The sequence below is a fragment of the Gymnodraco acuticeps genome, unplaced genomic scaffold (assembly GCF_902827175.1).
Source record: "Gymnodraco acuticeps unplaced genomic scaffold, fGymAcu1.1, whole genome shotgun sequence".
NCBI lineage: Eukaryota > Metazoa > Chordata > Actinopteri > Perciformes > Bathydraconidae > Gymnodraco > Gymnodraco acuticeps.
In genome coordinates, this window is record NW_022989768.1 from 5,945,894 (window position 1) to 6,056,591 (window position 110,698).

Sequence of the window (110,698 nt, forward strand, 5' to 3'; positions counted from 1 at the left end):
CAAACAGGGCTTCTTAGGTATCTACAGTACATCATAGCCATACTAAACCATTGTTCTTTTCCCTCTAACATTGCATTGCTGTATTGTCTTACAGACCACACTCACTGGAGAAGACTAGCTTTTGATCATGAGGAGATAAACAGTATACTGTATATATACAGATTTGACTGGCTGTCCTCTTTTTTTAATGTGGCAGCAATAACCTTCAGTGAATCTCCATCTTCTGAGAGTTTTCTAAATTAGACAGATTTCCAAAGGATTTCGAAGGACAAAAAAGATTGAAAACATATTTTGTTTGATGTAATTTAGATACAGTATAAACTGCTTCTCCTCACATTTGCTAATTCATGTTACCTTGACATCTTCACAGATTCCCCCAGTGGCGCCAATTGGGTTGTAACTAATATTCTGCCATCATTGTCTTTATATGCAAGTACCCACCCCACCCAACCTCAAAGCCAGGGCCATCTGTACAGTTAAACACATCTTTAACAAGTCCTCAGAGACACTCTAAACAGACCTGTAAGTGTTACACACATATGCAGAAAGGGATTCTGTGTGCCTGCTGCACCACTGTGTCAGATCTGGCCTGAGCCAGGCTATGGGTGGGAAGGACAATTAGGCGGAGACAGAGCTGAGCCATGCACGGGCGTGCCAAACCGTGGCATCAAGCATCACTCACCTGCCTGGCCAAATAAACCTGGACAGGGATACATCTGCTCATGCTCAAACTGTCCCATTTTGTTCCTTTGGGGTTTTGAAATTGTACAGAAAAAACACAGTCCATGAGTCAAATATTTGTTTATAAATATAACCTTTTATGTTTGTTTATTTGCAGCAACATTTGCATGCTTTTGAGCGTTGCACCCACGGAACAAAAATTGAGAGTGCTGTTGGGAAAATAACTTTTTTCAATGCATATCTATTCTCTTTACAGCACTTTGGTCTGGAGGTTTTAAAGTGCTTTACAAATAAAGCTGTATTCTATCATGAACCAAAAATATAGTTTCCACCTTCACGGAGCACTGCAGGCCTTCATACAGAGTAGAATCACTCCACTGTCCACTGAGGCCACACAGAGAAAATAAGCTGTTATTCCACAGTTGTTTGGAAGGATTGTGAAGAGATTGGACCTGTAATGAAAAGAAAATAGAAGTGATGTTCCCATGACGGATATGGTAAACTAAATCGAGAGAGGCCTCTCTGTCGGCTCGGAGTTCACACCTCTGGTCCCCCCACTCCCCCCCACATGCACCCTTCGTCCTTTAACCTCATTGAGTCACCCTTTCCAAAGAACCTGATCTGGCCTGGAGGCCCATGCGCTCATGTCCTGTCGAGGATTTGTTGATTTCTCTAATCACTGTTCCAGCTCTGCCTGTCTTTGTTTGTTTGGTAGAACAAGCAGCAAACACAAGTGCTTAAGATGGTCCTGTGGAACAAAGAGAGGAGAACTGCTTGAGGACACTGAACTCTTGATTGCATCTGTAAGGTCGCTGCAATTACATTGTCCTACATCCTTTTGTTCTGAAGTACACTGCAGCTACATTATGTCAACTGTAATTATATATGCATTTTTTTCTCTTTCTTGTCAAAATGGTTGCTCACACAATCATCACATATAATTATTTATGTTTTTTTATTTCAACATGTGATTGTGATGTGTTTTTGTGAATTTGAAAGAGGTTGGGCACACTGTCCTGCCTAATTGGGTTGTGTGGGTATATTTCTTTGTTTGTGTTTGAGATGCACAGAGTGGAAGAAGAATGGTAATGAGAATTAAAACCATGCATGAGGAGGAGGAGGAAGTGCAGTATTTACGTTGTTCATGGTCTCCTCGGACAGGGGGAAACAAGCCCTGCTGGCAATCTGCTCGGCTTGGCCTTATTTCACTGACAGGAGAGTCTGCATTCTCTGAAGCCGTCTCTGTTCTTTCACTTCCAGTGTGTTTTAAACAAGAACCGCAGCTCTGTTCCTATCCCAAGGAACCCAGACTTGGACCCGCTGACCCCCACATTTTTTTATTGAAATTAACTAAAGTGGCATGATGGAGCTTTTGTTACATTTTGAAAAGAAAATAGTTTTCTTTCACTGAATCCAACCTAGAAAACGGGCAGAGAAACAGTTTATTTTCAGATAAGGAGAATAAAATCAAGCTCAAAAACTGTTTTACGGAATAGGGATTAAATCATTATTTTACGGACACAGGGGCATGGGACATCAAAGGCCTCAGCTTGATCACAAAGTATCCCTGCAGCCTTCTCTTTACCATGCAGACACAGAGCAACAGGAGGGATTAGCCACAGCTTGACATGAGTCAAAGCAAGACAAGCTAAACAGATGTCATATTTGACCAACATACGTACAGTTGGCTGGTTAGCATATGGCTACTGGGGCACTGTGTGCTGATTATAGTCTTGTTAGTGACACAGTCAACTGATTAGCTGACAAAAAGTATTTTATGACAGGTGGACCACACAAATTCCGGCATGGTCGCAGAACAATGGAAAGTATCATTTTAGAGTGTTTGATCATTTGGTCCAAGAAAAAAGTCTTGTTTGCTTCAATTTTATGTAGTTAAACTCTAAAGCTTCTCACTGCTTCCACATGTCGGTACATAGCTGCGAGAGTATTTGCATCAGAGATTGTATCGGGAATGGAGCAGCCTTCTGTCATTTTGCCCTGTTTTTGCCTCAGATTTAATAAACCCACTTCATTAAATAGTTGATTATTGGAGAGTAGCCAAGCTCAATTTTGTGGCCTGCTTTTCACAACCTGATGTAACATAAGGCAGCTTCGAAATTAATGCATAGTCACACCACCAATACCACTATATCGGCAGCTTTAACCACATAATGAACTGTTGCGCCTCAGATGTCAGTCACACACTTTCCCTCCTTCTCTCTCTGTCGCTCTCTCTCTGCCTGTATATCTCTCAACACACTCTCTACATTAAATACCATCAGCACACTTTTTAAAGGTAAAAATGCCTTTGAAACTATACCCATTACAAAGAAGAAGAACCAAAAGGTTTTGGTACTTTATTTTTACTTTCCTTTGACTATTAATGTTTGACATCTGAATTTACCAATCACATGTTCACAAGAGGAAGTACAGATATGAGGCAAAAGGTTGACAAAAACTACAGGATATAATAAAATGATCCATGTTTAAATCTTTAAAAACAGGCACAAGTGATGAGCTATTATCAATTTGCAATTTGAATAGTCTTAGGAAGATTGGTGAAATAGTAAGATTTGAATTGTTTGCTGTAAACACATTAACAATACAGGGTTATACTGTAATGGGATTGTGTGGTTTGAAAATCTTTCCATGAGATCAGTAAAGTTTGCCTTTTCTTACCATGACCTTTTACGAAGGCACACAGGACAGTATAAATACACATGTAAACACAGACGGCAATACGTAGCATAACATAGAGTAAATATACTGTTATACCAACATGGCAAAACCACATGACCTGCTGTTCACACGCACACAAAATACAAATGCAGACCAGTTGTGAACTCTGGATGACTACTCGGTCCTGTGGTGTACTTGTTGTGCTTCTGGTACTCTTCACAAATGGACTGCACTTTTTGCGTGCAAGGGTGTGTGTGTGGGTGGTAGAGTATATAGGAGCTGGTTGCTCCGTATGAATCCACATACTGTGACAGTTGCCTGGTGCATAATGTTTGAAACCTGCCTTTCCTTAAAAGCTCTTCAGGCTCAATCCAGAGTCTGACCCAAGATCATCCGCAGAGCACTTGCCACGTCGGCCCTTCATCACTTTACAACGCCCGCTCAATGACCAGCTCCAGACATGACAGACATGGAGCTGGACAGAATTGCACACAGCGCTCCTGTAGCACCATGACAGCGAGAGATGGGTGGGAATGACAGACTCACCGCCTCATGTTATTCCTGTCATTTAAAATAGTAATCAAAGCTGATCTAATTTAGCCAGTCTGTATAATTGAGGTCTTTAGGGAGAAGTTGACAGGGTCCAGATACTCTCTCTTTCTGTGCAAACGTCTCACAAGAAGCAAAGAAAATTCTGGGATACAGGGGAGTCATGACAGAGACGTTTGTCGAGGATGTAAACCAGACGTCAACCGCCTGTGTGTCCTGATGTTGCATGAATGCTTATAGGAAACAATCATGCATATATCAGAGCTCTGTGCTCACTCACTTAAAACAGTCATGCATTTGCCATTGTCCAGGTCTGCATTTGTTTGTTTAAGTTTATACTTGGCATATGATACATGTGTATTACATTTCTCATTTAGGCACAGGTTTCCAGGCCAGTCGTGGGCTTTTTTGTACGGGTCCTACTGGTCTGCCTGGCCTTTCATTACAATTGACAATTGGCATTTGAGATTTGTTTATATGATATTTCAGTGTTTCTGCCCATAAAGTCATGGTACTTCTTCTGAAAGCAATAACTAAACATTGGATAGACTGAATAGCTAGTTTGCGCTAATATTCGAGAAGGTCAGACATTGTTGTGGCCACTCACAGTTGGTGGTTGATACCATCTTCACGGTCATGCTACATCCAAGTATGTTTCTAGTTTGTCTTGCTTGGAGGAAACATGCTGTATTATTATTATCTCCACATCTCTTTTGTTTAGTTTTTTCAGTGGGGATAGATTTCAACCAAGGTAACAGTAGAAGTCAAAATCTCTTTCATAACATTGAAATACACACCAATAGTGAAGGTTATTTGGCTCTGTGTTTAGGTTTAGATATTCATCCATATTGATTTGAATCTAAACGCAGAGTAAACATGACACGCTCAGTCTGCTTTACAGCTAAATGAATTGAGTTTGAACAAAAACCACACAATGTTTCACAGCGGTGAAAACTATTTATTTCAGCTCAACTAATATTCTGTCATCTCTGGTGAGATTCTACTCAAATAGTATCTGCCTATTTTGATTTTGACTATTCCGATTGAGCAGCCCCTTTTTTATTTGTAGTATAAATATGTAGAAGTGCTAATAAACCCCTTTAATCTGATTTGATATAAATGGATTCCAATATTTATCTATTGTGTGTGTTGCACAAAGTATTTGGCTAACAAGTTGCTCCGTATTATTTATTGTTAGTCTCTCCTCTTCTATTTTAGCATGCTAGTAAATGTTCAAGAACTTCAAGTATAGCACTACATTTTCTGCTTTTTAATTTGAAGAAATACTTCGTTCCCAGAAAAAATAAATACAAATGTGTCTTAATCTCTCCTGCATAAAATGATACAAAAGGTTTCTGACATTTCAGCTGAGTATTGATCTGAACCATAGAGCTACTCTGAGCATGTCCGTGACTGACAGACGTTATTGCAAAGCTAGTTCCAGACGTGTTTGAAAGTCTCCAAACCTCTGTTGGTGTTTCATCCCAGAATCGGCTTCCCAAGAGCTCTTATGATGCCCTCTGGGCCAGGCTCTGTTGGATAGAAGGGCCAGGTCCGCTCTAGTTTCACGCTGTCAGATAAGATCAGTTTGTGTGTTGGATTTCTGTCACTGAGCAGACCAGGTTAGTGCTGACCTGGTACTAAGGTTTGGGCTTCAGGAGCCAACACTAGTCACGCAATGCAGAACAGGAAGTCAAAGGTCAGAGTTTACTTTCTCCATCTTCTCAGTTACGTCAACCTTCACAGGGACCATCTTACAACAAATATGCCTAAACTTCTCTTTGTACATAAGCGCTATTTCAGTATTGTAATATAGGAAAGCAAGAATAGTTAATGATGTTTTTTAAAGGTTGTAAAACTGAATGAATGAGGATTTAGTTCAAATTAGATTTCGGATGAGATTGTTATGGTAAAACAATTGCAGGACAAAAAGAAGAGTGACAATTCAGTCTCTAGTTTACATTGTGCACACTCTCCCTTCGACCACATGTTAACAGTATTTTCATGATGTAAGACTCTGCCTTACTGCTGTACGGTCTATATCTTACAAAGACTGTTGAATGTGGTTGAGGCAATTTATCAACTTGCATTCTCAGTAACTTGAAACATTGTAGGAGAATTGGTGTAGTTTTAATTTTGGACGGATTTAGTGTTGAATAACTTTTGTCTTACCTGCTATATTTTCTGTAATTCAGTGAGCCATTGCTACTTGGTTTTATTCAGCTCAAAAATCTTTCACTCATTATTTCATCCCTTTGACTCATAATTTAGCCAAACCTTAAACTATGTATTGGGCCAAAACACATGTCACGATAGGGTCTGGCCTGTAAACTGGATCTGTCTTTATTAATATCCTGTAGTGTACAGTACACAATGTGGTTAAAGTCATACCAACTCAAATACAAATGTGCCAACTGTTCTTACAGAGCAGATGTTGTGCATTGAAGCTCGATATTATCACATTTAACTAGCTGTCACATAACCACAATGTCTTTAATAGGTTGACTGACATAAGTGACTTCTGAGTGGATCCCTGATTCAGATCAACAACTTGTGACGAAAGAATAATCAATTGTTGAAAAACTGGAAACTACACTCTAAAAAGTCATTCAGGCGACCTTTCACCACCACTTAATTAAATGCATGGTTGCAAGATACAAATTTGGATTAATTGATTTAGATAAATATTTTAAGTTGCAAACATTAATTTATAAGTTGTGTTGACGTAATAATGTTGGTAATTACATCAACTTAATATTGTGTGTAATTTGAACTCTGATTTCTGCGTTAATTGACTTAAAACAAAATTCAAGTTGTAGTTAGTACTGTAATGCAATTGGCTTGATAACTTAATTGTTCTACACCTTGAGTTAAGGATTTCAAGTCCACTCCCACTTAACATGACCGGACAAGTTCCGACAGTTAAGACAAATAGAAATATACAAAGGACATTTTAAGGTGAGTGTCATCTTTTGTCATTCAAATACAGTAGATAGCCTTGTAGTTGCACTGTATAGGCAAATTGCTGTTTGACCAAAATTAGCAGCCTTTGAACTGTGAATAGTTCTGTGAGATGATACAAAGTAGTAGAGGCTACTGTGAGAGTAAAAATACTTTGGTTACTATTGTGATATCACTTTTTATTAAAAATATTTGTTGGTGAAGCAGATCAAGGACATGCTTTTGAGGTAGGATCGTTATTTAGAGTTGTCATTGAAATGCAAGTTGTTGGCAGTCACCCATTCAGAATATATACTGTAGGTAATTTCTTTTTTTCCTTTTTCAAAAATAGCACAATCAAATTGAAGTACACAGAGAACTATAGCCATCCGCTGCCTTGTCGTGTACCTTGGAGAAAAGGAAGAGGACATTTTCAAGGAGTTTAGTGAAGTAATTACAAATCTTGAAATAAAATAAAATCCATGGGCCCAGTGTAAAAACACAGGACAAAAGCACTGCTCTCTGTCAGTTACATTTTGAAGCATATTGCACTTTTGGCCACACCCCAATCAAAAATATCTTAGCAACGTTCAGCTTGGATAGGTGTTGACAGCAATGGCATGGGAAAAGGATTGTGTAACATTTGAAAAGTGGCTTCTGCTCTTCACTTAACCTTAAAGTATTATATGGAACGTGTAAAAAAGATGAGAAGATATACTAAAACTTGCACGGTTGTGATTGACAAAATCTGTCCACATGCATTTAAACACTAGGCAAAGTACTCAAAACCACCTCTGTGTGTCTTCAGGACCACATTGCCATGACGACACACACATGCAGACTCAATAGGTGAAAACAATACCAGCGTTGCTTTAGCAGCTGGTAATAATGGCTCTGAATTCGCTAAGAGTGATAGTTTAAAAAGTGTGCAATTACCTAATTCATTATCTCTTATGCGCTAACCTATTATTTAATGTGCTTCAAAAGGACATGAATTTCGCCTTCATCAGTGACTGGTCCACCCCAGGATCTGACCATACGATGGCAACCATCGTGGTCGAGGGAAACAAATGAATGAGCAAGCATTCTGAGTTAAATGTGTTCATACTGTATTAAATAATGACTGTCGGTAGTGTAAACATCTTTGTTACATCTTTTGTAAAATTGATGTGTGTGATCTGCAGATTGGTGGCCATTGAGAGTTTGTTTCTGTAGTTTTACAAAAACTTTACAGATTTTACATATTTGGCACTGGTTTTAAATATGCAAAGGCCTCTAACTTCGTTGTGATGGCAGCATGTATTTGCTGTGTCCCCATGTCCCATGGTAATATGGCTAATGTGTTTATTTATTATTTGTGGGGCAATTTAAATGTGTGTTATTTATCTTTTTTTTCAAGATTTAAATGAAGCTCAGCGCAAGTTTTTTCAGGAAGACTGGGTGTATATTCACTCCGCAGCTGCATATAATCAGCTCATCACAGGCGTTCTCTTTAACCTATTACATTTCACCTCATTCTCCATCAGCCAATCAACGTGCTGCAGCCAAACTATAAAATGGTTCTCCTCTCTCCTGCAGTCAGCTGTGATTTCAGGTGTTCATGCACCTTATCATATGGCATGTGTCAATAAATGTTCAAATTAAATGAAGTCTCTCCTGATTGAAACATCATGTGTTGAAATAAACAACTGCAGTTCAAAATAAAAAGTGAATTGCCTAACATTTTTGTTGTGGACTTAATTAATTTCTTTCTTTAAAGGCAAACACATGAAAAAGCTAAGAAAAAAAACGATTGAATACAATATATTTGGAGCAACTTAATTTATAAATTGTTGTTCACAATGATGGTAATTAAGTACATACAACTTAAAATTCCTTTTAAATCATGTGGTAAAACTAGTCGGAACAACGTAATTTTTTGAGTAATCAACTTAAAAACTTGTGTTTATGCTACCAATTATTAAGTAAGTGGTAGCACACATAAATATATAGTGTGTGTGGGTCTCAGTAGACACATTTGTTTGAGTTGAATCTGGATGATTGACAGCTGTGTGTTCTAGGAGCTGACAAAGTTATATTAATAAAATCATACTGAAAAGATAATCATGATTATGAGAGGTAAACATTTTTGCTCACATTCATATTTTGCTGGTTCATGTGATTGTCAAAAGTCTCATAGTCAAATGTTCTCCAGTCGTGATACTGTGTTTCATTTGAGGTTTGAGGTACTAGACAGGGACTCACACAATGAGAAATAATAATTGACAAAGAGTACATCTACCTATCTTAGGAGCCTCCAAAAATAAGCTGCTTCTCTGTAGCTGCTATGACACGTTTTGAGTTACAACTCTACACAAAACAAACAAATCATGGTGTCCCCCGTCGTACAGAGCATAGTGAGCCTCTGAGGCTTGTAGTCACTGTGCCCTTACTTAAAAAACAACAACATGTGGTCATGAATGGATAGTATTTTCACAGCAACTCTCTGTGGCATAGGACATTATAAGTGATTCTGCATCTTTGAAATGACCAACATCACCAAAGGCATCACTGGTATGGCCTTGTGAATGCACTGCAGTGGGAAACTTGTGCATTTGGTTTTAAAATGCAAAGCACTGAAGATAATAATTATCATAGTTTGTCCCAAAGGACTGCATGGTAAACAAATCCACCCTTGAACCACAATCCAAAATCAAACCTCAATCGCATGAATCGCAAATTGCGAGATGGGAATAAAATCCTCTGCTTGTAATAATGATAATGATGGTACTTAAGTGAAGATGCGTGTAATCTGTCTGTAACACATGTGGGCCATGAATTATTAATGTTGCCTTACTTAAAGGAGGCTGTGAGAGGAAAAAGCCCCTCATCCGCGCAAAAAAGTTTGGAAACACCAAGATCCGGACTTCACCTCTGTGTTTCCTGTAACTTAGAAACATTTTAGGATAATGGCATAATAAGATAAATAAAAATATATTTTAAAAAAAGTCACAGAAACCATGTAAAGATGCATACTTTAAAAAAGAGGGAAGACATGGAGAAAGGGGAAGCCAGAGAGGTTGTAGATTCATTCCTGTGCTTGCCTGCTGCACTACAAGTGGTCTGGCGCTGAAGTGTTTCTGGGGCTCTTGTGGTTTTTCAGCCAATACATCCTCTGCACATATTTAATCTAGTCAGATGTGCTGCAGGAGAAGAGCACTGAAGGATGTACGGCTATTACTCAGCTGCCCACATCAGAGAGAAGGGTTAGATATCCATACACCCCCACCCCACCTCACTTGTTATAGGCAGATCCGTCATCGGCCAGAGGGCCAGACACAGGTATCAAGGAGGTGTGAAAGTTGACTGTGAATGTTTATTAAAAAGGTCTGAAACTTTGATGTGGGTTTATTTTTTTTCCGTTTTATGTTTATTTTCATGGCTCTGTTGTTTAAGTTATATTGATAAGCATTTTTATTTATTTTTTGGTTTCGCCCGTGTGGGCATGTGCGGGTGGAGGAAGGGAGGGAGGGGGGAGTGTAGTGAGTGTACTGTGGTACTGTGATATTACAATATAAATGAAATGGCATCGATTACTGTACACTATAATGAAATAAAAAGACTTGAAAAAAAAGGTCTGAAACACTGAAGGTTTGAAACGCTGTTATTTTACCATATGATGGAAAGTGTGAGAGCTAATCTTTAACCATTTAAAAAAAGTTTACATTTTGAAAGTCCAGTTGCTGAATAGTTTATTACACAGCCACAATACAATAAAAATAGAAGCTGTTTGATTGAAGAAAGTCATAAGAGAATCTCTGCTGCTCTCCAAACATTTTTAATCTTCAGGTTTTCATTTAACTGGCAGTTTTTTTAAGATGAGTATTGAACCAGCACACATACTGTTAGTAAGTGATTGGGTTTTGACTTGGTATTTATGTGGTGCAACCTGGGTGCAACTTACAACATTGTATGTACCGTTTTCTCTATTCAGTGTTGTTGCAATACTATATTAATTTTCAATATCAATTTGGAGTAGCCTTAGACTTAAGATTTGTCTTGCCAAACCAACGCTGTTCCTATTGTGCACAAGACAAAAAAGCCTTTGAATTGAATTGTTGTAACTTGGTATCCTTTCATTTTTTCTTCATGTAATAACACTGTGTAAATCACAAGATTGCTAATTCCAGCTGAAAATGTACAGAAAAGACAGAGAGAAAACAATTTAATTTCAGCTACACTGGTGAACACACATCAGAGGACCATCTGAGACAGCAGCTTCATGACTGGGTTAAGAGATGGTTTTTCAGAATGTTTTGTGTGATACACTTCCAGTATATGGTAAACCTGCGCCCTCTTCTGTTCATACATTGCTATCACTTTCTATATCAGTCCAAACATCCAGTCCTGCACCTACATAAATTGATACACCTACATTTCATTTTGTTTTTAAAGTTTTGGTCAGAGATCTGTTTAAGGAAAGATAGGATAGGGACTAAAATACTTTCTTTATTTTCAAGCCCAGTTTACACTCTGTGTATAACAACAGTGCCAACAATTAGTTAAAAGCTGAAATGGATTAAGGTTGTGTCTGTATTTTGACTTAGAACGTAGGGGGTTTGGAGCATGGCTGAGGTTAAAATTCCTAAAAAGAAAAATGTATACCTAGTGAGTATTTTATAGGCTGCTTTCAGTATTTTTTGTCTAAATATATTTTAAATGGATTAGAATAAAAAATTAATGAAGAATTCAATACTTCCCTACCAATATTCTGTCATGGTGGAGAATCATTTGAACCTGATGAATGTTAGAAAAATACTTATAATATAACTGAACAGTAAACTGACTGAATATAAGAAAAGAAAAACATTCTTTATAAATTGTTGGGCACTAGTTTTTCTAAATCTCTGCTTGGGTCTGTCTCATATCGTATTTGTGTTTATCATGAGATAAGAACAAGCTTTGAAATCAAAAAGTGCATAATATAATGGACACCAATGAACATCCACTGACACTTTATCCATCGAAGAACCAATATTAATCAGGTGTCTGTTCCGTCAGTCTGATCTCTGAAATGTTTAAGGGAGTGAAATATAATTGTAATTCACATCAGACAACATAGCACTTCTAAACCGATCTTTAGATCAATTAAAACATTGAGTTATTGATACATATAGGCTACATATGCACTTTGATGATGCAAGATGTCCTATTTTCATATATCTCACTATGCTTTTTGTTTAGAATCAGAACACTTTATTTGTCAAATGTGTGCACAATGTGTGTCCAATCTTTACACTTGCTCTATTTTTGTTTTTGCTCTTATTTATTTGACTGTTGTGACACCTTGGCCTGGGACTACAGATGAAAAGTTGCATTTTGTGCACTGCCCCCTCTCCCAAACAAACTAAAGTGAATCAATAAGGTTGAATTTGTCCTGTAAAAGAAGGAGTTACACTTGGAACCTTATGGATAATTAATATAATGTATCAAGTGCAGCACCATCAGGTCTGGCTCCAACAGGAGGGTGATAACTTCTTTATATCTATTTATATATCTATCATAATACTGCCTTCAATTCTGTATATGTGTATATTGATATAGTGTATTCAAAATGTATACTACACTACAACACTATAGATATCCTTCATTATTGATATGTTTATATTCACTGTTTTGGGTTTATATTCTACTGCTGATATGTATATCTTTGTTGTATTTCTTATTTTTTATTATTTTACTGTATTACTTTTGTATTTTTTTAAAAACGTCTTATTCATGTGCATGACTTGTGTACATGCTGCTGTGACGAAAGCATGTCCCAAATTGTGATGAATCCAATGTATCTTATCTTATCATTTTATTGCTTGTTGATATGTAGATATGCACTGACAGGATCGTTTTTTTTATTTCCTTGTACCTGTACAATGACAATACAGGAATTAAATTCAAATCAATTTATAATTTACCGTCAGGCAATTTCAAGGTTAGCTCAGGGGTCCTTTTAGCTGCTACCGTTAGCTCAGCAGCAGTTAGTCAGCCATTGGCTAGCGTGAGCCTGAGCATCCTTCTAGAAAAATACCACTGAAAGTGAAAGACTGCTTGCTCACATTTAACGCTAAATCCGACACAGGAAATCTCTTTGAAGACAAAGAGTATAAAGGTATGTGATTCATGTCATCATCAACAAATTGCTGTTTAACCTGTACATTTAAAAAAAAAAAAATCGTCTTTAGTCAAGGCGATTGCAGAAAACGAGTTGTCGCAGCGTCTCGAAATGCTCTTTGTTCTTCACTGTTTTAAACGTTATTTCGACGGCATTTATTTTTGTTCGAAACTACAATAACTATTTTTATGATTTAACTGAAACATTGTTACCTCGGGGTATTAGCCGCTAGCTAATGCCCTTTTAACGGCTGCAGCTAGCTTCTCGGCTAACAATGGGACAAGGAGATTAGGACCAGTGTTTGCTTGTTACATTTGATGTAACGGTAGCTAGCTAAAACTTAATCTTACACCAGTGAAATGCTAGATTGACTACGAGGCCAACGTTTTCAACGTTAACTAACATTGCATGACTTCGTGTTGGTTACGTATTGATAGCATATGTTTATAACGATAGCCGGTGTTTCCAAGGGAGCTGTGGTTTTTAACTTTGAATAGAAGGCCGACATTTTAATTTCTGCTAACCTCCTCTGTCTAACTACTCATTCAGTTCAGCGTATTTTCAAATAACTATCTATTTCCAACTAACCATATAACTACGTGATGCCTTGGGGGTATATTCGGTTTTATTCGTTCCTTAACCCAAACCAAAGACGGGGTGAATTGCTGGATCACTTCTCCTGGCCCAGTGTTGTGGGTTTTAGTCAGGCGTCACTGTGCTGATGATAACCGTTGAACACATTTCAGATGCTAGTACTTTTTCTTGAGTATTTCCATTTTTAGCTACCTTCTACTTCTACCGGCCCCACTGCAAATGTAGAGCTCCATCGTTGACTTTTACTCCACTACATCCATTTGACCTTTAACCTTTGGTTACTGTGCAGATGTAGGAGTATGATGTGAAATATAATCAACACTTATATGAGTTATATACTTATATATATATATACTTATATGAGTATTGACAGAGAAGGCTTTGTGAGTCAATATTATTTTAGCTTCTCCCACCACACATAAAGACATGCATAGAAATGTGTTGATCTGAAAATCAGATGCAAAAAACAGATTACAAATGTAGAAATAACTGATAACATTCCAGTAGGGCTGCTCAATTAATCGTATTTTAATCGCAATTACGATTATGGCGTGCAACGATTACGAAAACAACGTAATCGAAATAAAACGATTATTTTTTTATTATTATTACTTTTTTTTAATTCAAATCTTTTTTTTATTGGTTTTTCAGTTGAATTATACTTAAAGTTCAGGGTAATCAACTGTTAAAAACCTACTGTTCAACATTTTTTCTCCAATAAATTGATGTATTCAAAGTAAATGGATAATCGTTTTTAATAATCGTGATATCAATTATTGACCCAAATAATCGAGATTATGATTTTTGCCATAATCGAGCAGACCTACATTCCAGTATAAAATACTTGGCTTTTGTTCATTAAAAGCTACTCAAAATCCCCTAGCTATCCCATCTTCTTAAGAAATTGCAGAGTCAGACATGCTTTTGTACAACTATAGTTTTCTCCCCCCTAGTTTCCTAAACACTTGTGCAGGCGCTATTGTCTTTGGTGACAAAGAATGGGGCAGTCCATGATGTATGCACTTCTAAATGACTGAAGTCTCTCCCTGTGATCTGGACTGAAAATGTAAAATATTTGAATGCATGTTTTTCTCTCAATAGATGCCTTCAGCAATGGTTGGCAACAATGCTGTCCAGTCTGCCTCTCCAGACCTGGGAAATGGAAGTAATAATGAAGCCATGAAACAGATTCTTGCTGTGATTGACAAGAAGGTTCGCAATATGGAAAAGAAAAAGGTAGATCTACTTCATTAGAAATGAAAATGTGTCATCAAATTATTTTTTCTTGTTGAATTCAAAGCAGAATGTGAGATGTGTTTTTTTGTGAATGTGTTGCAGTTGACATCTTCAGGCAGAAATGATTATCTCTTGCTTATTTGGAGAACACAGATGATGAGGTTTACTTTAAGTTAAAAAAGGTTGGAGTAGATATGTCAGTGGGTTCTTGTAGTTAATTTGTAATGCAATCCATTAATAACAGCAACTTGAGCCATGAATCTAAGCTGAGTCAGAAAATGTATTTAATTTCAGTTTAACATTCTACTAAATACTTTTTTACATTTTCATAATTCAGAGTTAGCTTTATTTCTGCAGACAGCAGCCGCCAATTATCGGTCAGCGTTCTTGCTTATAATCGTACCTCTTCTGGTTTTTTCTAACATAACTTGTGTATAAGAAACCATGTCTATTCTGATTATATAACAAATAATAATTACGGTTCTCTCATTCAACTGTGCGAGATATCAATTTCTGTTATGCATATGGCTTTATTTCATCGGTCTCTTTTAACATTTTGTATTTCTCAATATTCCTACAGTCTAAACTGGATGACGTTCAAGCAAGGAAGAGTAAGGGAGAACAACTGAATCAGGATCAGCTGGTAAGCTAAGGCCATGACAGTTTGCATACAGCTTTGTTCATTTGCAGTTTGCAAATCCAATGAAAAACAACAAACCTTGAAAAAATAAAAGATTATAAAAGGATACCTGTTGTCAAATAAAAACAGACTGGAAAATGGTGCATCTTTACAAGTTACTGTATCCTGAGAATGATTTTTTTAATGATTCCCAAATCTGTATTTCCTTTGAATGATGTATCTGAAGGAGGCCTTGGCGAAGTACCAAGAGATCGCCCACAACCTGGAATTTGCTCGAGAGTTGCAGAAAAACTTCATTGCACTGGGACAAGACGTGAGTAATGAGTTGACATTGCTCTTATAACTTGCTGATTTGTTGTTATTATTATTTAAAATGTTAAAAGTTGAATCTGTGTGTTGATCTTTTACTGCTTACAAACGTAGTAGACCCGGTCCCTCTCCTTAGTCCCTTTTTTAAAAGCAAATAATTTTTTCAGATCATGCTTTTTTTTTTCACATTCACAACATCCTGTTGAAACTGATACTTTACTCCAGGGAAAAGACTTGAGGCTGCTTATCATAATAACGCAACATGACAATAGGTCCTCAAATAATAAGGCCTTAATTAAGCTTGTTATATGGGAAGTTGTCATTGATTAGCAGTACTTCTTAGACTAAGTTTATTTCAGATTCTACATGGCCAAGAATGTACAGGTTATGATTTTTTTTCTTTTTGGGAAAAGCACTGAACCCAAATGTATGTGTTTTTAGATTCAGAAGGCAGTGAAGAAGACAGCCAGGCGGGAGCAGCTGCAACGGGAGGAGATGGAACAGCAGCGGCTGAAGACCGTTCTGGAGCTTCAGTTCTTACTGGACCAGTTGGGGGATGAGAGCGTCAGGCAGGACCTCAAACGCCCCGATGCCAGCGGCTCCCCTTTGCTCTCGGACACTGACCTCACATCCCTCGATGAGTTTTACAAACTGGTGGGACCTGATAGGAACTATGACATCAGGTATGAAGGGCTGCTAATATTTAAGTTAGCATAAGTTATATGCAATCCTTGCAGTATCATTTAAACTGCTTAAAATATGGTCTTAATTATAGTTATAATATCTGAATTGCTGCTTTTTTACCTGCTCAGTGGGTGTATATGTTCATACTGTGCCAATAGCATACTAACAATGTATATCTATTGTCGTGTACCTTGCAGGTTGACTGAACAATATGAAGAGGCCTCAGTACACTTGTTTGAACTGCTTGATGGCCGAGACAAGGCTGTGGCAGGGACCACATGTAAGTATTTTAATGGCTCTTGATACCTGGACCAGCATCCATTTTTTCCAGTCTTGAACAACTGGTTTCCAGGAATCAAGGAATTAAAGACAAATATATTTTTAAGGATGTTATTCAAACTATAACGTGTTTTCCAAGATGTAAACTTGGTTTGAGTTTCTGGTCAAAATAGAGACAAAGAATAAAAGAGACAATCATGTGATATATGTCTAGCTGTTATTTAGTTGTTTTGCTTTTACTGTTGTTTGTTCCAGACAAGTCACTGAAGGACACTCTGGACAAAGTGCTGCTCAGTGGTTATTTCGACAGAGCACAACCTCATCAGAATGGGAGGTGCGAAGAGGAAGAGGAGCAAGAGGAGCAGACTGTAGTGGATGACTCTAATGCTGTGAAGCAGCCATCCGAACCTGGTAACTAAGCTTAAACATTAGCAGATATGTGTTATATTTTTATTATATTCAAACTGTCCTGAAATTTTTTTTTTATAGAAGCAGAATTGGCTACCGAAAAATACGCTGAGATAATTCCAGTGGAAACTACAGAGGTGAGATTTCGATATGTGTTGCATTACTAAAGCATAACAAATCCCCCAAAACACAACTATGCAAAGTTTTGTTGTACTGCATTTTACATGTATTTTAAATGTACTTAATTGTTTGCATTTTCTTGTGTTATAGTTTGTCAACAGACAGTTCATTCCAGAAACTACTTACAGTAGTACAGACGATGACCAAGTGGAGAAGTGGGCGGAGGAGGCCCAGGTAATAAAACACTACTGCCTCACCATAGTTCTTAATGCAAACATGCATACGTACTGTGTACTCTAATGCAGTGATTCTCAAACTTTTTTCATTCATGTACCCCCTTTGAAAAAAAAATGCAGCCATGTACCCCCTGATCAGTGCAAAAACAATTTGTTAGGGAAGAAATGCCTATATAAAGAGGTACAGTGCTGCACCATCGGTGTCTGATTTATTAAAACAACAACCTTGTAACTGAGAAACACTTAAATGCTACATTTCAAATGTTTACAATCCATCACTAAATTCATGGCAAACCAATTTTAACATCATGCAATAACACTAAGATGACATTAGTTGCATTGAACTGATCTTTTTAATAAGTTGTACTTACAATGTAGTGAAACATGGGCTTGTGCTTCACTGAGGATCTTTGTTATTCTCAGTGACAGGAAGGCCACTGCAGTTATTACACTTTGCGTTTTGAAATATGTGTAACTCTGTTAATATAAAACCCACTCTGCTCAAACTTCCTTACATTTCCTAAAATTGGTATTTATTTATTTTTTCAATTAACATAAAAATAAATCTCACGTACCCCCTGCAGTACTCCAACGTACCCCTAGGGGTCCGCGTACCCCCATTTGAGAACCACTGCTCTAATGTGTCCTTGTGTTGAATAGATGGTGAATTCCCTCCAGCACCAGCCCCCTGCCCAGCTGGCTGCAGAACCAACCGATGCTGAGGACCATGGCAGTCCCCCCCCAGCAGCTGACCCCGTGGTCAGGAAGCAGGTAGTGCAGGACCTCATGGCCCAACTGCAAGGAACGTACAACTTCATGCAGGTAAACATTTCCAGCATCATATAATGTGTTGTCTTGCCCGGACGACGTTTTTTTTGTTGTAGTCTTCTTCTGCACTACCCTTATATCTGATCCATGACCCAACAGTGCATTTACTCTTTTTGGTTTTCCTAGGAGTCCATTTTGGAGTTTGACGGCCAGGCACTGGACCCAGCCATTGTGGCTGCGCAGCCGATGAAGCCTGCGCAGACTGTTGACATGCAGCAGATGGGCTGCCCTCCTGGTGAGTGTCACTTCATTTACCTGTGCAGATTTTACAGTAGTGTCCTCGCGGTGTTCTTTGATGTGGATATATTAATATATGATTGGATTCCATTATATGATTGGAATCATTTGAATATAATAAATAAAGGTTTGAGATTAATACTAAATGCATAATGTTGGTAAAAATTGTTCCCTAATGTGCCTCTTTTATTTTCTTCCCAACAGCCCACTCAGAGTCCAGACTTCCTCAAACAAGTGCAGTGTCTGGACCGCAGGAAACCTCACAAGTGAGTAGAGTGGGTGCAAGAGGGAGGCGCTTGTTTATCCGTTTGCCTAAAAGAGTAGTAGGGTGAAAAAATAAAAAGTTCAAAAAATGATAAGAGTAGTATGGTATGGGTTGTTTTTTGTAATATGCAGGCTGTATTTATAAAAGCGCTACTAAAAGGAGTTAATGTAATGCTCACCGACGTGTCATGATTTACTTTATAACGGGTAGATATTGGAATCATTTGAATATACTAATAAAAAGATAGAAGGGAGCTTTTAAGGTAAAAAATAAATCACACATCCCGTCTTTCCCACTGATCTCTAAAATCCTTGTTTCCTTGCCTTCTGAATCCCCTCCTTGACCCCTCCCCAGGCCTCGATCTGTGTGTCATCTGAACAGTCCCCCTCCCCATGTTCCCTGTCCTCTGCTTTCCCACCTGTCTCCAAACCCACCCACACTGGAGGCATCAATGTCAACGCCGCTCCCTTCCAGTCAGTGCAAGCGGTACGCTTTCTATCTGGGTATAAGTAAACGATCTGACCATGAACATGTTAGGACTTATTCAATACATTCTGTTTGAAACTGTCAGGTTCCATACTTGTTTCTACAAAATCGATGTACAGCCAGTGAATTGCTTTTTTGTAGCAGCGAATTAACAACAAAATATGTGTGCACCATCTAAATAGGTGACATTTCAACACGTCCCCTAATTTCCCAAACCTAAAAAATACGTTTGACCTTCAGGTGTTTTATGAAAATTGCAATTTTGATACAGGAACCCTTTCTTTCCATCCTAAGGTATTTAATCTGAATGCACCCATTCCTCCGGCTACTGAAGGCCAAGCAGAGCCTCTGAAGCAGCCCGGTCAGTTCCCTGGGGGCTACGGGCAGGGCTTCAACGTTCAGTCAGAGAGTGCTGTGGTGCAGCCAGACATCCCACAGGAGACATTACAGTCAGGTGAGGCATCATCACATGCACATTATTTACTGTCATCTATGCAATCAGAGGGAAAATGATCACACACTTTGAGGTTGTGTTTCTTTTGAGCATGTATATGCAATGGAAACCATAAGATAAAAAATAATGTCTGTTAGAACAGGGGGGGTCAGTGCTGAAAGACAAAAATCCCTTCATGGTTTGATCGGCATGATTGTAGATCTTTCAGAATGCAGAAAGTGATTTTAAAAAGCATAACTAACTCCCCGCCATTGCGTCATAGAATTGTTAAATCTTTTATTTTCTTCTGTCTAGTTGTTGGTGGCTTCCAGCCACAAGAACAGGTCATGCCCTCAGCCGGAGGTCATGAAGAGTCCGCTCCAGGCGCAGGGTTTGGACAGTCGGGACAGTCCTTTTATAACAGCAGGGGTGTGCCCAGGGGGGGGCCCAGGAATGGCCGTGGTATGATCAACGGATACAGAGGATCTTCCAATGGATTTAGAGGTAATGGCTTCATACTATGTTTCACAGTCATGTTTCCTTAGGATTCCTTCTCATGTCAAAACATTTTGAGGTTCCACAAGTCCAAATGTAAATGCTGTGTTTTGTCTTCAGGGGGATATGAAGGATACCGCGCTCCTTTCTCAAATGCTCCCAGCACCGGTTACAGTCAAACCCAATTTAACGCGCCTCGGGACTATTCCAATAACACCTACCAACGGGTAAGAAGCCGAAAACCAAAACCTGTTATTCATTTAGTTTTCAAACGAAAAGGCTCTTGTGCGGGGATAGTGGTAGCATTTTGCCCAGTAGTATTTTTGCCAAACAATTTTCATTCAATAAATGACAACAAAATACCATCATTGTCTTAAAAATGGTTTTGTATATCCATTTTTGTTTCTTTAAGGAGGGATATCAGCAAAACTACAAGCGGGGAGCAGCCCAAGGACCCCGAGGCTTGTCTAGAGGAAATGCTACAGCATTGAGATCCTAAAGGATCCTGAGGACCGTCAAGTCGCGCCACGTTTAACATTCAGGATTTTGAATGTGTTCGCCCCAGTTCACTTTTATAACAATGTTTTGTTTCTCATTGGTAATCTTATTTTTTTAACTCTTGGCCTACTTATCAGTCAGCCTGCTTAGGTCAGTCTAGATCCTCTCCATGTTCTAACACAAAATGCTGAACTTCACCACATGTAGGATTATCAGCGAGTCTGTGATATAAAACAACAAATAGATATTCCTGTAAACTTGAAAGATTTCATTAATTTATTTTTTGTACAAAATAAATGCAAAAAATACCCTGCCACTGTCGATCTGATTCCATGACAATGATTTTCTTTGCCCTGTGCTGCCAGCCACTTTTCCTCTCGATCTCATAAATCTCATTAAGCTTTTTTTTTTTACCCCCGTCACCTCTTTGTACGCTGATTTGGTTGAGACTGTTTCAATAAAGTTGTGTTATATTACCTTCTGTGGAAGTGAACTGCTTTGCTGTTATAAATTAGTTTATTTTTATTCTGTCTGATGTGGTGTTTTTCAGTTCACTTGTGCTGGTAATAAAGGTGTTTGGCAAGACCATCACTAACTCCAGTACCACTAGATCACCCAGAGTGATCAGGTAATTAAAGCTACCATGTGTATATCTGATGCAGATTTCATTACTTTTAATTTCATAAATCTTAGAACAATTTAACTAAGTGAATAGTTACTGCGCCTGTGTTGAGCTCAGCCTGTTCACTTAATTATTCAGCTTTTACTGTATGTAAACCGGCAAGTGTATAAAGGATCAAATGCTGTTTAAGATGGATAGAATAGATAGGTATTTACACAGGTAAGCACACTTTGCTACGAACATTGAAGCTATTCATTTCAACATTGACATTGACTTACATCTTAAATAGTGTGTGTAGATTAGCCATACTGAACTGTTTAAAGTTGTACTGCTGGAGTTTCATTGAGTGGTTAATCTGTTCACAAACTGAAAGGTCATTGTTTATTATCTAGATTTGAGATGTAAAGTATTAAACAAAAACAGTGTCCATTTTGTGCAAAAAATGATGCAGTAATGTCTCAAAGGAAGGCTTGGCACAGAAAACAAATGACACCGCACAAAGAGTAAAAGTTGTATCCCATATCTAGATTGTGGATGAAGTAGCACCGGACCTGCTTTCTCACTGGATACAAATAAAGTCTTTAGAAAAAGTGGCAATAAGTCAACACTTGTTGCCATGGCCATTCTTCCAGCATAAAGAAACCACAACACTACATGTACAAAGCAACCTTGATAACACACCAAATACAATTGTGAGAGAAATATGACATGCCAAGTTTGTGAAACACAAAGTAATAAACATGTAGTGCCAAACACTATGTTGTGAGCTAAAAACAAATTCAGAAGTTTCCATGTTACCATTTTAACCGAAATTACTAGACAAAAAAACAGTGGTAAGATCAGACTCTGAACCGCTTTGTCTTTTTTTAATCTTTAAATTTACAGCAAAAATGTAAACGAATCCAGCAGTTGGTTGAAGAAAATTGTGATAATACACATTGGAGTAAAAGTATACAACTTTACCAGCCAAAGGGCTTTATTAAAACAAATGATAAATGTGAGATGTTCCTTACCTATGCTTATTAAAAAACAAACTTCTGATTTCGACACCAAAGTCAGTTGGGTAAACAGCTAACCAGAATCCACATTAAGAAAGTAGGAAAAGTATTGGTATCAGTCTAGTTTCATGAGGAAAGTTTGGTGACAGTAGAAGCAATAGATAATGGCAGGAAAGGCATTATTTTGCTCTTAATGCCAGTATAGAAAGTCATCAAAATGTCTATTGCAGTCCATTTCTATGTTTGAGTACAGTGGTATACGTTTCACCACAAGACACATGTAAACTAATCTCTTTTTAGAGATGTTTTGGGGTATTTCGATAGTACATTTAAATGACTTTTTAGATCTCATTCCCCTCAACAGCTTCACTGGCCATATCCCACAGGTTATCTGAAACCTCTCCGCTTGTAGAGAAGGAAGCATGGCATTGTCAGAGGTTCTGGATCTTGAAAAGCAAACAGCAGGTAAAGAAAGCTCACCAGAATGATGTTTTTGTAAAATTGTATTACCAAACATTTCTAATGTAATCAAACACTCCTTGAAAATGTAAATATGCACATTTTAGGATGCACAGCCTTGGTTGATCATTTTATCATTTGTAATCTAAGGATTATCAATTATCAAACACCGGTATTATTCAGCTCTCCTTGTGCTGCTCTCCTTCATCTCAAGTTTCCTCCAAACCTAAGAGTCATGCTGGTTAAAGAGGCCTAATACTCGGGAGGAACTGCTCCTCTGCACGCTGGAGTGGAGGTGCTTCAAATAGTCTGATAGTGGTGGTTCAAGTTCTGACAGCATTGTTATGGCACATTATGTAGGCCTTGTGCAGCCTCCTGGTGGCCTGGGGGCAGATCGTGGCGCGCCTGGGGGAGGCCTTGCTGGGCCAGGTTCTGATGGTGTTGTTGTTGTTCATGGTGTTCCTGAAGTGTATTTTGAGGGTCTTGGGGTTCAAAATGATGCTCGGGCTGTTGGGCCTCTTGTTCATGATGCAACTGGTTGTCAACTGCGTGCACCTCTGGGATAGCATTTCCCTCAACTGTAAACATATACAAGGTATACAGATGTCAGACAGTAAAATCAAACAACGATCAAAGTTAATATTGTGCAGTTTAAACTCACCGTGAACCTCGGGAGGGGGTTCTATTTTTTGTGATTTTAACCGTTCCATATGCTCCACAGCCTGTAACAAAATGGTATTGTTTTATTATATTTGGTGAGTGCAAGCAGTGCTGTAGATAGTCACAGAAACGTAATAGCATAAATAAAAAACAATCATAGCTAAAGGACACACTGATATTGAAACCAGATTTTTCGTATATTTATAGCATCAGATTTGGACACATTCACTGTTAAACAAATATATTGTAGCAAACCTAGCCATTCATGTAACAGTATTAATGGCACTCCTTACCTGTTGCAGCTCTATTTTCTGTGCATTCAGCTGCTCCTGCTGCTTCTCCAGGTCGTCTCTTTGTTTCTGGAGGTCGAAAGACTTTTCGCTGAGGTCCTGTTCCTGCTGAACCAGGTGATCCTCAAACTCCCGCATCTCCTCGTCTGTGTAGGCCTGGTTCTGCTCCAGAGTCTGAGGAGCACGGAGTGGACGTGACAATCAATCACTACTCCTACAGTCCTATCCTACATCTATTAACAAAATGGCTTTAAGATTACATTACTCTTAAATCATGTCGACATGATAAATATACTGTGTCTCACCTCCCAGCTGTCTGGCTCCAAGAACTCCTTCTTCTTAGTAGCAACCAGGAACTCATCTAAAGAGACCAGCCTGTCGTTGTTAGAATCCACCTATGTATAAGCAAGACAGGAGCAAACATGAATCACATATGCTTTAATTTATTGACAGACAAGGATATATTACAATTAAAATTACAGCCTAGCAGTTGCATGCCTTTTGCAACCAGTACAGTTTTCATTATTTCTATCCAAAATGACATCACTATTATTACCAGCTGCAGCGCTTGTATTGTTTTTGCCCTATGAGTATGTGTCTTTATAGTAAAATATTATCTTTGAGACATCTACTGTTGCAGTAACTACTACAGAAGTGGTTTGGAAATTATTAGTGTTATGACCCTGGGTCGTTAGGTCATTTGTGTGTATATTTGTCCCTCCTGTGTGTGTGTGTGTGTGTGTGTGTGTGTGTGTGTGTGTGTGTGTGTGTGTGTGTGTGTGTGTGTGTGTGTGTGTGTGTGTGTGTGTGTGTGTGTGTTCAGTTCAGTTCAGTTATTATGCTCCAAATATCTGGAACAAACTCCCAGAAACCTGCAGGTCCGCTGCAACTCTGACTACTTTTAAATCCAGGCTGAAGACTTTTATTTTTGTCGCTGCTTTTAATTGAACTATTCATATCTTAGACTGCACTGTAACTTTTATCCATGTACTTTTTTCTTTTAATGTTTAATTGCACTGTAACTTTTATCCATGTATTTTTTCTTTTAATGTTTATTTTATTAGCTTTTCTTTTTAATGACTGATTTTAAATGCCATTTTCTTAATCTCTTTCATTTTTTGTAAAGCACTTTGAATTGCCTTGTGTTGAAAAGTGCTATATAAATAAACTTGCCTTGCCTTGCCTTGTGTGTGTGTGTGTGAGAGTGTGTGTGTGAGCAAGCAGGTGGTGCCCGTTAGCTGATTAGCTACATGTACCCTGGTCAGGCTGATTGGTCCACCTGAGGAGACGGGAGCATTTTAAGCTGAAGCCGTGCAGTTCCTCGGCCGCTCTCTCTGACTCAACTTCTCCTACTCTGCGCGTGTTGAGATCTTTGTCCTGTTGTGCTGTGTACTGACATGTTACCGTATACCGGTCCTTCTCTTCTGCTGTGAGACGGTGGAAGAAAAGCTGTTTAACCTGTCTTTGTAGACACAAGTTATTTTACTCAGGAGTGCAAAACCCTTTTCTTTGGTTAATTCGTTTTCTCCTGTTTAATTTTAGAGTAGGTAAGAAGCCTGTACGTTTATTTTTCTCATTTGTTAGGTAAGATTTTTGTGCTAAAGGTTAGTTCGTTTTGTGGTTTTGTTACTCCTGTTTGTTATTTTTGTAAACAGACTTTCAGCATGTTTTTGTGATTCTGATTTGGTAATTAAATTACCAAACGTTTTCTCTGCCTTGGCGTCCATGTTCTTAGGAGTGGGAAAAGTGGGGAGAGTGCAACTTTGTGCTGCGCCTAGGTTCCCCTAGGCCTGGGCGTAACATTAGTTTCAGGATAACTTTCAGTTTCATTGTATGGGACATTTGTGTAATATTGTCATAATTAGCAAATACATGTTTAAGTTATGGCCAACACAACATTTTAACAATAATTCTCCAAGCAGTCCTGAGATATCGTGTTTAAAACCCTTGACCACCAAACTCTTATCAGTTCATCCTCGAGTAATGCTTTCCTGAAAGATTGCATTCACAAAGATGATACTGATGTGTGGTCACATGGTTGTTGACCTTTGACCCACAGAATCAGTTCATCCTTGGATCTGCTGGGACTTTTCTGCCACATTTGAAGAAAATCCTTGACTGACGCATGCATAAAACCATTTTGTGTATATATGTACTGGGTGCGACTTACTGTACCTCATTCATAACATGCTCTCTCATACGTAGCCTCTCTTCCTCCATCTCCACCATATCATCCTCTTCGTTGGTGGGGTCATAGATTTTTTCCAGCTAAAATAAGAGACCTACAGTAAGTGAGAAGTCCATCGACTGAAACATAGCATATATTTAGAGGCCTTTACCTCTTTAGTAAACAAGGCCTCCAGCTCCTGCTCATCAAAATAGCCATCTCCATTGCTATCTGCATTATAACAAAATTGAGAAAAAAGACTAAGAATGAAAATACCATCATCTGCTATATAACATATCATGATTAATATTATTATACAATACATGTGATGGAGAGTAATATACATCATCCCTTCATTCTTTACAAGTTGGTTAAGGTCTTACCATGCAGGTTGAAAAAGGTCTTAGGGTCAAAGTCTTCAGGGTCCAGGCCATCAGCTTCCTCCCACACCTCTTTCAGTTGATTCTGACTACCCTGCACAACATAGAAACATCCGTTTCAATGCCAGATGGAAAAATAACAACACATTTAAACATTTAGTAGATAGCTCACATGGTATGACTAAAAAACGTGTATAGTTTCAGAAACGGAACATAAAATGGTACAAAGAAAGAGATTCCCTTAATTGGCTGAAATAAAAGTGTGTGTGTGCACCTGAGACAGACTCACCGGGTGGTTGACTTTAGGGTGGTCGGCGTGCTTTTTCCTCAGCTCGTCATAGTGGTCCTCCTCTTTCTTTCTCTCGTCATCGTCCAGTGTCTTCAGGTGTTCCCGTCTGTCATGGTCTTTCGTCATTTCATACTGCTTGAACTCCTCGTGTCTGTCTTTGTCAAAGTTCTCCAGATCATTTGTTGCCTTGATACATAAGGGGAAAATTGGGTTTGAAATAACGCTTTTTTTCAAATGAAGTAAATAGCATGCAATGTCCTGATTAACAGTTTTTAGGGAATCCATTTCTTTTTTTTAGCCCACCTAGAAACTCAACTAAGCTTATTTATATTTGAAGCGGCATGCCTTCAGTATATAGTGCTGTTTAATGATATTTCTGAATCATTCATTAATTGGATCAGTTTTCTTTTCAGTGTCATTTGGGAATGAACAGCCCCTTGTCTTCGAGGTGCTGTTCATTCTCAAATGACAAATGGAATTGTCTTGGAATTGGCATAAACTTTTCTACTTTCTTAAAAAAAAGTTTCTTGACCATTAATGCTAATATGAAGAACAGTTCACGAGACAATAGCTGCAGAGCTTACGTAAGGATCCATAAAGACAGTGCTGTTTGCTAAACTCGACAAATTACTTTACTAAAGTCATTGGCAGTTATTATAAGCGGTATGTGTTTACATATCCCTATTCCAAGATGTTATGGCATAAAGTAGCATCAGAATTACCGATTTGATGAGCCGATCCAGGTCATCCACTTCAAACGTATGAGGGTTGTTGTGGTTCAGGTACTCAAACTGTTTCAGCAGAGCCTGGTGGTCCACTGCTATGTCTATTCAGGGAGTAATCAATGACAGAAATTAAAAACAACAATAGTTACATCATAGAATTTTCTTTTTATTTACATGTAATGTCATATCAAAGCTGTAGCATTTAAATAAAAGTAAAATATACATTGTGTAGCACAACATACCGTTCCCTCCTTCAAGGTCTTGCTTTGCCTTAATCAGAGTTCGGAGTCGGTTCACCTCCTGCCTCTTCAACTCATCCAGTTTGGTTCTGACGTGATGGCTGACAAAGTCCAGCTCTTTGGCCAGTTTACCTTGCTGTATTATACATGAATTAATTTGTGTTAGCTGGAGATGGTTACATCTTGGGGTTGTAGTAGTACATATAATAAATAGATTTATCAAATATTTCAATAAAATGGTTATGTTATTTTGTAATATTGCATTTTCCCAATTCAATGTTTTTTTGACAAACATCTGATATTGAGCTATTTAACTTGATTTTGAACATAAAGAATGGTGCCAAAGTTATATTAAAAAAACTGAAGAAAAGTTATTGGTAATTTGGCAGTGTATCTAAAAAGAAGATCCCCATTTGTAGCAGACCTGGACAAGTGAAAGCCCATTATGTCAAAGTCAGAGTAAGGATTCAACAGTAGTTTACACAAGCCATGCTGAAAGGACTAAACAAAAGAATGGCGGGATACCTTGATGTCTTCCATGTCTGTGTTGTGGAGCTTTTCCCTGAAATGCTGATCTTTCTCTAGAAAATCGATGACTTCCCTGAGGTAGCGGTCATAGTGGAGTCCAGTGTCCTATCAAATGTAACAAATCAAATGTCACCAAAACATTTCATATATCAAAGATAACAGACTAAGCAATACTACAATGATAATCACTTTTAGTTTATTATTAGCACATATTTGAGAGATCTGTTATACTGAAGACTGTAAGTGAGTGACAGAATATTTTCTTTCAGGGAATATATGTCTGCTTAACATCATAACAGATCCTCTGTCCAGATGTTTTATGTAGAGATGACAGGTTATTACATATAAATCTCTATAAACTGTATAACGGCCTTTAGCAAATTGCCATACATTGCAGCTGTTCGGTGGTTCAAGACCACTTACTTATTCCTCACTAAAAGGTTGCATGTGTGATGTTGTATGCATTCTCACCTCAGACAGACTCTACATGGCATTTGTTTAAGCTCTTTTAAGTGAGTATATACATATTTATCATGGACAAAATGTATCCTAAGGCAGACATTAGAGACTCCAATCTGTGCGCTCATGAAGCTACAACATCTGGAGCTTTTGTACTGCTGATGAAATTAAATTGTGTAATTATGAGTTTTGAATGGAGTATCTGACTGAGGTAATATAATGTGAGTGCAACAAGGCATAAGGCCATAACTCTGTAAATTATTCCGAGTGCTGTTACCCAGTGTTCTCTCTCTTGTTTACTGCCTATAAAAACAGCTGATAGCAGTGACATAATTGTATAGCATTAGGGCAGGGGCGGATCTACCGGGGTGGCATGGGGTGGCAACTGCCACCCTAAACAATAGCCTTGCCACCCCAGCTGCCACCCCAGTTGGCATCTTTGTTTTGAAAGAAAAGTTGTGGCTCATCGGACATTTATGAGAGAAAGTCTCTAATGTCCGAGTGCAAGTGAATGTAGCACAAGATGCACGTCATGTAACCCCTCCCCCGGTCCTGGCGCGAGAGTGGAAATATGATTGGTGGCGAATTCACTTGAATGGGGGGACGGCGCAAAACGAGAAGCCTTTCGGACCCAAGCACTGAAGTTGCGGTCTACACTGACAGAGAAGAGAATGTCAAGTTTGGCTGTACTCAGCATTGAATCAAAACGCACTACAGCTGTTGATCTTAATAAGTTTGTGAGGCGTTTTGCTGAACAAAATAGTAATCGCCGCATTCAATCAATCAATCAATCAATGTTTATTTATATAGCCCAATATCACAAATGTTACATTTGTCTCAGTGGACTTTACAGTTTGTACAAAATATCAGTATGACAATACGACACCCTCTGTCCTTAGACCCTCACATCGTACAAGGAAAAACTTCCAAAGAAAACCCACAGTTTAAAGGGAAAAATGGGAGAAACCTCAGGGAGAGTAACAGAGGAGGGAAGCAACAGAATGTCTATTCAGCTGTAATAGACATGCCAACTTGATGCTCTGCTCACGGATGACTCGATGAGAATAACAAACTGTTAAGATGATGACCTTGTATGCGTGTATATCTTTTTTTCTTTGAGGGGGTCTGCCCCCAAAAAACAGTTTTAAGTCCTGAGAAAGTAAAATAAGACGGTGTGTAAAACTACACTGCCCAGCCAACAGAAAGTAACCACTTTGATGTAACTAGGCCAGTAGGTAAGGACCTTCCACTGGATAATAACTGCAGCGATGTTTTAGCTGAATACACGTTTTTTAACCCTAACTGATGCAGTTAGTCACTTCTTTAATGTTTGTTCTTTCTGATGTAAAGTCAAGGTTGTAACTGTTTATCAATAATGATATAATTACTTGTTTTTCAAATTAGAAGGAGGGTGAGCAAGCATCTTGATGAACATTCATCATTATCTCCTCCAAAAAATATAGTTTATTCAATAATAAATGAATATGTGAATCATAACAGTTCTTCACTATATCTGTAAAGCGTCTTTGAGCACCTGTAAAAACGCTAACAAATTAAATCTATTATTATTATTTATTAACAGTGTTTGACAGCTGATAGGAATAATATGATTGTTAATAGTATCATATTCATTCAGAAAAACATCGATGAGACAGTTAATTAATATACTTATTGCAGCAGTCTGTATAGATTTGGTTCCCCTGCTGGTCTAAGAGTGAGACAAACTCATTCAGTTATTGTTCAGTTAGAATTCATTAAATTACGTCTGCCACCTTATAAGTAAGGCTTTACTGATGTGCCACAATAATATCACCTATGTGATTGAGTTAAAATATTAATATTGTGGCTTTCCAAGTTAACATTGATTGTAGGGGTGTAACGGTTCACAAACATTTCGGTTCGGTACGTACCTCGTTTTTGGGTCACGGTTCGGTTCGGTACGTTTTCGGTACAGCAGAAAAAATTATCACAAAACATTAAATATTTTTTTTAAATTATTATTAAACTGTGACTAATGTATTCAAATAAATACAAAATATAGTAAAATAAACATTAAGGTGCAGCATTTCGATGAACTGAAATAATCTGTATTTGAACTGTACTAGTACCTAAGCAGCCAGCTTGACATTAGGACTTGCTTGTCATTGTATTTTCATGTTGTTTAAAGAAAGATGAACTTGTCCACATTGCTTGCTGAAATGGCAGATCTGCTGGCACTAACAATGTCTCCTGCTGTGGAGAACACCCTCTCTAGGGACAGTGGCAGCAGATACAGCCAGGTAGCGCTTTGCTAACATGGCAACATAAGGATATTTGGCATTTGTAATAGCTTTGGCTCGGTCTGAACTCTTTGCGAGTGGTGGAGGCTTACATGCTAGTGGGAGTTGGGTTTGCACTTCAGTCTTTTTTCTTTTGGTCCCGGTGATATTCACATTCGGGTGATGCCTTTTCAAATGAGTGTGATGTATTGCCAGCCGCGTAACCAATGTTATTTGAACAATGCCGACAAACAGCTTTGGTTCGGTCCACCTGTCTTTGTCCGTCATCCTTGTACGTAACTGCGAAACCAAAATGTTCCCAAACCGGAGACTTCAATGATGCTGGAGGATTTTCAGCTCAACTTTATCTGCGTTCGCCATTTCGACAGTTCCTCAAATTACTGACTACATTTGAACGCATCCCTGTGACCAGCTCTCATAGTATGCCTCTCGTCCAATGAAATTACTTGGTCGCTCTATGATATATACCTGAGATTACTTCCAGAAAGTTGTTCATGTTCTCAATTTTTTACGTTTAACGATATTCGTTCGGTACACACGTGTACCGAACCGAAGGGCCCGTACCGAATAATTTTAGTACGTGTACCGTTACACCCCTAATTGATTGATATGATTGCGATTTAAATCAGCATATACTTCTGTCAGGGGATGCCACCCCTCAAAATCTCCTGCCACCCCATGAATATTTGTCTAGATCCGCCCCTGGGTAGAGGGCACTCATTCAATTATCAACACCAGATCAAAAGTTGGGCGTGGAAATAGACAGAACAATTGTTTGCTATTCTATTGCTAACAATGTGCAATTGGAGACGCATTTTAGGGATATAAACAACGTCTGTAACACAGGATAAGTGGAATGATGGTGTGCATCGTGATGTATATACATCTTGAGTCGTCTTACCACGCTAGCTGCTGGAGGCTCTTCTGGTTCTCTTTTCTCTGGCAGGTGGACTTTTGTTTTATCCATACTGATGGGCACTGCCTCTAAACACAGCACCTGGACCAGCAGCAAGACCCAGCCGGTGAGAAGGGCCCGGCTCAAACACATCTGGAAATGAGGAAAATTCAGGTCAGACCATTTATATATAAAACAATACTATTCAAATTAAACAGTGTATGCAAACACACATTCTACACGGCCCTGGGTTAACGAGGTTCGTTTTGAGGCCAGCTTCCTCATTTCACTTATTGAAGGCACTTGCACATTATTGGCTAGCTACTTACATCCTGATCCTGAGGAAGCTGCTGGTGTTAGCATTAGCACTGCCACTGACATATTTTGGCTAATGAGAATCAATCACCTAAACTATAGATGTATGCTGTTAGTCTGAGTAGCGCAGCCAACGTTACTGTTGATCACACCAATGCCTGAATTGTGAACCCATATACTTATATGCGTCACTTGTATACCTTATTATGAATCCTGGATCTCATCTGCTCTGCTTTCCTGGCGTTGCTTCCTCTCAGCTGTTGTTGTGTCGGCAGCTAGCTGCTAGTCAGCTAGTCAGCATGTTCGGTTGTGTGCGTGGTAGCATCAACCGCAGTGGTCAGTTTAGCTGTCAGTCAAATCGGTCTAGCAAGTTGCGTTGCATTGAATTTTACGTGGCGACATGACGACGGAGCAGGTGGGCGGGTCTTTTAACAATTATCTGATATATTGAAGGTCAGTAATTTAGTAAACATACACATGATGCAGTGATGCTGAAAGATCTTTCAGCTCTTTCTCGGTGCACAGTTTTATATAAAAAAATGCATCACACTTAGTGATGTATCAAGTCTTTATCCGAGTGTAATACACAATACTATGTAGAATATATCTGTATCAAATCAAGTACACATCAAATGTTCTAATATTTCACTGCAATGAAAAGAGTCAGATAACTACCTAATGTTAAAATAATAATACATTTGATTATTTCTATAGCACCTTTCTTAGAAGAAAGTAGTAAATCCACACCACTGTATAATAAACACCTACCCAGTATCCTACAATTATCTCCAAATTGCACACGTTTTATTTGTTTAAAAACAACTCATTAAGCAGCAGTCTGTGATTAATGGGTCAAGATGCACCTCTCACCCAGCCTTGCTCGCTGTGGAGATCTTACATGGAGTGTGATGGCTATACTCACATATGGTTACACTCCTCTTGGTGCACTCTGCAGTCTGCACAGGCGGATGAAACCATTGCTTCTTGAAGCTTTTTAAAATCACTCAAATAAATTGTAAGTCATCTTAAAAATATCGACACTTTTCTATGTGTTGCATTATATACAAATACCAAGACCCAGTTATCCATTAGTCTTGCGTCTTGGTTGTAATCTGTAATCAGTTTTTCCATCTTTGAAACTCAATTTAGCATCCATGTGCATAATCAAAAGATTGAACTGGTGAAGTTGTAAAGCACTTGATAAAATGAGCGTTATCTGTGCAGCAGTTTGCCGTTTAAAAATGATTGGATTTGATCAGCCCAGCATTACATTTATTTGCAGACTAGAGTTTATATTGTATGTATATTCAATTTGATTCCAAATAAAAAAACATACTTGTATGCAAACACAAATGTAATCTCCCATCTATCCAACAGAGGGTGCTATTGTGCTGTCTGTTCACAGTAATGTAGAACTGGAAGTCCATGACATTTGAACTATAGTCAAATATTAAGAGAGCCAAAGGAAACAATGAGTGGACAATTAAAACCAACTTGTCCCTGTATGCTCCTGCACCTGCAGAAGTTGTTACATTTGTTGAGTTTTATTGCAAACATAAATTAGAAAACCTTTAAACTGTGTTCAAATCTTTATTTTAGATTACCCTCTTTCTTCTTTCAACAGCTACAAGGACCATCTTAGATAAAGGCCATTAATATATTGCACAGGAGATTAAAAAACATTTGCTTTCTGCTGGAACTTTGGGTGCTAGAATAAAACCCCTAAAACACTATTTATGAGCCTTGGCTGGTCAAACAAGACAATGAATAAATGTTTTATCTGGAGCTGTTGGCTTATTGCTCAAAAATAATATCCATGCCCTGTAGAAGTCAGTGTATTAGTTTGAGCTGGGTGGCAATTTATCATTGTCTAAAATCATAAGAAGTGGAAGACATTTGGGGAAGATCAGCACTTAAATGATTAAATTCAGCGCATAATGAACAGGAGACTACTGTCTGAAAAATATGACCCCACACAGTGTAGTTAATAATGCAGCCACTTTGAGTCACCTGTGCACTCATTTATATATGCTACCTTTCTGTGCAGAGATTAAGAGATAATTTGAGAAAACGCATTTCTCATACATGCTATTGATTTCGGCATCTGCCAGATAGATTAGGACCTGAGCTTATCTGTGCTCAAGACCTGACAATCAGAAAAAACCCAAAGAGATCCTTTATTACATTCTCTGCTCATCACCTTTGGTAAGCTGTGATTCAGCAGGAGGAGACTCTCTAAGGAGAAGACAATAACATTGAGTCACCTTGCTGCATTGTGAGCCTCTGGCAGCCAAGAGGCAGGAATCAGCAGCAGCAGAGACCGTGCTGCAGAGCTGCACTGGACTGCGCATCAACTATGTGTGCATTTGTGTATGAATTAGTATGTATAAAGAGGGGGGTGGTTGTAGAGGGGATGATGATAAATCATGGCAAGGTCAAATAACAGCAATTGAGGGGGGATACCGAATGATTACACTGCAGTATGTTTAATGTTCCAGAAACCCTATACCTAATTTTGCTGACCGGTTGAGAAATACATAACTGGTTAAGTGAGAACCACATTATATCAAATGTTATAGCATTACCAATAATATGGTGGTACTGTTGATTATACTGGACAATATTGCTGCTCGTTGGAGATCCCTGCATGGTCTCCCATTTACGTTACAATGCAGAAAACTGAATCCCCAAAATGCAGCATGTTCTCTCTCCAGATCTGTTGCAATTGTGGAATGGTGAATCATTTTATTGTTTGCACATTGGATGTGTCTTCCTTCAATTTAAAACATATTTAGTACAGTATAGGAGACGTGTGAAACCAACATGTACATAACGGGTCTCTTGGTATAGTGTTGGGCCACTATGATCTGCCGAAACAGATTTATTGCTGCTTGGCACTGAATGATGATGATTGAGGGCACTGTGAAACATGTCTCCCTATGGTTTTCAATTGGGATTAGATGTGGTGATTTTCTGTTACCCATCTGCAGATCAGATTTACTTGAAAGTTCATTTTGTATTATGTTTCCAATTCAAACAGAGACCCCATATGTACGGTTAGAAACACGTTAAAGCAGTAACAATCCATTTGTTCTTTGACTCCTCTGATGCGCAGATAACAAGAAGGTTTACAGTGAATTGGTTTCTGTTCCGCAGCTGCATCATGATGGTTTCTTTTAGAGGATTTTTTTTATCTATCCCTATCTTTGAAGAGCAGTGCCTTAAACCACTGGAGAATGCTTCAACAAAGCACCCCCCAAAGGGAATCCTAGATCAAATATTTATAATGTTGATAAATGCTCTCTGCTCACTGATGTGTGTGCACCCCATATAGTAATATTTCTTCTCACAATGGGACTGCACATTTCACTGTAATCTACACTACACAGAAAACACAAGGGGGGAGGATGGGTTATTTCAGCACTTTGTGTAGGTATTGCTCTTCCACAGTTTCAGCACATAATGTTATATCACATTAATGACAATGCAGTTATATAATAGAGAACTTATGACAAAGTGAATCATTGCTGCTTCTCTGTTGGGGCTCGATGCTCAGCAAAAATAACGCCTGTGACAACATTGCTGTGACTTTGAACATTGCTTGCCCTCACATAGCCCAAGTGGAATGTATGGGTACACTGGTAAATTGGGCAGGTCTGTTTGATGCAGTGTAAGCATTATTGTAATGTGTCATGGTCAGGAAGCTCTCCGTCCTCAAAGTGTGACTGCAGTGAAGGTGATGTGTGAGTCTCACAAACTACATCTAAAGCTCCAATGCATGGACATACATTAATTTACCCATGCAGGCATGCTCCCCTCTGACACACACACACACACACACACACACACACACACACACACACACACACACACACACACACACACACACACACACACACACACACACACACACACACACACACACACACACACACACACACACACACACACACACACACACACACACACACACACACACACACACACACACACACACACACACACACACACACACACACACTTTTAGAGAGGCCTTGTACTGAAATTATCTTTCTCTCAAGGTAATACGCATAACTAAAGAATGTGTGCCAGTCCCTCCCTCTCCTCCTCCTTCCTCACTCATACAGATGTGTCTTAGAGTTTCTTTCCATACGTCTTAAGTGTGCTTGTGCCTTTTCCCAACCTTGTCTTAATGCATTGCTAGTTGCCATGAACATAAGGGCAAATATAGGGTACATAACATTAGAGGAGGGTCAATTGCAATGTTTATTTCTCTAATTATATATATATATAATAATTAATTGTCTCCTCAGAAATGGCTCAAACCTGTCTCCTATAACAAATACGTGATCAAATATTTCAGTTAGAATAATGGGTTTATTGTTTTATCCATATTTTGTCATATATCTCCCTCACAAAATGACATCTCTATCGTAATACTTAGATTATAAAGATAAAAGTAGGCATAATGGTCTATTTTGGTTTAATTAGGGAATTCCTGTAATTCTTAAGTATCCCATAAAGGACTTTCATTTTCTTGACATAGTTTTAGGATTGCTTTAAAGTATGCTTTATGTGTGCTCCAAATTGCCAAGAAATGTCACATGCAAGCGCTAATCCAGTGCACTTCTACTACACCCTGGGGAATAGGCTACACTACTTTTCAATGCAGTGGGTTCCATGTATTACATTACATTGCATTTTTTAAATATTTTTTATATAATATAATATATTTTTTTATAAATCTCTTGTAGAGATCTGACCTTTATTTCAGAATCTACCTCACTGCTACTTGTGGGAACTATTGAGCCCTATGCTCAAGTCACTTATAAAGCAGAAGTGGTCGAGTTTGGTATTCTTCCCCTTTAAAAAAACTATGCAGCCCTAGCGGTGGTTGTATCCGGGCTCCCAGGAAAAGTGTTCGGAGAGGGAGAGGGGGGACTAGGCGAGCCGGAGAGGAGAGATCATGGCGGCACCGCCTGGACGGGACACCCTACCTGACCACTGGTCCTATGGAGTTTGTAGAGACGGCCGAGTCTTCTTTATTAAGTGAGGGGTTTCAGCTGTTCATCGCCTGGTACTTTATGGGGCATTATTAAGGATTTTAGTTGTTTTATTATCGCTCAGTAACAGGTGTCTTTCTTGCAGTGATAAAAGTCACAGTACTACTTGGCTACATCCACGCACTGGTGAACCTGTTAACTCTGGGCACATGATACGGTCAGGTACGCGACAAACTATCGGATTTGTTGGATACCGAGGGGACATTTTTCTTGCTGCAATGTGCTTTCTGTCTGTGGCGGGACGTTCACTGTGTTTTTCTTCGTGTTATAGATTTGCCAAGAGGATGGGAAGAGGGCTTCACGGACGAAGGAGCTAGCTACTTCATCAAGTGAGTGGCTCGTGTGCATTGTTTCGATGTTTGGCGGTGTACAATGTGATTATCTTTGCTTGGTAGTGTCCTTTTCAAATGTGTTTCTACTCCTTCATTTTCCTTTCTGTTTCTGTGCAGCTCAGACACGTTTGGTAACAGGATTCAGTTGAACTAGAATTAAAGGCTCTCTTGTTAACACAATATTTTATCTAAAAACACAGTGTGCACATGACTAATGAGTCAGAAATACATCAGCATATGGATTAACACACAGGGGTCCCATCGGATAGGTGAGAGCAATTATCTCTGCCTGCATTGTTAATGGCAAGTGGCAGAGCCTAGCAGGACAGGAAGAGGGTTATTAAAATTCTCCTCACATCCTCCATGCAGGACCTCTACACTCTCTATTAGATAGGTGTGCAGCCTTGGTGTGTGTGTGTATGTGTGTATAAGAGAGAAAGAGAGAGAGTGTGTGAGAAAGAGACTGTAAAGGTTGCAGGGGAGGGGTGTGACCATGTGGTGACAGAGATGTATGGCATGATTGCATTATTGAAGCAGAGAGGACAGGATTTACAAAGTCACAGTCCGCATTGTGAAGTTTATTTTGGTCACATTTCACATGTCCTTAACAACACTATATTGCAGGATTCAGGTTTGAAAATCAGCAAAAGCCACCAAACAGTACCAGGCTGACACATCTGTAGTGTTGAACTAACCCAATAAGCCTGTGCATTACATTTGCATTAACATCGATTAGGTTTTGCACCAAAGATGCTTGTGTGGATTCTGCTCTGTAGCAGTCCAGGACACAAGCATACACAGTGAATCGTGCTGACACCAATCTGATATAGCAGGCTTAGAATGACAGACAGAAAGCCTACTTAAAAAATAAATACATTCTCCCTTTGCGTTCGATCATTGGGAATCACCATAACTCCCTTGTTTAACTACTACTCACCCTCTCATGGTCCTCCTAGTCTGCCCCACTTGTTCCAGACCTCTGTATGGATACATTCCCTGTCCTCATAACTGCATTCTTTCTGGTAGATATTATTGAGAAGGGTTTCACTCAACCACAAGCAGTGCTCTGCAGACACCAGTTTGTAGCACCAAATTAACAATACAACAACTTTTTTCATTTTTATCAAGAAAGCAATGCCTTCTATAAGTATAACAATGTAATACAAGTGACAGATGTTGGCTTTCAAAACAACACATCAAATGGTTCAACTAATACATTTGGCTTTGCTGACACTTGTATTGTGTGCAGTAGACAAGCGGTCATTGTGTTTCTCTTGTTTGCTCGCTTTTTGTCTGTAAGAAGCAAGAACAATACTACATTGAAGTTGTGTGATTAATGGTAGCCCCAACATTAAAGGCTATTCAATCAGTCAAATACTCGTTTCCCAGTTGGCTTGGTGGAAGGATCCTGTTTTGCTCCTGCTCAAAGCTTGTTTCTGTATTTTTGAGAGCTCATTTGTTTGACTTAAACTGTGGACAGGAACACACAGTTTGTTGTCTTGTACCATTCAGCTTCTCCAGAGCAAAGTTGATATCCTTCTAGGTTCTGTTGGGGTGTGAAAGGAAGTTCAATTATTGTGATTTTGCCAAAGTAGGTAAATGTGCTGGGTGATTATTTGAAGTCATGATGTAATTGTTTTGTGAAACAATTGCCAATATATCGGATATCATGTTGAAACAGTATAACACTTTTTATGTAATCTTGTGTCATATCCTTTGCCTACATATTGTAAATATTTGACAGCAAATTGTAACATATTGCTATTGTTTCCCAATTGCTATGTGACAAATTGATTGGTGTTTGTTTAATTCTTGAAATAGCGTGACTATAAAGTCCCATATCGCTGCTTAGTGTTCATGTGGATGATTACTTAGAAAAACAGCTGAAAAGAAGTGAGGAGCACAACCTTTTCATTACAACTCAGTGGGAAACATGTCTGTTACTCTTGGCTGGTGATGGATTACTGTCATTTTCTTGTTGCATTTTATCCCTGGTGGTTTATTTGGTTTATTGCAGACTTAACTGATGCCAGGTTTCTGTATATGTCCCATCGGTCTACAGCGTTATTACAGGAACTGTCATTTGTGTTTAGCTAATCTGACTTTTATCTCCAGAAATCAGACCGTGCTAATTTGTTATTAATCAATTCTTAAAAACACAAGTTGGTTTCATAAATTACATTAACATTCAAAATACCATTAACATGATGGTACCTGAAACACTTTAAGACAGTGAAGACGAGTCCATGTCAATGCTATTATTCCTTACACCACTTTAAGAGATTAGGCAAGTCTATTTCTCTGCTCCAGGGTGCAAATTGTGGTCCTTTGTGTTTTGATGAATTTGATCTCATGCTCATAATTCTCCCTTAAACGTCAGAACTTATGAGAACCAGTAAACTATTTCGTATAAACCCCTGCTCTCCATCTCACTTAATGTATCTTAGCCTTCCAGGAAGCATAAACTCAACAGGACTGAAGTCAACATTGTGCTCCTGTGAGATCTGTTTGTAGATTTGGTTGTGTGTTAATGGTGGAATTTAGCTGAGGTGGTGTACAAAGGAGGGATTGTATGTTAGGACAACGCCGCTGTGGCAAAACTCACATTTATTTACACTTCGCTGTAGGCAAGCTTGCAGACATGAACTATCGAATTAAAGGAATGCTAATATTTGTTGTTTACAAATCAAAACACTCAAATTTGAAAATGTTAGTGCCAATGAACACAGTTTTACACAGTCAGAGCCAATGAATGAGGTTTGCCGCCATCTGAGCTGATTGAAATAGTGTCTGTCTCTAGCTGTCATACTTCTGGCAGATCTCCAAGGGACTGACCCAATTTGAAAGTCATCCCCCCAAATCATCCAATTTCAATTTTTAAAGATAATATGCCAGAGATGAAGCAGGTCTGTGTGTTGAGGTAAAAATGTGTAATGGATGCATATCAGTTTCAGTAAGCAAAGTTCTGACAAATAAGTTGTGTGCGACATGTGTATAACATATTGTATAATAAGTTAGATAACCAAGTTAAGCTTCCCTTTTAAAGATATAAGAAAGATGCCTAACAACAGTCAAGATACTTAATAAATTCCCTCCTATGGTTTAGGAAGGAAACGGAGTTCAGTTAGATTTACTTTCAACCACATCATTTGCACTCACTGAGCATTGGAAATGTGCAATTCTATAGGTCCCTGAGGGAAAAATGACCCCACTGAGGTACAATGGTGTCCTGTTTTCGACACAGTTCACATTGTTGAATGGGCTTACAATACTTTGGATTGAAAGTCCAGGAAGTGTGTAATCTAAAACTCACATAGATTTCACACCAAAAAAAGGGCTTCAGTCAACTTCATTTACTCCTCCGGTGTGATAACCCCATCAATATGTTATAGTGTTTATTTTCCCATTCCCCTGCTGCTTGTTGTGTTTTTAGACTGGGCTTGCATTTTTTAACTGAGTATTTTTGATTTGGGCAGTATGATTTAATTAGCCATGGGATGTTATGGGAGTTTTGAAGCAGAGCATTTTAATAGGGGATAACAAAGGAGTTTAGTATCCCTACAGGCCCCTATCTTAAGGCTGTTTAATAAAGCTTTCCTTTTTCTGTGAACACAGCAAATCCATACCCCATTCACTCATTGCCAAAAAAGATAGATGAAGAAAAATGAGCCCCAAGGACCTTCAACTGAACTTTGCCCTTGCTGATGTTTGATTATCTAAACATGAAAGATTTGTATATTTCAATTTAAGTCTCCAATTGTGCTCTAATGCTATATAAGTATCTGGGGTTAAAGCGTCCATTTATAGAACTGTCAAATTGTACTGACATGACTTTTGAGGTGAGATAAAACTTCAAATAGGTTTGAGGGCCTTTCTTTGTGAGACGACTTGAGAACATGAGGATTTAGGATATGAGTTTTAACGTGTTTTCCCAACTGGTCCTCCTTTGGGCTCAGGAAGGAAGACAATCCAGTTAGTTGTTGTTTTTCAAAGAGGCAAAGGAACTGCCTAATCTCCCTTGTGACCCCTTTTAGAACGGGTCAATGCTCGGATTAAGACCCAGAGTGAAACCCCAAACTTCATCTAATCTATTGAAGTTTAACAACATATTTCACTGACATTCGTTGAGACATTAGATAAGAATGACTACTGTTAGATTTGCTTAGTCACTTTTTATTTGCAAAGGACCTTGCATGTAAAGGAATGTTGTTTAGAAATCTTTGTTGGGTGCCTTGGGAAGTAATATAGAAAGATTGGAAACACACTACTGAATACTAATTGGATGGAGCTCTAAGGCTGCAGGCAAGAGAGGGATCAGTGCAATGCTTTTGGTTTCAGCAAAGATGAGGTGAGGGTGACAGGAACAGCTGTTCATCTACACTGATCGTCTACTTACTCTAAGCCTATTCTGTCTATACCAACATCAATATCGATATAAACATCTAGACAGTGTCCGTGTATAAACTGTGCCTGGGTGTTACAGACAAGAAGGGTAAAAAGTATGAATGTATGGAAGACATTTGGTGTGTCACTGGGTTCATCTAGTTTGAATTGTTCTGTCACAGATGTTTGGGAAGGCTGTGGCTCAGTGGGTAGAGCCTTGGTGTTTGGATCAGGGGGTCACAGGTTCAAACCCCACTGCAGTCAGCATGTCGTTGTGTCCCTGGGCAAGACAATTCACCCCAAATTGCTCCTGTGGGGATTGTCCACAGTACTGAATGTATGTAAGTCGCTTTGGATAAAAGCGTCTAACAAATTACATGCAATGTTTCATGTAATACAATCCCATTACATCTAAGGCCTTCCTACCGTATGTGCTCTCCAGTAAACATCTCATTTAATATTTATATAGCGCAGGTGTGCACCCTATAGGTCTTCACCATGCCTTCATACTAGCTCATGTCTTGGCACAGCTTACAGACAGTGTTGCATCTTCCTACAATTCAATGCCCACAAAGGGCCAGCTATGCTTGTTGGACTGACTACATATGCTGTGAAATATCAGTATGCCTCTTTTTTTGGCCACGCTGCTTTATGATTCGTTTTTTGTGTATTTGTCACAAGGTAAACATTTAACCATACTAACACGTCTCAGTCAGATTGATATACATCACTTCTGCAGACTCTCAGTTTGAGCTTTCATGTAAACACAGTTCAGTCTCTCTTTTTCTTTGCTTCCCTCAAGCTGTTTCTTGAGACAGTGACCTTCAGCTGAAAATACATACACTGACATGGTAGCGTCATTCTGTACAGGCAGAATCCTGATAGATCAGATTTCTCCTTCCTTATCTTAAATAATAAAAACATTTGATTTTGGGGGCATTATTATACGTGATTGAACTCCCAACAGTTTAACATGTTGCAGAAAATGATTTGTCGTGTTACAATTACTCCCTTTTTACTTAAAAACGCCTGATTAAGGAATGTAGTCAAAGGGTTAATTGTTATCTGTATTGTTCTATGATTAAAGCATTATGATCTACAGTAAATTGTACTTGCTAGTGAAATGAGAACATTTTAAAATGACTGATCAGCATCAAATTCATTTTTCCTTTAATACGAGCAACATAACTTTGGCTGCCTCATTTAAATTCAACTCCCAGCTACTCGAGCCCTTTGTCTTTTTCACAATTTCACCATTTTAATGCTGTGCGTGGAATGAAAATACTGAATGAACAAGCAAACTGTATTGCAAGGTCAAGATAACTTCACGTGGTGCTCTTCTACCAATATTTGCCCCATAGTCATCCAACAAATATTGTCTTTATTTTCATATTTTTTGTTACTGTAGAAAATGATGGCTAGATTAAAGAGAGATCTTGATTTATCTCAACCCTCACGCATACTGGCACATTATAAACATTTCATTTCCCGATAACACATGTGCATAGACACACAGCCTCGCCTTGAAGCACGAATCATTAATCCTTAAAGATGGCAGTGCACATGCCAACACCGTCTTTAGCAGCAGACGCAAAAAAGCTGAAATTGAAAATCAGCATTTATGGCCAGGGAATTGCAAATAGGATGTTGGTGAGGTAGCATATCCTCTGACTCTCGTACTGGGATTTATGTCGACCATTTTTCATTATCAGTAGATCCTCGTATCATGTTTAAATTGTGTCCAGCTATTATATTTGTGCATATATCTTCTCTGTGCTGCGGCGTGAACTTTCACTTGAGGCGGGAGCGGTTTATAAAAAGCAATGTGTTGTCAATACCAGCTCATTTGGTGACTTATTACGAGGCTAATGACAGTTAAACAATACATACTGTACAGTCTTGTGGCGGTCTACCAATAGAGTCGGGAGGATAAAGCAGAGGACTGAATAAAGACAATGAAAACAAAGAGTAGATTGAGACTCTGGTACAGTGGACGTTTGTGCTGCAGAATACAAAGGAAGCTTTCCACCAGGCCTCGTTTGGATATTTAATCAGGGAACCTGCAATGAATGAATACATTAAGAACTGTGGGCCTGAAGTGTGCTTTGTGGGATGATATACATTATCTAGAATGAGTCATTCACAATGCAGACGGCTTTAGCAGGTTGACCAGTCCGAGCTGGAGCAGGAGTCAGAGCAGGAGCAGGGCAGGGGAGATGCCCGAGTCGGGATGGGGACCTGCTGCTGCAGCTGCCTGCCCCTGGGTCAGGGGACTGAATCTATTGATCCTGAAACAGAGGTGGTTGCCGAGCTCGAGCCCTCCAGTTTGGAGAAGGAGGAGAGTCAGATTGAGACAAGGTAACACAGGTTTAATAGTATTATTATGCTATTATTGCTTTGTTTGAAACATATATATATATTTTTTACTACAATGTGGATATTTGTTACACGATTTGGGATACAACATATGAAAATGGTGCTGGTATATGCAACAGAAATCCAATTAATTAAAACTTCTTCCCCCTTTTTTTGTATGCCTCTTTTCATGTTTTGAAGAAGGACGCTCTGCACCTGAGTAATTTCAGCTGCTTCTCTGGAGAAAGGGATTTTGTACTGTGTACCCTCCCTCTGATTGAATTCAGATGACAGTTCTTTCTGCCGCATTCTGTCAGAGCCTCAGTTTGAGAGGAGCCACTGCAGAGAGGAGCAGGTCCCACACTGCTCCCTCTCACCAGACGAGTGAGAAGAGATGTGAATAGTTAGCAGCCAGAAAGATGGATGATCGATGTTGTGTAAAAAGTCTTTCTAGAGAACGCATCTGAGACTTAACCTTTTGTATAAAGTATTCATATTCATTCGCTCAGAATCTAGTGTAAATGTGATGAACAATGACACATGTAATTAAGTAATGTGATCTAGTGGAAAATCGAATACAACATAGTGTAATGGCATTACATTTCTGCAAGCCCAGAATATCCCATACAAAAGATGTAGGTACGGTTAAAGTATCTATCTAGTGATAGTTAATATACTGCATTGAAAGTGTTTTATTTAGTTTCACAGACTGGTACAGAGCTCTTGCTGAACGTATCATGCGTCACATAGTAGAAGTTTCATAGATTGTGCCCTAAATATATAAACGGTGTTGAAGCTGCACTAATCAATATTTGTTATACTAACAATGGATCAAAACAAAAAGTATAATGTGAAAAGGGTTACTCAGTTACTAACCCAAAGAGAATTTCAAATCAACTCTGCAGTCTTCACAACTCCAAAGGCAGACAGAGTTAGCGGGTAGCTGCTGTGCTGGCTAACTGAGCAACTAAATAGAAAAGTATTTCCTCCATGAGTTGGTGATAATAATAATAATAATATATTTTATTTATAAGCGCACTTTTCATTTGCGTAAACAAAACTCAAAGTGCTACAAAATAAAAAATTAAAAAGGGTGAAACAAAATAACAAAAACAATAAAAAACAATTTAAAAACAATTAAAACAACATAATAAAAGCTGTGACATTCATGCCGGCATGGCATAATGTGGGGGATTTAAAAATCTAGTTAAAGGCTATTCTAAAAAGATGCGTTTTTAGGCCTTTTTGAAAGCCTCCACAGTCTGTGGTGTCCTCAGCTGGTTTGGGAGGGTATTCCACAGTCTCGGAGCAGCGGAGCAGAAGGCTCGGTCTCCCATGGTCTTCAGTTTTGTCCTTGGTGGGATGAGGAGGTTTGCCTTTACTGAACGTAGGTTCCTCGTGGAGGTTTGTGGGGTGAGCAATTCCTTGATGTAGGAGGGAGCATTTCCATATATGCACTGATGAGTGAAGAGGGTGATTTTGTAGTCAATCCTGAGTGAGACCGGGAGCCAGTGCAGTGATTTGAGGATGGGTGTGATGTGTTCGTACTTCCGCACTTGATTACCAATAGAGCAGTAAATATTGACTTAAAATATTGTTATCTAAAGTCTGAATAATGTAACGCTTCAATAGGCTTATGTTTGCAGCAGATAGAGTGCATGAGCTCTAAAAAATGTTTCTCATTGTGGATAACTCGATGGAATATTGCTGTTCCCATTACTGGAATATTGTGTGTGAAAAAGATAAATGAAGGGCCCGTCTGGCCAATGCTAGCGAGAGCCGATCTGGGGGCTAGGGCAATTTCTCTCACTGCAGCATTTATTGAACGCATTGACTGCACAGCTGTATGATTTCTCACAAAGCGTTCCAATTCAATTTGCTTTAGTCCCGAGATGAAAGGCTCATTTCTTATTCATGGTCGGATTGATTCTCCTTTTTGCTATTCTTTAAGATTTGATGATTTAGATCACTTTGATTATTCCATCTCGATTGTCTGTATAAGTGAGATGAAGCTTGGATTGTGATGTTAAGACTAATTTGAACAATTGATGGGAACGTTTTCAAACCACTGTAAGAACTGTTTCACTGCACTATCTGACAGTGAAGCATTGGGACCTGGTGATGTTGTCGTGAAGTGCTTTTCTGTAGGCAGCCACTAGATATTGCTGTTGAGTCTTTGTCTATTTAATAGTTTGATGCAGTTTCCCATTTGTTTCTGTTTTATCCCCTTTTAAGACGGGTAATGCATGATGTCTGAGAAAGTACTTACTTAATAGTTAGTCATATTGTGCAGGTTTCTGTCTACTAATCGACGTGTAAAAAGAAAAATACAGTTGTTAAAGTTAACTTATATAACTGAGAGAGTGAGGGTGATTTATCATGCCTCTGTCATGACCTTATTATGTCCTTATTTGACTGAGATTTTCTGATATCATTTTTGTAATGCGTACTTTTTACACAATTATTCCTGCATTTCTGAGTAATTTACACCTGCAGTATATTGGTTTTTGGTTTGATGTTTTTTTGATTTACTAACACAACAGACTGAGATTGATGCACTGTTATTATAGCTCCATTTTGGTAGAAAAGCAAGGAGGACAAGCGTTGAAGTAGGTGATAGAGTGAAGTATGAATGATGACCTGGCTGTTCATAGTACATATCGACCTAAACCTCCCTGGTCCAGCCCTCTGCTCTTATATATATGTCTGTCTGTGGATTATTGAGCCGGCACTGCAGAAGCCTGAGCCAGCTGCTCAGCTCCAGTCTGCCCTCCATCCTCTCCCCTCTCTCCTGACTGACAGGGATGTGAGCTGATAAAGAGGGCTCGGGGTGATACTGAAGGCTCTGGTTGCATTCAGAGACCAAGGTCAGCACTTCACATTGACCGCACAACAAAGTGAGGGGAATTCTTCTCGATCTGTGGTCACCGAACAAGGTGGCTTCAGAGTTCCTTCACAAGCCGGGCCCTTCCCCTATCCTTCTCTTTCTTCTTCTAATTTATAGGCACTGAACAATGGAGCGTTATCATTTTATTCTTCCCTGGAGAGCTAAGTAGAGCTCTGTACTGTAAGTGCTGGCAATTTTACAGAGAGAGAGAGAGGGCTGAAACAGCAGTTATACTCCTATCTGACACCACGCTTTGTGTGTGTTCTAGCTCACCCAACTAGCATTGGGCACACAGTTAAAAACAGACTTGCTTACCATACGTAAAGAGAACGGAAAGAGACTCTCCTTATTGCCTGTCTTCAAGAGACAGATTTGGATGTTTGAGACTTTTTGTATCGGATTTACTGCTTTCGACATCTGATCACTAACTGGTGAGTAGCAATGTAGCAACATACGATTGAGAGGACTCTGTAGCTATCATACACAAACTAAGAGTATATTGCATAGAGTAAGACAAGGAAGATGAATGACATCAGACTTTGTTGTCTTTGGAATTATTTTCTTAATGCTCTACCTTATAAATGAAGGCTCTCTGGAAAATTGTAATCTTTAAAAACTATTTTAAATTATGTTATTATTTATTATGCCTAAATAGCTTTTTAGTTAATGCATTAAAATGTGTCATTACCGTGATCTTAGATGGATGATAAAGGTACATATCTCTATTTCAGTTGTGGTCATACCGTTTTTGCTGGTCATGCTATTCGGCAAGAAAAGTCAAATCAAAGTTAAATCAAAGTCCTGCATTTAAAATATGACTTTTGTAAAAATAGATAGATATTTACGACAATAGGCTTTTCAATGTAAAACATATATATAATTAGTCATTGTGCAACAGAGTGACCTTGTCCTTATGAGTACTTTATAACAACATGCATTTCATTGGATAACTACTGCATATATTACTGCTGTCTATATTGTTTTGGTGGTTTAAGCTATGACTATGCATCATATGTTATAAACTGATTACACTGTATGTAAAATCCGCAAGATTGTTTATGTGTCCGATAAATGTGGTTGACAAAAAAAAGATCTCCCACTGAAATGTGTTTTAAGTATGACGAAGCAAAGAGTTGCATTTTTTTTACTGAAGACATTTTGGAACAGTTCTTACTTCAGGCAATTCAGTTGTATGCACTGCATGTTTTACACTGAAATGGCGTGCATGTTGCAGTTCTTCCATGCAGTGAAATGGATTACTGTAAAAGATCATGCACAATTTAAATGATGATTGCTGCTGGTAAGACCAAGAGATCAACCCTCTGGTATCACCTCCCTGCAGCGTAGAGGAGGTCTTTACTTGCGGTTTGAATTCCTTTGTCTCCTGGGGTATGCTAACAAGATGTGAAGGAGAGTGTAGATGGATGAGGAAGAGCAGCAGAGGATGAAACCCAGGGGATGGGGGTGGGGGGGGCACCACCAGCAGGAGCAGCAGTAGCTGGATGCACTGCAGGTGTGGGTGTGTATGTACAGTAGGTGTGAATGTGTGTACCGTCAATTGAATCTGTGAGTTGACTTCCTGAGTTTGTGCAGAAAACATTTTTCAACTGCTCCCCCCCATTTTTTCTATTAGCTGATAGAAGGCATTTGTAGTTTGACATAGTCATCAGTCTCTGCAGCTGTTAGGTCATAGCCCAGTTTTCACTTTCATTTATCATGTTGTGAATTATATCTCCCCAACACTCTCTATCCTTCATCCAATCGGGCTGCTGTTACAGTATTTCCTGCTAGACATGGTGACAGTCATCCTGCATTGTGAAATAACTATAAATATCGGCACATAGTGCATACTTTTTTACAATTATCAATCATAATGTAGTATGAATCGTTAAAGTTGCAACACACTTTCTTTCACATTCACTCTTATGTCTTCCTCATCTCTTTCTCTTGCTTCCTTACTCACTATGGATATTCCTGAGTCTCCCTCCTGATTCCTCTCCTCTTGCCTAAAGTGCATACTGTGCATTGATTGCATGACTGCAGAAGGAATGGAGCAGAGGGCTTCCTCTTCAAATGCTATGACGCCAGAGCTCTGCTAAGAAACGCATATATTAGAAGAGGAGAGGCGAGGAGAGAAAGAGCACCACTTCAGAGAATGAATGTAAGAGAATAAGATTATATTGGTTATGTCTAATGGTTTGTACCTGCGGTTCTGCTTGGTGCCCTGGGGCCTCTTACATGATCTATTGGTGAGGTTGGCTGGCTTTAATAATACCCATCACAAGCCTAATGCTCTCGGAGACAGGGGACAGTTCAGCGATTACGTGTATTTTTAGCTCCACCTCATCAGCGCGACACAGGAGAAGCGGGAAAGGGGATGTTTTGAATGAATCGACGCCAGGGTGCACAGCAGAAGACGTCAGCAACAGCAGCACTACCAGCTGAGAGGAGTACACACACACCGGCACCACTGAGAAGAGCACAGCACAGCAAATCACAGACCTGCAGCAAACATGTTGGGCCAACCAGGACAGTCGACCTTACACGTCCCTTACAAGAGGCAGACAGTGTATCGTGCGACTCACAGGTGTGTATCCCAGCACCTCTCCCAGCACATATGTGGGATTGTACTGCTATGTAGCTACTCAGGAGTGTGTGTCGGCTAAAGCTTTTTAGCAGCTGCTGGAGAAAGTGCTTCAGATTGCATGCCGTTAAGTGTGTGTACAAATGTGCGCCGGGAGGGGAATTTAAATGCACGCTGTACAGTGTTGTTTGTCTGTTAAGCGGCAGGGAAGGCAGCTGGCTGTTTTGTCTTAACAAACCTATGCATTGCCATTGGGAGTGCGTGTAACAATGTGTCCTAATGGTGCAGTCTCTCTAGGAATGAGAAAACAGAGAGGGAGAAGGAGAGAGATGCTCACTGCAGTGCCTCATGATCACAGGTCACTGACCGCTGTGTGGATGTCAGCAGAACTGTGATCTCTCAGGCTGATTATGATGCCCTTCTACATGGTTAATATGGGATGTCTCTATAGGCTTGACTGTAGTTAATCATTGATGCAGTCCTCCCTACTTTTCAGTGAAAATGAAATACATGCTTTACATGTAAAATGTTTGCTTCTCAAGTCTTAGCACAGCTGCACACATAAATATCCAGATATGTTTTATTACAAACTCACATGCAATGCCACATATGCTGCATATTAAACTCGTCCAGGTACTGGCGTATCATTTTGCTCTCCTTTTGCTGGTTATTTGATGTTTCCATTATTGAGCAACATCTCTAGCCATTATGTTTCACCTATCAGCAAGTTAACACAAAATACATGCTGCTCTATATGGCGTGCATTTCATTAAAATGGTTGGACATCCTGGGGTTTACCAGTCCAAATATTGTTTGATTTCCACTTACCGGTGTGTATTGGAAACCCACAGTGTTTAACTTGTTAATTCTGTCTATTGGATTGGGTTGTGACATGGAAACGCTGCCCTCGCAGATCCATCCACAAGTAATCAGGCTTATTATAATTCTGTCAGGGTCTCGATGTCAGCCGCAGCATAAGGTTACTTAGCCTATTTATCATTCCTGCATGTGCTCCCTCATCGGTCAGCCCCCCTGCTGGGCTCTCAGCCACAGAGGCAGCAGGCTGTAAACACCACACCAGAAAATGGTCACTTACAGTATGAGCTGTAGATAACAAGAGTTGACAGTATGGGTCAGCTTTGAATCGATATTATTTTCATTGCAGGATATATAGCTATATTCATAACCTAGCTCATTTGAAATAACACTAAAGAGCCTCTTGTGGGTTTGTCTAGTCTTGTGTAGTGGTCTGTTTTTAATGGATTATGCAATGGTCGGCTTTAGCTGGTCTGGTTTTACTCAGGGCGTCGGATAACATCTGAATTGATTTTTAGTTCACCCAGTCAGTTCCAGTAATCTTGAGTACAGCCCAGTGAGAGCCCAGATTATCCTCCGCCTTTCATCCATTTGCCACAGGGAGACATTTTCCCCAAATGAAACGGCTCTACATTTGTATGCTTAGCTGATAGGGAGGTCATATTTTCAAGTATGGTTTTGAATTTCTGTACCACTTTAGTGAAATAATTACACACCTAAAATTGGTGTAGGGTACCCATGGATAAAGGGGAGACTGCATCAGAGAAAAGAGGTGACCACTCCTTAACTAAAGAGATTGTTCTCATTTCCATGAAGACCTAAAACTTCTAAGAATAGAAAAAATGATGCTTAACAGAAAGTTGAGGTATTTAAAAAAGGGAGTACATTCCTTGTGTATTAAGACCGTGACCTTTTAAATTCCCAAGATTGTGATTTGGACAAGCCTCTTTGAGTGGGATAGCAATTCTGGGGAAGGGACTGTTCTGGTGAAATCTCTGCTGGCCAGCTGAGCTGTGCACCAGATGTGTCCTACCTCCCTCCACTGCTGCTGTCCTAAGAAGCCTCGTAAGTCTCTACAAGCTCGCCCCACACTCTCAGGAAACAGAGATCTAAAAATAGCCTCTAAATGCAGTTACTCTCTCCCAGCCTAGTGGAACCACACCTAATTAATTTAATCCATCTGTTTAATTTCCCTGATAAAATGATAAAGTGATAAAGTTCATGCTCTAGCAATCAAGAAGGACGGATGAGATTGGGCCAAAACCAAATTATTAAATCAGTTGTTATTATTTTGAATGCTGTGTATTATTATGAACTAACCATTGTGTGCTGTCTAATCAATCAATATGGTGATTTTATGTTACTTCTGTAACTTCTTTGTTGAACAATAATTGTGCTGTTGTGATCCCTCAGGGGGATACCAGAGAATGAATAGACAATTTACAGTCCACAGATTGTAGAAGCATCCTGCAGTGATATCTTTGTGTGTAAAGCATGTTTATGCAGAACAGATGTAAAGCCCCTTCTATTATACTGCAAAATACACCATGACAATAACACAAAGAAGATAACATTTGCATCCTAGCAGTTTTTCTTTTGGCGACAGGGGTCTCTGTTTTTGGTACCTGCGTGTTGTTCATTGCCACTGAACATTGCAGTCATGGAGTAGCTGTGTTGTCTTAACCCTGTGTGTCGTTGTAATGTACCTCTGTGTTCAGTGGCTGCTTTTGCTCTATGCTGTGAGTCTGCTCAGATTCTGTAATGAGAACTGCAGAGGAGAAACCCCTCCAAGCCTGGAGCCAGTCTGGGCACAGTAAGCTCCCAGCTCCCAGCTCCCAGCTCACACACACACACACACACACACACACACACACACACACACACACACACACACACACACACACACACACACACACACACACACACACACACACACACACACACACACACACACACACACACACACACACACACACACACACACACACACACACACACACACACACACACACACTGCTGACTCAGTCTCCATGTCCTGGAAAGAAAGAATTGTGAGTAGAGGACAAGGTATTAGACGATCTTGATGAGGACTAAGACATGACTTTGTTTTCCTCTACTGTTAACATGGCATAGATATACTGTACACACTGAAGCAGACACTGTCGTAAAGGCAGGTTTGCTGCAGGAAAAAGTGGTGCACTATACAAGCTCGGACACCCTCAGGGCCAAGATTCTCTGCAGCAAAATGCACAGAACTAATCACATTTCTCCCATACAGTACCTTCTGTATTGTTTGCTTGAATGTGATGACGTTTAGCACTGAACCATAACCAAGAGAGCAATGTAATGAAATCAATGGTCTGAACAAAAGATGTGTTTAGCATTGTCTCCTAGTATGCTTTGTAAAGCTTTTTTTTTTACAGCATTTGGATCATTTATAACTTACACAAAAGTGTGTTGTGTGTGTGCTCGCATGTGTGTGCTGGAGAATTGTTTGTGGTAGAAGAAGGGCATTTAGTGTTTGGATGATGCCTGTCTGACATGATTGTGTAAGGGATTTAGACATGTTTCACAGCATGAGGGTTAGCTGAATCCGATTGTTAGAGGATCCTGGGGCTGTTTATCTGCTCCTCTGCTTTTGGACAAAAGCACGGGCATGGGACATGGCTTTCAGGAAATGGTATTAGAACACAAGGATTACCCTGGTTCAGATAATGTAATCCTTAAGGACACAATGAAATTCATCTACAGTACGTCTATCCTATTTTGTTTCTTATATTACAAAGAGCAAAGGCATGCCAACATGAAGACACTGCAGCTCACACACTTCAAGACCTTGGGATGTACTTCTTCTATTTATCACTATCATTTATCATAATATAATATAATTGCATTATGTTTAAAGATTTAAAGTACACAGTTATGCCTGAGTTAATGAGTTTAATTACCCTGACATCCCAGGTGCATTCCCCAAGAGCATGTTATTGATGATTGATGTGCAAACATTCCAAATATTGATCCAACCAGAAAAACGGAATAAGGCCATGTTACTCTGTGTGCAGGCCTTCATCAGATGAATACAATTAAACAACAATTACCTGCAGCTTTTACACTCCTGTGCTATTGCACTCACAAAGGGAATGTCATTTAGCTACCTCATTATCTACCTACCTATGCACCCCTTAATCTACATAGCTACCTAGTTTTTAACTTCCTACCTGCTTTCCTACCAACAATTATTTCAAAGATGGACATCAGTTCCGTTGATTATTATACAATGTTATTACCAAGCCAAGCATACTAAATCAACGATGCAATATCAGTCATTTCATTAGTGGAAATCTTTGTATTGGAATTCATTTGTCCTTAATCTGATGTAGAAGTTTCTTGTTAACACATTTCTAGTAGCCCTCTCTATTTTCATCATGCTTTTCCATCATAATATCAGGGTTTTTGAGATGTTGGATTTATTTTTGATGTTTCGGGATTATATGGTTTAGAGATCAAACAGATAATCTGACCATGAACATATGCAATTTGTGTGTGTGGGTGTCTTTTTGTGTATGCCCTGGAGAGTGTGTATGTAGTATGACAGATTGCCTATCTTTGGCTGAATCAGACAGAGTCATGCTGCGAATAATCCACTTGGTACTGTAAAAACCTCAGGGAGCAGTCAGCTCGAAGACTAAGACAAATGCTGGGAGTTAGGCTAGCAGGTGAAAGCTGCTGCTGCATTGGGCTTGCATTGAAAACCTGCAGGTACGCCATGTTTGTATATAGAGACACTTGCTCTTATGGTTGTATGTGTTTGTTATTGATAGGTCTGCATTTGTAAAATGCTACTAAGTAGTTGCTACTTATACCGTAGTTATAGGTAGAGATGCCTATACAGCTTAGTCTGTTAAGTAGTCCTGCAGATGTGTTGCTGGACAAGGCATAAACCTTAGATGGCCCCACACTTTTTTAAAGAGATCTTTTGACAGTGACAAAGAGGATTTTGTTCTCTTATCAGAATGAAAAATGTACTACAAGTTTGTTCACTTTTGTTTTGCAACCCATCATACTCAGCTTTTTGAAATGTTACCACTGAACATGATTCATTGAGTTATTCTGAAACAATGCTTACATCTCCAATTGACATCTGTAATGCAGAATATTTGAAGAATTTGGGACAGGCTGTCTCACCATAACATCTCTTATAGCTTTGAACAGCTGCATCTTTACACATCTCATATAGCTGTACACATGCACCCTGTGGGAAGATGTGTAAGAAGCTGTGCAGGGATGCACCTTTCCCTTGCAGAAGCTGTTTCATCACAGGAAGGAATGGATGCTTCACAGTTTTGACAGTATTTGTTGTTTAAATATCTAATGATCAATGAGTTGCATGGAAGTTTGATACAGAGCTGTTTTTTCCCAGAGTCCTCTCCTGTGTCTCTCGTCTCCTCTCTTCTCCTTTTGCTGTTTAGATTGGCACTCATCAGAGAAATTCTAGAGAAACATATTTAATCAGAAAGGATGAGTAGAAAATATGTTGAATAATCTTCTTCCACTGTAAACATTATGGTCGAGAGGAGATGATGGGAAGGGTTAAGATTCCTGTACTTCCCTTCTTCATTTATCAAGGCAAACCACAGCTTGTTTGTAAATGCTACCATTTAGTTGATGCATATTTTAATGAATATATTTCGAACTGAAATATGTGTAATGGCAAAGTACAAATGCTAACAATCTCATAACAATACTTTTTTCTTTCAACGTTGCATCAATTGGACATTTCACATGCATTTACCGCTTTATAATGCTCTGCTATTGTTGAATGCTGTGGTGTTCTTTGGTTGAAATGTCACCATCCTGCACTGCCTTGATTTGGTTCATACCCTGCTTGTGGAGTTCATAAAGTTGGGTTCAAGGAAATGAGTGACAAAAATATCTTTATCTTGGCTAAGTATTACTTTGTTGAACTCTAGGCTCTCTATAGCCTTCATTTTATTCTGCTGACAGTGCACAGTGTAATGATCATTTTGCTAGTTAAGCCTCCCACACATGGGTGGAGCTCCCTGAAGGGATCCAAGGGTGAGTCGGTCAAATTCAAATGAACATTAACTTAAGTCTATTTCCTAATAAATATTTAATCAGTTATCACTATTTCACAGAACTATTATAAATAAAACTGACTGTTTACATATGTGGGTACATGCCTGTTAAATAGATATTATCCAAAAGTACTTTACATCCTATGTATAGTTTAGTTTTGCTTGGCAATGTACTGAACTGTGTCTTTGTGATAGTTTTGTTCAGCTACATATGACAGCGCTATCTTGCTGCACACCATTCCCTCCGGTCTTTTCTGCCTGAAGCTTGCTGTTTCAAGCCCTTCGTCCATCACTTGCCTGAGATTTTCAGCTTTTACATTCCACTCACCTCACATCCCCTTCTGTCCTACATTGCAGAGCTAAGTGATTAGATGTGTTTGGCTTTGCAGTGTTGGTTTGACTTGGCATTTTGCTGTTGAGGTACTGAATGTAAAACTCAAACAGATGTTTCACAACCAAAAGTGTGCAGTCTCAGGTTATAAAAGAAAAACATTTTGATACACTTTGCCAGTTTTAATGAGATAATTGATATACTATTTAATTATTTTATGTAGGTAGCTTTAAGGGCCATTTTGTTTGATGGTTGTCATGTCTATAGTATAGTAGTTTCAGACCTCATTAGAAAAGCCAATAAAGTCTGTGATTCTGCACATTTGAATGGCAATTACATTTTGGAAATCTTCCACAGTGCAGATGCGGTGGTAATGAGCTAGAATGTCTTCCTGGCTGCTTGCCCATCCATCATGTCAGTAAGATAAGAGCCATGTCAGCGTGGGAAGGGCAAGGCAAGAAACAATTTGGGGTTGCAGCATAATAACATTAATTTGATTACACTCAATTTAGGGAACATTGCTGATCATCTAACACGCTGTCCTGGCTGGCATAGCAAACCATGCTCATTTTATTCAGATTCAGATTAAGTGTTTCAATTTGTGAGACGGTCAGATATCCTTCACAAGGACTTCCTTTTACCTGTAGATTCATTTGCTTCCACCTAGACCTCAATCTGCTCTCCCTGGAATGACTGCCAGGACAATAAGCTCGACATTACATGTAATTTGTTAGACACTTTTATCCAAAGCGACTTACATAGATTGAGTACTGTGGACAATCCCCACAGGAGCAATTTGACTCGGCAAGTGTCTTTCCCAGGGACACAACGACATGCTGACTGCAGTGGAACTCAATCTCGAAGTCCATCACACTATCCACTGAGCCACAGCCTCCCTTATATACTTTTTTTTTTGTTGCACTTTTATTGTCATTACACAGTACAGGTACTATGTAACAAAATGGTTTCTCTGCATTTGACCCATCCTAGTGTTAGGAGCAGTGGGCTGCCATTATGAACGGCGCCTGGGGAGCAGTGTAGGGAACGGTGCCTTGCTCAGGGACACCTCAGTAGCACTCGGTCTTGCCGGGACTTGAACTGGTGACCTTCCAGTTGCCAAGCCAAATCCCTATGGACTTCGCCACCACCGCCCAGCGCCCAGTACTATATATATATATATATGTATGATATACATATCATACAACAGTTAAATAAATGGTGATCGGCACAGGCATTGGTTGAATGACAACTAGTATACCAGTAGGATACAATAATTAGGGGACATGGCATCATTTTCTTTTGCCACATATGTCTTTAGGTGTGTACCAGCTTATCTTGGTCCCTTCTGTCTTATTGTTATGTATCAGGTCTTGTCTGCCATGGCATAATCTTTTGCTGTCAAATCCAATTTGCAACATCACATTTTCGGTAAGTGGGGCCTGTCAGGTATCACTGCTTGTGAAAGTGAGTTGGAGTAATGACATTAATATCATAAATATGCTTAGTTCAGCTGAGCATATTTGTTGAAAAAGTGCTAGCACAGTAAATAAGCTTTTAAACTGATGAGAAAGGCATGCTTTAGGTCAGGGGTGGGGAACCTTTTTTCTCTCAAGGGCCATTTCAATTTTTACAACATCCTCCGAGGGCTGTACAAATTATTGAACTCAACGTCTGCTTAAAAAAACTAAAATCACAGGCCATTCATTTCGCCTTTCTTTCATGCTGTGCAAAGAAAAAGCAACCACTTAATCCAGATATCTTACCATGACTCGCGCATGCACGTGCACGGTTGTGGCATGACCACCAATACAGAATTATATGGACACAAGATGTGTGCAAATGTATTTAGTTTCATATCCATGTGAACATGATTTAAGTCCCCGGGAAGATTTTTTTTTTTTAAATGTTGAAGTCAAAAGCATCAATCTGGTGCACTTTGAGAGCAACATTAGGAGATCTATGGATACATCTCTCAACACCCATATGAAACAGAACTGTAAACAGATTATCTTTTTCTTGGATATTTTACAAATCACTCCCCTTTCCAACTGTATTCTTGTTTATTAATAACAACTTTTTTGTTACCGTCATATAGTATTTTATACCTGTTTACTTTATTCTCTTATTTATTTACAACTATAATGATCATATAAAGATGTGCCTTTACCTCACTGGTTGTAGAAAAAGCTTCTTATATTCGTTAGCATAGCTAGCTAACCAGATGCTAATAACAACAAAGTTATTGACTGTATGATCAGTATGACAGATGAAAAGATCGCCACTGGGCTTACAACTAAAGACACAGCCACGCAAAAACTGCGGCATGTGTACGGCTCCTTATGGGTAGGCCTACTGCAATTTGTGAAGTCCCGGTGTTGTGTCAAATTATGCACCCCCGTCGTGAAATGCACCCCTTGACACGGGAACGCGCATTTGAATGTATAGTCCACTATTCTATGTTGTCTTTTTGATGGTTGGGTGGTCGAATCCTGGATTTTGCATTCATTCGTCACTTATTTTTCAGTACATTTTTTATTTAATATATGTTTTTATTTAATTGTGATGTCCTGTCTGCATACTTGTGCTTGTACTTTACAATGTATTGTTTATTTTTACATCAAGTGCTTGAAGGTGGGATTAATAGAAACATTTTATTTTGTGGGGTGCTTTTTATGAACAGCCTGGTTGCCACGATATGCACCCCTTGCTCTCTCTGACAATAAACGTGTCACATACATGAAACTTGCTCCATTTATTGGTACAAGTCCTACAGCTATACCCTCCAAAGTGCTTGAGGGTGGGATTAATAGAAGCATCTTTTTGTGGGGGGTGCTTTTTACGGCAGGCCAGGCGGTGCATTTCACGACGGGGGTGCATCATTTGACACAACACCGGCCCGGAGCGACGTTCTGGTGCTCTCAGTCAGAACTGCACCCCTGTCAGACGAGACATATACCACGTGATGACACATTAGGCTCGTGTTGTGTTCAAGGACCCTGACCTTGGCCAGGAAAAATAGGCACTCACTTGTTTAATTATTTTGCGGTCTAGATTTCTTTAATTTTTTTCTTTTTTGCGTGTGTTTATAAATTACCTCGAGGTCTCGCGGTCCGTATACGGCCCGGAGGTTCCCCAGACCTGCTTTAGGTGGTGGGATTTGAGTAGGTACTTGATGGTCCGCCTGTAATGTAGCATGACATGTCAAACAAACAAGAAACACCCTGCAACATCTTAATGAAAAAGTTATATTTATGTTTGACACATAACATTTGTTCAAACTTTATTCTGAACAGTAAGAACAAGATCATTTTATATACTTAAATGTGCTAAGTTAAAGTGTACAGCAGTAGTGCAGTGTGGACAGGAACGGAGGACAGGCAGATGTTGCCGTTAACCTGCTGAGTGCTGACGCGTTGTGTTCACTTCGCAGCCATGTATTCAGTGATGACCTACATGTACTCCATCTTTCATGGTCAGATACCTTTACTGATCATCACTTATGTTCTCCTTCTGAGGTCCAGTGGATAAAAGCTATGCATCCAGGAAGCCTCTGAAGAATGGAGGTCAAAGGTCTCCATGGTACGTTTCATTAACCTGTGATTTGCCAAAGCTCTTGCTATCATGTCCTCTGAGATTTGCTCAGACTTTTGATGATGAAGCTTGACTTAGTACTCTGTGTGTGTGTGTGTTTGTGTGCCTGAGTGTGTGTCAGTGAAGGAAAGCAAAGTGCCTTTGAGCCTTCGCTATTGATGAGCTGATCACAGTGGAGGGGAAGACTACTGTGGCGTGGGAGAACATCAACTATTCTCACTTGTGTTTCAAAGTTGGCTAGGGGAAGATTTGAAGAAGAGTTTTCTGTCAGCCTTGTCCAATTGATTAGACATGTTAAGATCGTTGGTTTATTAGAACGTTTTTGTTATCAGTAGATGAGCACCACTGATAACGTCTAAGTGGCATAAAGGACTATAGTAAAGATGAACAGCTTCCCCTGATGTGCTTTGCACGCTGTCTCTCTTCTGTTTTGCACTGTCAGGTAAGGGATGCTTATGCTGATTGTGTGTTTTTGTCTTGCTAAGAGATCATTTGCTCTGCAGAATCTTCTCTCCCATTGCTTTTTTAGTGACCTTAGAGATTTACCAAGCTAGATAAGATGTCAGAACTTTCAAACCAACTAAGTTGTTGCAGTATGTAGGATTATACAAGGCTAGATGTTTATGTAATTAGTTTTATCCCACTCTATACCACATTTTTCTTCTTTAACTCAGTTTGTCAGGCTTGCATCACTGTCATTTAAAGAGTCCCAAACAATACTGTCAATAGAGCCTGGCAGAGATTACATATTTGTGTAGACCGACCCCAGTAGGTAGCATCGCACTAGTTTTAATGAAAAAAAGTTCTTGGTCAAATAATTTTATGATAGTTGACACTTTAATGATTTCTGAAGTGGCAATACAAGGGCCATAAATAGAAAACAATGCGGAGAGTGTATCTCTTTGGATGATGACAATAAGGAAGCAATAAGAGTTTTCTGTATTGATTAAGTCTGTAACAGTATCAAACTGTTTATATCCTTTTTTCCTCCCTGCATTTCCCATGACACCCTCAGACATTAACGCACTTTAGATTATGACAATCCTTGTTAGCAAAAATGAAGAGATGGATAAGGTAGTTCCTCTTAGTCATCATTACTCGGTGAGAAAGGTGCAGGATAAATCTGTGGTATTAAATATTGACCTAAAGCTGCAGAGGCCCTTCATCGATTTATTCTCCTCAGTAATGCTCGCCCCAAAAAACTTCCTAACAATTTTTTTGCAGCATATCCCAGTCATTATTGATCCCAAAGATAAGTACTTTTCAAAGTCATTTTATTGTCATGGTTGGTGGCACTATTAAACCACAATACATTTGATGAATTACTTTAAATTACCCTTTATAAATATTTATCACTCAGCTAAAGTTTTGCCAATGGAGCAAAGGAAGTGCTGATGCTCTCACAGTCAGGTAGGGAGCCATCTCTCACTAAGGTCGTTTTCTTTTTAGCCTTGGGCAGTTGCTGGAACAATTTCAGGTTGAAACAACTTTAGAACAAAGCTTCCTGTGTACAAGATATTGTGTTTGAGGCTCTTTGTGAAGCCTGTGTTTGGACACGGGAGTTAGGCTTCAAATACTCCATTTTGCTGTCCACTTATGCCCCTTTCACACCAACGCGTTTTCAGCTCCGGCTCGGAGCTGTAGCCTGAAAAGTACCGGTTTTTCCTGTTCACACCGCAGAGGCGCCACCTCTTAGCTCCGGAATCCGGTTCACTTCCAGCTCCAAAAAATTGTCGGTCTGAGGCAAGAGCTTCGGAGCTAAGAGGCGGCGTCGCTTACGTCTCTCTTACGTCGAGGCGGGTTGAAGTAGATGCTGAAGACCACAAAGAAGTCTTGCATTTCGCATGTGATGTTTGTAAAGTTCCAAGTATAGTCGTCCCTTGTAAAGTTGTCCGATGCCTTCCATTTCGTTTCGTAAGAGGATAACCAAAGCGAACAGCGCTTCAATACAATCGGCCATTGTTGTTGTTGTCGATATGAGGGATTTCCGCGCGGTTTGGATTTTATGAAGGAGGCACGTAAACGGTGACGTCATGACGCAGCAGCAGCAGCTCTGGGCGGTGTGAACAGAGCGGGAGCAGAAAAGGGAAACCGGAGCTGAACCAGAAAAGCTCCCGCTCGGAGCTAGAAAGGGAAAAGCGCTGGTGTAAAAGCCGCATTAAAAATGTCCAATTGTACAGGCATACAATGACATGTTTTTAAAGATTTATCTTTGGCAAAATATTGAAGTTAACGTACCAGGATCCAGGATATCATTATTTCTCTCAGAGTTTCAGTTTTTTGTTTGCCGAGTGTTTCCTTGCATCCTAATGATGTGTTATTGGTCTAACACAGGCCTTTCTTGCATTCACAGCAATGCAATTAGCTGTTGCCTTGCTTATGTTTTGGAACGGCCTGGCCTGAAGGGCTGTCGTGACTGCATTGAAATGTGCTGTGTCAGATCTGTGTGTGTGTTGAATGTTAATAGGGTGACAGCTCTTTCAATTTCTGCCAAACCTTCTGTCTAACAGGGGTATAAACACTGGCCAGGCCTTGCACCTGTTTGAGTTGTTTGAACCTGTTTGCCGCTCTGTCCAGTGCTGCTTGAGTGGTTTGTACACTCCATAAAAATAAAAGTGTCTACCAGGGTTTTCTTGTTCCATTGATGCTATTATAGTCTACTATACATGCATAAAGGAAGAGGTATAACTGTTCTTCAGTACGGCTGTAATCATTGTGTTGTCCCGTCAACTCAGAGTTTCTGCAGCTGTAAACAAAGACGACAATGATCATTATAGAAGTCAATAAGTGTGATGACAGGGAAAAGTCAGGGTGAAATGTGTCCCCTCATTTGCATACTGATTGACAGTGGAATCTGCCAATAACTCTTTGGATAAAGTGCCTAGATAATCCCTCCACAAATGTCAGGGAAATGAAGTGGAGCGATGCTGCTGCAATGCTCTGCAATGAAAGTGATAAAGGTCAGTCAACATGTGAGAATCCTGCTGCAGAATGCTTATCTCCTTAATGGCTCCGTGTGTGCGGATATACCACGGCACAAATTGCTGTATTACGGCTTAATTATGTTTTGCCTACCAGGCCAGAGATATAACAGGGTGTTTCTGGAGGTCTATAATATGTATCTCTCTCACACTGTAATGTCCTGTCACACATTCACGCTTCCAGGGGTGTGTTTCTTTCACACAGAAATGACAGAGTGTCAATACAGAGTTCAGTATTAATTTATGGCACCTCATTTAACCTCATGTGTTGCGGCCCTTCTTTGGTTTGTTTTTTGCTTATTTGTTTGACTATGCAGAAGCACATCATCTGAGTATTAACGGCTTACTGATGATATTAATTAAACACTTGTTACAGCTAATTGAGTTGGTCTTGATATGAAGTCAGAAGCCCTGAAGTAAATGATTTCCGTTGATTGTTCTCCGGTGATTAGAGGTTTCACTGAAGAAGATTGATTTGTGGTTTACTTCAGAGCTACAATGAAAGTCTAAATAAAGGTTACTATCTGACGTTTATAATACTACACTGTTCAAGATATGAGTTTAATAATATCATAATAATAATAATAATAATAATACATTTAATTAAAACTGTAAAAAAACACCCTGACTGTCTATGTTTATAATAAACTAACTAATGTGTTGCCTTATTGTTCTATTCTCAACAGTAAAAGGATCAAAAAGCAACAGATTAATGTCACGCTGAGCCTACAGAGAAGTAACAGGTGATCTTACCGGCCGGTTATTGGCTCGGCGTGAAGCCTTTCTTCTTCTTGAGTTTTTCGACACCACATTGATGCTGTGATGCTTATTAAAATGACCACATAAAGGGAGACAAGAGGCTCTTCATGCCCGTGTTCATAGCGCTAAAAGTAATTGCTTTGCCCTAAGAGCTCTTGTTTATGTGCTTCCCCGTGGGTTGGCACTAATTTTTTTCTGAATCACATTGTGGGAATGTATTTGAATTAAAATGCTTCTTAATTAACTACGTGTTGGAAAGAAATGAGGCATAAGCTTGCTCCCCTGTCCATGGTTGTTTGTCAGATTCAATATTCACCTCAGGCCTACATTTACGGTGTCACCACCTGCTCCTCTGGGCCACTTTACTTGGGATTTCAATTCCCTCTTAGAATAGGTCACAGGTCAATGTCACTGGTAAACCAGTGCTTCAAAAGAAGCCACCAATTAATGACCTTGTGGTGCTGTTAAAGGGGCCTAAAAAGTTCAAATGTTTTTACAAGTTTCAATCTATTTCTGGATCATGCTTTTAATACTCCACTCATTAGTGAGGGTCCTTTGGTCAAAGGACATTATCATACGGATTGAGAAAAAGCTAAACATCCACATGCCAACTTGTTGCAATGCTGCCACTCAGAGGATTTCAGAGGTACACACCTATGTGACAAATGCTTACCAACTAAACTTCAGACGATTTCATTAGTGAAGTTATTTTGACAGCAGTAGCAAGCCCTAACCCCAAATGCACTAAAATGGAACCTTTTTCACAACGGAGTAAAATAGACCGTTTTCACAAGACTCGATTAATGACGTAACTTTGCTTGAAAGAGATTATTAGCGTGAAATTAAATTATTGGAAGAAAGGAGTGACAGGTGAGAGAACAGAGTGAAGTAGAAAATGCAAAGGGAGGAGGATCTGATAACATCTGAGGTATTCCCCTGATGGGAGGGTTTTACATCTCTACCATCTAACCGGCAAGCGTGGATCTCTCCTAGAAAGCACGCTCGCGCAGGAGACAGCAGAGATAAGGAGCTCCCCCCCCCCCTGCTCTCATCCTGCTGGCCCCTCTTTACTCTGCTTTTTGCGGTTGCCAGCTGCTCTCCACGAGAGACACTATCTGCATCTTCCTCTTTCCCTGATAATGCCGAGAGGATATCCGTGAGCTGCAGCACCACAGTGAGTCTAGCAGCTGATTCACCCTCATGGCATGTAGGTGGGACTGTGTCTCCACTGTGATGATACAGCAGAGCAGTAGGTAGCGAACAGAAGCAGGGCGATCTGCGCTAGTAGCGGGTGCAGTTTGGGGAGTTTTATTTTTCTCCACAGGGACTTTTTTTTCTGAGTGAGAGTGGGGTGAATAGATACAGACTGTGTGTGGAGAGTGTGTTTACCAATTGTGATGTGAGTTGTAAGGCAGTTTGGAGCCTTAGTGTGTTGCTATTTGTGTAAGGAAGAAAGAGAGAGGTGTTCACACCACATAGCCTTGCCCCTACTGCCCCTTGCTTGCTGGACTTAGCCCCGTGTTGGACAGGGATTACTCTGAGCCTCTTGTTCTGCTAAAGACAACATAATAATAGAGCATGCCAGGGCTGAAGTGTGGACTCCAGTGTTGCAGAATTGAGGGAGAGCGAGAGTTTTATGATTTGAGCTGCAGTGCTGTTTTACCTGCATATTTCTTTTGAGAAGCCCTGGCTAAAACATAAACCAGGTCACCACCCTATTCTCATTTTCCTCTTTATTCACGGTTAAATGTGCCCTATTTAATTCTCTTCTGTAAAGGTTTATGCACAAGTAAAATGAGTGTTCACAAAACTGCTATTTCTGCTTTATACATAGTTGTACATGGTAATGGAATAGGTAAAAAGTGATGGACGAGGTGGCATCTTTTATCACATTTTAGAGTTGAAGTGTTGTTAACTTAGTAGTGACACTTGATCTCTACATGTAAACACTGCTACATTAAGGAAAAGCCCTCTTGAGCCTCTCCTCAAGTAGGGATGCCACTCATTCTTTCTCATCTTTATCTGGCCTGATGGAAGCATAAACTTTACTTGACCTGATGGTTAGTGTTTGGGGCCCTGTAACATATGGTGTAAGCAAGTGGTGTAAGGCAGTGCCTGTTTGTGGGAAAGAATGTACTTAAAGATTGATCTGTTGGTTGTTGGAACTTCTGTCAGGATAAGTGCTGTATGTAACTGTGTTAAGAGATGTGAACATCTCTGTTAAGAGGGGAATGTTTTTCTGACCCTTCCATCTTTTGGTCTGAGGAAATATTAAATACATACTCGGAAACACAAGTTGCTGATTAGAACTGCTGCTATTGTGAATGATTCAGGGAAACTGTACTCAAATATACTGTACTCATAGGGTTGAAGACATGAATCTAGAAGCAGAGATTATTTCAAAGTATTTCTTGTTTTCACCTTGAGTAATGTAATAAGACAACTAATGATGTATACACAGTCAATATAGAGCATCACATTTGTGACATTAGATTGTAGTATCTACATGTGACAGTGAAAACAAAGTGGATTCTTCAGTATATTAAGAAGAAAGCTGTGTGATTCAGTTCCTCTGCAGCAAGAGTTCATTTTCCCCTTTGGGACAATATTGTCACAAGTGTGGATGGTAGCTTGCTTTCAGCAAACAAGTAGACCTTCTGTGCTGCAGTGTTTGTAGACTAACTGGGGATGCTGCAAATTCCATGACAAATAGTTCGGAAGTAATGCGGCTAAAACAAAAGCCTCAAAGAATGCAGATTCCTAATTAACAGGGGATGCTGGTGCACTGCTGTATGTGTCCAGTGCAGCTCAGCAAATTATGAGTTGTTACCAGGAACAAGCCTGGCCCTGCCTGCCTGTGTGTGTGTGTGTGTGTGAGAGCTGTTTTACATGGATGTATGATTGTTTAAATGTGATGGTATGTTGTTTGTGCGTGCACAAATACTGAGCATCATTCCTGTTTAGTGCTCCCTCTTGAACTTTTCTTTAATGTCAACTCGTAAATCTTTTCACCCTGCTCAGTTCCTCTCCCCCTCCTTTTGCTGCATGGTGTTGCAGTGAGGCACCACCTTCTCTGGATTTCATTCTGCACCTTTATAGTCCTGACATTTTGCAGCTGCCCCCTCAGAATGTTCACCTCTTAATTCTGGATAAATAGTAATTTATTTACCTATGGCACAATTAATATAGAGGTAGGGTAAATACTGTTTATCTATTTACCTTTACCACGGTGTATGTTTGAGAAAAAACGACATATAGATTTAGCCTCTGCAGAGCAGCACTATTTATTCTATGGCTTTACTGTAGCTGTATTTCAAAGCTTCTGTTGAAGAATAGTGGTTTTTTTTCTGCTGTGATAGATTGTGGATGATGGTGATGGGAAAAAAAGGGTTATGGGGATTAAAAAAACCGCAATGACAAACGCCAGGCTTGAAAGCATAATAGTGCAGTTCAGTATATTATCACACACTGTCCCACTATCCATATTTTCAAGCCACCTGAATGGGACAAATAAGTCAGATTATACTCATGTTGTCCACCTGAGTATGAAACACACAGGTCTTTGTTGATATATGTTTCCATACAATTACACTGTATAATGTATTTGGTTTTTAAAGCTCTGTATAATTTATATACAATTTATATATGCAATACAATTCCAACAGTTTCTCAAGTGTCAAAGTTCCAGGGAATAATTGATGGCAGTACTGAGTAACAGTGGCAGCTAACTGAGAGCCATCCACCTTGCAGGCACTCTGCAGTAGAGCGGTTTTGTGTTAAACTTTTGAGAAACTAAATAAATGGAAAGCCAAACACAACGAATGATTGAAGCCTCAGCTGCTGTATTTCTATATAAACCACAACAAACACATTCTAACTACAACTTACGGAAGAAATGTGCTTCAATGTGTCCGACCAGAGGTTGTTTCTGGCTGTAGACCCTTATCAGTGTATTTGACAAATGATAAATGTATAGAAATAGCTCACTTCGCTCTCGCTCATTTTCTTAGATTTAGTTGTAAACAGTAGAAAAACCCAAATCATGTCCTTGCCTAGTCACGCATGAATATATGATAGACAACAAATACAAGTAGAGTCAAAGCCTAATATATTAAAGTCCAAACACCATCACCAGCCCCCCTAGCAGCTTGTATGTTTGGTATTCTATCCTGTGACAGTAACATGCATAAATGCTCTTGTTAAAGCAATGAATGCGCTCATCTAACAGAAAACAGTAAGGCCTGGTAAGCTAGCTGAGGAAGAGTGCTGAGAGAGCTGATCTGGCTGCAGTGCTTTATTTCTCTCCATTTATTACAGTTGACTGAGGCATTCATTGTAAGCAAATCGTAATGTGGTTTTGTATAGAAACACAGCTGTGTGGATTTGATACTATTTGTTTCCCTCCCTTAGTGTCTGTTTCCTCTCAACCTCACTATTTTCAATCTCTCTCTGTCCTGCAGCCACAACCTGAGGGCTACATCATTTCGGCACCCTGTCACAGGACAGATATCCCCTGAAAACACAGAATACACACTTCAAGACAGGTGAGTCACTCTTTTTCCCCAGTAATGATGCATACTCTGCATGCTTAAATGTACAGATAGGTGAGTTCAAGGTCATGCGGTTGGACTGGAGTCCAGAAATAGACTGGGAAATCACCCTCCCTGATGAAATCTATTATGAGGGGGGTGGGGGAGGATGTCTATTCAACAGTACAGTCAGTTTCAGGTAATTGGATGAGCATTGTAATAGTTGTCATCATATTGAATGTATTCATTACCATCATGGCATTTATAACTGACTGCACTCACTCGTCAGTGGCTTTGGATCCCAGGGACTCATCAGTATTATTCTTAAAATTATTGCCTAATGGAATTTATGGTAATGGGATGACTGACACCCATATACGCTTTTGACTGTGTTAATATCACATCTGGTGTCATGAATCTGTCTCCTCAACAATCAGCCAAGTTATTTATTATATTTCCTCCTGGTCCATTTAGGCCATTTTTCTCACTATAGTTGAAGTTATAAAAATGAAACCTTGCGTTGTGCTTCTGACTTTTTTACCAGCATTGACAGAATATCCCCAAATATCTCTCTATGGCAAGCAATTCTCTCCAACAAGTCTTTGAAATAAGAGGTAACATTGAGTTGTTTTATTTGCTGCCGTAAACTGTACAACGCCATGGCATGGCAGTTGTATTTATTATTGTTGCTTTATGTCATTATGTGAAACTCACACTGCAAAGCCGTCAAAGCTGCACGGCAGGTTGAGAGCACAATATAAAACAGCAGGTGTCTGATAGTATTTAAGCTGGCTGGTGTAATATGATCATGCATAGCACAGATTCCACTTAAGGCAAATGCAGGTTTAGATACAAGCATGTGACCTTCACACTCCCACTAATTAAAATATGTTCTGTTAAAGCAATGCCTTTAAGTTCTGTTGAGCCAGGGATTTGTATATCATCAAGATGCTTTAAAGTTACAGTTGCCTTACTTGCATATTTCACCGTTGAAATCATTGTTCTTTTAATGTGACATGCCAGTCACACTATGGTCAAATATCATCAGTTTTATTCACCTCTTTTAACAACATGACAAGTATGATATGAGAGGAGCAGGCAAAAGTTACAAAACATAGTCTATTCTTATTTAGATTTGGTAGATCTTCTTACAGTTTTAGGCTGAGCATATATCCACACTTTCTCTTACTTAAGCTAAGCCACAGTAAACACATCCCATGAGTTAAACACATCTCCTGTGATATGTTCTATTTTTTATCATCGTTAGAGGTCAGTAACGTTCTCTGTTCATCAGAGATATTGATGACTGAGAAAGATACGTTTGTCAGTACATGTTAACATTTAAAGTAGTCTGTCCAACTGGTTACATCCTTTCCAGTATTTCCCTAGGTATGTTATCTTTTAGCATTTATCTTCAGTTGTCTGAAGGAGGAGAGTTGAAAAATAACATATTTTGTGCATATGGGTCAACTCAGTGTAAGTGGATTTTAAGCAGCTATTTTACCTCTAGCATCTAATCCAATCCTCTCTGCAGTACACACACACTACTACATGTTGTGTACACTTTCCTTCAAACCATGTCTTTTTGCTGTATTGACGCATACTTGGGGCCTCTCTCTTGCACCCTTTTTATCACAAAGCAGTTTTGGAGTTTAGTTAGAGTGTAAAAGCTGGGTTGCAGCCTTGATTTCTAATGTTTGATACACAGACATTCCTGTAGCAAATGTTGCTTCTGTTAACTTTAACGGGGATGTTATCGGATTATTCTGTGTATAATGATATCTGAAAAGCAAGTTGGTTTCTTCCATGAATCATTGACTGCCCTCCAAGTAAGGAGAACCTCAGTGTGTTCCCTGGAGACCCGTATCGGATTGAGGACAGAGCGAGAAGGAAATAGAGCTTCAGGAGGTCCTTCCCCATGGCGGGGTCGATCAGCCTGTGCTTTGATGGCCTGGAGGCTTTGCCTTTGTTATAGATTATCACACTATGATCAATTCGTCAACTCACCCGTGTGTTCCCAGTGCCTTAAAGGATTAAAACATGTCAAATATGCCCTCATTTCGATCATACAGTAGCCAGAGAAGCTGAGTGAGATGGAGCTTAGTGTTTTTCCCCCTACTACACTACGTTATGTGAAATATCACTCCTCTCAACCACATGCCACAACAAATCTCCAGAGGAACTGTTCCAATGACAGTTGTGGTAAACAGTATGAAAACTTCACATAAAACAGCAGAAAGTGTCCCCTTGATAGGACAGAAGCATCCTGTAAAAATGCTGGCTGCTGTCCAAGCTTTGAGTGCAGACACTGTAGGTTTGTTCCACTGTGGTCTCTCTCTTTTTCTTCTTGTTTACCAACTTTTTATTTACGGACAAACACCTCTAGCTTATCATCTTTTCCTCAGCTTCTGTGTTTTACAGCAACACAACGCAGGAAAAAACAACAGGGTAGTGCTGCATTTAGCCCCTTTGCAGGAACAATGCAGAGGCTAGCAGCAGTGTTGCCAGAGAGGCAGGTCACACATGGTTTCCTTTTGTAAGTTCACTCAGTCAGGAAGAGGCTCTGCTAAGTCCTGGACAGTTGCCGGACACTTTTGCTGGCTAACTAGGTGCAGATGATTTTTACAAATGTTGCGTAATGAATTACTATACGTTTAAAGTGATGTATTCATAGTCATACAATTAATTAATTAATTAATAACACAAGTGCTATTGAACAATCATAATATGAGGTTGTTTCCAGGTTTATTACAGTCACTTCATTTGAATCCATTGGTCTGCATAGTTTTATGGTTCAGTTCTCTGGAGGTTTACACAAAGTCCACATTAAATATCAGCTGGAACGGCTTTGTTATCAGAACAGAGTACAATTCCTGAGATACATTTTTGGGACTTTGTTAAATCAAACTGATCATGGCTCCATTTTCAGCACTATCTATGATGCATCTCTTTTTGAGCACGAAGTACAAGTTTCTTCAGCCTGGGAATAAAGTCTTTGAAATAGTATTGCTACATGAGAACAGAAATGTACAGTGTAAACAAAGGTTGTTTTAGGCCTTAATACCTTCTTTGTAATGAAATCAATAACAATAATTGTCACTTGACACCCAAACTTTGATTTCAACTAAGCTTAATTCTCATGTTGACTTCTCTGTATTCATAGTGATATCATGAGGTAATGAGGAAATGTGAGGTGCGATGTGGATAGAAGCTGTGTGTGTGTGTGTGTATTGTTGATAGTTTAAAATAGATTGTGTGTGATGGTAATGGGAACAGATTTTTCAAAAAGAGGGTGTGGTTGATTTTCTGATCTGGGTGTGTGTGTACGATGTGTCTGACAAGGGTCACTGGAGTGTTTGGCACACAAATCCTCCCCAGTTAACAGATCCACCGGAGAGCCATTGGCTGTGACAGGTCGCGTGGTGGTGTCAGGAAATAGTCATATCCTTTATATGTGAAAGCTCAGCAGCGGGGTGTGCTCTGTTTCCCTTAGTATCTGTAGTTGGTCCGACGAATTAAGAAGGAATATCACTGTCAAATGCTTCTCATCCTGTTCGTGTTACTGATCTTGTCGTCTGCTACCTTTTCTACTGTAGGATAGAAGCCCGTATGTCCAAGTCAGCGGCCAATCAGAGATCCCCGGGCATGGTCACAGACGCCTCCAAGGCTGTGACCCCAGCAGCAGTGGAGGCCAGCTCAGTGTCAAAGGTGAGGATCAGTGATTGTCTTCACAAAGTCTGTTGTCATTTTCTTGTCAGTTTTAACTATCCAATGATTTTTTCATAGAAAATCTAAATGTTTCTTTCAAACTCAAAATGTTATCCTAACTAAGCAACAATTCTTCTTGGGTTAGTGAATATCTTTAGGAACTCTCTTGATGTTTGCTAATGCTTTTGTTGATAAACTGGTTCAATCAACCCTAGACATGATCTAATTCTGATTATTGGCCACAAATAGAAATGATGTACACAAGCAGAATACAACTCAGATGCACATCCTCAGGGACTGGAAAGGGGTCTGGTGTACAGAATGCATCTTTGCAAAACACTTGCTGGTGTTTCCACAGTGATCATGGACATTTTTGCTGACACCATGTTTTTTACACTAAATATGTGACACACTTTGTCAATGTTTCAATACAACTGAACTATAAAGACGTTTTTTTGCAATTTTCTTTTTATTCTCTTACTTTGCAATAGTTTTCAAAAAGCAATTATTCAATTTAGAAATATTTAATACAAACACTTTTGATAATTGATTAAACTTTTATAACATTTTTAAATGTGAAATGCCAAACAATTGTATGGCCCTTTAAATGTTAACCTTGCTGCTTTTCTTGTCTCATGTAGTAGTACAGTACGCATCGTGTGGATCTGACAATATCGCAATATTGAAGAAGTTTCCTTGGCTTTTATAGAATACATTCTTAACTAATTTTCCTGGCATTTTATGGACCAATTTATTATCAGATAACCAGATAATGTAAAGAATAACACTTTTTATATGTCATTATTTGTGTGATTGACTCACTTTACCCTTTGGTGTTTTTTCATTTTGTCTGATTAAAACATGTCATATTTATGACTCTGTACGAGGTATTTGTCCCTTCAACATTTGTGTCTTTTTTTAGCCAGCTGGTCAACCCGACATACCCAGGTATTTCAGTAGAAATGCACCTGAAAAAGTACTATCAAAAAAATGTAGTCTGAAATGGCCTTGTCTAAAAATATGCCTGATTATAAATGGATGCACACATCCACAGGAGTAACCAGTTGGTATTTCCTTTTTCCTCATGAGTGTTAGAAGAATGGAGTTCCAGGAAAGTTATTTTTTCCTTATTTTTACACAGTTCTACTTTCTACTAAATACTATGTTTTATCTCAGGTAAGCAAAGTAAATTGGATTACAGTTCTTCAGTAAAGCCCCCACATAATCAACTCTTTTTTTAATGATTTCTACAGGGCTCCAGAGGATTGGGAAAAGTACACAGTTTTGGCAAGAGGGATCATGCTATCAAAAGAAATCTCAACATCCCAGTGGTGGTGAGAGGCTGGCTCTATAAACAGGTGAGCTGGTGTTCCTCTGCTTTATTGTTAGTCTTAAAGAAAGACCCCATCTGCCGTGAAAAGGAGAATGTGTGAGAACTTGGTGTAGAGTTGAATAATCTATTAAATATAACCTTTACAAGTTGAATTCTCAGATAGCCCTTACAAATCTTACTTAAGGTGTAAGACACACACACATTCCTGTCCAAACTCAGAGTAAGGTTAGTTAAGGTTAGTTTATTTATATAGCACATTTTCAGACACAGAGGCTATTCAAAGTGCTTTACATTAACCAACAAGTCCTCCAACTCATACGACCAAATGGGTCGATTGTTTAAGCCCTTATTACGACCAAATATGTCGTTTGTTCAAGCGCTTAATACGACCTATAATTACGTTTTAAAGTTGTCGGCCTCTAGTGCTCCCGTTGAATGCAAACGTTACAGAGGGTTGTTTATTCACAAATAACCCTCTGTAAAATCCTAAATTGTAGGATAGTTTGGCCATTAAAACGCTTTATGATTAGATTTCTAGCGAGAAGTATATATTGTACTTTTAGAATCCACGTCCAGTCGTTATGTAGGATCTATAGTTTGATAGATATTACGAAGATGATTTGAGGTTTCGTCAGGAGAACGTGTATATGCGGCAAGCTTCCATGTAAAGTTACGGGTTGAAAACAGTATTTCCGGTCTCAACGTTTTCATAATAAAACCAATGATCAAATGATTTAACAGTGATATCTGCAGTACTCATCCACTAAAAAACATCAGTTTATCCTAGTTAATTATACAACATTAATTGGTTTAAATTGTGTACAATGCTTTTGTGTTTTTCCCATAGGTTTTTCTCTTTCGATTCTGAGAGACACATTTCTTTTTTCAGAGGTTTTGATAGGCTAAAATCACGCCGCAATGCACGTCGGGATATGGTGTTTATGTGATATGAAATCGGAAAACATTTAAAATAATAATAATAGTTTATTCCGAGTGTTCTTGCTTTTCTCTTTGAAAGTCATCACATAACGGCATTGTAATACACGGTTCGGCTGCATTAAATATTACATATCTGCCGTAGATATTTATTTATAGAGCCCTGATCAGAAGACCTTTTGACAAACTGGAAGAGATGCCGCCAAAACTGAATACGTGACGTGGACCATAAATATATCAACAATTAAACAACATCTTCCATTTATTTTCACACAATACGTCTCCTTGCAGTATCATCACTAATTCGGCTGACTTTTATATTTGATCCAATAAGTAGATAGTCTGTATTTACACCATAACGGTGCACAGCTGAAAGAAAGGGACTTTTTTGTAGTTTTTAAAGATATTACTGATTTTCTGAACTACCTTTCCAACTCCTCATGCAGTTGACTGTTACAGGTCTATACAAGTTCATGGTACAATGCATAAGCTTCACATCGAGAGACTGAAACTGTATTCTCCTTTACCGTTCTGTTTTAATTTCACAATAAAGTGAATAGTCTTATGTTTGATATTATGTTTTATTAACTAGACCACTGGTTTTTTAAACCGCACCTCCTAGTGGTTAAAGCACGTTATTGAATTTAGTTGTTGAATAAGTTATATTTGATGAAAACATTTAAATATTAAGAGTAGCCTACATACAAAATAGGGGTCAATGATAGAAATATAGAATAGAAAATATCAAGAAGATACTGTAGTGATCTGTACAATAAAACAGTTTAGTGCAGGACGTCCAAAGATATTAACAGGAGGATGTGCAAAACAGACAAACTGATAAGGCTGTATTTTACTCAGGTGTAACTAAAGTCTGATTTAAGGGTTGTTTATATTTCACATCATTAATCAGAATCTGCAAAGTAACAAAAATAAATGTAGAGTAAAAATACCAGGTTGACCTCTGAATTGTAGTGGAGTAGAACAAAGTAGTACATGCTGCTGTAACAAAAACATTTCCCAACTTGGGATAACTAAAGTAACTTATCTTAAGATGATCGATGGCTACTGCCATATTTTCTAAATGTGCATCTGAATCTTGACAAGTGCATGTTTCAGGCTTATCAATTAACAACAGGAGGGGTCACAGACATAAGACCAGCTGTTAAATAAAGCTCTTCTGACCTTAGCTGTCATGTGGGTATATTAATGCTGCCCATTATGGGCACAAGCAATTTTCACCCATGTATTAATTATATGTTTTAAATTTGATAACACCAATGTGTTTCGTATCCCCTAAATCTCCAGGGATGTATACAGTTTAATACTGGCAACTTCTAATTGTGGGAAATACGAAAACGTCTTTTAAAAGTACAATTCCCAGTAGAGACGTGCCATAGAACATGTTGCAAAACACACAATAGCCAGCATGTGTAATTCTGGGGGGCTGGGCTGGGCTGGACCCGTCCAACTCCAGTTTTGGATAGTCTGGCGTGGTTCCATTCCATTTCGAAGAGCTGTTTGACACTCGGCATAACCTTGTCGCACTGCCACTCCAACATCCAATCACAGAGCTTGAGGTCTAATCACGGGGTTTGTAAAGCAAGGCGGATGTTGTAGTCCCAAACGATAGCTGGGGATTCTGGGTAGTGTAGTGTCTTCGGAAACTCTGTAGTGTCTAAATTCCGAACAAACAATTTGTTTATCCGAATTGAAGGTTAAAAACACAAAAGCATTGTACACAATTTAAACCAATCAATATTGTGTCATTAACAAGGATAAACTGATGTTTTTTAGTGGATGAGTAATGGAGATATCACTGTGTAATCATTTGACAGTGTGGTGAATACTTCCGGTTTTATTATGAAAACTTCGAGACCGGAAATACTGTTTTCACCCACGCTAACTTTACATGGAAGCTGCCCCATATACAGTACAGGTTCTCCTGGCGAGACCTCAAATCATCTTCGTATATCTATCAAACTGTAGATCCTACACATCCACTGGACGTAGATTATAAAAGTACAATATACACTTCTCACTAGAAATCTAATAAAAAATCATTTTAATGGCCAAACTATTCCACAATTTAGGATTTTCTAGAGAGGGTTATTTGTGAATAAACGACCCTCCGGAGCGTTTGCAATCGACAGGAGCATGTTGTTTCTTACACGACCACTAGAGATGCTACACTTTAAAACGTGACTGGGTCGTATTTAGCTGCTGAACAATCGACCTATATGGTCGTTTTTTGTAGGAGGACAGGCTGACATTAACACACAATAGTATCACAAGGGTAAGTGACCACATGTGCGTGTTAAATGTAGACACAGCAGATTTGTGCCAAATGCTGCAAATGAAAAATAAACCTATATAAATTGATTGTTTTAATTATATGAACAAAGCCTTCTCTCCCCCCTTGCTTTCCACTCACGGTCACTGCATTCCTGAACTACACTTTTAATGAAAAAGAGAATTGAAATGTGTTCCTGCGAGGAGGATTTCTTTACACGCTGTGTGTTGTGCTTCCCTTTACCTCCAGGACAGCTCTGGAATGCGACTGTGGAAAAGGAAGTGGTTTGTTTTGTCAGACTACTGCTTGTTCTACTACAAAGGTGAGTCTATGAAACATTCACATTCTCCTCTAAGGGAAGATTTGTTACGGTGTGTGAAGCAGGCAGGACCCAAATGCAGATTAAAGTGAAAATTCCTTTATTTCAAGGCTAGGTGATAAACAAAGACAAAACAGAACACTCACCGACGAACTAGTCATGACACAAGACGAACCGACACTGAACACAGGAAGAGACAAGACTAAATACAGGGAGGGGTAATCACAAGACGAGAAACAGCCGGGCAGGGGAGGAGAAACACAAGGGCCACAGGTGAAACCAATCAGACAACTAGACACACCAGGGAAACTAACGACGGGAGGAAAAACACAGGGAAAAGGACCAGACAATATACCCAGAGGAAAACATGACAGGGAGAACAGCAAAACACCCAAACCAAGACATAGAAAACGTGACATAACACAATAATCGTAACAGAACCCCCCCCTCAAGGGACGGATTCCAGACGTCCCTAAAACACCAAAACAGTCCCATAAACGTCCAAAAAAACAATGTCCATCAGGGTGGGTGGAGGGGGACCGGAGGAGGGACATAAAACTAGGGCCACCAGGGTGGGTGGAGGGGGTCAGGAGGACGGGTTTGGGCTGACAACCCAGGAGCACCGCGGAGGATCCGGAAGGGATCTCGGGCGGACGGCAAGGCAGAAGCCGAGAAGGGGGACTCGGGCGGACGGCCCGGGGGCAAGACAGAGTCCAAGGTAGGGGTTATGGAGGGGCGAAGGCCACCGCGGGCGAACTCAGGGGGCCGAGCATGAGGGCGAGGACCGCGGCCGGAAAAGTCAGGGGGCCGGGCTCGAGGGTGAAGGCCGTGGCTCTCAGGGGGCCGGGATCGAGGGTGAAGACTAGACAGCTCCGGAGGCCGGGCAGGAAGGCGCTGACGGGACAGCGCCGGAGGCCGGGCAGGACCCGGTGTCGGCCGGACAGGAACCGGAGCTGGTGGGACAGACCTCGGCAGGATCCCCCACGGAAGAGGACCAGGACACGGGATTGGCAGGACCCCCGGCAGGAGGGCAGTCGGCGGGACCTCCAACGGGACAGGACATAGGGTTGGCAGGACCCCCGGCAGGAGAGTAGTCGGCGACACCTCCAACGGGACTGGACATGTAGCCGGCAGGACCCCCAGCGGAACCTCCATCGGCACAGGACGTAGGGTTGGCAGGACCCCCGGCAGGAGAGTAGTCGGCGGGACTCCCAACGGGACAGGACAAGGCGCTGGCAGTACCCCCGGCAGGAGAGTAGACGGCGGGACCTCCAACGGGACAGGACAAAGGGTTGGCAGGACCCCCGGCAGGAGAGTAGTCGGCGGGGCCTCCAACGAGACAGGACAAGGAGCTGGCAGGACCCCCGGCAGGGGAGTAGACGGCGGGACCTCCAACGGGACAGGACAAAGGGTTGGCAGGACCCCCGGCAGGAGAGTAGTCGGCGGGACCCCCAACGGGACAGGACAAGGAGCTGGCAGGACCCCCGGTAGGAGAGTAGACGGCGGGACCTCCAACGGGACAGACATACGATTGGTAGGACCCCCGGCAGAGGAGTAGTCGACGGGGCCTCCAACGGGACAGGACATTGGGTAGGGACTTGAGACGTGACTCGAGAAGGGACTCGAGAGGGGACTCGAGAGGGGAACTAGAGAGGGCACTGGAGAGGGGACTAGAGGAGAGCCTAGAGGAGGGACTAGAGAAGGGAACTCGAGAGGGGACTCGAGAGGGGACTCGCGAGGGGACTCGAGGAGGGACTAGAGGAGGGACTAGAGCAGGGACTAGAGGAGGGACTAGAGGAGGGACTAAAGGAGGGAACTCGAGAGGGAACTGGAGAGGGGACTCGAGAGGAAACTGGAGATGGGACTGTGGCAGCTGGGGCCAGAGCTGGGTCTGGAACCATGGCTGTGGGGGCCTGAATTGAAGCCAGAATCATGGCTGTATGGTCCGGTTCTGGAGCCGGAAACATGGCTGTAAGGTCCGGTTCTGGAGCCGGAAACATGGCTGTAAGGTCCGGTTCTGGAGCCGGAAACATGGCTGAATGGGCCGGCTCTGGAGCTGGAATTGTGGCTGCTCGGGCTGCTAGCCTGGCCTTGCGACGACTCCTCTTAGCAGCCGCCTGAATACTCCGTGGACCTCCATAAGCCAGCCGAGTTCCGGAATACAACTCCTGGACAAGAGCAGGAACTGGGGCAGAAGCACGGGTTGACTTCAGGCGGAACCCACCAAGGCGTATGGTGCCAGGTTGGGTATTGGGAGACATGGAGTTAGCATGCCCGGGGCTAGCAGGCCAGGAATCACATGTTTCAAGTAAGTCCAAAATCCAGTCAGGTAAGAACTCCACAAAACATAGTTTCTCTGCTGCCATCCGGTGCGCCTCTACCAGAGCGGCCCGCTTCCGCCGAACACTGGACGCTCCCTTCCACCAATCGAAGCAGCAAGCCAGATAGAAGGTAAAATGCTGTAATTCTACCTCCCATGGATCATCTGCTGGGTCCATTTGTTGGTCGGTTCGTAATGTTACGGTGTGTGAAGCAGGCAGGACCCAAATGCAGATTAAAGTGAAAATTCCATTATTTCAAGGCTAGGTGATAAACAAAGACAAAACAGAACACTCACCGACGAACTAGTCATGACACAAGACGAACCGACACTGAACACAGGAAGAGACAAGACTAAATACAGGGAGGGGTAATCACAAGACGAGAAACAGCCAGGCAGGGGAGGAGAAACACAAGGGCCACAGGTGAAAACAATCAGACAACTAGACACACCAGGGAAACTAACGACGGGAGGAAAAACACAGGGAAAAGGACCAGACAATATACCCAGAGGAAATATGACAGGGAGAACAGCAAAACACCCAAACCAAGACATAGAAAACGTGACATAACACAATAATCGTAACAAGATTAGTATCGTGATTAAAACATTTTATGACTACATGTATGACATATCATGCTACTTCTTATTCTCCTCGACTTTCTCTTCCTTCCACTTCTCCTTCCTTATTAACTTGAGTGTTTTATTATGGGATGTAATTTGTGATTGTGTTGCCAGAGCATTTACCTCCTCTCTACAATTAATCATACTGAATAATAGATGAGCCACATGCCACCTCGTGCTTCATGCAGCCACATGGCCTGGACCAGACAGGAGTCACCCATGATATATGCCTTGCTAATTTTCCTGCTGTTCATAAATCTGCAGTCACTTGTAAACATCGTAAAAGATCTTGGCAGAATTAGAGATTGTTGTTTGGGATTTTCCAATACTCTGTGTGTGTTCTTTCTTCACAGACAGCCGAGAGGAGACTGTGCTCGGTAGCATCCCTCTGCCCAGTTATGTCATTGCACCAGTTGAAGCTGATGATCACATAAACCGAAAATACGCGTTCAAGGTAACACTGAAGTGCCATTGAATCCGAGGTTATGTCAATGGGTGGAGCAAAATGTGTTTACTCCTGCAGATTTCATTGCTACATTTCTATTTGGTAGCATCCCTCACATAATACTGGTTTTCTCTACTGTGGTCTCGCAGGAAGGAAGAGTGGGTACTCCCAGCTGCAAATATCAATTTTTTCCATTGTTTTTTTGACAGTTTATGATTTACTATCAGGGCTAGTTATAGAACTTCAAGGCAAGGCAAGGCAAGTTTATTTATATAGCACTTTTCAACACAAGGCAATTCAAAGTGCTTTACAAAAAATGAAAGACATTAAGAAAATGGCATCTAAAATCAGTCATTAAAAAGAAAAGCTAATAAAATAAACATTAAAAGAAAAAATACATGGATAAAAGTTACAGTGCAGTCTAAGATATGAATAGTTCAATTAAAAGCAGCGACAAAAAGAAAAGTCTTCAGCCTGGATTTAAAAGTAGTCAGAGTTGCAGCGGACCTGCAGGTTTCTGGGAGTTTGTTCCAGATATTTGGAGCATAATAACTGAACGCTGCTTCTCCATGTTTAGTTCTGACTCTGGGGACAGAAAGCTGACCAGTCCCTGAAGACCTGAGAGATCTGGATGGTTCATAATTTAGCAGGAGGTCAGAAATGTATTTTGGGCCTAAACCATTCAGTGCTTTATAAACCAGCAGCAGTATTTTGAAATCTATTCTTTGACACACAGGAAGCCAGTGTAAAGACTTCAGAACAGGAGTGATGTGATCCACTTTCTTAGTGTTAGTGAGGACTCGAGCAGCAGCGTTCTGAATCAGCTGCAGCTTCCTAATAGATTTTTTAGTGAGAACTTCAGTACTTGTGTTTCTATGGCTGCTTGTATAACAGTAAGCAGCCATGAAACTCTGATGTGTTTGCGAAGTCTTCTTATTTTGTTACATATCCAGAAAAGGTTTAGTATGAAACAAAATGTATCTAAGCAAAATAAGAAAAAAAATAATGGTTTATTTCCTGCACTGAAACGGGGGTGTTTTGCATTTGATCACAGAAAAACTTTTGGGCAAGAAAGATTTTGTATTCAACTCAGCATGTGACTTAGTATATCTAGTCCAGTTGTGTGGAGTGTTGCTGAACTTCTGACCTCATGGTGGCTGATTTTATTTTCAAACCCAAGGGTGGGTGTTCAAATCAAATCAATCAAATCAAGTTTTATTTATATAGCACATTTATAAACGATTTTTGGTCGAGCCAAAGTGCTGTACATAAAATAAAAATAGCCTACAGTAGAGACACTTTACAGCAAATACAACAGCACAGATTGTACAGAATATCAGTATGACAATACGACACCCTCTATCCTTAGACCCTCACATCGTACAAGGGAAAACTTCCAGAGAAAACCCACAGTTTAAGGGGAAAAAATGGGGAAACCTCCTGGGAGAGGGATCCCTCTCCCAGGACGGACAGACGTGCAATAGATGCCGTGTGTAAATCGAAGAGATAATACATTTTACAGCATATAGACCGAATGTTAGGAAATGCATGTGTCTGTAATAAGAAGATGAATCCACGAGGATGTCAGCTACAATCCTGTGGAAGCCATCAGGGAAGCAGCATGACGAGACCCAAGGCAGGACCGCAGAGACAGGTTCAGCCACGGCCCGAAGTCCACGACTTAATCCAGAACTCAGGATAGAGGATCCAGGACACAGGACTACAGCAAGAGGATCAGCCTCGACTCCGGATCCCGGCGTAGATATAGATACAAAACAAGAAAAAATATTTGGCTGGGTTAATCGGAACAAGAGAATACACAGACACAGACAGAGAGGGAAAAGGTCATTGGATAAAAGTTATTCTTGATAACCCTCTAGAAAGATCTCATGAACTTCCCTATAGTGTTACTATAGATGGCTGCAGTACATGCCTTTATGTATTCTGCTCACTTGTGAATTCTGATTTTATTAACCTTTTGTGATAAGGGGCAGAAGTACACTGGCCTTCGGTAGCCCTACCAGTGTAAAGGCTGCATCAATGCAGTTTCAATATGGTGTGCACAGTGCGAAAGCTTATTTTTTAAATCTGAATGGCACATAATAACTTGCCTATAATACTTTACCCAATAGACCCAGCCCACTTTTTATAATAATGGCATTTGTATTTTTAAATGTGTGACAGCACTTTTCCTTAAATGCGGCAAAGTCATTTTCTGTTTTCTGTCTGCGGATTTTGCCAGTGGACTGAAAAGGATTTATGTATTTTGGTTATGGCAAGGGTGTTAACAGTATCCAGCTCCTCCTTTGTGGAAACACAGAGCTTGTTGCAAAGAACAATAGTGCCTGATGTTTGATGCACCACTGCAGCTTCAGGGCATCCTGTTGCAATCCTATCAGCTCCTTTGTACTTTGGCTTTTGTTCTGGGATCCTGTGTGTACTGTATGTGTATCTGAGTGTGAGACATGTCTGTGTAAGCGTGAATGTGCAGTACATGTCTCCTGTGTTTTAAATATCATATAAGATACAATGGAATTTGTATGATAATTATGCTGCTGCTGGATATATTAATTATGCATTCAGCATATTCATCGTCTCTTCCCACCACTTGCTGGGGAGTATATGTAAGGTTAGGTTAAATGAGCCTGGGCTCTGCTGCATCACCCTGTATTTAAGAGATCCCTGTTCTCCCAGCTCTCTCTGAGCCATCATGCATTAAAGAGTAGGAGATTTCATTACAGGTATCCAAGGGGCTTTGGAAATTCTCTGTTACTGCTAAGTAAGCATGACAGCATCTCCGTTGTTGTCTGGTGTTGTTCAACAACAGGATTTTTAACTGTTAGAGCTGCTGACAGACAGTGTGTGCTGGCCTGAATAATATCACATGTAAACTGAGACTCGACAATATAGTGTAAAGTATTTATACTCAAGTTTACTTAAAGCACTGACGCCATGATGATGTGTCAGAGTGTAGTCTCCACTCTTTTGATGCTGAAACTCATTCTTGCTTCTGTGACGACTGCCATAAGACCACAGCTGGAGCCATTTATGTTCTTTCTTATTGAGTCAGCAACTTCCTGTTATTTTTCACATCTTACTGTGTTTCTCTCATTCCCTGTTGGTCAATTGCCTCCCATTGTGACCCGGTGTGTGTGCGCGGGCGGAGTGAGTACTGTTATCTGCAGGCAGTCGTCCTCAATCACACTGGCTTCCTGTCTTGCATGACTAGGTATTTGATTTCACTTCAGCCTCATCAGTTTTACTGCCACCCTCACCTCATTTTGTTTCATACTATGCTAGTAGCTGATGGATGCACATGTCTAAATGTACATCAAAGTTTCATCATGTACAGACATGACTACAGTTATCTATGGGCAACACCAGAGCACATTGGGTTCATTAGTTTAAGTATTTTGACAGGAATATATTTGGTAATGAATTTAAAAATGAAGGGGACTACTACAAGACTGCAGTACCTACAGTAAACTGCACACGCAAAATGTCCTTTGAGAAAAGAGACACAGAGAGCACTTTATCCTCAGTTAGCCAGAAACCGTTTTCAGAAATGTGGTTGTTGAACAAGACACTCACATTGCCAAGTCGATTTATTTGATCAGTCTCATGTACCCGGTGGCTTTGGTATTTGTCTTGTGAAGCTGCCTATCATTTATCACATTGTCATTGTCATTGGAGTGGTGGTTGTCTCAGCCGTTTTTCTTTCAATCCTCTCTGATTTCATTGCATTACTTTGGATGTTTGTTGACATCAGCAACCCCCCTTGCTGTAAATCATTTGTATTTATGTTTAACAATACAATATACTGTATGTGTTTTTTGTTTTGAAGCAGGCTCATTGTCAGATTCTTAGGTGTGATTTGCATTCACATATTGCCTAAAGATTGTTATAATGATTTAATTCCCAATTTCAAGTCTTCCAAACTAATACATTCTGGTGATCATTGGTGGGTAAGGGTATTTTAAACAGCTCAAATACTTCATACAGTTTATTCACTTATAAGTTTAAAAATCACATTGACATGTTTAGATGTGAAGCCCGGTGTGAGGTGCTGTGGACATTTTATTAACAGACTAATAAACGGGCAGGGCTCTCTTTAAATTAAGTCTATTATAGCACTTGGTATAGAAGTGTATTACATATTTACCCTAACCCTTTTATTAAGGGTAAATGGAGGTATTTCTGTGAGGAAAATCAGGATTGTATTTTCATAATAACTGGACCCTTTTTCTTTCACTGTAGATAACCTCTTGCAGACTCTGCCTCTTTCTATTGAGCATGTTTTGGTATTTGACTTTGTGAATAATGAATATTATACTCTTTTGACAATTTTTTCTGTATATAATTCATTTCATTCTTGTGCTGTAAATGCTTTTGTTGCATTGTTGACAACCATTCATGAATGTCGTTATTAGTTATCAATTCATGTGAAATAGCTTACACAAAAACATTGTGTGGAGCTCTGCAGTATTATTAAGCAAAACGACTTAATCTTTAGCACTCTTTTACTTATATAGATACGTACCATGTTTTTGCAGATTTAAATGAGAAGCTATGTGTACTACTATGAAGTAAGAAGAAATGTGCATTCGGTGTGGGAAAAAACGAATATGCTGCTGAATGCTCCTTCACTGCTGGTTGTCTGCATCATAATTGTGTTGATTTGGTGCCTAACTGTACCAAAAAGCTTGGAAAGATTTACAACACTGCATAGAACTAATAAAAGGTAAGGTAATGTTTGTGATAGGTGGTTATGTATATATTGACCAATAACAGGTGGCCATCATTTACTTTGTTTGCTGCAGCTGCTGAGTCTTTTCCTAAAGCTTTTGGAAAATAAAACCTGTGTTATGCTCTTTTTTTCTAGCCAGGAACAGCACAATCTTAATGCCGTTTCTGCTGCAGCATTTTGCTCCCTCTCTATTATTATTATTATATTTACCCAAATGTTGCTGTAAACTTTGTCCCCACTGTCAATTTCAGCAAGCAAGAAAGAAGAGTGTTTTCACTTATCAGCCTTTCTGGCAGCTTTTTCCCATCTTCAGTAAGAAGTTCTCATATCTATCCTCTCTTTCTCCACCTCTCTTCCTTTGATAGGCGAGCCATACAGGAATGCGCTCCTACATTTACAATAAGAACTCTGTGATTGGCTCACAGGCAGAACACTGCGGGATGCGGACATATTTCTTCAGTGCGGACACACAGGAGGACATGAATGGCTGGATACGGGCCATGAACCAGGCTGCGCTGATGCAGCAGAGTCACACTGTAAAGAGGTTGGTCTCTCTCACCAGAGTACGATTAGTTTCTCCCGTTGGCTGGGCTTCGACTAGCACCAACATTTCGCCCTCCCTAAAGTGCAGCGGTCTCTGAGAACTGGATATGTTTTAAGATTAAATCATAAAGGCTCCCTGGGTGTCACAGTATTCAACCAAACAGCAATCATCCGTTTTGCTAGAGCATGTGTTGCTATAACTTAGGCTTCAAAAATGAACTTTTTCCAACGAACATGGGCTTTATTTTAACAGCTTGAGCTGTCTTCTACAGCAGGGCCATTCCCGTCCATCTGCTCTGGGGTGTGTGTGTGTCTGTGTGTGTGTGTGTGTGTGTGTGTGTGTGTGTGTGTGTGTGTGTGTGTGTGTGTGTTGTGTGTGTGTGTGAGTTCTGCATATGAGTCTGTTACAGATTATTCCAGCCAATTGCCAGCTACAATTTACTAACCACATTTATTCACATGTTTGTTGACAATATTCACAAGCGATGGCATATATAGTCTGCAATGCAGCCTGAGACTTTGTGGCTGCTGAAACTGAGCCCTTTTGTATTTAAAGCTGCATTAAGATTTCTTAGATAGGCTGGGTGCACTACATGATTTAAATAGTCTTTGCAATGTCGCCTCCTAGTGGCTGATGTGGCTCAACACTCCTGACATTTGTATTTGAAAAACACAGCATTTGATAAGACACCCCTTGATCCCTTGGAATTAAACATTATTACTATGGTATGCTTTGCACTTATGAAGTCATAATAAGTTCTAACAGTACATTTCCTGTATCTACTATATGGTCCCCATTAGTCACCTTATTGCTATTCTTACCTTAATATTTCACCTCTTAAGAACTTTTTGAAAGAATAGCACATTTCCTTAAGCTAACGTCAAAGGGACATTTATGTTTAGTGCGAATTCCCTCTGCATGCATTGTCATACAAATATGATAAAAAGTACAGATAGAAAGTAATTGAATAGCTCCCGTGGTCTCTGAGATCTCTCAGAGACAAACATAGTTATTAATCTTACTTATTGTTTAAGTGTCTCTGTGAATTGATTGGAAAATTACCTTAATTTGAGTGTTTATTGTGATTTGTATCCATTGTATAATGCCATGTTATCCCTCTTTTCAAGAACAGTGCTACATTCCATCATACTATAAAGTGAAAAGGGGGAATTAAATGTTGAGTAAAGCCATTAATTACAATTCTGAACAGGCAGGACTTACTTGTTTAATCCTAATTTCTTGATTTTTCAGAGAGTTGGAGAATCCAAAGAAGGCTGTGCAGCAGGCTGTCCCACAGACCAACCACGTTCACATCAACCAGAAATCATCTCAGTCAGAGTGCCGTCGCAGGACAGAACCGGACATTGGGATCCACCTGGCTCATGGAGACGAGGTGAGGTATGGATTACAGATTCAAGGCAGGCCCAGCCAGTTGGTCGCAGAGGAAAGAGCAGAGAGACTCTCTCCAGACTCTGACGATGGTGCCGCCCACAAGAACGGACAGCAAACTGTAATCGAAGTGACTCTGCCACCAGAACAGAATGGAAATATTGTCTATCAGAGGGGATTTGTGTCACGCGGAGACCCTGGGAAACATGTGCAGAGAAAGAATACGCTGGCTCAGGTGCAGCAGTGGGTTAAAGTTCACAAAGGGGACCCAACAAAGAGGTTAGTTAATGTAGTTCTTAAAAAAAATTGATTTAAAAAAAGAGTTAATACCTCCATCTAGTGGCTAATAAGAACACTTGTGTATTTACATTTGTCTATTTTATTTAGAAAAATCATTGTCATTGTGGATAGGTTACATTATATTGAGAGAGATAAAATAAAAAAACATACATGTGTTTTCTGTTTCAGTGCTCCCTCTGCTGAATACCAACTCCCTCGGCGGACTCCTCCATTAAAGCCCAAAGCCAGCACAGTGGATGCCTCCCATCAGTCGTTGCCAAAGTCTCCCCGTCTCCCGTCAGGCAGCAACTCTCCTCCAGCAACATGCAACCTGCCCAGCGACTATAAGTACGCCCATGACCGGCTTAGCCACTTCCGCATGTCCACCGATGAGCGCACGGCCACTAAGGAGGGGATGGTGTGGCAGCTGTACGAGTGGCAGCAGCGGCAGCAGTTCCGTCATGGCAGCCCCACGGCCCCTATCTACACCGGCCCCAACTTTACAGACTCTTCATCTTTCAGAGTTACGGTGGAGATGCCACGTTCCCTCTCTGTCCCACCATCCCCTTGTGAAGTCCCACCGTCAATCCCCTCCTTCAAACCCCTGTCCCCTCGCAGGCCACACACTCCTTCAGACAGACGTACAGTCAGGCCCCTGGACGAAGTGGCCCCCGGGGACAGCACAGGATCCAGCTCCCCCGGCCATATCTGTCTTTCTCAGGTAGGACACCTGCCTAGGGAGGAGAGGCATCTCTGACTATTTTAGTATCCTTGGCAACATTTGTAATAATGATATTGATTATTATCATTACTATTTTGATAATAAATTAATTGCTTGAGTCAGTTTTCAAGCAAAACATCAATCATTATCTGTTAAAGGATTCTGTAAACGTAGGATTTTCTGATTTTTTTATTTTATATCTATCATCAGAGTATCTTGGATCTTTTGGACTGTCGGTCAAACCAAAACAACTATAATTAATAATTTCTTAGTTGCAGCACTAGCAACAACACACAACATCAGTGAGTCAGTGATTCCCTCAAACTAGCAAAGAAGCATGGTGATTACCAAAGGACACCGGTGGGTTTGTTTTCCAATATGGTGTCACACCTGTAGAGGAAACTTCTGTGTAGCTATGCTGTGGGAGTCACCGACTCAGGAAGGAGACACGGTAGGAGCAGTAGCTTTGATGTCAAACACTGATGGTTTATTTGGAGTTACGGCCGGAGGATTCACATCAAAAGTCCACAGCAGTCCCGGTGAGACTGCACGGGTGGGTTGCCACGTCAATTCTGGAGAGCCTCTCTCTTGCCAGCCCATTTAACTGGTTCCACAGAGAGTCATCAACATGTTTTGATAAGATAGCTTTAGATAGTTTGGGCACACTAAGTTACCAGCTTCCGCCACTTATGGCCTTGGATATGTCATGCCCTGGAGTCCTCAGACAACAGAGAAGGAAGTGTCCCAGTGTACCCACAATACAGACCATCTGTGACCCAGTATTGACCGGTCACAGAATGGGAACAATAACATTATTGGCTGAAACAGCCTGTGTCCTTAAAGGAGGTAAACAGACGTCAGGGTTGGTCCTGTACGTCATATCTAGGAGTCTAGGACAATTATTTCCCTAACAACACCATATGTTTCAGTTGACAATAACAAAATATTATTTTACTGGAGTCCCAACCCAATAGTCTATCCATGGGTATAGATAGATAATGGGTGGATAGAAGTCCTGTCTTTGATAAATGTATGTGCTGATACTCAGTAATTGGTGCTTTAACACTGTAAAACTGGCACATAGTAAACGTCAGTAGCCTGTCATTGGCATGGGACAGAAGCTAAATGTGATGATTCACATGCAGGGAGCCAAATGACAAAGGTCTCATTCTCACGGTAGCTCTGGATAGTGGATGTGAGGTAGCTATTGATGTGAACTTGAAGGGTGTTGTGAGCTCATAAGAACACTATGGGAAGATTAACACTAGGAGCATGAGAAGGCTCTGCACACACTTTGATGCTCATGTGAATCATTTTCAGATTCACACAGTCCACACCCAGACGCCCTCCACAGGTGGTGTGAGCATGTGTGAGTAAAAGCTCTTCACCAATCCGGCGTAGGGCTCAGACAGCACCACTACCGCCGCAGGAGACAGAGCGAGGGGCCGTCCTGTCATCCACACCCTGCGCTGTCTTCCCACCACACCCTCCACGTGTGAAAAGATCTCCCTCCAAACCATCACCACATTTGCCAACGCACACAAGCCTCACAACCAACCCGTTGGCCTTACACGAGTAAACAAAGTGTCACAGATGCTCGGTTTCCGCCATCATTCATATGAATGTCAGCGCACTAATTATAACCATAAAATACAGTGACGCACAATTATGAAAAACCCTTCAGAAGAAGATACTTTTTTAACAAAGGGAGCCACAGTGACTATGCATGGCCACTAAAGGGAGCAATGTTTATGGGAACTAAATGTAGTCTGCACTGAACTTAGTTTTTCTGCATCCAGCATCTTTCAAGCTTTCTCTCTGCTCTTAAGTAATAGTAATCTATCTGTATACCTCTGTGGGATATCATTAAGAAGTATGTTTTATTAGCGGCTAATCCAATTTGCCCAGGGCTCCTCAGCACCCTATAAACATCTCTACTGTATCTCAAACATCAGCAGCGGTCTCTTTCTTCTGATCTCGCATTTAAATAAAAAACCTATTATACAGCAAAAAAATAGTGGCATGGGAATCTCAAAGGGAATGGCTTACAGTGCTTCTCTTGCTGGTAGCAAACAAATGTTATTTTAAGAAAGCAGGTTTGGTATAATTTATGTGTAGTTAATTAAATCTCTTGTTGTTTGTGTCCTTTTAAGGTTCTTTGGTGGGCCTGGTTTTTGCTAATTCTGTGTGTGAAGCAAAAACGTCAAATCTTCCAAGCCCTGTAGCGTCTTAAACTCAGGGCACACCTTGTTTGGAATAAGAGTAGGAGTGATGAAAGGGAGAAAGGGATAGATGAAAAAATAAATCTGCTGTGTAGTCAATTTTGTTTGCCGACTTGGAGGCAATGGTTTAACTTTGATTCAGTGTGATAAAGTGTTATATCCTTCCCTTCACACGTATTTGAAGATTACTTAGTCAATTAGCCATTCTGTTTGATTTTAGGAGTTCTATAATAACAAGTTGATGTATTTTGTTTCTCTGCAGACTTCCCGAATAGAGAGAAGGTCCATGCCAGGCATGGGCTACATCACGCACACTGTCAGTGCACCCAGCTTACATGGCAAAACGGTATGATCCTCTTTATAAGATGTATTACATAACTTTATTTTCTTTATTCAAGATGTATTTCATGTAGGATTAATATAGTTTCACAGTGTGGTAGTCTAAGATAGCTTATCCAGGTTTGAACAGGAATTGTAGGGCTCATCTTGGTGACAGTATCAAGTTGTAGAATCGGGGGCTGACTGATTTGTTAAACCCCTATAAAGCTGGTTTGAATGCTATGCCGTACGATATTTGTTTTAGCGTTATCTGTTCTGATGACCCTCATCTTCAGAGAACTCCTGATGGCACAATAAATCATCCTCCCACTCTCAGCTACTCTAGCTCAGCCACTGTACTGCCCAGATTGTTATCAAGTATTTTCTCTTATCCCTCTGCGCTTTCACTGGCCTCCGGGCCCCTAAACCCGGGCTTGGCTACAGCCAGAGGAGCTGACTCTGCTCCTCATTCAGCTTCGGAGGCACCAGGCCAAGATGGCTAGTGTGCATAGCCCCAGCGATGCATTCGCTCACCTGCAGCACCACCACAACGGCCTTCTAGGCCCCAGCATGCAGGTCAGGGGCCACTGTACTTCCCTAACTTCTTACAGCACACTGCAACTCCCTGCCAGTGCATTGTGGTCCCACTCTCCCCAGCCACTCCCATACATTACTTCCCTATCATTCATAAGACTGTGTGGCCTGTTGGTGTTGCTTAGTTGTCTTGTTAATGCAAACATTTTGGCATGGGCTGTTTCACTTCAGACCGTCCAGATGAGTGTCTTTATAGTTGATGTCACTCTTCCACTTTATTCAAAACACGAAAAGCTTTCAGAGGCTTGTGTTATACTAACGTCAAAAGTAATATGCCATATTCAAAGCATGTTGTTTGTCAACTATGCCTGCATTAAATACATACCTTTGTTTGGTACATGTATAACCTTGCACAGCCACAAAAGCATTCATATCTACATTTCTGTGTGCTCTGATAAATCTTCTGCTCTTGCTGTTCTCATTCTGAAGCAGCCATCAGGCCACAGCCCCCCCCCACTGTAAGAGCCTGTGTACCAACAGTGCATTGCTGCGAGACTAGCAAACCACAGTGAAGCTGCAACGGTGCTCAGGAATGACAACTCCACCCAGTTTCTAACATCCAACTCTGGCCATCTTCCATGCTTATGAAGACATGTATACACTCAGTTTGACCACATGTCATGCACAAAAACCTGTGTTGCTCAGTTGTGTGTGAAGTTAAACATGAGGCATTAAACCAGTTTAAAATTGACATCATTAATTAATTACAGTTGGGCTTTACTAACTATGGATACAAATACAGAGGTAGCAAAGTGAACTGTAATTGAGTTAAAGTTCTGCTGGCAAATCCTAAACAGCAAATAAAAACCATAGAGTCGCCTGGTCACCCATTCCCCTCTGCAGCTTCATTTCAAATGATTTATCTCTCCACTGCTCATTCAAAGGCTGATGATACTTACATTCAACTGAAGAAGGACCTGGAGTATCTAGATCTGAAGGTGGGCCCCAACAAAGTAAATGCCACTTTATCCTTTTCATCCTTTTCTCCATCTCCTTTGTCTGGACTGCACTCCTGTTCTCCTGCTGCTGCCTCCAACATCTGCCTCCCTGTTTCCCCTCTCCCTGTCTTTCCTCTGTTCTGCGCTCTGCTTTCTACTGTCTCTTTGCAATTGAAATGAACATGTCTATTTTAATGTCTTCTTATGTAATTGACCATTTGAGCATGAAAAGTCATTTTTTCCTTTAATCATCTGGTGAATCCAACAGTCTAATGTGACTGTCGTGAGGTGATAGATCTTTTTTGCTTCCTCCAGTATAAATCATGATGTTCAGTTTGTCAAGATGCTCTCTATTGGATAATAGTAATCGTACAGTATTTTCAGGAACAGTGGGGTGATGCTGTTATGTCACCCTATTTGTGAAGGGAATTTAAGTTTTGACAAGCACATGGCTGAATTACTAGTCATGTGAACTCCAATTCCTGTGTGATTGTTACAAATTCTCTTAATTCACAGACTTATTACTGTCATATTTAAGCTATCTATCTCATTTAGCCAGCTATTGGCATATTTTCCATTGACAAGGCATATACTCCTAATTAATTTGTATGTTTAAACACCACAATGCATCAATTAGAAATCTGGTTTGTGTTTTTGGAATGGAGGGGTGTCATCTATCGATGTACAGTACGTCGTATAACTCCTCTCCATTTACTGTTTCAAAACAGATCCAAAGTATTGACCCGATGATCGTTTCAGTACACAATGTGTTTGAAAACTCGACTCCACACAGTTTTGGGTACTGTTGGAATGTAAGGACGGTGTGCATACAAAGTGAAAAACACCATTTCACTGCTTTGCAAAACGAATGTGATGCATCCCTGGAAATTATGAAGGATTTAGCACATGAATACCTTACTCCTATTGTTCACTGCATGATACTCCAACACTGCTATGAGATGATGGGAAGGAAGTTATATTGGCAAAGAGCTTCCTTGCATGCTGTTAAGCATTTTTGAATGTATTTGATATCTTCAGTTTTTCTATGGTTTTGCTTGTTAAAGATGAACCAATGGTGCTCTTTAAGAATTATACGGGCGAAGTTACATTTTAAGGCCTCTAGTTTGATTGTGGTAGCCGGCATAAATGGACATGCAGCGATGTGTTCAACGTGGATTTAAAAGAATACTAAAGAAAATTGGTATTGCACTTAAATACTAGAAAGTTAGCGATCTTGAGAGAGACAGCTTACAGAAAAATAGTCAAATAGACTTATAGCTGACTTTCAGACTTAGTGTTTTTGTTTGACCATCCCTACATCGTTAAGACTCTCATCTTTAAGACAGAATGTATGAGAATGAGAATGTAATTCAGTCTTTCTTTTAAAAAGGTGTAGTCTCGAAGCCCCAACTAAAATATCCTGTCATCACTTAAATAATCTTCCCAGACTTGATAAAGCTCCCTACAGAACCACAGAATTCATTATAAAACTGTTCTCACAGCCTGTTTAGTACTCTGCATGACGAGTAACTGACTTTGACATGCAAAATAGGTGGAATGCCCCTTTTACTGAGTCCCATTCACACTGGTCCATACCGCTGTGCTGGGTGTGGTGCTGATCCTGATGTGGGTGTGTTATGAATATTCCACCCACACTTCTCAGCTTCATGCATTACTTACTGTTGCAGATAACTAGAAGACGATATCTGTAGAACCCTGAGATATTATTCATATATCATATTATTATAATGATAACAAAAGAGGAATGTCAGTCCCTACAATATAAAGGATTATAGAAATATATAAGTTCCTGTAAAAGTATTTTATCACATTATGAATTACATAAAAGAAGGAAAAACAAAAGAAAGTATGGTAAAATGATTGTAGAAAAAATAAACCTGACCAGATATGTTTTGAGTCAAGATGGGTATACAATAGGAATAAAAGAAAAAAAGAATTTCCCCTTAACTTAGCAAGAGAATACCCATTAAAACCAATACCTCATGTTTGATGGTGCCCTGGTTAAATAGCCCACATACAGTAATTAAATGATCACAAAACAATAAAAACAATTCATATCTTAAACAGTGTTTCCCATAAAATTATCAAGTTAGTAATAAAATACAGTTTCATAAAGATGCTAACATGGCCACAGACTTTTGTCAGAGGATGGTGTTTCTTTTAAAGGTGCTGCCAGTTTATTTGCTTAAAAGCAGATGTATCTAATTCGTTAACTTACATTTTACAGATCTTAAAAATATATACGTTAAATGGTGATTTAGATCTGTGATTTCAGTCTCATATGGCTGACTGTCTCTGCTCTCTGCCAGCATATAGAGTACAGCTAACTCCACTGCCATGAAACTAGAGGCCCTACAGTTTAACTTTGACGCCTTTTTAAATTATAAATAAAATGAACACAAGTAAATATATCTCCCACATGGTTCCTATGAAGGACTTGGTTCTTGGACTTACTTAAAGCCATAAGCAGCCAGGAAAGAGCAGCTTTGGGGGTTTTAAGAATGTTCCGACCACAAAGATGCAGAACTCAAACTGCATCAATGTTCTTGCACTTCAGCTCATGTTTTAATTTTGCGTTGTTTGATCTATATTTTTTTCCGTCATTTTTTCTAGATCCATCCAGCTTGATTTGTGTCGCATTCTTGCTGTATGTGGAAAATCCACACAGCTGTTGGAAGTACTTAAGTAGAGATACTCAAACTATGTTATTTGATTATTGATATTAAATATTCTATTTTATTTCTGGCTATTGGGAATTTCAGGTTACTGGACGTGAGAGTTTTAAAACAGAAAGACCATCAAGGCCTGTGAAAATAGCAGAAAGTGATGCTGATGTAAGTGAATCATTTTGTTCTCAGGATTTAAAGACACAGTGTGATAATCGCCTTGTTTATTCGTCTTCTTATTTTTTTAAAGATCTACATTTCTGACTTCTTACAATCCACTACAGAGCAGCGGCTGCCTTTAGTCTGTCTTAACTGTGTGTTTCAGTGTGGTTTTGTGTGTATGTGTTCTTAAGTTGTGGTAAACAGAGGCTGCGAAGGGAAGGGAACGTGTGTACATTGCAACACTGTGGGGACACCCATCCACTCTGCACAGTCAGGGCCTGAGAGTATCGACCACAGCTTTTATTTTCCTCCTTGCAATTTAAAGAGAAAAATACATGTAATGGGAATTTAAGATGTTGAGCTGTTACATTTTTCAGTTTGATTTGCCTGACCCTGCTTTTGTCGTTCTTTGTTTTCTGCTGAATAGAGGTAAATAAGATGGATGTCCTGGCTTTTCATCATTAGCATTGTTCCACTTTAACAATTTATAAGAAATTGCCAGTAAATTGTCTGAACAATGAATATTTCATGCAATTAAAAACAACAATATACGGCAGCAAAATAAAAACAGCTTAATTATTAATTGTACAGAATGATAAATAGATCTGAGAAAAAAAATTCACTGTGTGAGAAAGACTGTGAACTAGGCAGTCTTATGTTGTTTTCATAAACACATAACCCATTTCTGGGAAAACAAATCTGTCACTCTCAATAAACACGGTTTTCTCCAAAAGTGAATGTGAAAATATGGATTTTTGATTATGATTACTTATAATGGGTATTACCAGATCTCACCCCCAAACTAGACAGTATAGACCCTTTTGATATTTCTCACTGCGCTGATGAGAGGCATTCCTCTGGGCTTTCCACATAGATGAGTCTTATTGACATATTTACAGACAGCGAAGACGGCGGCAGACGATCAATTTGTTTGTGTTGTTTGAATATAGTAGCATGAAGACTAGAATGGAACAGTCGAGCTGAGTAGTAAACAGATTCCATATCTCATCAGCCCAGTCCCCGCTTGTTTTTCTGTTGCATTATGGCTATACTCTGTGGTGCTCTTTGAGGTAAACAGTGTCAGTAATGGGAAGGAGAGATACATATAGATTTGTTTTCCCTCTGTTTTCCTGAATTCTTATTGTTTCCATGTCTTTCCTTCAGGTAAAATTAAGTCGACTGTGTGAACAAGACAAGATTCTCCAGGAGCTCGAGGCCAGGATACGCACTTTGAAGGATGACAAGGTTCTTGTTTGATACAAATATAGAACTATCTTGATGTACAGTATGTACAGTAATTGTGTGTGTGTGTGTGTGTCTGCCTGTACATTTGTCGTCTATACATGCTTCTTGTTTCATGGCTGTCTCTCTCGTTTCCCTTTCTAGGACAAGTTGGAGTCTGTGCTGGATGTTTCCCACCAGCAGATGGAGCAGTACAGAGATCAGCCGGCACACGCTGAGAAGATTGCCTATCAGCAGAAATTACTACAAGAGGATGTTGTTCACATCAGGGCTGAAATATCTCAAGTCTCCACAGTAAGACTCAAGCCTAACGCACACGTTGACTATACATAGGATGGAGCATACATCCTCTTTGATTTCTCAGTTAAAATGTGCAGTTTCCATTTAGGTTTTGCAGGTACAATGCTGTAAAAATAAACTGTTCAGACTGTCTCTACTTGTACATGCTACCACTTGCAGTGGAAGCAAGAAGTTCACTTCTATTTTAAGTTGTTCCCTTTTGACGGTTTCTGCTACTGTCACTGTTTCATATTGACTGTGACTATCAAAATGAGTGCTCGGGACAAACCTGACGCTACAACGAAACTAACAAGTATATTTCTCCATCACACTGCGTAACACTTTAGTCAAAATATTCATTGATTTTGAAAACATTCAGTTTTAAAATAACAGTTACAAATACACTGCAAGTTTACACATACAAAAAAAAACAATTGCATTTTTGGCTTTTTGTGTCAAAGACATTTCTGACCACATTGGTTATGCTCAAACATTTTGGACACTCAATGGACACAGTCAGTATATTATAATAATGACATGGAAACAACAGTTCAAATCCAAGTGAATTATTATTTTTCTTTTAAGATTTCAAGTGATAGATCATGATAATACTAAACTAACTATCTACTACTTCCCACTGTATCTGACTACACATGTGCTTACTTACTGTATGTGTAAAGTGTCACTGTCTCAAGGCTTTAACAAGAAGACCATTCATGTATCATTGGCCCATGAGATGAGGTGAGTATCTGAAGCTGTGTCTTGTCTCTTTAGAAAACGTGAAGTATCTCCTTCTTTGTTTTGTAGGAGATGGAGAACGCGTGGAATGAGTACAGCCGGCTAGAGAGGGACGTGGACTGGCTGCAGTCGGCGCTGCAGGGACAGATGAGCCGCAGCGACCTCTTTCAGGTCTGTGGCTCACTGATCTCTGTCGTTCCTTCTCATGGATGGGTGTGTGTGAGAATGAGTTACTCCTGATTTCATATACACAGTCAAAACAAATTATTCTAGAGGTTGTAATATGATGAGCTTGAAATTTAAACTACACTTTGCCTGGGTCCACAAGTGATTTTACAGTGTGTTAAAGATAACATGTTTGTATGTGTTTCTCTGTGAGCAGCAAGAGAAAGTCCAGATCAGGAAAGAGCTGTGGAGGATTGAGGATGTTATCGCAGGTCTCAGCACCAGTAAAGCCAACTACAAAGTCACTATCTCCTCTGTTACCAACCCAGGTGAGACACTTGGAGCTTCCATGTGTACAAAGCCATTTGTTCTGTGTGATATGTGCATTACAAGCCATGTGGTTGTGCTACTGCATCTCACCATTAAAGCATTTGATCATACACTCGATACTAATGCCTTGAACATGACCCATGGGAAAAGAAAGCACTGTCTGTACAGCGTGTATTCATGTTCATATACATTGAATTCCCCAGAGAGGAAGTTTGTGCCTTCAGTGTCAGCGTCATCAGTGCCTTCTGTGTCTGGGAGCCCGTCTGCTATGGAGATGCGGTTGTCCCAGCAGCCACAGCACAGCCCCCGCCTCAGCCCCAGCACCCCCACCCCCACCCTGTCCTCCAGCCCCAGCCAGCAACACTGGGTGGACGCAACCATCACCAGTGGGCTGAAATGGGTGAGTGTACAATACAGTTTGTGTAGCTTTGCTAACTAAATTAGTCACATTTTTCTTTCACCTTCTAAAATAGTTTTACAAATTGTGGTGAGCACAATCACAAGATGCTTTACAGAGAAGTTATTTTTTCTCTTTTGGGTTAGTTTTTCTAGTTACCCTTTTTTGCAGCACTAGTTACCTTCAAGGTTTGCAACTATCAATATTTTCATCATAAAAGTAGTCTGTTAAGGGGTATATTTTCAACTTATTTGGTTTATACGACCATTTACCCAACATACACAAAGATATTCCGTTTTATAGGAAAATCTGTCAGTAAATGTTTAGCATTTTTGCCCAATAAACAATACATTTTGCAAAATTAATTGATTAAGTAATAAGGATTTCGGTTGACCCATCAATTCATGAACTAATGATATCATTAATATCTAAAGGCTCTAGTTTTATTGATAGTTTTTGGGCCATTTGTGCCTTTATTGGAAAGCAGATAGTACAGAAAGAGACAGGAAACAAGCAGAATGAGTACTGTTACCTCACATTGGTATGTAACATTAGATATGTATTGGTAGTTTTGAAGATTAAAGAAAGGACTGATGTCCAATGTGAGATAGATGTTTGTGATGATTTTGAGTATTTAACAATGAACAGTTGTTGTGTATGCAGGGTGAGGATGATGTGCCTCCAAGACCTCCTCTACCTCAGCTCTATAGTCCTGATGAGCATCCCCCTGCTGTGCCCCCGTTGCCCCGGGAGACAACAGTCATACGGCATACTTCTGTACGCGGCCTCAAACGACAGTCAGATGAACGCAAAAGGGACAGAGAGATTGGCCAGTTCACTAATGGAGACGGCAAGGTATATAGTATGTGTATCTGTGTGTTTGTGCCGCTGATATGTCTACATTTATCTAAGGTTTGTTTTTTAATCTCTGTCTTTGAATTTCAGGTGGAACTAAGACCTTTCCTGAGCGATCCAGAGCTTATGGGAGCTGGAGACGGCTCAAGCCACATCAGTGTAGCAGCATCAGGACATGAGGGTTACCAGACATTACCTAGCAGAGGTGCGTGGATGATAGAATCAGGAGAACAGATTTATTGAGGGGCAGCTTTTTTTTTACTTTGTAGCTTTTAGCTAAGCTTTCCACATGTTTGTTGGCTTTCCCCTCAGGAGTGGCGGGTTCCTCGCTGAGGCTGAATCAGTCCTCCAACATCTCCTCATATGTGACCATCCGAAGATCCACCTCAGCTGCAGGGGTGACGGTGAGGTTCAGATATATTATAAGAATATTGATATTTTCCAGTACATAAAAAGCACATGTTATAGCAACGTCTTTATATTTCTTTAAAACATTTTCTAAAATATGATCCATCATACCATGATGTAAGGACTTTGTCACGCTTCAATTTCATGGATAGATTTGAGATAATAATATTGAATTGCCTAAGATATAATCCATTTACCAAACGTATTCCTTATAATTCTTGATGGATATGCATTTTTCTGTAAAACAAAATAACAAAAACTATTTTTTACATGTAAACCGCGTATCGTATTCATTCTGTGAATTGTCTACCGTGTTCCTTTTTCATGCCTTATTAACATTAGCTTTTACCTTCTTGTTTGTTTTTATTTCCCTCCACTTCTTTGCATTCTGCTGCACCTTTTGCTCGTGTTATCAACTCTCATTCCTCCCACTCCTCTCAGGAGAGACCAAAAAGTGCCTTGGAGCGTCTGTACTCCGGGGAGCCGGCGCAGCAGCAGCAGCAGCAGCAGCAGCAGCAGCAGCAGCAGCAGCAGAGGGGGAAGATGAGTGCTGATGAGCAGCTGGAGAGGATGAAGAGGCACCAGAAGGCCCTCGTCCGCCAGCGCAAACGCACCCTGAGCCACGGAGACCGCCACGCCTCTCCATCCTCGCACACACCGCCTGCACCCTCGCGCCCACTTTCTGCAGACTTGGGATCAGTATGTTACTAGAACAGTATCACATGTCACAATCTCATGCATGACGACAACCAAACCGAGAGTGGTGATCTACAATGCGAGACTTAAAACAGCAAAGTTTGGCTTTTCTCAGTTTCTGACATTACAAAGTCAACAGAAATACAATATATTAAGCAGTATGATTATTCACTGTGTGGCTCTAACTGTGCTTAATTCATGCATGTTGTTCTCAGATTTTAATAGGCCTTTTTCACTGCAGACATTTGATTTATCATAGCAGGAGAAAAAAAGCTTTTACTAAAAACATCAACGATGGCTCTGTTTTTTCCAGTAGTGTTCTAGTGAGCTTTGACAGTGTATCAACTGAATGGAAATACATTTTCATTATTCCTTCTGTGACATGTCAACATATCTACAATGAAAAAGGCCTTTAGAGAGTGGCTTTACACTTGATACTTAACTGTAGCACAAAAATAGTTTATTATTAGGTGGAAATAATTACATTTACAATTATTAGGGATGGTCTTCCTGCTTAAAGCATATATCTTGCCTATCACACTCGCGTAACACACTAATTACCTCAGGCCTCAATGCCATCTACATTTCACATTAAACCCAATTTCTTGGAATTTTTCCCTTTAAAGGTGAGCTAGGTAAGTTTGAGAAACCGGCTCGAGATACACTTTTGTTATATTCCATGGAATGCTCTTAACACCAAGAGCAATGGATATCTTAAGTGCTTTGACAAAAAATCCATAACAATTCATCTGTGGAAGCCGTAGTACTGTAAAAAGCACGACCAATCATTTTAGCCGGCCCGGCTAAAATAACTGGATGGGCTACCTGCCTGTCAGCCTTCCATCTGTGCACAAACTTATCTCGTGCCCTCATTGGTCATGTGCGCGTTCGTGTGTGTTGGAGGAGGGGCTCTGTGAGGAAGTGGCAGATTTGTTCCGGCTGTGTATTTTCAAATTCTAGCTCACTCGAGCTGGTTTCTCCAAAATTACCTACCCCACCTTTAATAGTTGTTAGACACTAACTTTGCCCACCTCGCCCCATTCTATCCCTCTCATTACTGATTTTTTCTTCATTCTGAAAGTATAATTTAACCAAGTTCAATATTTCTTTTTCCAGTGGTTCTCTGCTTACAGAATAGCAGAAGAGACCTGTCTTTCCTCATTTAGATCAATGCCTGCTGTCCTTCAATTAAGTACTGTGGCTGTCTCTAAGCAGTCCATTTATGTGTGTGTATGTGTTTATGTGTGAGAAAGAGAGTAAAAGAGAGAAAGTGCCTTATTTTCTACTGGCCAAATCATTGACATACACTGAGCAATGCCTATTCAAGCATATTCATCTCAACCTAATCATGGCATTTGTCCTGCTTTTCTTTACTGAATCAATATGAGGATGTTCTTATGGATCTGGGACTACTGTTCTCCAATCTACCCATCTTCGTTAGAGGAAGCCTTTCATTTAGACAATACTTATGTGTATGCTAATCCATTTCATATCAAAACATAGGTTAAGTGATTTCAGTTTTGCTCAATGTCTTTATCAGTTAGTTAATTGTTAGTAATAAGAATGCTTCCTTTTTCAAATGTGAATGTAAATGCAAAAAATAAACGTTATTTTCTAATGCACTCATATTGCCATGTATTTTTATTTATTATATTGTTTTTCTCTCAATGCAAACACTATGGTTTTGTTTGGTCATCAGTATGAGTGAAGTGGTCGTTCCTGTCTGTGTCTGTCACTGTTCTGTCTTATTTATCACTGGTGTAGAGAATGTACAGCAGGCTGTGATATTGAGAGCATAGGCATGCATATTCAATAGATGCATGCTCCCCCTTTTTTCATGTTCACACCTGTAAACACACAAACACTCACACACTCTGCAGCATTTCAAATCATGATAGCCTACTTATGCAATTTATAGTACTTGTAACATATCATGATGTGGGAAGGCAAGTGAATCCAGTCATTTTCAAATGTACTTGAGAAGTTGTGTCCTGTTATTTGTTTAACAATGTATTATTTTCCTTTTTGTGTTGTCCAGTGGAAGAGAGAGCAGGACTTTGACCTGCAGCTGCTTGAGAGGGCTGTTCAGGGGGAGGAGGCGCAGGCAGTGAGGAGCGTTCAGGGGGAGGAGAGACCTCCCGAGCACAAGGAGAGACCCCGCTCGCACTCTGACGAATGGCTGACCCTGTGCTCTACGGCCACGACTCCTCCTGCCCATGAGGTCGACCTGGAACCACTAGACTATGACCTGGACCTTAACAAAGAGGTACGTTATCTTCTCCAAGCAAAGTCATACAGCTTTGTTGTTTGAAATCAATACATGCATATGATAAAGGTAGAAGAAAACACATGATACTCAACCAAGAACAACCACAGTCCAAAAAGTATATAAAAAGATGAAAGACAAAGTTTGTTCCTTTTATTCCCTTATTGCATTCAGGCCCAGGAAGCTGAATAAAAATAACAATCTAACTTATGTTGGTGCGTGGATATTATGCTTTATAAATGCAGACATTCAGAAAAAACCTTGAATTCATCATAAGCTTTGACCTGAGCCTCAATCAAGCTGGAGAGTAAAGGCTTTGTTAAAGTCCTTATACTTTACTTTTACTTTAAGAAATGTGAAGGGCATTTTAACTCCTGCGTATATCCTTAGTTTAATGAAGGTTGTATATCCAATCTTAATCTGTGCAATTGGATAGATCATTTTTTGAAGTGACCAGATAGCAAGGGGGATGAAATGGCAGCTTGGACCTTAACACACACTATATCTGTTTCGTGAAGCTTTCCAAGCCTCAGAAAGTGTTGATCCCGGAGCGCTATGTGGATTCAGAGCCTGAGGAGCCTCTCAGTCCGCAGGAGGTGGAGGATCGTTATCGTAAGGTGGAGCGCATCAAGAGCATCTTGGCAAAATCCAGGTAAATTAAGTGTTGCTGATGAACACCAGAGTGGGCTTTTGGGGAGGCCTTGCAGTAAGCCAAATTGTCCGTTTTGGCAATAACTCGCCCTACAGACATTTCCTCAAGCACAATGCTAAACCTGGCCACCTTTCGAAGGCACCGGGCTTCAGCTCATGCTCCTCCTTCACATTGAAGAAAACGCCTTCCCAGCAAATAATGCATTTCCACATTATTACCAATTCATCATGTTTAGTTCATTTGGTCTTTTATTCCAGTGTGCACAACCTGGCACCTGCAGTGACCGTGGACAAGCCAGGGGTTGGGCTGGTGGCTCTGGACTCAGCGCTGCAGGAGCAGGAGAGGATCATCACCATGTCCTACGCTCTGGCATCGGAGGCTTCGCTCAAGAGCAAACTAGTCACAGGTTGGTCATTATAACAATTTAAAAATAATGTTCTGTTCCTTTGAGCCTGTAGGTTGTTGTAGGTTATACATCTTTGCTTTATAATGAATGTAAAAATCATTATTTTACAGAAACACTTAATAATAACTACCTGCCTGATAAAAAAAAGAGAAAAAGGTACACAGTTTGAGTCAAATTGATCCTGGCATCAAATGGACATCTTTTGGTTGAAGAGGGGATAAAGAGAGGGAGGTAGCCTTTCAAGAATCCTGGATTGATGGAGTGGAGATGAGAAGGGCGTAAGGTGCAGATTCAAGCAATAAGGCTGTTCATTTCCTAATAACTGAACATTATTCCTTCTTAGGAGCTCAGATAGTCTCTAATTGCAATCCATGTAGGATCTTTCAGACAGGGGAGGAATAGCTTGATGGGGCCATTTTGTGTGCTGATCAATGACCCAGTCAAACTCCACTCTCCTGCATACCATTGCTGCTGCTTTGAACACAGCTCTGAACCTGCATAAAAGACACTGCGCTCACTTTTCATCTCTTTCATACTCTACAGCAGACTGGCAAGTTCATTTTCACTGTAGCTGCAGCAGATTGTCAGCCTGTGTGCCTCACTCACACATATATGCACACGCACACACACACACACACACACACATCTGTCACACACACTAGCACTCAAGCTGTCACCGTGTGTGGAAGCTTAATATGCACAGTGAGGCAAAGTCAACAATTATAACATTATTTCCAGCATAGAGAAATGTCAGAGAATATAACTGCTGGCATCTTGTCAGCGGAGACTAAATAAATGATTTTCTTTCTCTCCCTTTGGTGTTAAAGCAAGGTATGCTGGTGCACTTTCAAACCTTGAATTAAAAGAAAGGTCCTTTCATGGTATTATGCATGAGAGACTTCAATAATGATCGCATTAAAGCAGGAATATGCAGCCATGCAATTATGTAAAGTATACATAAGAAGGTGCTTTTGTTTTTAGATATGTTATTCTAAATAATTTGTTATTTTTTGTTATTACTTGTCAGGACCATTAAAAGGAATCTCAAAAATATCTACAACATATTAATGATCTCAAAAAATAAACTGCCTTGTGTAATCCTTAGTGTGTTTTTCATTATGTTTAAAGTTCAGAACATTTTGAAAAAAGAAATCAAGATTTCCAGGTGCCCAAGGCTTAGATTGCTAATTTTGTTCAAAAATCTTTTAGTCTTAGAACAACAAATAATGTTTTACACAGAGAGCAGCAAAACCTCAAATGTGTGTTCTTGGCTTCTGCCTAATAGCCGACTAAAATGATGAACTAATCATTACTGTCAATCAACTCATCAATCTACTAGCTCTTTAGTAAATGCTACCAGTTTAATGCTTTTATTTGTATCATGCCATTGTGGGCAATGCTGCTGATTGTTTAGCAGATGAGACTTATTACATTATTGGAGATACATCATCACTGTGATGGAGTACATCAATGCCAGATATTCCCATTGCTAATTGCAATTTACATTCTTTTGTAAACTGACTTTCTAGAAAAGCAATATGAAATGAAATATACAGTGACTTCATTATGTATTCATGTCGCCCACCCCCTGTGTCATTTGGTAAACAAACACAAAAGTGTAGTTTTCAGAACAAAACATGCACCAGTTTTAGCCTTCAATGTGACTTTAACAGAGTTCGCCGTGTGACTAACAAACCAATTTGATTTTCTCTTTTCTTTTTTTCCCTCCTGTCCTCTTCTCGATAGTTCCACCACTGGCTAACATCCCCACCTATCCTCCTCCTCCTCCCCCCCCCCCCTCCACCTCCTCCTCCTCCTCCTCCTCCTCCTCCTCGTCCTCCTCCTCGTCCTCCCCTTCCTCCTGCTCCTCCTCTTCCTCCTTTCCACCCTACTCCTTATGTTCCTCCTGCTCCTTCGGTTTCTCCTTCTCCCTCTGTGTCTCTGGCGCCTCCCTCTCCTCTAAGCAACGGAATTCACTACACGTTTGTCTAACCCAAGAAATAAAGTAAGGCCTAACTGCATGTTTTACGGTGTTAATGTTTCCAAGACCTCACTAATCCTCTGCAACACGGTGCTCCTGTGTGTTCTCGCTGCATGCTTGCTGCTCTGTTGTGATTGTAGGAAACACATCTTGTCTAGGTTAGGGAAGCCCTGCCTCTACTCCCATTATAATCAAAACAAACATCTGCAGGCAGTCTGCTCATCCCACTGTGATAATTGTCTGTAAATTGTTTTTCTCTTTTTTCTTTTTGTATCACTGCCAAAATATTTATAGATGCTTGAGGAAAAAATGGCTGAAATGAACATGACTGTTGTAGCATTGTGTATAATTAACAAAGGAGAAACCTTTTGATTTAGCACCTTGACAGTTCAGTAGTCAGCACAGCTGCATTCACAGCTCCAATTAGCTCCCCATCTGTAGTGTGGCCTCGCAAAGTCGGAAAATAACACAGTAGATATCATTGTTGTTACTGTAAACGCATTGACAAAGGTTTACTGCCTTATTAATCAGCCAACAATGAGTGATAACTTGATTTTTTCCCCCCAGATGTATTTCTATAAATAAGACCATTATCCTTCTACAGGTAGGTTAAATATGTGTATTTATTTCTGGATATAATTGTAATGTGCACTAGATGTACACAGTTACATAAAATAACCTGATTTTAATCAAAAACAATCAAACACAATGACCAAAGTCTCCACCTAGCTGCCTTTAACCTCTTGGTATCATGCAGCATTTATGTCATGTCAGAGGAAGTGAAAGCAAGTTACTATTTGCATGACTTGAATGTGTCGTTGTCTACTATATGAGGAATCTTCATTCCTTCGAGAAGTTGTTCGACCGCATGCTTCACTGTGATTGAATGATACCTCTCTCATCCCATGTTCATTTCTGATGTTATTATATGTGTTGTTGCAGTTGGTTGAATGTTATTTACACTATAACTACACAACAAAAAGACAGTCAAGATAGACCATTAGGATGTATTTAAAGGGAAGTAACTTAGAACCACAACACAGAGATATCCCTATCAGTGTTTACAGTAACTTTATTGTTAATATTGTCAGCATTGAAACCTTCCCAAAACTGATTTTACAATGATACACTGTAAAACCTTCTTTTCAACTAAGAATTCAAACATTGAGTAAGAGTATATGTTTACTTGAATATCACATGTGTTAACAATGAAAGGAATGGAAGAACCAAGCAGTGAATGAGAACCTTTTAATTTGTGGTACTTACTTTGTCTTTCTCTCTGATCACTTCTCAGCTCAAGCCATTTCTGGACACTGAGGTGCTATTCCAAAATGACAACAAACACCTAGGATCTACAGGAAAAGAGGATTTGGGGAATTTTACACTTTTCCATAGAGCAGTACAAGAACGTTACTAAACTTTTATCCTGCTCTCTGAGGCTCACGAAGCATTGACTCGTTAAAGATTTTCTAATTTCTGAAAACGATGGAAAATGGAAGACTTTGCAATGGGCGCTGATGTGCTTATTAACTATGGGAGAGTCTAACCAATGTTAATCTCACGATAACATTTTCTACATTTTATTGCACTTTGAATTGTTCACTGTATCATGTTTTCAAGATATGACTGAATCACTTTTGTCTGCAGTGTGATCTCAACTGGGAACCTGTTTTTGTTTGTTTTTGTCAGGTACAGAATGTTAAGAACAAAAGGTACTAAATGCATCATGATGGTAGTATTTTTGTTAAAGCTCAGATAATATTCTTACAACAAACCACTTGAAATATCATATGTATGTACCTGTAGCACTGCCAGTCTCCTTTTAGCTTGCCAAAATGAATTTTATTTTTGCTTACATCAGAAGAAAAATAACCTTTAACATATTTTCTGTGTGACTGGGAAAGGTTGCAAATGGAAATTTATAAAAATGTAAATATTAAAGATATTAACACAATATCTGGTTAGTGAAATATGTATTATTTTATCATTTATATTCATATTCATTTCATTTTGTTTGAATGAGGTAAATAGCATAATCGGCTAAGGTGTCCGATAACTACCATGAGCCAGAAGGAAAGGGAAATTCAATAATCCATGACCTTCAGTTTATGAATCTGCCTTGTAATCGACGCAATTTAGAAAGGCAATATTAAACTAAATGATTAACTTTTCATCTAAAATAGCCTTGGCTCCTTATCATATTATATTATATTTTATATTACTGACGCATTCATTGAATGTATTTTATTCTAATCATGTACAAAGAAAAGTACAAAATGTGGACTCATCATAGCTCCAGGATTCTCTTTGAACCTCCACATTGATTGCCTTGACCCATTAAACTTCATTCTATTATTTGAGAAGGGAACCAAACTAAGGCATGCTCAAAGGAGGTGAACTCTCAATACAAAAAAGAGAGGCTTCTTGAAATGTTTTTTTTAAGTTCAAAGCTTTTTCAATCTCAAAAGGGCATTTTTAATTCCATGTATTTTCAACCAAGAAGGTGGATACTAAAAACTCTGGATTCTGAAGTACAGAATTCATATCTTTAAATCATGAACCATGTCTCCCTTGCAATTGTGAAAGAAACCTTTTGAGAAATACATGTATTGACCTATCTGATCAAAAAAGAAAAGAATACAGAGACAATCATCTGTTATGGAAAGTGCTGTTATTAACAGACTGCCATTTTCAGCACAAATATGTTGCATGTTTATCATGAAGAACCCTGGTACATATGCTGATAGGATGTGATGCAAACACTATTAAAGGCTACAACGCCCACGCCTGATAGTGAGCCGTTGTGTTGCGGCTCCCTCCCAAGTGACATCTTTATCTTTAATTCGAGAGTAATTACTTTCACTCATAGTGCTCTTTGAAAACACCTGAGAGAGCAGCCTCTCTACCTCCATCTCTCCTCCAGTATCGGGGCCCCACAGCGCCTGCTGGCCCTGGTGGCTAGAAGACCCAACACATCCTCTGTTGTGCTTATTTTGCAATAAAATGGGATGTTTTTCCCTCCTCCAGCAGAAATTCACCCAAGACCCTCCACTGAGGATTGTGGCATTTCCATGTATTGACGTTTGGCTGGTGGTTCATATACATTTGTTATTCTATGCTCTGGACTTCAAAGAGAATGAAAGAGGGCCTATTATGCTAATAAGGTCCTGTTCTGTTAAACGCAATCAAGGCCTCCCGCATTAATCCTTAACTAAATACTTACTGGATTCAGAAATGCTTTTATCAGATGCAGAGAGACTAAGACACATACTGCTTGGATTCATGACAGGGATGTTTGTTAGAGAATATCTTTTGTAGAAGTAAATGAAAGATAATAAGTAAGCAGCAGTAACTCAAATGTCTCAATGTAATTATCAGTAAAGTATATCATGTCAATGTAAAGTGACACTGGTGAGGTGAAAGCTTTGACTTTTGTTGCTTTCCTTTCTGCCTGCTCTGTGTTGAAAGGAAGAGCCCATTGAGACCATGCTGAGGAGTCTGACCTTGTTCTCAGGTCTGTATTGTTCACTGCTCTGCACACTGCATGTGTAACATATTCACACTTTTCCCCTGATAGGGGAAGAGAAAGAAGAAATCCTACACTGATTCCCAGAGATACATATTTCCATCACATACATATTATTACTTGCCGTGAATGTCTGAGGATTAGATTACAGTGGAATCACAGCGAGCGCCTTCTTTGTGCACTTTGGGGATCCATATTGTAGTCCAATTGTACAAATACAAAACCAAGGAGGCTATGCAATAGGTGCTTTGATTTCAAAATAGTATTTTATGCTCTTTTATCATTTTCAAGCTCCACATACGATACATTTTTTAATATGTAAGAAATGGAATGGTGATTTGTTGAATAATTGAAGAGTTAGGAATCACTGAATATTCTTCCCAATGTGTATGCATGCTATAAAAAGAATAGAGAGAAAGCTGAATTACAGTCGTGCTGCACCACACTGACTTACTATTTGCAGAAACTAAAACAATGCCTTTGTGTAATCTTTCATTTCAAAGCATTCACAATTGCGATATCATTGGGGAGATGAGGCAAATGTAAAAATATTAAATATTGAAAAGAGAACACAATTCCTTTGACACAAATGATTAAGCCTGCGTTGAGAAAGTGCTGTGTAAAATTAAACAATGAATTAATCTCATGTCCCTTAAACGGAAGGCTTTTACAATACCTACAGTGAATTGGGCTTTTTGTACATAAAAGCAATTGCTTTGTAAATGAACCGAATGCCCCCGGGCCTCCTCTTTAATCTAGCAGCTCCTTCCACACACACACAGACACACACACACTGATCTAAGTGAAATTGAATATGTTTAGCTACTCAAATGAAAAAGGCTACAAATGCATTCATGGATCTACAGTGCACTATCAAAGAGATCAGTTTATTTCCATCAGTTTTTTTTTACATTTCTGATACATCAGTTAAATTAAAAGAGAAAAATGGTGTGCTCACTGTCGTATAAGGCCGTTACCAGAGATGCATTTGGAAAAAACATTTGATTAAAAACTGCATTTTGATAAAAAACCGATTCCATGTCTCGTTTTCTGAAAAAGAAGAAGTTTTCACGCTACAAGATTCTTCAAAAACCGAACAGCAGGTAACGTATTTAGAAATACACAACATAAATAGTACAATAAATCATTGGTTTAACGTGTATTCATGAGTACTACAGAGTTGATATTTGTAGTACTGTTGGCACTGGGCTGTATGATGGTATCCCTGATAAGTATATAATTAGAATTGGCATGTTGCACTCCTTATTGCAACATGATTAATCAGTAGTTCTCTGTTAACTTGAAAGGAAATATTAGATCCTGACTAAACTTTGATGAAATCCAGAGTTACAAGTAAGAGATTTGGGTCAACTAATGAGAACAGAGCGTCCCACTTTGCAAGTCCGATTGGGAGAGAGGCGATTTGCATGTATGCAAATAGTGTTTGAGTTAATTGCATAACTTGGAATTCAATAATAACTAAGTCAGTCGTGTTGGTTTTGTGGATGTCGAACCATGTCCGTGGTTGTGACCGTCTGCAGAAATGTTTCCCTAATGGCTTGTAAGGGTGCTCACAGAAGTATACTTAGATTTGTGTTATTTCTCATCAATGAGGATCTGCTTAAAGTATGTGACACTATGTAACTGTTTGCAAATCAAGATCAACATCTTCTATATTCAGACATTTAACACAGTGTGTCTATCTTTACATTTTCATGTCACTCTCAAAAAAAGTAAATGAGCAGAGCTTCCAAAAAATGTCTTTCACGAAGAACATTTCCAAAGGCTAAGATTTGACTTGTCCATGATGTGATGCTTGTAAACATCTTGATCATGAAATACATGTGTGAAACAAAGGTGTCTCTGCTCATCAGCCCATTCCTTTAAGTCAGGATAGAGCTATACATGATGATTAAGAATATATGAAGATGAAGATATATGAATTAAAGATTTCACTCAGGTTTAATAATAAATATGTTTTATGTGATCATGCACATGTTACAATCCTTTTTAGGTTAGGGTTTAAAATTATGTAATGAAAATATAGTTATATATAGGCTCCTAACAATTTTACAGTGTGTTATAAAGCACTTGGTTCACATTTACAACATATTTACAACTGTTTCAAATGTATTTAAAACTACTGAAGACTTAATATATATGATAAAACTATATTATACAATGTTAACGTACACGTTATCTGACATATAAACACTTAAATAAAGCCCTAATGTCTGCAACTGAATCATAATGTGTTACTGTGTGTAAGAAATATTTATTTTTAATGTATATGCAGTTTCTAATGCTACATAGTCAGGTGTTACTAGGAGCTATGTCCTGCCACATGTGAGGCTTTATTAGTTTAAGGGTATGCTAAAAGGTGTGAAATACAACTCTTTTTCTCTTGGATAAAGCAGATAATTGTGA

The 110,698-nt window shown here is 39.8% G+C and overlaps 3 protein-coding genes across 18 annotated transcripts; 2 read left to right on the forward strand and 1 right to left on the reverse strand.

The window, feature by feature from the left end:
* Positions 1–12,832: 12,832 nt before the first annotated feature.
* Positions 12,833–21,267, forward strand: caprin1a (cell cycle associated protein 1a). Of its 2 annotated transcripts, XM_034217569.1 has the most exons (17): positions 12,833–12,991; positions 14,690–14,824; positions 15,405–15,467; positions 15,691–15,777; positions 16,215–16,456; positions 16,655–16,737; positions 16,992–17,147; positions 17,226–17,281; positions 17,415–17,498; positions 18,161–18,322; positions 18,455–18,563; positions 18,770–18,831; positions 19,185–19,316; positions 19,611–19,770; positions 20,065–20,253; positions 20,365–20,471; positions 20,657–21,267. In XM_034217569.1, the coding sequence occupies exons 2-17, from the start codon at positions 14,690–14,692 to the stop codon at positions 20,741–20,743; spliced, it is 1,914 nt and encodes a 637-aa protein (XP_034073460.1). In that variant the 5' UTR covers positions 12,833–12,991; the 3' UTR covers positions 20,744–21,267. The 2 variants fall into 2 exon arrangements, with proteins under 2 accessions (XP_034073460.1, XP_034073470.1); XM_034217579.1 differs by lacking the exon at positions 19,185–19,316.
* A 464-nt stretch (positions 21,268–21,731) lies between these two features.
* Positions 21,732–32,437, reverse strand: nucb2a (nucleobindin 2a). Its single transcript, XM_034217592.1, has 13 exons — positions 32,248–32,437; positions 31,739–31,885; positions 28,097–28,204; positions 27,575–27,707; positions 27,330–27,433; positions 26,608–26,793; positions 26,322–26,412; positions 26,111–26,169; positions 25,947–26,039; positions 24,077–24,166; positions 23,775–23,945; positions 23,483–23,543; positions 21,732–23,399 (listed from the first exon to the last, which is right to left on the reverse strand). Exons 1-13 carry the CDS (start codon positions 32,269–32,271, stop codon positions 23,164–23,166), a joined length of 1,503 nt encoding a protein of 500 aa, XP_034073483.1. The 5' UTR covers positions 32,272–32,437; the 3' UTR covers positions 21,732–23,163.
* Positions 32,438–36,973: 4,536 nt separating this feature from the next.
* Positions 36,974–106,701, forward strand: plekha7b (pleckstrin homology domain containing, family A member 7b). 15 transcript variants are annotated; one of them, XM_034217613.1, is made up of 28 exons: positions 36,974–37,096; positions 37,196–37,272; positions 37,382–37,439; positions 67,686–67,769; positions 71,351–71,462; positions 72,716–72,820; positions 76,271–76,343; positions 79,638–79,738; positions 84,842–85,020; positions 86,272–86,688; positions 86,878–87,409; positions 89,894–89,977; positions 90,394–90,525; positions 91,428–91,496; positions 94,265–94,336; positions 95,495–95,575; positions 95,717–95,866; positions 96,659–96,802; positions 96,972–97,083; positions 97,288–97,484; positions 98,145–98,336; positions 98,427–98,541; positions 98,649–98,740; positions 99,186–99,443; positions 101,479–101,706; positions 102,225–102,358; positions 102,616–102,764; positions 106,040–106,701. In XM_034217613.1, exons 1-28 carry the CDS (start codon positions 37,014–37,016, stop codon positions 106,060–106,062), a joined length of 4,053 nt encoding a protein of 1,350 aa, XP_034073504.1. In that variant the 5' UTR covers positions 36,974–37,013; the 3' UTR covers positions 106,063–106,701. The 15 variants fall into 15 exon arrangements, with proteins under 15 accessions (XP_034073504.1, XP_034073525.1, XP_034073609.1 ...); XM_034217634.1 differs by having other exon boundaries at positions 96,659–96,760; XM_034217604.1 differs by having other exon boundaries at positions 36,984–37,096; positions 37,181–37,272.
* The last annotated feature ends 3,997 nt before the right edge of the window (positions 106,702–110,698 follow it).

What these genes read in the sequence shown, in the direction of transcription:
- caprin1a (XM_034217569.1), top strand. Translation starts at nt 14,690, where the DNA reads ATGCCTTCAGCAATGGTTGGCAACAATGCTGTCCAGTCTGCCTCTCCA. An exon ending in AACTGAATCAGGATCAGCTG is followed by an intron (nt 15,468 to 15,690) that starts GTAAGCTAAGGC and finishes ATGTATCTGAAG; the next exon opens with GAGGCCTTGGCGAAGTACCA. An exon ending in GAAGCAGCCATCCGAACCTG is followed by an intron (nt 17,148 to 17,225) that starts GTAACTAAGCTT and finishes TTTTTTTTATAG; the next exon opens with AAGCAGAATTGGCTACCGAA.
- nucb2a (XM_034217592.1), bottom strand. Translation starts at nt 32,271, where the DNA reads ATGAGATCCAGGATTCATAATAAG. An exon ending in AGCCTCCAGCAGCTAGCGTG is followed by an intron (nt 28,205 to 31,738) that starts GTAAGACGACTC and finishes TACATTTGATAG; the next exon opens with GACACTGGACTCCACTATGA. An exon ending in ACCCTAAAGTCAACCACCCG is followed by an intron (nt 26,413 to 26,607) that starts GTGAGTCTGTCT and finishes TATGTTGTGCAG; the next exon opens with GGTAGTCAGAATCAACTGAA.
- plekha7b (XM_034217604.1), top strand. Translation starts at nt 37,014, where the DNA reads ATGGCGGCACCGCCTGGACGGGACACCCTACCTGACCACTGGTCCTAT. An exon ending in AAAGGGGACCCAACAAAGAG is followed by an intron (nt 86,689 to 86,877) that starts GTTAGTTAATGT and finishes TTTCTGTTTCAG; the next exon opens with TGCTCCCTCTGCTGAATACC. An exon ending in TTTCTGCAGACTTGGGATCA is followed by an intron (nt 99,444 to 101,478) that starts GTATGTTACTAG and finishes TGTGTTGTCCAG; the next exon opens with TGGAAGAGAGAGCAGGACTT.